Genomic DNA, 144,179 nt, shown 5'->3' with positions numbered 1-144,179 from the left:
GCCACTCTTTTTTTGCCCCAAATTAAGGTGAAATGTTCTAATATTGCAAAACTAAGTACAGTATTTCCTGTGTGGCTTCTTGTTAACAAGCTATATTGAGGTATAATTTACATAAAACAAAATACACCCATCTTAAGTACACAGTTAAATGAATTTTGTCAAATATATACACCTCAATAACTACAACTACAATTAATATATAGAATGTTTTCTAAAAACGCAAAAAGTTTCCTTAGACCATTTTTCACTCAAACTCCTTATCTTACCCCAGATCCGGGTAACAACTAACATCCTTTTTTCACTCTAAAATAGTTTTGCCTATTCTAAACTTACACATCAAGGATACAGGATCCTATCTTTCTGCATTATTATCATAGTTAGACTTCCTGTTACCTTGTTATCCAAGATGATTGCTGGATCTCCAGCCATCCTGTTTGCTAAAGACCAAATGGGCACAATGAAACACTCCCAGTGGTATCAGTTGACTTCATACAGCTTTCCCAGACTTTACATGAAAAAACTACTGCTTATTTCTCATTGGCCAGAAATAAATCACAGTGTATTGGGAAATATAGTCCTTGAATTCTAGGTGCTTATCTTTCCAGCTCAAAATCAGTGTTAGGGTTTTCTAAAACCAATGAGACGTCAGGGCAAGCAACTACAAATCACAAAGCTTACTTTTCATTGTGGTGACAAGTGCCAGATCAGTGGGGCTTGAGGAGTGGATTAGAGGTCATAGAACAATTATTATAGATATATTAGTCAAGAAATTTGCCCAGAAAGAGCCCAGTAAACCCAGGATATATAAGGAATTGGTAGTTGGTAAAATTGGCTTCAAAATGTTTGCTGAGTGAATGAATGAATGTTGGCACAGCTCCAATGTCTAAGCTAAAATATCTTTCTGGTTAGCTCTGTGATGGGGGTGGTGCCTATCAGTTTTCTTTCTCTTTTAAACATAATTCAAAGAACATTCTCTTTTCAACACGTTCAAAACATAGGGTACAGTGGTTTGTGGTTTGGTGCTTGGCCATTGAATTCTCTTACCAGGGATTTTGATAACAAGCATTTCATTCAGCAAGGTCTCATCGGAAGAATTTAAGAAGTCCTTACCCTGCTAACGCATAGCAGTGGCTACTGATTGTTAGCAGCAGGGAGGACAGAGCCTCTGAGCATGTGATCCATCTTTAAGACAAGTTTCTCCACCAGGACACAATCTCAAGATGGCAATAGCTTTGGATAAAAGGGTCAATGAGAAAGTTCACTAAAATTATCCAGACCAACAAGTCAATACAAAACCAATTTTTTAGACAGAAATCTGGCTCCTTATCAATATATCATTTATCTCTTTGTCAAAGTAGCTTTCTTACTGAGGCAACAGTATTTGGAAAATTTTTCTTCTTCGGTAAAATGAATGACTTATTCCTCATTTTCTTCTCTTAGAAAGACCAATGGTATTTGGCCCATTGCATGCTGCAATCAAGGGTTCTGGTTGCTAAGATAAATACTTCTGTAAAAGAAGAACCTACTACAATCACTTCCTGTCTTTGGAAAAAAGGGGGTTTTCAGATTCTTTGCCTTCTGGAACACATTTAGATACAGTTTATCAAAGATTTAGACCAACTCTGAACTGTTCCTTGTGAAGACTTTCATATTTAAATACATTCAGCTTGGAAATAAATGCAAACATTATTGGGCTGTATTTATGCCCAGGACCAAAAGAATGTTTTAATACACTTACTGTAAAATAACAGTATGTAGTGAACACTTTCAGAGTTCAGGATCTGGCCCTAAATACATCTAGGTTTATTTCCAACCTCAACACTCAGAATTTTGAATAATCTTCAGTCCTTTCATCTGTAAAATATACATCATATTATCATCAAGCCCAGAGGTTGTGGTGAGAATAAAATAACATTTTCTAGAGATGATAAAGTTAGTACAGGGCTTGCATGAAGTAAATGAAAATAAATATCAGCAGTAATACAGGATTATAATAAAAAACAATAAAATATCTAGAAACTCATTATCTTTCAGTTATATTCTGCTATAACAAACCTGGCTTCATGTTTTTCTCATGTTTCATGATTTCAAACATGATTAAATTATGGCAGAGTAATCATACAACTAGATAAACTATATATATTCACATACATACACATACATTATGTGATCTATATTAACATATAATATATAACATCATATATATATTGTATTATATTACATAATATCATTATTATATCATATATAATTTTCTGAGTTTCCTGGCCAAGAGATCCGAAGGAGCTCTGTCTTAATAAGGTTTGTACAACACCAAATCAAACAACTGAGAATATTAAATTATCTCCGAAATGATGATTACATTTATACTGATCTAAATTTCTCCCTCATGTTTGAGCTGACCTGGCCAGGATTTCCCAAGGAGTGAAATTGTAAAGAGCTAAGAATAAGAGCAGGGGATTACCACTTGAGACAATAAGATGCATGGGTCGAAGATAGAAGGTGATGTAAAGAGTGGATTTAGTTCTCTGGATTTACTTCACTGGGCATGTGTCTGAAGGAGAGGAAACTGATAAGTAACTCTCTGTGCAATTGCCTTGAAGCTGTAGACTGGAGGATTGAGATGAAGGTAGATCACATTGCCTTGGGATAGGGGAGATTAAGACGGCCTGGAGCTTGAATTCAGCTATTTGAACATGGTGTTGGTACGTGATAACAGGACTAAGGAAGGGGAGCAGGGGCCAGAAAGCCAGAGCTGAAAGAGGGGTTCTAACCATGACTTACCTCCCCTTCTCCTAAGCTTTGATTAGCTGCAGCTGCCAGGTTCATCTTCCTGTATCAATGGTGAACCTGGACCAGTTTATCAGGATCCCTTTACTAATATATTCTGAGTCTTGGAAATAGTAATTTTGTATTACTATTTAGTAATTTAGTTATAGTAATTTTGTTTTGGTGTTTAAGGATGAAAGCACTAGACATTCTTACAACACTGCAGTGTGTCAGCCATACTCCTTCTCAAATGTCTCCTCAGGGTGATCCCTTATTTCCTGATCCATTGGATACCTTAGGTTGCACCATCAGTGCAGGTTCTCTGGCATAGCATCAGGGATTGGAGATTTTGATACATAAGAGGATGGTCTCTTCTGTTTCAGTGATCTCACTGGGTCTTTGGTTTTGCCAGTTCCACGGCTTGTGAAGTGAAACTGGCCTCTGTCCCTTTCATTTTTTAGTAGAAGCCTTAGAATGACACAGAATTGTCATCACTTTCATCATCTCTGCTCTTCTTTCCTCTGCCCCTCCTTGTCTCCTACTTGATCTTCCTTTAAGTACCAACCCACATGCAATCCGCCAGGAAATCCTATTAACTCTACATTTAAAATATGTCCATACCACAACCACTTCTCTTCTCCTCATGGCCACCATCTTGTTCCACCATCCTCCCCCAATTGGATAACCACAGAAGCTTTCTAACTGGTCTAACTCCAATCTTGCTCCTACTTACCCAAGAGAAGCAGAGTGATCCTGATAAAATGTCACTTCATTGCTCAAAACATTTTCAATGGCTTTGTATCTCATCCAAAATACATGTTAAAGATCTTAATGGCCTACAGGTCCCATAATTTGACCACCCTCCATTACCATTCTGACTGTATCTTCTATTTTTTTCCCACAGAATTTCCTCTGTTCCCTACGTACTAGACTTCTTGGGAATTCTCCAGGCACACTCCAGCCTCAAGGCCTTTCCACTTGCTACAATCCACTATGAGTCTCTTTGCTCTGTAATGGTGATAAAATCATATAATCAAGATGCAAACAAAAGGCCTTGTTTCTGATTTCATTCTTTCTAAATGCTCTCCAAAATTAGAGATTAAGGGACTAAATTGAAACTACTGACCAAGAAGTTCCTAAATTTCTGGAGACCCAGGAAAGAAAGGTGGCCCTCACAATACCAGGTATAAGATTGAAGTCCTCATCTTACCTGCTTCTCCCCCTGAGTTCTCTTTCTGTGCTTCGTATATGGCCCAGTTATTTTCCATGATTCAGGTCAACAAGCACATCCCACACCTAGATAGCATGGTATCTCGACTAGATGCCATGTTAAATGCTAGAACATACACTCAAATCTGAGGGCAGCCATAATCTGGTGGGAGAAACTGCATGGAACAAACATGGGAAAATCCAACATAATACAAGAAGAACCACAATAGAAGTACGTTCTGGTTGTATACCAGCACAGTCTAGAGAGATTTATCCTTACTTAATAAGGGGATGCAGAGAAGACTGTCTGGAAGAGATGGAAAATGAAAGAAGTTAGGAATGAAAAGTGAGAGGTGGGTATAGAAAGGTAGGAAGGACATCTGTGGTAGATGAATAGCACAGTTCTTGCAGCATGCTTGTGATAGTGAGAGGTTAGGGGTTGCTGGAGACAAAGCAGGAGAGAGAGGTATAGGTCATGTCTTGCACAGCAATTTGGTTTTCACAAGTGAATAGGCAGAAACAGTGCAGAGTTCTAAGCAAGTGAGCTGCATGATCAAATTCACATGTAGAAAGCTCACTCTGATCATATCATGGAAGAACTATTTAAGGGGGTGACAGAAAGACCAATGCTGCAACAATGAAGTATGATGAACAGTGAAGTATTCGGTGAAGTATGCATATATTTTCCTGCCTCAACGACTGGAAAAATTATTCTTCCTTTCCTTACATTTCAACAAATTGTCACTTATGACTGAAGTTTCACCTGCAAGCACTGATTTTTCTTCAATTCAGGGAAATATTTCCTTCCTTCCTTCTCTCCCTTTCCTCCTCCCTCATTTCTCCTTTCCTCCCTCCCTTCCTTCCTTTACTTTTCTTTACCTCAACATATCTACCTTATAAATACTGCTCAGTCTTCCATTTTTCTGACACTATTTTGTCTTCTCATTTCTTCTGTTTTGTCTTTAGACCTTTAGTCTTTGTTGCTTTTTAAAATCATTTTCTTTGTGAATATATTAGTAAGAAACAAACATGTACTGAAGTCTTCTAGCCAGATACCATTTGAATTTAGATATCTGGGTGTAAGTATTTAAGAGAGGATGAATCAGGCATGAATTTTAAGAGAATGAGACATAGTTGGAAGTAATTGGCTTCAAGGGCTTACAGGAAGTTTAGTGAAAATTTATCTGGGGAGTGAAAATAATATGGGGCTTACCTATATACTAGAGCACCCTCCCAATACAACCATCTTTTACCTTGTACTCTGTACACATTTGCCTTTTCACAGTAGTTTCTTAAAAACAAAGTGTCCAGACCTCTTGGCTCCTACAGATGATAGCCACAGGAGGTGAAGGCTTTCAGAAGTACTCACTTGTCAGTGCCTGAAATGGCCACCATTGATTAGTTAACTTACCCCACTGGGATGCCTGGTGTCCCTAATCCCCACTCCCTATGTAGCATCTCAAGCCTATCATGTCTACTACTAAAGCTGGGAAAACTGAATTTTTAACAGTTCAGGCCATCAATTCCTTTAAACCAGATTTGCAGTGGTTGCCAATCTTTCTATTACTGTAATTGCTAGCTAAATGAACTATAATTGTATTAAGAAGTAACTCTGAAATATGTATGTGCTCTCTGCTAATTCTCAGAATATGCAAGGAGAAGGAATTGATTCATTGTGCTTGGAAGAACCATTCAGAAATGCTCCCTCTGGGATCTGTTATTTGGAGGCCTCTTTTGCATCCTGAGGCAAGTCAAGGCCAGATGCCCAAGACTCTGGGAGATGGACCCACAGGAATTTCAGGGGGTTCCTCAGCAGCAGTGATTCCTCCCACTGTCAAAAGAGCCAAAGAGCAAGTCAGAATTCTCTGTAGTCTTGGACATAAGTGATTCAGACTGAAGCTCATATTCTGATTGTCTCTTATGCTAAGAGCCATGCAGGAGCTTTTCAAATATCCCCTTCCTTTAAATAAACTCTGCAGTATGATTAGGCACTAAAGCTTGGGGGTGGTAAATGGCTTGTCAATGCTTGCTTGCCAGTAATTAAGAAAATGGACTCTCAAACCCCAGGCTACTGAGTCCAAGTCCATTGCTACTAGAGAGGTATTTCCAATATCATGGAAGGTATTTTTAAAAATACATTCAGACCTGACTAAGGCCAGAGGACAGTGGCATAGATTTGTGTGTGGAAGAGTATATGGTGGGAAATGAAGAAAAAAAATCTATTCTAAAAGGGTTCTGTGCAGTATATTTGTCAAATAACCCATAATTTCCATCTCTAGGGCCCACCTGCTTTTTTGAGGAAGCCCAAATTTGAGGTTTGGGAATTCCTGACTTTTAATTATGACTGGCTATTGGGCATCTTCACTCTTCTCTTTAATTGGAGTAATGATACTGATTTCCTTACTTGAAAAGCCAATAGGAATAAAGTAGGCTAGACTGTGCTGGGGGAAAAATAAACCTCAATGTGTGAGTCACAGTGAATAATAACACAGCAAACCTAACCCAGTTCCCATCTTCAAGGAACTAGAAATCTAGTGGGTGGGACACAGGACTGATAAATAAAAAGGAAATTAAAACGCTGACCTAAGTATATATACTTTCAGGGACTGCTGGTTGCATCCCAACATCTATTTACCCTTTCTACCTTCAAAAAAAAAAATTCATATTTTCATGTGGAGCAATAACGTGCCCAGCTAAAATAGTATATTTCCCAGCCTTCCTTGCACCAAGATTTGGTCATATGACTAAGTTCTGGCGATTGAGACTTCATGTGATACTTATAGGAAGGCTGATTAAATGCAATGGACTCTTTTAAATGGATTCCTTTTTGAGTCATTTTTTTTCCCCACACAATAGATATGATAGCTGAATTCCAGCAGCCATCATAGACTATCAGGTGACCTTGAAGTTGGAAGTCACTTACAAGTACCTAGCCCTTGTAGGTCCTTGGAGAAGTTGCTATTTATACTCCTACTACAAATCCCTTTGTCTACTTCTAAGTTTGTCTGAGGCTTCAGTGGGTGATTCCTCGTATAATTCAAGTGCTTACATTTCTCTGCTTCTCTACCTGAGAAAGGTCAGAGGAGTTTGCTCTACCCAGGCAGGGCAGTCCATAGTAGAGGGAATTTAAGGCCCCTAGAGACAATGCCCCACCAACTCAGGGCTGCCATCACTGAGGATGACCTCAGCTTTCTCCTCCATCCCTAGGGGCAACTGTAGATCCATTCTACAAATCCCTCCAGAGGGATCACTTGCTCACTGATATATCTTTCACTGACTCTTCTCCCATTCCTGCTTCACTGTCCCCACTCCCTCCCTGTGCCTCCTGGGATCACCTCCCAAAAAAACCATGACTTCTCATGCCCTGCTGTTGAGGTTGGCTTTCGGAGGAACCCAAACTATGACAATATAGAATAAGAACTGGCTTTTGGTTGACCAAATAACTTCCTTCTCGTCAAATCCAGTTACTTTGCTTTGACCTTCACCTTCCTCGTTCTTTTTGTAGTGGCCTGGTTCTTTTGTAGTGGCAGCATTGATGTTTTCTTCTCTGTTCAAACTGGTTTCCCTTGACTCCTACTATGCCCTGTGCGTTAACTCCTTATGTGTTCAATTTAGATCACTGCCATATCACTCTGCCTTGTGGTCCACATTTAAGGTCTCTTCATTCTACTGCAACATACACACACCCACAAATTTTGACAGTCCCTGAACCACTAAATCCCATACTTCTCTTCCCACAGCTCCAACATACCTTTCATCTCCCACACTCCTCTACAGTATCCTAGGTGCCAGAGAATTTTTTTTTCTCTTCCTTGAGCATTACCTACTCTTTCCTTCCTATGAACATATGGCCCTGCTATTTCTTGTCACTGACATCTTCCTTTTAACATCTATTTATACCTATCTAAATCCTACCTATTTTGAATGGTCTGCTTCGTCTATTGCTTCCTCCATGATACCTTCATATTCTCCCTCAGGAAGTGATATGTGCTGCTTGGCATCATGCTTGTTACTCTTTGTATCTGTTCACCATTTTAAAAAATTTTTAAACTATTTTTTGGCCCTGAATGAGCCCTTGGTAAATATTTATTGAAAATGATTAGAATTATATTTATTTGTAATATGATTCACTTTTTATTTTACCAGTTGCTAGAGGAGATAGCCTTGCCCTCAGAGCTTTTATTATCTGAATTTCAAAATTACATCTGGACAAATCATATTTCATTATATTAAAAAGTAGTTTTGAAACATCAGCACATTAAATCCTTTTTTTTTTTTTTTTTGCTTTTTCGAGGGTTAAACTTACTTTCATTTAGACATACATGGCAAATACCTTCCGTGCGTCTCTTTTTATTTCATCTTCTGTTTCCACTTACAATGGATTAACGCTAATGATCACTCTGCTTCTTTCATAAAATAAAATGCAGCTGACAGATGATAGGAAACACATTTCATGCCCAAACATCAGCAAAACATTTGCGTTTTAAACGTTCAGTTAAATGTTCCACATCCTTAGATATCCAGGATGGTTAGAGGCAGAAAACCTCTTGGTCAGTTTTTAAATGACTACACTTTTGTTACTTCCCATTTTGTCACAGGTCTGTCTTTGGGAAGTGATGCTAACTTACTTACCAGCTATATTCACATGAATTACAAGCTGAACTTTTAGGAATACATAGAGGGAAAAGGCTGCCTTTTTGAACTGAGAAAAACAGTCATGGTAGAAAGGGGTATCAAAACCAGTTATACTCTGTAACAGCCTATCACCAACCAGTTAATCAGTCATTAATAAAACCAGAAATTCAATATTATTCACAGTTCATAGAATGCCAGAGGTGACAAAAGCTTGGAGATTAATTACCCATTGTGATCTTCTCATTTTGCACATGAGAGTACTGGCATTGAGTCTGTTACTAGCTGTATGGCTTTTGTTCAGTTACTTAACTGTCTATGCCTCAGTTTCCTCTTGTTTAAATGGAGTACTTAATTCATTGATTTGAAATCTGAATTAAATGGATAATATTTGTAGAGTCCTTAGGACAGAGCCTGGCACATAGTTAAGGTCATATATGTTAATTAAATATAAATAAATAACTTGCCAAGGGTTAGTAAGTTAATTGGTTCATGTTATTAGGGATTTAATTGAATTAATATAAAATATGAATAAACATCAATATTGTATAATAATTTAAGTATAAATAATTAATAGAAATTAGCTAACACACAAAGATGTCAGGATAGTTTTACACCCAGATCCATCAAGCAATAGTTAAAAGCTCTGACTTTAGGTTCACACAGGGAAGAATTTTATTTCTCATTCCTATTACTCACTGGGTGATCTTGGGCAAGGGATTTAATTTCTCTAAGACTCAATTTCCTCAAATGTAAAACAGAGACATCATCGTCATCATCGTCGTCATCATCATCATAATAGCTACCTCATAGGGTTGCTTGAAAATTAAATATGAGTATACACTTAGTATATAGACAAGTTCAATAAATGGCAACTGGTGTTATTTACAGCATCTTTTCAAATAACTTCTTCATTACCCTATCATTGAGCAAGAACTTGACATTCTTAGATGTTCGCTGTTTGGGATAGTGAAATAAGATAAAGTCACAGTGCTCAGAACATTTGACCACATAAACCACTGCTTTTTTGGCTTATTGGTTCTGAACTTCCTATTCAAATAGTAAGCAAGGGGTTAAGTAACCAGACATCATTTTCCTTAAAGCTCAGAGAGACGCAGTAGTTTTAGCTCTAACCCTGAACAAAGGATAAGGACACTTGCATGCCTACATTCCCATGTGGAAAAGCAGTGTTAGGATACAAGGCTGGCTGTGGGCTGGACTTTCAATGTTGTATTTATAGCTGAACAAATTTGAATTCATCCCATAACCATTTAAATCTCCTTCAATGACAGAGAGAATCAAAGGGCTACCCATGCATAATACACATTCAGATTGGAGAAATGCCACTTTGGGCCCTCAAAACTTAGCTCTGGCTGATAGGAGTTAGTGAAAAATAAAAATGGCCTTTGTCCCCAGGAAAGACATTTTACACACACTGCATTCAGTAAGCAGAGTGTTTATCAAAGTGTAATGCCCATAATGGTGGCCCATGAAGAAATTTTAAGTAGGACAGTTATACACATCTCAGTTAAGATGGCATTGGCTTCTGGTAAGAGCAAACCTGATTTAACAGTTTCTTAAATAAGTTGGGAATTCATTCTTTCTTACACAATAACCAGAGATCCTTCTCTGTCTAGATTTCTGCTTCGCCGTCATTTAAGTGTGCAGCTTTCAACCTCATAGTTGGTGCCTCATTGACCCAAGATGGCCACTTCATCTCTAACATTGTGCCCATGTTCAAGGCAGGAAAAGGAGGACAAGCAAAGGCAAATGCTAGCTACCTCAACCCCTTTAAAGAATTTTCTCAGAATTCCCTTGGATCAACTTCTCCTTAATCTTGTTAGCCAAAACCAAATTCAGGACCAACTTAATTGCAAAGGAGGTTGGAAAATGTAGTTTTCTGTCTGAGTACATTGCTACTCTGAAAAAAAAACAGCATGCTTTATTAATATAGAGGCATTCTATTAAAATAGAAGGTTAGAAAGCATATTGGGTTGGCAAATAGCAATTAATAGTTACATGTTTATCTTAATGTGGGTTTTTTAAATCTTATCTTTCATTAATGGTAGTAAGATTACATTTCCTTCATGAACAAATAAAGAAATTAAATTTGAGTTGGTTTCAAGAAAAAAAGTAATTAATTAAAGGTGTTGATAGAATGTGGAAATAACAGATTTTTGGAGATGGTCTGTGGATGACTGGTGTTGAGTAAACAGATCCCATCAGTAAATAACAACCGCTGCGGGATTCTAAGAAATAAAAGAACCGAAAAGACTTTCACATTTGTGCTCTAGTCTTGTTTGTGTCTGAGACAAATAGCAGGAGAGATATCCACAGAAACAACCACTTTTGCCCTAGACTGGGGAGAACCGCAAAATGTTTGAGGGCACTGGCTTTTGCAAACAGGCAAAAACAAAAACCTCAATCAGCTGGATTTCTGAGTCTACAAATCTGTTCATGAGTGCATGCATTATGACTGAAGGCCAGCATCTGGCTACTGTCAATGCTTGCCCAGTAATTTCCACCTTCATTGGGTAGCCGTGATGCTGCTAAATCTCGATAAGAGGTAATGGAGAGGTTCTCCTCATTAGCTCGGCCTGGAGAGGCATCAACCAGTCACCTGAAGTGTCAATAAACAGTGGCCTTTAATGGTGTTGGCTTAGTGATAACGATACTGCACATTTCTGTTTGTCATTATGAGATTTAACACTGGCTGATTCCCCCTGGGTAGGCACTCATTATCAGGTAGGGGAATAGAGCAATTGGTGTCTCCTAGAATCAGTCCTTGGCCTCTTCTAGTCTATCTCTATAGTCATGAATTTGTAAAAGATAGCCAAGAATATGTTTCTCGTACTCACAGACCAAAAATAAAACATTTACTATGTGGTGGTCTTAATAAAATCTAAGAGTTAAGAATAAAATTCAAACTGAGCAAGGTCAGTTTCTGAACACATGGTCTCAAGAGAATGGCAAGCTCTTAATTAAATGTGTGCAAGAAAGATATTAAGTCAAAAGTTCAACTAGAGTGTGCAGAAGGAAAGAAAATAACAAGATGATCAGCTGACCGCATGTTGAATAGCGATCAAATGTATATTGCTTAATGGGAATGAAGAACATTATTCTGAATTGTTACTGGAAGAAAACATCTCCATCTCTGATGGGGTTCTAGATCCCACTTAGTCACTACTTTAAAAAAACAAAACAAAAAAAACTGTATTGAGGTATAATTTATATACCATAAAAGTCACCCATGTCAAGTACATAGTTCAATGATTATTAATAAATTTATACAGATCCACAACCATCACCCAATCCAACTTTTAGAAAGTTTCCGTCATTCAAACAATCTCCTTTTGTATCCGTTTGCTGTCAGTCCTCACTCTAAACCTCAGCCCCAGGCAACCACTGATCTATTTCCTCTTTTATAGACTTGTGTTTTCTAGAAAGTTCTTACAACAGAAATCATACAATTTGCAGTTTTTATGTCTGACTTCTTTCACTTAGCATAGTGATTTGAGGTTTATCCATGTTGCAATATGTATCAATGATTAGTTTGTTCTTTTTTTGGCTGAGTATATCATATTTTGTTTTCCATTCACCAGTTGGTGAACATTTGGATTGTTTTCAGTTTTGAATAACGTTGTTATGAATATTCACTTACAAGTCTTTGTGTGAACATGTTTTTATCTTTATCAGATATATGCCTAGAAGTGGAATTACTGGATTATAAGGTAAGTATGATTTTAGCTTTTTAAGAAACTTCCAAACTGTTTTCCAAAATGGCTACATTATTTTACATTTCCACCAAAAATATTTGAGAGTTCCAGTTTCTCCACACCTTCACCATTTGTTATTGTCAGTCTTTTGGATTATAGTCATTCCAGTGTGTGAAGTGGTATTTCCTTAAAGCCTAAGAATGTTCAACATCTTTGCACATGCTGGTTATTCATTTATATCTTCTTTGGTGAAATGCCTATTCAAATGTTTTGCTCATTTTAAAATTTGCGTTGTTCATCTTCTTACTGAGTTGTAAAATTCTTTATGTTTTCCAGATACAAGTCCTTGAGCAGATATATGATATGCAAATATTTTGACTTGTATTTTCATTATCTTAACGGTGTCTTTTGAGGAATAAAATTTTTCACTTTGATACCTTCTTAATGATGATTACAGATTCTCTGGGAAAGATTCTAACTGACTCATCTTGGGTCAGGTGTCTGTCTTTCCATGGACCAATGAACTGTGGCCATATATTCACAAGAAAATGCTTGTGGTAATTTTGTCAATGGAAGGTTGCTGACGGGCATAGATAGGAAAAGGGATAAAGGCAAGTTCAAAAAGAAGTACTGGAAAGGTTCTCAGAGTTGTTAGATAGATGTGGAAGGAAGCAGAAATCCACTGAAAAGTTAGGTCAATAGAATAAGAATGTGATATCCTGAAAGCTGAGATTGGGGGATATGAGACTAGAAGTTATGTTTAATATCAATAGAGGAGAAGGAGGCACTAAGTGGAGGATAGTAATCCCAGTATGAAATGATAGGACCTGGTATGGTTAATGTCAGTGGGAATGGAGAGGAAGAGAAACTGATCAGGAAGTCTAACAGGCCTTGGTGACTGACTCTGTAGGATGTGAATATGAGTGAGAATCTAAACTGAATGATGTAGAGAAAGATGTTATTTGTATTTAATAATTAGATAAAAGAAGTAGATAATTAATCTAGAATATAAAGGGCATTGTAAAATGACCCGCCTTTTTAATGTGTGAAAACTCCAAGCAAGAAAGATGGCCCCATTTTAAACATAAATAATAATTACAATTTCTTCTATTTATTTGAACTTCGTAGTTGCCTGGAAAGAATTGTACATATATTGTCTCACTTAATCTCAAAAATGAAGAGAATGAGACTCAGAGAGGTGAATTTACTTGCCCAAATTTAGAAAGCCAGTAAATGGAAGATAAAAGACTTAAAACAGACTAATCTAACTTTACGTAGCTCCATTCTTCCTTGTAAACACACCATCCTCACCGAAAACAAAATTGTGGCCTTCTCAGCATATTAATCCTAGAAGTAGGTCCCCTGTGGGGGTGGGGGGAACTGCATCTGGTTAATAGGGGATGCTCTCTCTGTCAATGCTACTAAGTTCAGACTAGTACTTAGTGGCTTGCCGCCCTGAGGAGTTCAGGAAGGACAACCACAAGGCCATGATAAATGTGCTTATTTTTTTAAATTATCAATTTACCAAAAGGCAACAGCCATCTAAGGACATGAGGATATGGCTAAGGGTATGGTCATGTGGAAAGGAAGGGGTAGAGAGATGGCCACAAAAACGTCAGCTCTTTCGCCAATGGCTAATAAATCTGTCTGCGTGGTGACTCTGCTGGCCTGGAGATCAGAGGTCTCTGGCCCAGGACACTGTCTCCAGGGTCCAGTCCAGACACCCTGAGTTCTCTTTAAGGCCAGCCTTGGAGGAGCCACCAGAGCTTGGCCTGGCCCCAGGGAATGTCAGAGGACATGAGTGGGGAAATGCAGCAGCAGAAACAGTGCAGCCCTTGCCCAGTGAGTGACAAGAATCTAATAGCAGGTTATGCTTCTTGTCATTTGACTTGAGTGGATGTTCAGTTCTGAAAGCCCTCCAGGCCTGTAAAAGAAGCAAAGCAGACGGGCCAGAACTGGGAGTTCAATGTGAGATACTCTTTGTGAGAGCATTAGGAAAGTTAGCTTCCGCTGAAGATTACCCCATTGGTGATAGTTCTGTGGCAGGAAAGGACAGAAAGAGCCCTGTCCATTCAGCTAGATAGAAGAACCAAATATAAGTGCCTCTAAACTCCTGGTGCTGGGGTATCTCTACTTCAGTGGGTACCATACTCACCCACATCCCTGAGACCCCTAATGCTGGTTTCACCAGTTCTCCCTAGACCAAACCCCAAAGACATTACTTTTTATCAATTTATTTTTAATGGATCCATAATACACATATAGTAGAGGACACAAATCTTAAGTGTATGAATTGATACATTTTTATGTGTCCATATAACCTAGTAACCCCGATCAGGTATAGAATATTCTCATCAACCTACAGGGATTCCTCACATACGTTCCTTGTCAATACCCTTCCCCTACCAGAGAAGACTGCTGCTTCTATCATCATAAATAACTTTTGTTTATTCTTGAACTTCATATAAATGAAATAATGTTATTTTTTTTTTAATTTGACTTACTTCACTCAGTGTAATATCTGAGATTCATCTGTGCTATGGAATATATAGGTAGTTTGTTCATTCTTACTGTTAAATACCAGTCCATTTTATAGGTATATCATAATTTATTTATTCATTCCCCTGTTGAAGGACATTTGAGTCATTTCCAGGTTTTAGCTATTTGACTATGACTGCTATGAACATTTTTGTACATATCTTTTGGAGGACATATACTCTCATTTCTCTTGGATGTATACCAAGGTTTGGAATTTCTGGGGCATAACGTAGAAGTAGGTTTAACTTTAATAGCTATTACCAAACAGCTTTTCAAAGTGGTCAAACCAATGCATACTCCATTAGAAAAGTATGAGTTAGAATAGCTTCTAACATCCTCATCATACCTGAAATATATGTATATATATTTTAAAATTTTAGACATTCTTCAAGACATTCTTCAAACCTAGAAGAGACTCCAAGCTACTGCCCTCTTCCTTCCTTCTTGGCAAATACCTTTTATTTCCCTGTGGTTTTCTTTTTCATTCTGGATAGCAACTGATTACTTTCATCCCAGTATAATTTATTCATCTTTGTAATCACAGTGTGACATAAAATAGAAAAAGTTATTATTTTGTTAATGCAATATTTGATAAATGAAGAAATGGATCACTAATTGAATGAACCTTGACATGACAGAAAACAAAATAAAACAAAACATAAGATTGCCAATATGCTACTGAGTTATACCAAAGGAGCACCAGAATTTTCTCCTGAAACATATCCTTGTCTTTTCTGTTTGACAAAAATCTATCAGATCAATCCTTGAAGAGTAATATCATTGTCTACTACATCAGAAATATGGGTAAGAGTTACAGTTTAAATGCTACTGTATGTTTCATCAACTATGGTGAAGCTTTACATAAGTTATCATATTTAATTCTCGCAGCGACACTGTGAGTTTGGAATTATTTTCCTCAATTTACACAGGAGGTTTAGAGAATTTAAGGGACCTACCAAAGGTCACTTAATGAAATAGAGCTGAAATAGAGCTGAAATCTGAACCTAGGTTTCACTAACTGCAGGACAAGCAACTTCAACTTTTTTACAATGTAAATGTAATCATTCAATTAAAAAAAAAAGCAGGAGTAAAAGAAAAAGAACTTTACTGTCATGTTGCTCATGGAGGTGCAATCATTATGCATCAAGTAGACGTGTGATCAGACACTTTGGATAACTATATATTCAATCAACTTCAGGAAGCTTTAGATCCTTTTAGGGCAGTGGTAGCTATTACCATTGGATTGCTTTGCATTGTAAATGGGGAATGTATCACTTCAACTCTGTTAAAAAGGCTATCATAACACTGGGTAATTATTATATATCATTAAAATGTACACAGTTATTTATTCAGTGTAACAAATCACCCCAAAACTTAGTGCTCAGTTGGGTGTCTTGTTTCTACTCTGAGTCCATTGGCTGGACTCACCCACGTGTTTGCAGTTAGTTGGAAGCTCTAGCAGACCTGGGTGATCTAAGATGGCCTCCCTCACAAGTCTGGCACATCTGCTAGAATGGCTGGACTTTTTGGAGCCTGTTTGGGTTTCTTTCTTCCCTGCTGATTTTTTATCCTTCAAGGCCTCCCTATCCATGTGGCCTATCATGCTTAAGGCATCCATCCCAGATTTCCTCACGAGGCATCTCAAAGCAAAAAGAGTATAAAAATAGAAACTGTAGGACTGACTAAGGCGTATGCCTGTAAATTGCCAGGATCACTTCCACACCTTCCCAATGTAATGTTCACATTTTCATGTGCAACACACTTAAAACTGTTGTGGGACCCCAAATTTTTGTTTAAGGCAAAGGACAATAAGCATATAGTTTGCAACCCAAGTGGTAATAGGTCTTCCAGCAAAGAAAGGGTCCCACTTCATATGCTGTGTCCAACCATGAAAATGGGTTTATGGAGCATAATGATTGCATCTCCACCTGTTCTATAATGATCCCATCTCCATATGCACCATATGCAAGGGAACTATTGCATCTCTTCCTGCAATGTAATTATAACAGGTTTATCAGCAATGCAATGATACCAATTTCTACCTGAAATGCAATTGATATCATCATTATGGGCAATATAACCAGCATATCTCTACCATAAATGTAATTAACACATTGTCTTTTGCGCACTAAAGATTGCATTTCTCAGAGAAATGTAATAACACTTCTATCTGTAGTACAATGATCCCATCTATTTGTGTTATTTAATTATCGCTTTTCCACTTGCCAAGCCATAATGATATGTATTCCTGTAGGGCAGTGATTGTATCTCTGACCTCTGGGTAATGATCACATATGCAATGAGAGATAACAAAACTGTCTGCAGGGCAATGATCAGATTCTTCTGCACAAGGTAATGGTAACATATCCACTTTAACCTAAAGATAACAGGTCTCTCAATGTTCTGATGCCAACTGCCCCTGCAGAGAATGGGCAACAGATATTGATGCAAGCTGGGTTCAAATTTACCTGATGTACAATGGTGGCTCTCTTAGGAAGCAGAAATCCTACTGAGAGGTAGTCTAAAGACAAGAGCAATAGTACCAGAGACAAAGAGATGTCAGTTTAAATAGATGCCACATCAGAGTTTTTGTGGTTTGGGGTAGCTGATTTGGCCTCTCTGAACTTAAATTGAAAAACTGAGGATGACAACGGCTTTTTTGGCAAAAAGATTGGCATGAACATTACATTTCTAAACATAGAGCCTGGCTCTTTAAAAACGTTCATTAATTTTCTTCTCTCTCCAGTTGATCTCTGATCCACATCCTTGACCAGGATTCCAGGATCTGAAACTCATTATGACATCTCCCTGCTCAAACCTCAACTAACATTTGCACATTCTTATTCTTAAGCTCTTCCTCTTACCCTCTCTTCTGATATTTTTTTTCCTTTCCTTTTCTGCCTGTAAATATGCCTGTGCCTCCTACACCTTAGAATGTTGCTTTCTAACTGAAATTCAATATTTCCCACTAGCAATACATTTTCTTAGTTTCCCAAACTGTTCAGTCTTTCTTCTTGTTTGGTGAAATACCATCATCTATTTACATATTCAATGTAGAAACCTGGACATCAGCTCACATCTCATCACGATTTACTCTGTATTTCTAATTCGGCACCATGTGCTGTTGATTCTACTCCCTTAACCAACATTCACTACCATGCTGGCCTTCAGTCTTTCCCCATTGCTATTGTCTTAGTCCAGGCCTTTATTATTGTTCCCATAAATGGAACTTGTCTTGGGCTGTGGAAAGGTTTTCTAAGGAAAAAGAGATGAATGAATTTGAGTACATGAAAGCACTAAAATGTCATTAGATTATAAATAACAAAAAGCAATGGAAAATTTTTTAAATGGACAAAGAGTATTTGCTAGGCACTTTTCAGATAAAGTATTAACATTCTTGGTGAGCAAAGAGTTTTGCCAGTTAACTACAAAATTATGAATGCTTCAATAGAAAAACAGAAAAATACACCAACAGGCAATTAATGAAAGAAGAAATTCCAATAACTAATAAACGGAAAACAGTTTTAATACCTCTAATAATTAAAATCAGTTCATATTTAAACTATATTAGCAGTTTTCACCCATAATAAAATTTTCAAAGATGCAAAAACACAAAATTTTTCAAAAATTTTACAAGTAACTTAAATAAGTTCCCTGAACCCCAGAAAGACAGATACATACATAGACAGCTAGATACAGTTATAGAACTAGACATAAAGACAACTAAATAAGACTCTACAGGTAGGAAGGAAAAGTTTCAGAAATCTTAAATAAAAGTAACCTACTAAAAATGATCTCTTGCAGTATACAGAAAAAATTTTCAAGAAACTATCTTACTCAAATATGCAGAAAGTTATGACCCTAAAATGTTGGGAAAAGAAGTAATTAAGGAGATATCAGGCTTACAGAAATTGATGTATGAGGACATTTTTAAAGATAAACTAATAAACTAAGAAAGGATAATAGAAAAAAATTAAATATTAGTAAAATCTACATTGACCACAGAAAAGAATGTAATTGTTGCTGTACAGATGTTGAACCAGTGGTGTGAAGGATATTTTGAGAAACCATTTAAAATGAAAAAAATAAAGGAACAATGAGACAAAAATGCCAAGACAGAAAATTAGAGAACGAACAAAGAATGGAGAACCAAAATAGAAATAATAGTTCCTTTTTAGGAAGGAGTCTGGAAAGATCAGGGAAATGAAAAAAGAGACAATAATCATATTTGCAATAAAAAAATTCTATAACATGGGGGAGAAACTGCATTTGAAATTTGAAAAGGTTTACTGAGAACCAGGTAAAAAACTAGAATGAAAGGCACAGGTACATTTCTAGCCCCCCTTTCTTTAACCGTAAGGATTTTTAAATGCTACAATCATTTGGGTAAAAATAATTAATACTTAGAAGCAAATTGTAAACAATATAAATACGTTAATACCTAGGAAGGAACAAAAATCTACCAAATCTGAGACTTTACATATAACACATGAAATGCTAGAAGAAAAAGTAGCCATCCCTACAGAGTTTTGATGGAATAGGCTGTGTACTTGTGTGTGTGCGTGCGTGTTATTTTGTTTTATAAGTATGCAGCCAAGTTGTTACACTCAAGGAAAAACATATACTTTTGTGAAATAAAAAATTATAGAAACTTATTTATGGTTGCCTCTTGGGCAGGGAGCAGAGGTGCTGGGGGAGGGGAAAATAAATAAATCCTGAAAATGTGCTTCTCTTCATTGACACAAGAAACAAAATTTCACATCACACAAAGGTGAACTAAAAACAGAACAAAACAAAAAAACCCTCCAATCAAGTACCAAAACCAGTTTTTAAAAATCCGGTCCTACCTGCTTTTTGTCTGGTTAAAATAACAAATACAAATTCCAACGTTTTGGAAGGAAAATACATAATGTAAAATTAATTTTGTAATAACACAAATCTGGTAGTAAACCTTAAATTTTCAAAACCTAGCAGTGTGTTTGAGTGCATGTACAAGGAAAAATGAAAGTGAGCTACATATCTTGTCTCAGCAGTGCACCAGTAGATACTATTTCTTCTAACATGACAATTAAGGTGAGAGAAGCTAAACAATTATATTGAAATATCTAAGATACTTTTAAAAGTAGTATTAAAAGCAGGACATGTGCTGGAAAAGTGTGTGGTTTTTAAAGAAAAAAAACAGAAAAAATAAGCAAGGGGCGATATGTATATGAGTGTGTGTGTCTGTGTTATAACAATTAAAGCATGCAACAGGCAAAACTTGGGCAAAATTTACTGCTATCACCATGATAATTCACCAGAAGATTAAAACAACAACAATCATAAAATATTAGAAAAGAGGAGAAAAAAATCATCATCATTGGAGAGAAACAATATTGCCTACACAGAAGGTCCCACTACATTGTGATGTTTGTCACCTCCAGGTCTTTATTTCTTTTACTGCTTCTGATGAGAAAGCCCATCCTTTGTGAACTGATGGTCTTTTAAACATGCATCTTGCCTTAAAAGGCTTTGTTTCACCATGCCTCCCACCCGCAAGCACATGCATTCCTTCCAGAGGTCTTTGCAAGCTGCTGGAGGACCGCTTGTGTCACTCAGTGACTTTCATGTTTGCTTCTCTTTAACTATAAACCCCTTGAAGGATGGAAGTTACTCAACACATCTTTGTAATCCCAAGCCCTCTGTGATGTCTGGTGCCTTTTAAGCCCTTTGTAATTTGGGGATAAATGAGTAAATGAATGAATAAATAAATGAGTAAATGAATGAATTCATGAATAAATGAGTAAATGAATGAATTCATGAATGACTCCAGTGTTTCTGATACCCATTAGGCTCCTTATCATTTTGAAAATTTTATTGAGCAAATTCTTTAAGCACACACTCCACTCAGACTAAGCCCCTGTTCCAAACACTTAGCCTTCTTATAGTAGTTTGGTGATTTTTCTACCCACTAAAATGCCCTCTCAAAGTCACAGAGAATATCAGATACATGATCCAAATCTTTGCGAAGTTATTTGGTGGCAAGAATTGAGGCAGGAGGAAAAACAGTATGTTCCAAAGTGTGCAAGCGTGTTGTCAGACGTGTGCATGTGCACATGCATGTATGTCTGTTCCTTTTGAAGGGAGAGGGAAGAAAGAAGAGGAAGAGGTAGAAAGGATATTACAGGCAGAAAAGAGAGCATTTGCAAATATGGGGAGGCAGAGAAGCTCAAGTATGTAATGTGAAAGATGCTATGCAGAGAGGACTAGCAGACACCTTGTACGGAGACTGGGGTCCTATTGTAAGAAAAACATTCTATGGGAGAAAGAAGAAGTACCCTCAGTTACCCCCTCTGAGACTGGAGTGAGAATTTATCAAGGCCATGGCTATGTAAGTAGGTAGCAGAATATCCAGCCCTCAGTATATATTCAATAACTACGCAATTTAAAATGTTCATCTAGCCACCAAATCTTGTTTTCTAAATATAACTCTCCAATAAAAGGAACCAGAGCTCCTTGGAGAAATGGTTGATTCTACGAGTGGGGAAGGAAACTACAAGATGAGTCTGGAACATCTTGCAGGGCCATAAGGTAAGAAAGTACTCAAAGAACCAAAGGATGGAATTGTATCAAAGAGACACAGGGGCCAACCTGAAAGAGCTCCTGATAGCCATGCTGGAACAATTTGAGAAATAAAATAAATAATGATAATATTGGATTATAACCCCCCAATAAAGCAAAATACCCATGAATTCATACTGATATAAATAAATGATTAAATAAATAATAAAATGGAGTAGAAGGAACAAATCTTCCTTACAAAAGAATTCTAATTAATAAATGCAGAAGAAAGAGAAAAATAAAAATCACCATTGGAACACCACAGTAATGACTGCTGCAGGCAGGGTCCACTGGCAAGTGCTAAAATCAGCATGACTAACTTTAATGAAGAACAGGATATGTGCATTGCCTCAGAGTATCTTCCCCCAAATTTGCTAATTACTGTGGTCGTTTTAACATATGATCACAAATTCTTGGATACCCTTCCTTGCAAGAGGTGGAGTTAATTCCTCTTCCCTCAAGTGTGGCTGGACCTAATGACTTGCTTCTGAGGAATAGAGTTCAGAAAAAGGAAAAATAACAACTCTACAGTGGAGAAACTAGGAGCTGTCACATTAACTAAGTCACCAATATTAACATCATCAGTAATAAGACACATTGGTATCATGTGTCCCTTATGGGATGTAATGAGACATATATCATCTCTGTGATTTTCTTCCCCCAAATTAATACCTCAGTCTATTCATGAGAAAACGCCAGACCAACCCAAACTGAGGGGCATTCTACAAAATACAAGACCAGTACTCTTTAAATGTCTAAGGTCATGAAAGACCAGGAAAGACAGAAACTCACAGATTGGAGATGTCTAAGGAAGCATGAGGACTAAATGCAACATGGTGTCTTGGATTAGATTCAGGAACAGAAAAAGGAAGGAGGGAAAATCCAAAGAAAGCTTGTAGCTTAGTTAACAGTATGTATGAATGTTAATTTCTTAGCTTGGATAACTGTACCATGGTCACATAAGATATTAATATTAGAGCAAGCTAGGTGAAGGTTGTAAGGGAACACTGTACTATCTTTACAACTCTTTTGTAAATCTAAAATTATGGTCAAAATGTTTGAAATGTGTGTGAGTGTGTGTTTGTGTGTACTCACACATGCTTGTGCATCCCAGATCTTCTCCTACCATCCCACCCAAAGCCAGGGAGGAGGCCACCTTTGAATAAACAGACTTCTTAATAACCAAAGCACTCTTCCTGGAGTGTCAAGAAGGACCAGGAAAAGAGTAAGTTTTGTGAGCTGTTTCTTTATAACTTTTCTCATTGCGCTCTTTATTATATGTATGTATATGCATATATTTCCCTTGTCTTTTATTTTATGTAGGCACTTTCTAGAGTTCAACCGTCACTCAGGGCGTCAAACTAATTTTCTCCTCAGCAATGATGGCAGAGCTGCATGCATAATGAACCCCGTTATTGTTCTTGCTATTAAGTAGGCTGTTGAGGCTGTGGACAGATGGGAGGGAGGCCACAATCCAAAGGCAAGGGTTCTGCTAAAGCTGTCTGCCCTCCCTTTACCAACTGAGGCCGCTGGAACAAGAAAAAAAGCACGTGTAGAAAAAGACGCAAATGATCTTGCTCTTTGATGTGGGAAAATGTCAGAAGTTTGGACTGGCTTTGAGGCACTGACTTTTGTGATTTATTTAATGCAAAATAAAGTCATTCTTTATTGACCACTTGAAAGATATGCATTTATTGAGAACTGATACCATGTCAGGTACTGTCCTGGGTATTTTATGAATGTTATCTCATTCAATCCTCATGACAATTCTATGAGAGGATGTAGTCCTCCTCTGTTTATAGATGGGAAACTGAGGCTGGGAGATGCTATGACCTGCCTATCATTTTCCACATGTTTAGCAAGTGGTAGAGCCTGGATCCAAATCCACGTATAGCCCGTGTCGAATCCTGTGCTCTCTTGGTGACACTACCTGGCTTCCTGGCACAGTCCAGACATCCCAGGACACACTTGCACACCTTCATACGTACCAGAAACAGGAAGCTGGTTTCCTATGTGGTCAAAAGCAGCAGGGTTCCCAAATTTCAATATGCATGTGAATAACCTGACACCTGATTAAAATGAAGATTTCAAAACAGTAGGTCTAGAATGGGTCCTGAGAGTCTTCATTTTTAACAGCTATGAGGTGATGTTGATGCTACTGATCCTTGGATGACACTTTGAGTAGCAGGAATAAGGATGAGACTGGAATCCCATTTTTATGGAGTCACATCTCAGACTTAAAATACAAATGTGGAAATCTTTTGCATTTCTAACTCGGCCTTTGTCAGATATATGTCTCCCAGACATTTCCTTTCAGTCTGCAGCTTTATGTTTTCACTGTCATATAATGGCACTTTTTGAAAAGAAGTCTTTTACTTTGATGAAGTACAGTTTCTCATTTTATTGTCTCTTATGGTTAGTGTATATCATTTCCTAAGAAATTTTTGCCGAATTTAAATGCTTAAAGATTTTCTTTATATTTTCTTCTAGATCTTTTGTTGTTTTAGGTTTTACATATATCTACAATCCATTTTAAATGAATTTCTATGTAGACAGTGAAGGAAGATTTGAATTTTTTTCCATATGGATTTTATTTCAGTGCTATTGCTTGAATGACTATCATTTTCCCATTGAATCACCTTGGTATCTTTGCCAAAAATCAATTGACCGCATATGGGTGGGTATGTTTCTGGGATCTCTATTCTATTGATCTATGCATCTATACTTACACCAATAACCACACTATATTGTAACTTTATAGTAAATCTTGAAATCAAGTAGTGTAGGAAGTAGCCCTCTAACTTTTTTGTTCTTTTACAAAATTGCTTTGGCTAGTCTTTGAATTTGTATATAAATTTTAAAATAAACTTTTAAATTTTTATTAAAAAAGCATGTCTATTGCTTCTAATAGTCTTATGTATCCAAAAAATATGGTACATGAAGAGGCTTTACTTGTTGAAGGCCAACCTGTAAGCCAAGACTGTTTGTTTTACTTATCACTCCATTTTTAGTACTTGAACAATAAACATTTGTTAACTGAATTAGTAAATGTATGACTGGTCAATGAAAGAATAAATGAATAAAGATTTCTTACTTTAGTAACAGCAAATAAAATGTTATCTGAAAAGTAAATAAGAATCAATAAATCAATAAAAAAGGACTTGTACTCAAAGTACTTAAAAATCAAGAAATGAAAAAGTATATAAGCTTGAAAAGAAAAAAAAAATGTGATTATGGCTGAAATCACAAGGAGTCTCAGCTATTCAACCTTTGAGATTCTGTTTGCTTTAAAATATAACCTATACAGAATACAATTGTTTCACTTATTTGTAATTGAAAATATCAGTGCTTGCAGATGTTGGCAAGAGGCTTCTGTTATATGTACTTTGCATCTAAGATTATAGTAGGTGATAAGTACATGTATTTTCCTTTCCTCCCTTCCAAATAATCTCGAATTTATTGCTACCAGGAAGTACACATCTGGTTTTCTATCATCGCTATGAACATGGTAGACCTTTAGTGAATACACATTTACAACATTCCTGACACTCCCTTACCTTCACAGAGACACTGCATATGACATTCATTTCTCAAGTTTGTACCCCATTTCTCCCTGCTCTTTTATACTCCTAGGTGAAAGGGACTATCATTGCCCAGACTTTCCCCTTTTTCATCACTAACGTCTAGTAGGTACTCAAATGATCTGAAAATTATGGATCCCACCCAGAGCCACTTTTGTCATCTCCACACATGAAAGAATCAAAGAAATTCCTCTCTTTGGGTTCTGACCTTGAAAACACAACCCACAGTTTTTGTCATCTCCCAAAGTCTTTCCTTCTGTGAACAGCACATCAGAGTCCCCCAGACAGCTGTTAGAGCTCAGAATCAATTTACTTTGGGGTGAGGACTTGAGGGACACAGATGGGTAAATTACAGGTGTTCAGCTTAGTGGCAGACCCTACTTGGCACAGTTTAATATGGGCTCCAACCTGCTTCAGCTGCAGGGCAGCAAAGCTGTCACTCTTTGCCCTGGAGAGGCTGGCGGGTTTTGGCCGGGTGCCATATGCAATCCTAGTTGCAAGGTCAAGTGCATGTTTTTGGTTTTTGGAAGCTGTTACAACTTGAGCTAGTCACTGACTATACCTTTAGCCTGGGTCAGGTTTCTCTCTTTAGATTTTAACTGAGACTCTAAAGTGACTGCTAGTCCCATTCAGTTTTTCTCTCCGAGAGCCTATTGATGCCGTTCCTACCTCATGTTTATGTTACCAATGCTCACTGGTCTTGTTGCTTTTTCTTCTTCTACTTATTTACCACTTCTTATCTTTACATTTGCGTAATGCCCTTCAGTTCCTCCCTACCATCATTTCTTAAGTTTTCAGACATTCCCTTGGTGCATAATCACAAACTGATAAAAGCTCAGAAGATAAGGAACTCAATTCTATGGAAACTTATGACAAGATAAGTTAATCTAGGGATGGAGGGAGACAGGCTTCAGGTTCCAATGGGTTGAGCAGTTCTCCAAATCAAAATCTACAAAGAAGTGGACAGTGGCAATGGTAAAATAAGATGCCCCAACGTCTTAGCCATTCTAGACCTGAGGGGGTCTCCTGAGCATGCAGAGTTTGGGTTCCAGGCAAAGTATTCTAAAAATCAGAACTGCCTTGGGAATGAAGAAATCATTCCTAAGGCCATCAGGATCTGGGCCCTGGGATATAATTCATTACACTAGATTCGAGTGCATTTATGGTTTGAAATCATGCCAGATGTGCCCTGTCCAGACCATAGCATGACCTCTGCAAATTCATATCTATCATTGAAAAGGCCATGCTTTCCGTAACTCCTTCTGATATGCTGCCAAAAACTCAAACAGCTATTCTGATTACACTTTAATTGGTACTTTATATTCAACAAATAAGAAAACTCACCATAAACAAAAGTTGTTCTTTCCTGAACCCTGTGAAAGTATCTGGACCGTGTGTTAACTATATAATATTTATGGAGTTCAGCACGTGGGTGAAGTCAGTCAAGGCCCATTTCTCCTCCTTAAGGCCTTATATACTAAGGAATGCTTTATATATGATGATTTTTTAAAATAGCTTTGAAATCCTGATCCCTACAAAGTTCTTGCAATGGTAAAGAGTAGAAGGAATAATAGTCAATTCAGCTGATGTTTTTTCATTCCTTGAGAAATCAATACTAATGTAGTTGGCATTTATGTAATCAACCTTCTTCCAAGAATCTCAAGACTTATATAAACTCTGCTGGTTGGTTACTTAAAAGTAATCGCTTGCCTTGAAACCATAAATCAGGTCACATATGGAATTGGTTGTAAGAGTTAAATACTAAGACTTAAAATTTTTACCAGTAGTTTATGACAATCTATTATCATAGGTGCTCACAGGTAGGTGAGGACCACTGGGGAACTGGGATGAAGAGAGGAATCTAAGATGTGTGTATTCAACCAGTTTACTGAACCTCTCCTCTGTGCTAGATTCTGTGCTGTGCATAAAGGACATGGCGATAAAGTTAAGTGAGCTCTGCTGTCTAGAAATTCACAGTCTCTAGTGAATAATTATAAACAATCGACACATAGTGATGATGTAGAAAACATACCCTGTTCTATAAGCCCTTTAAGTGCATTAACTCACTCAGTCTTCACAGTTACGCTATTAAATAGGGTCTAATATTACATTTAATAGACACCCTCCACCCAGATGTGAAAATGCTTTTATTCAGCCTTAGTTGCTTCAAATAAATTTTAAAGATATAAATATTTTTCAGACAGACTGCAGGCCCCCATTGTGCACTTTCTTGATCTCATTTTCTACTCTCCCTCCCAGAAGGCAATTGCTCTTCTACAGGTGATGTGTATCTTTCCTATACATTTTAAAAATAAATATGCTGTGTATATCTTCTACATATATATTAACAGTATACTGTATTATTTTGTATGTTTTAAAAATTTGTTCTAATGGTATACTTCTCTTGCACCTTGGTTTATTCATTTGATGTTGTGTTTTTGGAATTCACGAATGTTAAGTCATACAGGAAAAGCACATTACTTGTAACAGTTATATAGTATTTTGTTGTATGAATACACACAACTTATCAATCCATTCCATTATTACTGGGCATTTACATTGTTTTCATTATTCTTTATTACATTAATTCTTCAATGAATATATCCTTCTGTGGATTTTCTATGATACATACCTACAAGTAAACTTGCTGATTCATAGGAGAGGTGCATCTTCAACTTTACTAGATATTACCAGATAGCTCCCCAAAAGAGTTGTACCAATTACACTCCTACTGACAATGCAAAAATATATAGGTCCCCTGTAACTTCAGTGGCACTTGCTGGTGTTAGAAATTTAATTTGTGTGAGTTTGATGGATGTGAAAAATATCATTAATTTAGAATATTGACTGATGGATATATATATATATATATATAGTTAGACAACATTACTTTTTATTCTCTGAAATAATTTTAGAAAATAAGAATTTTTGTTCCTTGATTATTTTTTTGTTTCCCTCTTTTAAAATTTTTTGAATTTTACTTATCTTTTTATACAGCAGGGTTTTATTAGTTATCTATTTTATACATATTAGTGTATATATGTCAGTCCCAATCTCCTAATTCAGCCCACCCACCACCTTCCCCCCTTGGTGTGCATATGTTTGTTCTCTACATCTGTGTCTCTATTTCTGCCCTGCAAACCAGTTCAACTGTATCATTTTTCTAGATTCCACATATATGCGTTAATATACGATTATTTGTTTTTCTCTTTCTGACTTACTTCACTCTGTATGACAGTCTTTAGGTCCATCCACATCTCTAAAAATGACCCAATTTTGTTCCTTTTTATGGCTGAGTGATATTCCACTGTATATATGTACCACATTTTCTTTATCCATTACTCTGTCGATGGGCATTTTGGTTGCTTCCATGACCTGGCTATTGTAAATAGTGCTACAATGAACATTGGGGTGCACGTGTCTTTTTGAATTATGGTTTTCTCTGGGTATGTGCCCAGTAGTGGGATTGCTGGGTCATATGGTAATTCTATTTTTAGTTTTTTTAAGGAACCTCTATACTGTTCTCCATAGTGGCTATATATATTTACATTCCCACCAACAGTGCAAGAGGGTTCCCTTTTCTCCCTCTCCAGCATTTTTTGTTTGTAGATTTTCTGATGATGCCCATTCTAACCAGTGTGAGGTGATACCCAATTGTAGTTTTGATTTGCATTTCTCTACTAATTAGTGATGTTGAGCAGCTTTTCATGTGCTTCTTGGTCATCTGTAGGTCTTCTTTGGAGAAATGTCTATTTAGATCTTCCACCCATTTTTGGATTGGGTTATTTGTTTTTTTAACATTGAGCTGCATGAGATGTTTATACATTTTGGAAATTAATCCTTTGTTTGTTGATTCATCTGCAAATATTTTCTCCCATTCTGAGGGGGTTGTCTTTTTGTCTTGCTTATGGTTTCCTTTGTTGCGCAAAAACTTTTAAGTTTCATTAGGTCCCATTTGTTTATTTGTGTTTTTATTTGCATTACTCTAGGAGGTGGATCAAAAAAGATCTTGCTGTGATTTATGTCAAAGAGGGTTCTTCCTATGTTTTCCTCTAAGGTTTTATAGTGTCCAGTCTTACATATAGGCCTTTAATCCATTTTGAGGTTTTTATTGTGTATGGTGTTAGGAAGTGTTCTAATATCATTCTTTCACATGTAGCTGTCCAGTTTTCCCAGCACCACTTATTGAAGAGACTGTCTTTTCTCCATTGTATATCCTTGCCTCCTTTGTCATAGATTAGTTGACCATAGGTGCGTGGGTTTATCTCTGGGCTTTGTGTCCTGTTCCATTGAGCTATAGTTCTGTTTTTGTGCCAGTACCATATTGTCTTGATTACTGTACCTTTGTAGTATACTCTGAAGTCAGGGAGTCTGATTCTTCCAGTTCCTTTTTTTTGCCTCAAGATTGCTTTGGCTATTTGGGGTATTTTGTGTCTCCATACAAATTTTAAGATTTTTTGTTCTAGTTCTATAAAAATGCCATTGGTAATTTGATAGGGATTGCAATGAATCTGTAGATTGCTTTGGGTAGTATAGTCATTTTCACAATATTGATTCTTTCCATCCACAACATGGTATATCTCTCCATCTGTTTGTATCATCTTTGATTTCTTTCATCAGTGTCTTATAGTATTCTGAGTACACGTCTTTAACCTCCTTAGGTAGGTTTATTCCTAGGTATTTTATTCTTCCTGTTGCAATGGTGAATGGGATGGTTTCCTTAATTTCTATTTCTGATCTTTTGTTGTCAGTGTATAGGAATGCAAGAGATTTCCGTGCATTAATTTTGTATCCTGCAATTTTACCAAATTCATTGATTAGCTCTAGTAGTTTTCTGCTGGCATCTTTAGGATTCTCTCTATATAGTATCATGTCATCTGCAAACAGTGACAGTTTTATTTCTTCTTTTCCTATTTGTATTCCTTTTATTTCTTTTTCTTCTCTGATTGCCATGGCCAGGACATCCAAAACTATGTTGAATAATACTGGCGAGAGTGGACATCCTTGTTTTGTTCCTGATCTTAGAGGAAATGCTTTCAGTTTTCCCCCATTGAGATTGATATTTGCTGTGGGTTTGTCATATATGGCCTTTATTATGTTGAGGTAGGTTCCCTCTATGCCCACTTTCTGGTGAGTTTTTATCATAAATGGGTGTTGAATTTTGTCAAAGGCTTTTTCTGCATCTATTGAGGTGATTATATGGTTTTTATTCTTCAATTTGTTAATATGGTGTATCACATCGATTGATTTGCATATATTGAAGAATCCTTGCATCCCTGGGATAAATCCCACTTGATCATGGTGTATGATCCTTTTAATGTGTTGTTGGATCCCATTTGCTAGTATTTTGTTGAGGATTTTTGCATCTATATTCATCAGTGACATTGGTCTGTAATTTTCCTTTTTTTTTTTTTTTTTTGTAGTATCTTTGTCTGGTTTTGGTATCAGGGTGATGGTGGCCTCACAGAATGAGTTTGGGAGTGTTCCTTCCTCTGCAGTTTTTTGGAGGAGTTAGAGAAGGATGTGTGTTAGCTCTTCTCTAAATGTTCGATAGAATTCACCTGTGAAGCCATCTGGTCCTGGACTTTTGTTTGTTGGAAGATTTTTAATCACAGTTTCAATTTCATTACTTGTGATTGGTCTGTTCATATTTTCTATTTCTTCCTGGTTCAGTCTTGGAAGGTTGTACGTTTCTAAGAATTTGTCCATTTCTTCCAGGTTGTCCATTTTATTGGCATAGAGTTGTTTGTAGTAATCTCTTAGGATATTTTGTATTTCTGCGGTGTCTGTTGTAACTTCTCCTTTTTCATTTCAAATTTTATTGATTTGAATCCTTTCCCTCTTTTTCTTGATGAGTCTGGCTAAAGGTTTATCAATCTTGTTTAAGTTCTCAAAGAACCAGCTTTTAGTTTTATTGATCTTTGCTCTTGTTTCCTTTCGTTTCTATTTCATTTATTTCTGCTCTGACCTTTGTGATTTCTTTCTTTCTACTAACACTGGGTTTTGTTTGCTCTTCTTTCTCCAGTTCCTTTAGGTGTGAGATTAGATTGTTTGAGATTTTTCTTGTTTATTGAGGTAGGATTGTATTGCTATAAACTTCCCTCTTAGAATTGCTTTTGCTGCATCCCATAGGTTTTGGATAATCGTGTTTCCATTGTAAATTTTCTCTAGGTATTTTGAGATTTCCTCTTTGATTTCTTCAGTGATCTCCTGGTTATTTAGTAACGTATTGTTTAGCCTTCATGTGTTTGTGTTTTTCCCTGTAATTGATTTCTAATCTCTTAGAATTTTGGTCAGAAAATATGCTTGATATGATTTCAATTTTCTTAAATTTACTGAGGCTTGATTTGTGACCCAGGATGTGATCTATCCTGGAGAATGTTCCATGAGCACTTGAGAAGAATGTGCAACCTGCTGTTTTTGGGTGGAGTGTCTTTTAAATATCAATTAAATCTATCTGGTCTCTTGTGTCACTTAAGGCTTGTGTTTCCTTATTAATTTTCTGTTTGGATGATCTGTTCATTGGTGTAACTGAGGTGTTAAAGTCCCCCACTATTATTGTGTTACTGTTGATTTCCTCTTTTATAGCTGTTAGCAATTGCCTTGTGTATTGAGGTGCTCCTATGTTGGGTGTTTATATATTTATGATTGTTATATCTTCTTCTTGGATTGATCCCTTGATCATTATGTAGTGTACTTCCTTGTCTCTTGTAACATTCTTTAGGTTAAAGTCTATTTTATCTGATATGAGTATTGCTACTCCTGCTTTCTTTTCATTTCCATTTGCATGGAATAACTATTTCCATCCCCTCACTTTCAGTCTGTATGTGTCCCTATGTGTGAAGTGGGTCTCTTGTAGACAGCATATATATGGGTCTTGTTTTTGTATCCATTCAGCAAGGCTGTGTCTTTTGGTTGGAGCATTTAATCCATTCACATTTAAGTTAATAATCGATATATATGTTCCTATTACCATTTGCTCAAATGTAATGGCTTTGTTTTTGTAGGTCCTTTTCTTCTTTTGTGTTTCCCACTTAGAGAAGTTCCTTTAGCATTTGTTGTAGAGCTGGTTTGCTGATGCTGAATTCTCTTAGCTTTTGCTTGTCTGTAAAGCTTTTGATTTCTCCATTGAATCTGAATGAGATCCCTGCTGGATAGAGTAATCTTGGTTGTAGTATCTTCCCTTTTATCACTTTAAATATATCTTGCCACTCCCTTCTGGCTTGTAGAGTTTCTGCTGAGAAATCAGCTCTTAACCTTATGGGAGTTCCCTTGTATGTTAATTGTCATTTTTCCCTTGTTGCTTTTAATAATTTTTCTTTGCCTTTAAATTTTGTCAGTTTGATTACTATGTGTCTTGGTGTGTTTCTCCTTGTGTTTATCCTGCTTGGGACTCTCTGCGCTTCCTGGACTTGGATAGCTATTTCCTTTCCAATGTTAGGGAAGTTTTCAACTACAATCTCTTCAAATATTTTCTCAAGTACTTTCTCTCTCTTTTCTCCTTCTGGGGCCCCTGTAATGGGAATTTGGTGTGTTTAATGTTGTCCTGGATGACTCTTAGGCTGTCTTCATTTCTTTCCATTCTTTTTTCTTTATTCTGTTCTGTGGCAGTGAATTACACCATTCTGTTTTCCAGGTCACTTATCCATTCTTCTGCCTCAGTTATTCTGCTATTGATTCCTTCTAGTGTATTTTTCACTTCAGTTATTGTATTGTTCATCTCTCTTTGTTTGTTCTTTAATTCTTCTAGGTGTTTATTCTTTAATTCTTCTACGTCTTTGTTAAACATTTCTTGCATCTTCTCGATCTTTGCCTCCATTCTATTTCTGAGGTCCTAGATCATCTTCCCTAACGTTATTCTGAATTCTGTTTTCTGGAAGGTTGTCTATCTCCATTTCATTTAGTTGTTTTTCTGGGGTTTTATCTTGTTCCTTCATCTGGTACATATTCCTCTGCCTTTCCATTTTGTCTTTCTGTGAATGTGGTTTTCGTTCCACAGGCTGTGGGATTGTAGTTCTTCTTGTTTCTGCTGTCTGGCCTCTGGTGGATGAGCCCTTGATAGTTTAGTTAGCCACTCATAAAACAACTTGGGTAGGATGAAAAGGTACAAATTCATTAATTATCAGTACTTTAGAATTCATATTTTTCTTAAGTAAATGCTAGTGTTTATTTAAGTATTATAAAAAATTTCTCATATAATGTCAATTTATTGCATGTGTGTGGTTATGTCATATTTCAAATAATTCTCTTGTATTTCTTATTTGTGTAAATTCCTTATGTTTCTTTTTTGCATCTTTTCTCCTTTTTTGGACAGTCTTCCAGGAGGTTGTCTGTTTTATTAGTAATTCCAAAGAATAAACTTCCAAAGAATAAACTTTTGGTACTTTGGGTACTTTTCTCCATTGTTTTATTATTTTGCATTTCCTCATTTTCTGATCTTCTGTTATTAGTAGCTTCTGTATATTTTGGGGGAGAATTTTCTGCTTTTATTTTCAACTCCTTGAGTTCAATGCTTAGATTGTTAATTGGTCATTTCTTTTATATTCAAAAATATGCATTAAAGTTATGAATTTCCCTCTATGTACCAATTTATTTTCATTGCACAAATGTTGATGTGCTGTACTTTTGTTATTATACCTGTGCTTTTAAGAGAAAGACTCCAAAACCATACTTGACAAGACGTTTTCCTTGGGTATTTATTAAAATCTTTGCACAGTACACTACTCCATTTTCATTTCATAGGTATATGACAGCACTTCTAAATTATATTGGGTATAAAATTTTTGGAATTTAGGGAAATTTTGCATGTTACTGAGTAAGATAAAAATCCTTAGGAAACCAAATGCCCTGCAATCAAGGACACCATATCTTATAAAACCTTCCTAGGCAATCAATAGACAGTAACAAAATAGAGAAACTGCACTAAAATATGTTAGCCAGTAGGACGTGCCTCCTGAGAAAATAGAAGGACTTTCTCAATTTCCCAAAATAATTAGTTGGAGATTCAGAACTAAATACCCACTGTGTAGTTGTTGCTTGCTTATGATTATTAATTTTTTACGATATTTACTCCTGCCTTCTTTCCTAGGAAATGAGGATCTACAGGTTTGTGCACCTACAGAAAATTCGTTAATGTTACTATATGACTTGTTTATGGATGGGGATAGTAAGCCACAAAGCCCATTTATAGAGCTACAGAAAGCAGTCATGGCCATGTAATCTGCTTTCTGTAGAAGCATACATACAATAGCCTTATTGTCAGGCTCCTGCTGACTGCTACAATGTCCTCTTTTACCATTTCCAAACTTTGAGTCCCTTTACATGATTCCCATCCATTCTACTCATTGCTGTTCTTTCTCGTTCATCAGGTTTAACCTTAAACATCATTTCAGGGAGGACTTTCCTGACAATATCATCTAAAGTGGGTCCCACACCCACTCTCCTCTATCTTCTCTCTCAATTTTACAATCTTTTCACTTCTTCCTCATAATACCACCATGTGGTATTATTTTATTCATTAATCAGTTTATACTTTATGTCTGTCTTTCCCTTTAGAATATATATTTCATGCCTAGTTCATCACTGTACTTCCAGTGCACATCAGAGTTATGGTCAGAGTAGGTACTCAGTGAATGCCAGAGGCTTGAACAAATGCATAAATGCGAAAATATAAAAGTCTCCAATAGACCTTTAATAAATATAGATAATCTCAGTGAAATATTTGGAAAACACAACATCCTGTATTCATATAACATCCCTAAACTAAATTGGAGAAACATAGGTGAGATTCTGGTATTGATCACTATACCCCAGAGACAAAAAATTTTAAAATAATGATAGGTAATTTAATTTACAGTAGTGATGGACTAAGTCATTAGGACATATTTTTTATTCCTGAGGAAAAGTAAAATAGCTGAGTAAATTATAAATATCATGTTTTAAGAGCATCAAAGAGCTAACAAGATAATGAGTTATCTGGAAGAGTTCTGTTAGAGTTGGGGAATCCAGAGATGGAGTCTAGCAGTAGATGCTGCTTTTCCCCTCATCATATGAAGATCCAGGGCGTTAACTGACAGCTTGGGCTATTTGTTGAAGAGATAAAAAGTCTGAATGCAGATTCTATCAAGAGTCTGGATTTGGTAAACCTCTGCCACTTTGGGCTGAAACTCTAAGGGCTATAGCCAGGTAGTAAAGGTGAGAGCTTTGCATCATTCTACTCTCCAGAAAGCATCAAGCATTAAACTGGATTAAAATGGCCAAAAATTGTATGCCCTAGATTCTGGAAAAAGAAAATAAAAATCTTTGGTGCAGGAAGACAACATTAATCAAATCTCAAATTATTACTAAAAGTCAGTTTTCAAAACAATGCTCAGCAAACAATCAGAGATAACCAGATACAGGAAGTACCATAAGAGAAGAAAAATAGCAAAAACAAGGCAGTGTAGGGAAAGACTCAGTAACGTCCAAATAATAGAATTACCAGTCAGATTATATAACAACCCTGCTCACTATGATAGAAAAAGTCAAGCTTTAAAATGTTAGCAGAGAACTAGACACCATAAAAGTGACACCATAGATTCATAAAAGAAACAAATATGCATTCTAAAATTATAAAAGAACATAACTAAATGAATAAATTTAACAGCAGGTTAGGCAGAGTTGGATACAGAATCATTAAATAAGAAGATAAGTCAGAAGTATTTGCAAAATGAGATGTGGAAAGAAAACAAAAGGTAGAAAATATAGAAACACAGACAATAGATATAGAGCAGTGATGTCCAACAGAAACTTCTTCAGTGATACAACTGTTGCATGTCTGTGATGTCTAATACAGTAACCACTAGACACATGTGGCTCTTCAGTAGTTGAAATGTGTCTATTGAGACTGAAGAACTGACATTTTAATTATGGTTAATTTTAGTTAAATTTAAATTTATATAGCCATTTGTGCTAAAGGCGAATGTATTGAACAGTGCTGATATAGAGTGTACATATAGAAAGTAAAACATATACGTAATATGAGTACCAGAGCAAAAGAGATAGAAAAGGAAGCTGAGGTTATGTCTGAAGAGAGAATGGTTCAAAAGGTTTCAAAACTGTTGAAGAACACTAATCCAAAAATTCAAGAAATCCATACAATCTCAAGTAGGAATTAAAAAGAAATCTCCTAGGCATGCCATAGTGATTCCAAAGAAAACCAAAGACAAACATTTTCATGAGGAGGTGGAGAAAAAAAGAGAGATTACCTTCAAATAAATAGCATGTTGACTGAGAGTTGACTTCACAACAGCTAAAATGGAAGCAAAAAAAAGTAAAAAGATATATTCAATGTGCTGAAAGAAAATAACGCCCATCCTAGAACTCCATACTCAGAGAACATATCTTTCAAGAATAAAGGTAAAACAAAGGCATTTTAAGAGAAAAAAAATACAAAGACCATTTAGCACTAATAGATGCTGCTGATAGAAATTATTAAATGATCCCAGATAGAAGGTGAGAGATGCAAGAAGAAATAAGAACAAAGAGAAGAATATATGTGTAAATTATAAAGAAAAATACTATATAAAACAAACAATAATTTATTGTGGATTCTTTCTCTCAATCTTTCTATTTCTTTGTTTCTCTCAATAATTAAACACTGTCCTTCACATTTTATGTTGAAATTGTTTATCATTACCACTGGACTTTTTAAATCAGAGGCCTTTATTAAAGTGTCCAATAAGGCTGTGCAACATTAGTGTTTGTTGTAAAGACAAATGGATGACTCAACAGAGCAAAGGAAGTTATTTAGTTGTTCCCTGGTAATGGGGCAAGAACATTAAAAAGCAATGAACTTCAGAGAGAGGTGACAACTCTGAGCGGTTGAGTCTCGGAATTGTCACTTTAGCCTTTCCAAATAATAGAACAGCCTTGATATTCCTGATTTATGATTCTTAAAATAAAGCTGTATAGAATAAGTTCCTGAGAGCCCATTCTAGCTTTTGACTTTGATCAAGTCACCTTAACTCTCTAATCTTCATTTCCTTTATCTTTGACCCATTTTGCATCATAGTTAGTGTGCATAAAATCACATTTGGACCTCTTTCATTGACTTCCCTGAAATGTTATGAACTCCTTGGTGACATACTCTATTTTCTCTGATTTTATTTTTGTTTCCTTTCCAACTGTTTGGGTACTTCCTCAGGAATATATTTAAGTCTACAATTTGTATACTTTTTATATCTCTCTCCTTTTGGCTTTTCCATCTGTATTCTTAGAGGACTACTCAAACTGTACTTCATGTCCACATCTTAAGTTCAAATCGTGTTGATTCTGTTCTTCACTGACTCGGATGCAGACTTTGTTGTCATGTTCTTTGAAATTGTCCCTTCTCTCTTCCTTCTACTTTTCCACATCTCAGTTCATCTCTTTCTATATAGGTTATTTTGTAGACATATTCTTATATCCAATTCTACACTTTAAACATGTTTTTCAGTTTACTCATTTCTGAATGAGAGGAAATTTATCAAGATCTGGTGATTGTCAACAAATGGGATACCTAATCCCCATCTGTAGAAAAACTCCTCTGGCTCTTGTGGTAGATTAATTTATTGTTCACATCCCGGCTCTCTTCCATGGGAGTATACTTCCCTGCCCCAGAGGGCAAGTTGATTGCACAATATCTAGACTGATTTTCAATATCTAACCAGTACTCATATAATTGAGTGCTGCTGCACTGAGTTAGCTTCTTCAACAACAACTGATACTCTAAAGAGGTAAATACATGACAAACTACTATTCTAATATGTACTGCTACCATGAGTTTTCCTGTCTACTTTCCTGCCAAAGCAGTGCACTTATTCAGGGTGCCACAGTAATAAGCTCTCCTTTCCTAACTCTCCAATTGGTTTCTGGAAGCTGAAGTCTCCAAAACTTGTGATAAGGAAATAGAAATACTCTGTTGGCCTCAAAAAGGTACCATTCAAAGAGTAGAGAGGAATTCCCAAATTTTCTCTTTATTCAGTTTTTTCTGAGTAAGTTTTCTGTTTCATAGAGGTAACTAAAGGTCCACTACTTTTGGAGTTTCTCACCCCAGGCCCATTTGAATTATGTCTTTGAATTTCTCTTACATGCATTTTGGTCTTGGTGTGATCTTTGCTGTTCTTCATTTGTGTTTTACGTGATGGATTGAAGAGTTAGTTAAGAACTTCTCCCGCTCAGATGTCATTTTAAATTGAAAAAGATGCCTACATGTCTAACTAGTAAATGCGCTTCTTAGAATATTCTGTATTTTAGACTTTTCACGGGGTCAATGATCCTTTTCTCCTTGCTATTGTAAACTATTGAAGTCTAACTCTATTTATAAAAGTAATATGGATTTTTAAAAATGAAATTTGGATTAAAGACAGGATTTTGGAAGTTGCAGTTCTCTTGTGCCCCCAAGGATTCAGCCTAGGTCCCCAAGGGAGTTTTTGTTTGTTTAACATTTTATTATGAAAAATTTCAAGCATGTAGTAAAGTTGAAAGAATTTCACAATGAATAGCCTTATGTCTACCACCTGTATTTTATCATTAACATTTTATTATGCAGTAGTCCTCCCTTTATCCATGGGGGATGTGTTCCAAGACCCCCAGTAGATGCCTAAAACCATGGATAGTCCTGAAACCTATTTACACTATGTTTTTCCTATACATATATACCTATGATAAACTTTAATTTATAATTTAGACACAGTAAGAGATTAACAACTACCAATAAAATAGTACAAATTTAAAAATATAGTGTAATAAAAGTTATGTGAATGTGGTATGGCACTCTCTCTCAAAATATCTAATTGTACAAATTGAATGCCTTTTCTATCTTAACTAAACACTTATAATGCACTGTGGCTGTAACTTTTGCAGTTTGAGGTGCAACAGCAAAACTAGCACAAATTTCTTTTTCTTCACAATTTCACGGATATAAGATGCATTCTTACTATACATCTTAGCAACCTCAACATCCTAGTTTTTTCTTTCCTGAGAAAAAAGTTGAGAACGTTTACCTTTTTATGTAAAGAAAGCACTTTACGGCTTCTCTTTGGCATATCCAAATCGCCAGCATCACGACTTTTGCACTTTGGAATCATTTTGAAGTAAAATAAGGGTTACTTAAACACACGGATGATAGCCAAGCACCACGGATGATAACCAAGAAGACTGCTAAGTGACTAATGGGCAGAATATGCTGGACAAAGGGAAGATTCATGTCCTGGGCAGGATGAGCAGGACAGCGTGAGAGTTCATCACCTTACTCAGAAAAATCTGCAATTTAAAACTTATGAACATTTTATTTCTGGAATTTTCCATTTAATATTTCCAGACCACGGATGAGCACAGGTAATTGAGACAAGAGAGGACTACTGTATTTCCTTTATCATATATCTATCCCTGTATCCATAAATTAATTAATCACAGTTTAAGTAGAAGCATTTCAAAGTAAATTGTGAACACTAGTATACTTCCTCCTAAATACTTCTGCATGCATATTATTGGAAAGAGTTTATTATTTGTTTATAATTCTTTTCCTTTTTATGTAAAATTTACATGTAATGGAAGACAGAAATCTTAATTAAATGTACATTCGCTGAGTTGTGCAAATGCATACAAAGAAGTACCCTCTTGCCCCTTTATAATGGAACACTTTCAGGATATAATAATCAGATCAAAGTGGAGCAGGGGAAATTTGTATCAGAAAGACACTAGGGCTAACTCAGTTTCCCCACTACCTTTGTGTGCGGGTAGAAAGGGGAATCTTTCTCCCCTGCAATTACTTAGATTTTGCACTTTTGGCACAGAAGTTAGTATTCAGGAGCATGGAGGGTAGAGAGCCAAATGGAGACAGAAAAAGCCATGTCATCATTAAAGATAAACAGAGACACAAATATGTCAGAGGGCAGAGGCAGGCATTTCATTGTGCAAGTGATTTATGGGGGAAGCTAACTTTAAACAAGCTCGGGCTGCATGCCGTGGTGCCTTGCAGCCAAACAAACAAAGCGCCCTTTCAACAGCGGCCGAGAGCTGTTGGTCTCCTCAAGGAGTAAAATCTCATTTTCTGTGGTGGTGTAAAAGCTAAGAAGTGCCTGTTTACTGTCTAAGGAAACCCTGGTTGAAGTCACTGAAAGCAGATCCTGTTAAATTCCATAGAGTTATGAGGATCATGGCTAGGAGACCGTGGCCTCAGAGTCAAACCCACAAAACAAAACGCGGACACATTAAAAACAAATAAAGCAGGGGCCTTCCCTCTCTTTATTCCCGGCTGTAGACTTCTTTTGGACAGGAGGGAAAGACTGGTCACCCAGGAAATTAGCACATGGTGCTCTGGCCTTGTTATTTGCGTCTAGTTTGTTACAGGGATCAGGCAAGGACTGAGAGTTATGCCAGTGGGGAGCCAGCCAGGTCGCCGGGAAAGTGGACACTGGAGAGGCATGAGGGTAGCCCCATATGTGGAGGAAACACTGCAGGCTACACAAGCTGGCCAGTCCAGGATTAGTAGACTCTATTTTTAGATTGGAGGCCTTGGGCAATTAGTTTTCTCTGCTTTCAGGTTTGAGGCTTTTCTAAATGTCGATGGTGAAAACTTTGTAGTTCGAGAGCCTAATCCTATGGAAAGTCCTAAGTAGGCAGAGGTAGAGGGGTGTGTGTGTGTGTGCGTGTGTGTGTGTAAGGGGGGAAGATAGGTGGAGAGGGTGGAGGGAGATTGGCTGTCAGCAGTAATTTCAGTGAATGAAAATTTAATATGGACTCTCAATATATATGGTTCAAAAGTCAACTGAAAGGTAAAAGAAGGTTGAGGTGGTAGATTAAAGAGCGAATTTCTTTGGGAAAATGTATAGCAGTATTTTCCCTCCTGCTATTCCACGAATGGGGAGGGGACGTGGGCTTCCCTTCTTGCCTCAAGTCTACTGAGAGGTCTGAATGTCCCAACTAAGGAACTAGATTGTTTTCCCAGGATACAGTGAACAGGTTTGATATTCCAAAGGGTTTCAACAACCAGTGAGGCATGCACACTGACAAATGAGAACGGACATCAGGTGTGCAATTGGGGTGTGCTCCTGCAGGATCCCATTTTGCCAAGTATTGACTCTTAGATTCCTGAGTGGGTTCTGGGAAGGTGAGGGCATTGGTAGAGGGTTTTGGAGGTGCTCAGAGCAAAAGTTATTTATGTGTTGTTACCGGAGCACTTCAACACACGCACACCCAGTATGCTGTCCTAGTGCATACCAGCTGACTAGCAGACCCTGAACGACAGACGAACAGGGTGTGGTTAGGGATCACCTGCAGCGCTGCGGAGCATTGGTAAGTGTTTCCCCTGGAGGTGATGTCAGCCATGTGTGCAGGAGAAAGAGAACTGGCCTTTATCACCATAAAGGGACTTTACCCAAGAAGGCTGCTTGAAAGGGAGATAGGACAACAGCAGAGAGAATATATGATGGAGGGGGAACTCAAAACACAATGGTATATTTTTGTGCTATAGACCCTTCCAGCAGTCTATGCCTATGGATGACCTCTTCTTTGATTATTGTTTTCAAGTACATAAATTAAATTCATAGACTTGCAAAGGAAACCAATTATATCTAAGCAGAGTTATCAAAATATTCAAAAATTCTTAACACATTAAATAACTGGATCCTGTATAAGTTCTAACAGCTACCATAATTTTAGTAATTTTGAAACAGTGATAAGTGTAAACAACATTTTGAAACATCTTCATAATTGCGGTGTAATATGAAGCTCTCTATGACTTCACTGGTGACAAAGTCACAAGTACTGCTAATAAAACCACATTCTAAATAGAAGGAAATGCTAAATTTCCATTAGAATTTGCACATTTATAATTGATGAACATGACAAATTTCAGTTAGAGATCAGTGAAAATACATACATATGTACATAAATACTTTTTATTCCATCCAAGTTGAGGGACCCCTGTGGAAGTAACCCTAGGCTAAAAGGCCCCCTTACAGGACCAGCTGGAATATATAAGCTGTATCAAGGACCTGCAGGTGAAAACCACACAAAAACACCCCCCTAATAGACAGAGTTAATTTTAAACAACTACCATGGCCAGAGGAAACCAAATATATAAGAGTGCTCTTCAAGTAAGGCTCTTTCGAGCCTTTCATCTCTCTTCCATCTTCTGCCCCAACCAGGAGGTTCAGAAGTCAACACCAGGGCATGAGAGTGGATGGAGGGAGCTGGGAGAGCAAAGAAATAAGAAGTCTCTCTTCCCCTGCAGTGGATTTCCAAAACTGCTGTAGGACAAATGTGAGAGCTTAACTTTGAGTAAACTTCAGAGATTCAACGATTACACTGAACTGGGCTTATTCGTCTCTGAACAGAGGCTGTTTTATGTGGCTCAAGTGTCTGGAGTTCCTCTTCGTATCTCAGAGGGAATAGGGAAGCTGTGTGGTCTGCCTGGACTTCATATAGTGTTGAGGAATAACCTGGCCCCAGAGGATGGGTTGGAAAGGGCAGTTGTGGGGGAACTGAAGTTGCTTTGTGAATACACCCTTTGAGACTCGATAGTTCAATACACGCACACACACACACACACACACACACACACACACACACACATACACGCACCTTAGAAGGTGTTCGTTAGATGTTTCTCTGCCTGAAAAAAAAAATATGCCATGGTCTACAGAACTAAGTTGCCTGTGTAAGAATTCTGGCAGACCACTTACTATATTCAAGAAACTTGAATAAGTTCCTTAACAATCTGTGACCCAGTTTCCTCATCTGTAGAATGGGGCTAGTGTTATATGTGTATGTCACACGTAGTATATAAAGATGAAAAAAGGATTAAATGTGTTAATATACACAAAATGTTTAGAATAGGGCATGGTGCTACACAAATATTAGTTGTTGATGTTTTTATTATTAAATTACTTACTCATCCCCTTGCCATTCTCAGTTGCCTCTAAGGAACCTCCAGTGAACCCTAACAAATAAAAGTTGGAAACCATAGTTTCAGAATATTTGTATCTGTCTCCTAGATTGGGTATTAGCGCTAATTCCACACTTCATGCTCCAGTAAAAGAAATGGCTCAACCATCTGGGTAATTAGTGTCCTTAGTACTTCCCAAGGGTCAATACCTGACCAACCTCTCCCAGGCAGTCACCCAGGATCACAGCCTGGGCAATCCTCCTGTTGCCTCATCTCAGATAAAAGCTTTCATGAACCCACTATGGTGTAAGATGAAACCTTTGAAAGCTGTTTCTGTGGAAGGTAGTTGTTAAATATCACAGGTAGCTAAGGGTATTTTCAGTTGCTGAGGGAGGTGTTATATCTAAATTTCAGCAACAACAAACAAAACAGCTGGTGGATATACCACTCCTGATTTATGTAAATGTTTCTGGCAGTTGTAGAATTGAAAGATTATTGGGCTGAAGTCAAGCAATCCTGGACTTAAAATATGACATCACTCACCAGCTGCCTGAGATTCAACACATTTCTTTTTTTTTTTTTTTTCCAACACATTTCTTAACCATCTCTGAAAGTCAGATTGTTTTTAAATACAGGAAGGATAACTGATAATGTCTTGGTACGGTTGTTCAGAGAATCACATGAGACAGGCTTAGGTGTTCAATTCGTCTTGATACATTCTCTTCACAGGAGAGAAATGCTATTCAGATGTCTGCTGCAGATCTCTGTTCCACTGGAGATGAAGTTAAACGTGTCTCAACCTCCTTCCTTCCAACCTTACAGATTCAATAGTCCCTGGAAGTCCCAACACTCTTTAGTGTTTTTTGTGAATTCCACCAGAGGGGACAGAAATGGAGCGTTACATTCCCATGGCTGACTCAGTATCCTAGCCTCTGACCTCCAAGCGCTCTGTCTTTATATCACTTTACCCAATAAAAATGCTCAATCCGCACTCTAATTTTCACAAACAACCACAACAGAATCTCTATCTACTCATGTGCTGCTCTGTGTTACATAAATCACTTCTTAGATGTCCGAGTCGAGATGAATTAGAAGTTCGCTTCCTGGCAGCAAACTAACTCACCATTCTTAACTACCTTTAGCTATCTTGTCACCACGGAACGTCCGGCAATCCCACATAGCACTCCATCTTGTTGCCCCTCCTCCCTTCTCATCCCTTCTCTACTTCCTTCACACCATTTGTCCTTGAAGCTCACTCTCAGCACTAAAAATAACACTATAGTCACTCCTCGGTATCCACAGGGGGTTGGGGTCAGACGCCCCTTGGATACCAAAATTCGCGGACACTCAAGTCGCGGGTTCAGCCTCCCGCCGGGGGGTTAACACTACACAATCAGTGGTTGGTTGATGGATGGTAAACAGTACAAAATCAGTGGTTAAGTTGAATCCGCAGATGCGGAACCTGTAAGAATGGAGGGCCATAAGTATGTTCCTCTTGCTCTTGCAGAACAGCTTCCCACAGCCTTTTATGCCCTGATTCTTGGCTGATATTCCTGCTTGTGGGTGTATGTGTTAGCTACGGCCAAGTAATAAACCACAGCTAAATTCAGTGAATTAAAAATAAACACTGTTGCTTACTCGTCTATTTATCAGCACGGTCGTTCTACTGACCTGGGCAATGCTCCACTGATCTTTTTTTTAAAATTAATTAATTAATTTATTTATTTATTTTTGGCTGCATTGGGTCTTCATTCCTGTGCGCGGGCTTTCTCTAGTTGCGGTGAGCGGGAGTTACTCTTCGTTGCGGTGCGCGGACTTCTCAATGCAGTGGCTTCTCTTGTTGTGGAGCACGGGCTCTAGGCACACGGGCCTCAGTAGTTGTGGCTCGTGGGCTCAGTAGTTGTGGCACATGGGCTTAGCTGCTCCGCAGCATGTGGGATCTTCCCTGACCAGGGATCGAACTCGTGTCCCCTGCACTGGCAGGCAGATTCCTAACCACTGCACCAGGGAAGTCCCTGTGCTCCACTGATCTTGTCTGGTTTTGCTCATGCATTTGCAGTCAGCTAGGGGTTGCTTGATCTAGAATGGCCTCAGTTGCATGGATTACTGGTGACTATGGAAATGAAGGTGCTTGGGCCATATGTCTGACATCACCCAGAATGCTTGCCTGGGTTGATTCAGAGCAGGTTTTCAAGAGTGAGAACAAATTAGCCAGGCTTCTTGAGGCCTAGCTTCAGGACTGCTAGAGTATCACTTCCACCATATCCTATTGGCCAAAGCAAAGCACAAGATCAATTCAGATTTAATGGTGGACACTAGGCCCCACCTCTTAATGGGAGGAGCTGCAAAGTCACATTACAAGGGGAGTGGATGCAGGGAGGGGAATCATTTGTACTATATTTGCAATCTATCAACCACACTCTGTCTCATCCACTCCAAACTGGCTCTTGAAGATATTTTCACAAGGATAACTACCCCCCTGAGAGAACTTATGGTGATATCTGTTAATATAATAAAAACTTTTTTTCACCATATATGAGAAAAATGACTCAACTTCCTTAGAGAAAAACAATCACACCGGTCACTTTGCTTCTTATCTTGAGTTCTGTTTCCAGACAAGAGAAAGCTGAGATTTAAGACCTCCTTGTTGCCAAACCTTGAGAAGTTGTCTTCCCCTGAAGTAGGGATGGACTAAGAAAAGTGCATCAAGACCTTAAGAAAAAGTGATTCTGTGGAACTGGGAACACTACATATAGCTCCTAAGGATGATCTATGAGGCACAAGACAATGGTTCATGGGTTTGAAGGATGACATAATAGCACTTTGTAAAATTGTAAAGAACCACTGAAATATTCTGTCTTCTTCCTCCTCTTCTTCTTGCTTGAAGCTTAACATAAAAGTAGATATTAGAGACTCATAGCCAATAAAGTACCAGTTGGGACATCAGGGCTTATTGCTTTAAACTTTTGCTGCTAATATTACATAATACCTGTTTAATAATTGAATTCAATTATTTTATAAAAGAAAGGTATTTGACATACTGTTATAAATTAGTAACACCAGTTTCATAAGCCATACTAAATAGTCTCAATGAATTTTATGTAAATTATTAAAAGACTTCTGTTAAGACAAAGATACACCCTTTGGCCTAAGAAATAATTTAAAGTGGGTGTAAGCAAATTGGCGCTCTCATAGATAAAAAATAGCTAACATATGGAGAAACAATTTGGCTATAAATTATTCAGCTAAAAACTGGTACAGTAATTCAAGGTCTGATTATATATAGAAAATATATTTAAATATGTAAATAAACTATATGCACGCACATACTATACCCTGAAAAATAAATTCATTAGTATGAAAAAATATAGCATGACACACAGTTTAAATCATATTTTGTGATAATTGTAATGTATAATTTTTATTAGACAGAATAAATTACCCAGAATTAAGGATATACCATGAATTTTGAGACATCTATTCATGCCTGCAATGTACCTAACATTTTCCATGGTGAAAAATGGTTTCCCAAAATAAATAAAGAAAGAAACCTCTTCATACATCATTTCTCTGTCTTATTTATTTTCATCATTCGTTTATTCATCTGTCCACTTACACATTCAATTCTCATTGAGCTCCTACTATGTGCCAAGCATTGTATTTTATATATATAATGTGTATATATATTTCATATATATAATGTGTATATATATGAAACTGTCTTAATTATTTTAATAACTGAAATTTAGGTATTATTTGTCCATTTTAGAGGCATAGAAAGTTTAAAAATACTTTCCTTACCTAGTAACTAACATATCCAGGATGCTAATTTAGATATTACTGACTTCACAACTTGAGTTTTAACAATAAGCTCATGGAAAACGAGCTCGAGTTTACATTATGTTCCTATGTAATATGTCACATGAAATACATTATATGTAAAATTAAAAGAATGCCTCAATAGCCATGAACTTTTTCTTGTACTTCAGGTGTGATCGTATAGTATGGATGAAAATGCAGAATCGGTGACTGTGTCAAACGTGTGGCAAAGGTTCTTTGTAAATATATGGTTCAGTGTAAATATCTTGGTCTGAGTTTTCAATGTCCATTAAAAAATAAGCTTCATGGGTCTCCTTTCCAGCTCAGTTTATGTACCAGTTTAAGAATCACTGACCAGTTCATGACCCTTAGTAGATATTCAATACATATTTGCTGTCCTTGAAGTTTAAAGTCAGTTCAGTAAATTTCCCAGAAGATTTCACATATTTCCATAGTAATTTATTATTTGATTATTTTTTCTAACTCAATTTCCATTTTTATTCCTTTTAGTTCTCTCTGTTTAATAATCCTGCATTTGTTGTTAAAATAACCTGCCTGGTATTCATCCCTTGGACAGACATTATTTGGTCAGTTCATGAGAAGATTTTGCACTTAGGCTCCCAAATATCTGCATATTAGCAAATCAAGGTCTGGATCATAAATTATATGGCCTAATTAGAAATGGATATTTCTGGAGTCATAGACCCAAGGAGAGACCCAAACTCCCTGATACATCAGAAAATCCAGGAAAGAAGTGGCTGAAGCCAAGGGGGAGCCAGAAAACCCTGAGGCTCATGCCATCATTTTGAAGATCATTTTGATGTTTCTCTTATTTTTTCTTCAAACACAGACACTAAGGATAGGTCTCCCCTGTCTCCTTTCAATGCAATTCATCAATATCTCTGATGCAGTGCTAGTTATTCTAATTATGTATTTGCATGTTGAGAGTAGAGAGCATGTTTTCTCTCCATAACTACCTCTTAATCCTAGCACACAACCAGCCACCAAGTTTATAAAGAAATTAAAAAGTTAAAAAAAACACAGAAGTCACACAAAGTATCCCCTTGGATTCTACTGGCCATGATTTGGTTGTATGTTCATCTCTGAACCAATTACAGAGATAACGGAAAAAAAAAAAAGTAATGTGATTGATTTAAATCAGTCTGGACCCATATCTACAGTTGTGGATTGGGTCCATTCTTATCTTATTATAAAGGTGAGAATGGAAAAGAGGTTAATTTCCTCAAGACCCTATGAGTAGTTGGAAAGTAATGCTGTGGAGGCAAATAGCAGATATTTAATAGAATATGTTGCAAAAGAAGCATGATGCTAATAGACCTACTCAGATATGCATATACCTAAGAGTATCTGATTTTGAAATCTGCATGCCCCAAACTACTATATTCTGACTTCCAAGTTCTCATGTTTTGTAAAACTTAGTTTTATATAGGTAAGTATTCCCCACAAATTATAGTTCCTAAACAAGTTTTACATCAGTTATTATAATTTGCAAGAAGGCTTGATTACCTACCTTGTCTCTGATCTGCTTTTAGCCTGGTGCTTCAACATCTGACTGCAGCTCTTTGCTGGTGAGTGTGCGTCCCTGTTCTGCATGATAGTAGGCTTGTTTGTTGCTCTCTTCCACCATATGGGTCTTGGTCCTTGCCTGCTTGCTTGACCATCCCCTAAGCAGTAATGACCCACTGTTAAGGATTCATCAGGCCCTGGAATGTCATCCCAAATCCATCTCTGTCTGTGACTCTGTTTCCTCATTTATAATGGGAAATAATAACATTTTCTCTACCAATCTCATTAGGACGCCATCAGATTCAGAAATGATATTTAAGAGTCTTTCTAATTGGTCAGTAGTATCAAGTAAAATAAGTTAAATGCAAATATTGAGGTTTATAATATAATAATATACTATATCCCTGGAGTCTGTGGTAGATATTATAATAAAAGAGTATTGAAAATAGGAGTGTTACTATTAGCAATAGCACAATAGGAAAGCAGTAAAAGAAGTGAAGAACCTGACAATGTGAAGGGAAATTTCCTTGGAAGAAGAAAAAAGGGGGGAGATTTAAAAATGCAATCTTTCAGCTCAAGGTGATGGATGAATTTTTTGAAACTCCATTATAAACACAAAGTGGGAATGGTATGGGGTAAGTCTGCTGATGAGACTAGAGATTTTGTTGGTGAGGATTCCTAACACACTTTGAAGAAGGATGTGTGGTAGCCATGCTTTCAGTCTTTGGATTTGATTCTTTGGGCAGGAAGCCTTTGTAAACACACACTTCATGGGAACCTAGGAGGATCATTTGCCCCTTGGAATGAAGCTTCGATGGACAAAACCTTGTTTCTCAGAGTAAGATGTGGTTTGGAACATCCTGGAAAAATACACCTACACCTGATTCATCGAGGCAGCTCTGGCCAGGATAGGGTTTCAGCTTGGCTTGATCTGGCAGTCCAGATGTTCCCTCAGAACACGGCATATCCCCCTGGCTCTAGAGGAATCACTCACTATGCTGCACAATCCAAACAAAACCCTCTTTGTGAAAAGGGAAGGGAGAGTCAAGTTGCGCTCCCAGCCCAACTGCCAATCCCTCCCGGTTTGGGACCCTTTCCTCCTCTCCCCAGGGCTCCATCAAAAGTTTAGCAGAAACATTTGCCTCCAGGCATTGACTGTGTCAGAAGTCTGACAGCTTGTTTTTATATATATTTTGTTACACTTAACTATGGGTACTGTTTTAGGGGAGAAATAAAGAAATAAGATGAAAAGTCCATTCCTTGGCTTTGCTTTGTAATTATTTCTGTACATTAGTTTTTCAGTCCTAGCCAAGGCACAACCATCAGGTAACCTTATTCCAAAGAATGGCTTATTCGAGGAGTGGTCCATATAGAGGGTTAGAATGTGGGTATGGTGAGTGACTTTTGTACCCAGAAAAAAAAATTCTTCCTCCAAGTAAGGCTTTTCCTTAAACCCAGACTCAAGAAGAGTCAGAAGGAATATTTGGTTCCAATCTCCAATGTCTTCACCTTCTTCTTATTGTTGATTAAACTAGAGAGAAACTGGTGGGAATTGGGCCATAGTAATAAGCTACAAAGTCACAGCAATGAAAGTGGCAATATTTGTCTTTATTTGGTCTATATCTCTTGGATATCTTAGATCTCTGGGAGTGTATCAGTTAGCTATTGCAGTGTAACAAACCACTCAGAAACTCAGTGGCTTAAAACAATAGCATTTATTATCATTCACCTGTCCATTGGTCAACCAGGTGGCCCTTCTGATTTCATTTCCACTCACTAATACATCAGTAGTCCACTGTGGGTCAGGAAGGCAAATCTCTGCTCATCTTGGCTGGACCATTATCCTTGTTTGGGAATTCAGCTGGCTGAGGTTGGTCTAGAAGGACTTTTGATGGGACAACTGGACTCTTCTCCTTAAGCTTTATCATCCTCCAGCCATGTAGCTCAGACTTCTTCACAAAGTAGCAGCACTTTTGAGAGCATGTAGAAAGAGAGTGTAAGGCTTCTTGAAGCTCAGATCCAGCATTCTGTCACTTCCAACATATTCTATTGCTCAAAGGTTAACACAAGACCAAGCCCAGAGTCTTGTGAGAGAACACATCCAAAGGGCATGGATATAGGGGCCATGAAAAACCGTGGTCACAGTTCTGCCTGACCTTGTGAAGCTGGATGTGACTCTACTTGAAAAGAATCCTGTTATTTCCCACTGCCCACCTGTCATAGACTGAATGTTTGTATCACCCCCAAATTTATATATAGAAACCCGACCTCCCAAATAGGATGGATTAAGAGGTGGGGCCTTTGGGAGGTAATTAGAATTAGATGGGGTCATGAAGGTAGAGCCCTCATGGATAGGATTAATGTTCTTATAAGGGTTACAAAAGAGTGGCTTCCCCTCTCTGTTCACCACCATGTGAGGATATGAGATGTTGTCAGTGTAAAACCCAGAAAACTATGTTCACTAGAAGTCAACTGTACTGGCATCCTGATCTCAGATTTCCAGTCTCCATAACTGTGAGAAGTAAATGTCTGTTGTTAATGAACCGCTCAGTCTACTGCAGTAGTTACTGCAGCCCAAATGGGCTAAGGCACTGTCCTAGGACTGAGTAGTTGAGTTCAAACTGGAGAGAGAGAGAAAGGATGCCCAGATTTACTAGCTCATAATATATTTTGGTTCACATTGGCCTTATGTCCACTGATTAATTGGTTAGATTCCATTAACAGAAATGAGTGAAGAGGCTCACCCTAACTTCCAAAACTTAGAAAATTGAGCAAAAATCCTCAGAGGGGAGCCATGGATCTCCATGCTCACTGGTACCACTCTTTCACCCAGATGGTTGCCAGAGACCCCTGACCAGTCCCCTGTCACCTGTTCTTGTCTTCTTTGTTCTCATAACTTCCCCCCACCCCCCAACCGCTGAGACTGTATTATCCTATTATAGCCCTTATTCCCTATCAAAATTATCTGTTTGGCCTAAATTCACAGCATCCCTTCATTTTCTTCCTGAATGAAGGAGACCATCATGGATGTTTCTAGATCGTTGTAAAATTATTATTCAGCGATGGGTTCAGACAATTGAAGCCTTTTGTGTCATACCTAATTACCTAATTACCTAATTGCTCTCCTGACTTAAGTGAATTCTATAGAAAATGTGAATTCTATAGAAAATGTGGAAGATAGGAGAAAATCTATCTAGAGTTTAGGAGGGGAATCTATGCCAGGTCAGCTTTGGTTGTTTCCAGAACTTGTGTCTGCATCCGGTTCATCTGAGCCTGGCAATATGGAGTAGATGCGCTAGAGCAGCCGTTCTCAAACTTTAGAGTAAATCAGAATAACCAAGGGAAATTTTAAGTCTGCAATTCCCAAGCCCCAATACCATAAATCTGTTGTGGTAAGCCTGGAATCAAGCAAGTAATTAGCATTTAACCAGCTACCCAGGCATTTCTGATGCTCTGACCCTATGTTGAAAAATACTTGATAAATTAATTAACACTTAATTAACCAGAGTATTACCTAGTCAGTTATTTTTTAAATCTTTTAAACTATAATGTTATTTCCATGTAATCTGGATTGAAATAAGCAGTTGAGGGAAAAGTTAGTGTCTTCCAGAGGCTTTTGAATTTTAGCCCTCATGTTATAGATCTCTACATTTTCATTCCTTTGGAAAATGGACAAACTAAAAATGTGGGGCATTTGACATGCTCTATATAATATTTCCTTACCTTTTCATTCAAAATAAGTTGTGGTGGCTTTATTCAAAACCTTTCTGAGTGTGATAAGTGTTTTTTTTTTTTTTTAACTTTTCCTAAAAATACAGCGTAATGCTCTATGGCCAGAGGATGGAAGGAAAGTTGAATAAATGTTTTCTCTAATGCTAGTGCTACAACAGGAGCTATTCTTATGTGGACTGCATTGGTGAAGTGTGGGGTCTGAGCTGGACCTGTGCCCTTGGCTACTTTCAGTGATAGCATCTGTGGTGAGAGTCTTGGGAGACAGTCCCACGAGCAAGTCATTGGGAAGAAAGCAGGTATGGTAGAGTGAGCCACTGGGACTGTTGCTTTTGCAAATGGATCTGGTGATTTTTCTGGATGAGACAGTGAGAGTTTTCAACTTACAACTTGGCTCCCAAGTCAAATAAATTACAATAAAAAAAAAAAGGAGGCAAAACCTGTCCCAGAGAATGAAGGAGGGTCCAGGTGGTAGACAGATCTGAGATGCCCAAGGTCAGGGTTAAACTCATGGTTAAAAATAAAGGTAGAGCACACATATAAGACACCCACATCTGAACCCCAATATGCATATTGACCAAAGAAGATTTGTAGAAATTTCTGGGGAAGGGATGTGAGAAAGGAAGAGATGTGAAATGAAAGTTTAGTGAAAGAGATGATCTACAGTGTGATTGAGGAGAACAAGCAAAGGCTCTGGATTCAGATGGCCTGAGTTTGTGTCCACAAATGAGCTGTGTGGCCCTGAGAAGTATTTTAAGCCTGGTATGCTTCTCTTTCATTACACTGTGAGTGTAATAGCACTATGAGGACTAAATGAGATAATCTACACTAGAGTGCTTAGCATGGAAAAAAACCCTCAAAATTATTATTATTATTAACAGCAGCAGAAGCAGCAGCCACAGTAATGACATATAGGGTATCCTGGAGAGGAATCCTTGAAACCCTAAGCATCACTGTCTTGCCAGACTCGTAGTCCACTGAGAAAGCAACCCCAAGCAGCCAGAGGGATGCTTCTCTACTAATTTCCTGGAAGGATTTCCACATTTATAGCATTACCCTTGCCTCTTCAGATTAAGTGGTTTTAGTAGAACTCTTCAGAACTGCCTACCTCACATTCAACAACACTAAACTGTTGTCTTTTAACCAGCAGCATCACATCTCACTCCAGCAGGGAAGATACTTTTCAGCTTCAAGCATCCCCTTCCAGATTGATCCAAATTGCATTGTCTGGGTGGGATTCTTTGGAATTTATAGAATCAAGTGGAGTTATTTTCCATATAATGAATGCTGTTTTTTAATTGTTCTTATTATTACATTTGATATTACAAAGCTTAAGGGTTGGAAAAGATTTTAAATGTGCCTAATTTTTTAAAAAAAATCAGTGACTTCCAGAGCTGGCAATATTTTTGTGCGATTGGTCCATTCTTATGGTGATGTTGTTTTGAAAACCAATGCAAATGTTTCTGGAGAACAACATGACAATATGTAACAGAAGCCACAAAATATTAGTTTTCCTTCATTCAGTCATTCTTCTCAGTGACATTTATCCCAAGGAAATAATTCACCAGAACCCAAAACTTGACTTCACAATGAACATATGTGTCATGGACACAACCTAAAAAAATTGACAATCAGAGAGTGATTTAGTCAATGGCCGAATTTCCACTCTCTGGAAAATTTTGTGTCAGTTAAAAACTGGTCACTCAGAAGTCTCTTTTAAGCACCAAAAAATATGTGAACTCTGAAGTTAAATGAAAGAAAAAGACAACAAAAAATAGAACACAAATCTTATTTATAATTATTTAAAATATGTGTTCATATATATATATATATGAACTCAACAGAAGACACAGATATCAGATTGCTATTGTATTAGGATAGTGTGATTATACATTTTTCTCTTTATAAAAATCTCCCTTTAATACTGAATAAACCTTATTTTTTTTACATTAAAAATGGCAATTAATTTTAGAAAACTAAGAGCTGACCATTATTTGAGTTCACCACTGCTTATGTTCATGAATGTGTATTCATCAAGGTTATGTAAACACAGCCTTCACAAAAGCAGAAACACAATTCCGTGACGATAGCTCTGTCTGTTCCTGGTTTTCTGTCTCTATCCTTCCTTGCCTCCCCCGCACACCCACCAGGTAACTTAGTCTCACATCTCTTCTCTCTATAGACCAGCTCCAGGCCAGCCCTCTGCCATCTCCATTGAGGCTGTGCAAATTGCCAACTCAGCTGAGTCCCACTGGGGGCAAAGCTCAATGAAATGATGTGGGAAGCACAATTGTGTTGGTGTGTGTGTTGGGACGGGGCTTGGGGGTCTTCTCTCTTTCAAATCAAAAATGTTTCCATCTCTCCACTCCATTTTTCCTAGAGTAACACTGAGCACTAGGTTTACACGACTCAGAATGTGCAAGTGGAATCTGCTCCGACATTTGTAAGGCCTCAGGGAGCCTGTCTCTTGGGAACCGGACGGAGGATCTTCCCATATGTGGATTTGTCTGCTTTATCTGCGTCTGTGTGTTTTTTTCCGTTTGGTTTAAGAGCTCCTAGTGTGTATCCTTATGGATCCAGGCCCCACCCCAAATGGCTTATGCGGGGTTAGGTCCTCGGAGTAGGAATCCAGAAATCTCTATCCCATCTTTCTGGTATAGGATCAATATCTGGGATGAGCATTCCCTTCTCTGCGTACAGAGGAACAGGAATCTCGCCGTGTTTTTTCTCATGCTTTGTGGTATCCAAGAATGCTAATGCCTCTGTGCAAGGAGAGAGAAATGACATAATAAGGGGCTTTCTAATCATTATAGACTCCTCTAAATGTTAGAATACACTTAACTTGCTATAATGTATGTTTTCTCTCTATTACAATTCACTGGTTAGACTGCAATGAAATGGCTCTGACTTGCAGGCTAAAAGGTATTGAGACTTGCAAGATGAGAAAAGAGTGCTCAGCAGAGTGGCTTCACAACAGTGGAAGACAGAACAATAAAACAAACCATCATGGAGTGAAAACGTGCGGGTAAGTTGGAGTCACTGGCTCTGGGTTCCTGGGCGGCGTAGCCTCAGGGAAACCCAGCCTCTGCTCTGAGCCTGGGCTGCTGGTACTGATAGGGTTAACGCTGTTCCTGCTCTGATGGAAAGAGGGGGAGGGAGGCAGCTGGTGGGTGCTGGGCTTGGCACAGGGCACCAGGCCTTACTACATCCTCCTCCTCTGGGGATGCCTGATCCTTGCATTGCTGAGCAGCTGTTGTGTTCCGTCTGCCAGAACAACCTTTGGAAACCTAGTCCCAGAAGTAGCAGGGGTTTCTGTTCCGGCCTATGAAAGGCGAGTAAAGAAGACTTTGCAATTGCACCTTCCAGGGAGGTGCAAGGGCGATATTCATCAAAGAGCCTCAGTTCGAGGCCCCCAGACCCCTTCATCAGGGTGCAGCACTTGGGCTGCTGGCACCAAAAGGAGAACTGAGGGAGGAACTTTCTAGGCTCCTGATAATGCTGACTGGCTTGGGATCAACCCAGAATAGAAGGGGTTTTCAGAAGCAGGAAACATTTAGCAAGAAAGCTGCTAGGCTGCTCCTAACCCAGAGGAGTGGTTTGATAGTGACCAGTAGGATTCTCTGGACTTCTCTTCTGGGCAGTGATCTGGATTGGGTCCACCACAGTTCTGTGTCTGAGCCAGCAGAGGAGATAGGAGAATGCACTCATAGCCAGGCCACTTCATTTGAATGTTGGCTCTGCCGTTTACTGACTGTGTGACCCTTGGAAAGTTAGTTGTGAAATAGCACGCTGGCTCTCAGTTTCTCTCTACACAAAATAGGGGTAAAAATCACATCTATCTCAAAGGAGGTTTATTGGGTAAATGAGTTATGGTGTGTAATGGGCTTAGACTGGGGCACTTTATAAGTGCTCACTAAAAGAAAATAAGAATCACCTTGTTTATACAGGCAGTAAAGATAAATACCTCTGTGGAGAAAAGGTGGATTCGGTTCTTCTTGGGGTGATAGGACCTTCTGAACTAGCCAGGAGAAGGCTTAGCTTGGTGGGAAATTAGCCACAGTGGTACACAGCTGGAACCCATTGGTAAGAGCCAATTGTGTACCTTACCTTCCAAATTCCATGTTGAGTGACATCACCTCGATAACTTGAAATCAGACAGGGTGGGAGTATTTACACCATAGAAACTGACAAATGCTACACTTATGTTTTTGTTTTTGTCTTGTTTTAAAGGCCAGTTGTTAAACATTCACCAATATACCACTGTTTTTGTAGCACATATTTCTGAAGGCCTAAGCAGTAGTAGATTGCCTGTCTCCCAGCAGATTTTAGTTCTGTCTGACTCAGATCCACCCAAGCAACCCTAGGTTGAGAAAAGAAATTCTAAGCATGTACTGGAATAAAAGATAACATTTCTTGAGCAGCTATTATAGACCAGGTGATGTGCAAATGCTTTGTATGCATTAGATCACATAATGATTACAGCAACCTTAGTAGCAGTGCCATTTTACAAGTGATGAAAATGAGACCCAGATTGGGTTCATAACGGAAGGGAGTGGCAGAGTATGCTACAGGGTAGAGTGGCCCCCTAATATGAATAAATGGGTCAGCAAATGTAAATTCATTACCCGCTCAATATTTCATTAACCCATACTTTCCAAGGACTCCATATTGAACGCATTCCTCTGTGGCTTCTAATGGAATTAAAATTACCTTCTAAGGAAATACTTGGTGTTTCTAAGATCTATTTAAACTAAGCTAAAAGTTGTTGTTAACATAAGTCACTCATCCCAAATATATATATTAGACTTCTTCCATGTGAAGGATACTGTCCTGGGAACAGAGATTAATAAAGAGAAGCATATGACTTGATTCCTGGTCTTAAGAAGCTGGCAGACTTCTCAGTGAGAAGTTGCTTGAAAGGCCATTCCTATCCCAAGGCAGGTCTTCTGGGAAATCTTGAAGCAGGGGAGTTCCCTGGGAGCCAGGGTGAGCAAAGAAACTCTCCAAGATTGAGGTCCTCATCTGGACAGCAGCACCACAATTGTACCATTGCCTCACAGTTTTGTTGTAGGGATCGAATGAGACAATATATTTATAAACTTAGTTCAGTACCAGGCAAATAGTAAGAACCTCATGCATCATCAATACTAACTGATATTCTGATGACGGTTCAGTAGGGGAAGAAGTCTACAGGTGCTTCTTGTGTTGGAGCAAAGCAGAAAGATACTAGAACATAGCGAGGGAAAATTAATTTGAAACAGCCCTTCATAGTTTTAGAACATTTATAACCAAAGAGGAAATAGAGTGTAATGCTTAGGAGTAAAATAAGCTTGAATTCTGGATCTGCCACTTACTTATATGTCCTTAAAGATTAGGGTCTTGACTTTTCTTGTAACAGCGGCCAGAGTAGTCCTTTCAAGAAGTAAGTCGGGGCTTCCCTGGTGGCACAGTGGTTGAGAATCTGCCTGCTAATGCAGGGAACATGGGTTCGAGCCCTGGTCTGGGAAGATCCCACATGCCGCGGAGCAACTAGGCCCGTGAGCCACAACTACTGAGCCTGCGCGTCTGGAGCCTGTGCTCCACAACGAGAGCGGCCACGATAGTGAGAGGCCTGCACACTGCGATGAAGAGTGGCCCCCGCTTGCCACAACTAGAGAAAGCCCTCGCACAGAAACGAAGATCCAACACAGCAAAAATAAATAAATAAATAAACTCCTACCCCCAACATCTTCTTTAAAAAAAAATAAATAAATAAGTAAGTCAGATGAAGTCACTCGTATGACCAAAACTCTCTGATAGGTCACCATTTCACGCAGAATAAAAAGTCTTTATGACAGCCTTCAAGGTCCTGAGATCTGGTCCCATTGTTTCTCTGGCCTCCCTCCCTTCCCTATCACTCTTTCCATCATCCCTTCTATTCCATCCACATTGGCCTGTGTGCTGTTGATCCTGGGCCTCAGAGCCTTTGCATTTGGTGTTCCCTCTGCCTAGAATACTCTTCTCCAAGATAACCATATGGTACCTACCTTTCCTTCACCTCCTTTAAGCCTCTGGTCAAATATCACTCTCTTAATGAAGTGTAGCTTAATCTGGCTGTTTGAAATTGCAAGCCACCACCCACATCCATCCTGACACTCCAGATCTCATTTAATTTCCATAGAACTTTTCACTGTCTAATATCCTATACAAGTTAACTTATTTTTTATGGTTATTGTTTGTTTTCTGATTACCCCAGTAGGACATAATCTCCATGAGGGCAGAGGGATCTTGACCTATTTTGTTTGTTGATAGATTCCAAGTCCTGGAAGAGTGACTGACAAATAGCAGACAATAAATATTTGTGAAATGAAGAAATGAATTCCTTAACCTCTGTTAATCCCAATGTCCTCTTTTCAAAAATAGGATTACTAATACTAATTACTTTATAGGACTATCGTGAGAATTAACTGAAATAATACATATAAAGTATTAGCACAGTGCTTGTTACCCAGTAAACATTTAAGAAACCATTATTATCATTATTATTTGTCAATAATTTTAACCTCAGTTAGTAATGTTAGTTTAGGAACAATCTCCATTTGTAAAGTAGTTCATCTTTTAGCCAAAGATTGCTTTAATTAGTCAATATTATTAATTGTTTACATGATCAATTAAGTGACCATCCAAGTACAGGAAGCAACTTTTGGCCAGACCACAGAGCTCTCAGATTTCGAATCAGGGAGTGAAGATACTGCCTTTATCTCCTGGGTGCCACAAGATGTCTTTGGCCTCTGTTCTGCCCTGGGAGTGCACCCATGCTTTTGTTCTTTTGGGCAGGTTCACAGCTTCCTCTTCTCCAGGAAGATGGGGCACACATGGCTGTGTATGACCTGGATGTCAACACTCACACTAACTCTACATCACACCCCTTATCATTTGCTCACATCATGGATCAATTCTGAATTCCAGGAGAGAGCACATGGTTGATCTTGGTGGGCTAGTTGTTCATCACTGTCTCATTGGGTAGGCCTCCTCATATATAGGCTTCCACTGGACTATTGGAGAATAAGCCACAGGATTTGGAAGTGTGAAAGGCAGTGACTGTCCTGGCTATCATGATGACAGTATAGCACAGCACCAAGAGCCCAGACAAGGTTTACATATTGGCTCTGGGACATTTAACTATTTATGCTTCAATTCCCTCCTGTGTAAAACTGGATAATGATAATGATAGTAACCATAGCTTCATAGGGTAGTAGTGAAATTAAACAACCTGATGTTTTATTGAGTGATTCAGAATATAGACAGATATATATATATATATATATATATATATATATATATATATATATATATATATATATATATATGTGATTTTCAGAAGCCACATCTAGGAAGCCAATGAATACATCCAAAGCAGCTGAACACATAGAGCAGACAGTCAGCATATACAAGCACATAAAAGATGTATACCTTCTCTCCCTCTGTGCTCTCTTCATGTTACTTCAAAGGAGTTTACACCAAAACATGTGCCTAGAGAATCCAGGGAGTGAGGCCCCTGCTCCCTGCTGCTCTGAGAGATTAATATGTTCCCCAATACCCTCTACTCTTATGGGAAAGATCAGGCTTCTGAGCTGAACTGGGTGCATTTATTGGGAACCACATACTAGAATATCTCCACCATCTATATCCCTCCCTCCCAGATTAAATACTTTGTTTCCTTCTCCCTAGTCAGCTCAGACCCATTATCTTTGAATCACTGCTCTGTATCCTAGACCTGTGCTTCTCTTCCTGACCTAAACTTAATCTCTGCCCCTGAAAGCCATCAATTGCTCCAACAATGTCAGCTCGGCCAGCTGTTCCTGGAATGGTGGCTTCCCCAGGGTCCTGAACATCACTATCCAAGAATTCTAACCCTGGAAGGAATCAGGGGAGGTCAGAGACCATGCATCCATCTATCTATACATCCATGCTGACCTTTTAGCAGATGGCAGCCAGCCCCTGAGGGCCTTCCTGCTGGCAGAGCCATGTCTGTGACATACACCATCTCATGAAGTTTGTTTTACAGCAGACTCTGTATTCAACAGGTGGGTGTGGCACCCCCATTGCTTAGCTGACAGAGGTCAAGTCTGGCTACTCTAGCGGCTGGGAAGGGATTCAGACCCCTGCTGCCCGAGTCCTAGGCTGCAATTAATCAGAGCCTGGGGCCAATTCAGGGTCTGAACATTAAACCAGGCAGTAAGCAAAGGGAGCAATTAGGAGCCAGGATCAGGGTACTTGGCCAGGGATGGAGATATGGAGGTCAGGACCTGGGGGAAGCCCAGGCTAGAAATGGAATTCAAGGTCAAGAGTGTAAGAGAATGGAATTGGGATGTCAATCAAAGCGAAAAGCAGAAGGAAGCAGAATGAACGAGGATGATGGTGACAGTTGTTCTGGAAAAGATCAGAACCAGAAAGGCAGAGCCCAGTGCAAAAGAGGGGCTGCTGCCCTGTTGCCTGGTGGTATGGCCTCCTTTCCTAAGAGTTCTCATCTCGGTTTTCGTGTCTCTTCTTTAACTCCTCCATTAGGTCCTGTGCCTCTGGCTCTGTCTTAACCCCTCCACTACGGAGGCTGTGTGGCGGAAGGATGGACAATGGTGATGAGCACAGACTTGGTATCTAGACAACCTGATTGTGAATTCTGCCTCTGCCCTGTACTAGCTGATTAACTTTGGACAAGTTACTAAACCTCTTTGTGCCTCAGCTTTTCCCTCTGTTGAGTGGAGATAATAATAGTGCTGAACTGTAGGGCTGTTAAAGGGAATCGAATTTTAGTCAATGTATGGAAAGCACTTAGAACAGAGCACGTGATAGGCATCATATACATGTTTGCTTATTATTATTATGAAATGAATGTCTTAGTCCTTGGAGAAAAGGGTCATGCACAGACCATCAGAGCTTGGAAGTTTACCAAATCTTTTGGAAGCCAAACTGTGCCAAGATTGGGGGGAAAAGTTTCAAATTTTGGATATTGTTATTGTACATACAGGAGGAAAAAAAGTTCATTTTTCCAAGTTTTTGCCTGATTGTCCCAGAAAGAAAACATTTTCATTGTGTGGTCATGATTGGGAACACATGTGAACCACACCCCACTTAGCTCAGCCCCTTTCCGTCCTTAGTCTGTCTCTCTCTCCCTCACTCCTGCTCTCTGTTACTAATTAGAAAGAAACCAAGTAGAATTTGGTGTTTCCTTCCCAGTCTTGATAGGGGAGCCTGTAGTGGATTAATTACCTCAAGCCGTTCTGGCTTCCCTAAGGAACAATCAGTGATGGGACTTGGGGTCCGGTGGCTTAGGGAGGCATGGCAAATTTAAATCTCCACCCAAAGGGAACAGAAATTAATTTAAATAGGAGGCAGTGTGGTCTGAAGTTTCGTGGAAGAGGATAAGTAATCAAAATTATGTTTTTTGTCTTAGCTCAACCACTAACTTCTTGCGAGACTTGGTTCTGTAGCAGAATTTAGCTTGTGGGGGAAATAAATCTGCCTTTCAGCCAGGGAGATGGTGAACAATGATAATCGCTATCATTTAATGAGTTCTTACTGGTAAGAACCAGGCATGGTACTTATGGTTTTATATATTATATATATGTGAGTGTATGTATATATAAAAAATTATATATATTATACATATATGTATATATTATATGTGTATATATTACTTATACATTATCTACATATATGTAGATAATGTATTCATATATACTGTGCATAGTATATACAAATATTATATATAAATTTTTATATGTGATATATACATATGCACAGCCACACATGCATATACATACACACACACACACATATATATATGTATTGGGTTGGCTAAAAAGTTTGGGCTTTTCCATAAGAGCTTATGGAAAAACCCGAATGAACTTTTTGGCCAATCCAATTTTAAATACACACACACGCGCGCGCGCGCGCACACACACACACACACACACATATATATGTATATATATATATATATATATTAGGTAAAACAGTAAATACCATTCCTGGTACTTACCAGTAAGAACTCATTAAGCAACTGCAGTTGTCATATATATACATACACATGTATATACATTACATATATATATGTGCAGATGTAAATAGATATACATATCTTTTATGTACATATACATGTATATATATAACATATATGTGCAATATATATATATTTAATCCTCCCTGATAAGGCTGTGATTATCCCCATCATATAAATGAGGAAACAGGATCAGTAAATGATGTATGTGATTTTCCCAAGGACCCAAATCTGGAAAGTGACAGGATACATATGTCATGCTCAGTTCTGACTTACCCTGAGTCCCAGATCTTAACTGTTCCATCATACCGTGCATTAATACAAGGAAGTGCAATTATGCATTTTAGAATTATTTTGAAAAAAAAGATCAAGAAACACTTTTGAAGGGTTGCTAAGATGGCTCAGTTGGCTGAGCAATCCATTCCTCAAGCACCCTGATTACTCTGTGTTACTCTACTCATTTTACTTTGGCTACAATTGTGTTTTTGGCTTTGAGCTTTTAATTAACAAAACTAATCCAGAAATCAGTTAGTTGTTCCCATATATATGGATATAGTATTTCTTCTGGAGGGTTATGGGGCCGAAAGCTGGGGCAGATTCAAGCAAGATGCTCTGTCTGAAGTCAGCAGGGAGTTGTGTGGGAGGGCAGTCGTGGACACAACAGTGCTTCCAGGGCCTTTCCCAGTTGAGGAAGGACCTGATGTCCCATGGCAAATCGGAGGGGGAAGTCAGAGAAAGGATTCAGGCTGGTCACCCAAAGAAGGGAACGATGTAAGGGTTGATTTGGGCATTTTCGACATATGATTAATCCCTTTGCTCCCAGAATCACTTCAGATTGGCTCAGCTTCACATGCAAATCCATTGCCCAGCCCCTGCCATGAGCTTCTTCAGGTGGAACACGGCAGCTGTGTGTCTTCGTGATATTACCATGACTCTAGATCTGGAGTTGATGGCCAGTGGCCAGATTCACTGTCACCCTAACCCTTCTGTAAGGACAACTCCAATTTCCCCCTTATTCCAGAACCTTGCAATAAGAATATTGTACGGGTCCTCCGTTTTCCTCACACTGCCCACTCAGGCACTCAGGAGAACTCAAACGGAACATTATGAAGGCATAAGGAATTCCCTGGGGACACTGAGGGAAACGAGGTAATTTCTTTACTGGTGGATATTGCATGCCCCCATTAAACAGCAGCAAGAACCCCAGAGAAGAAAGCGTACGTAACAACCAAAAACAAAGCTCCGAACGAAGGAGAAGGCAGGCTTGTTTCAATCATCTGCCCCTTGTCCTGCAATAAAAATGTATTTTTTTTTCCTGAGAACAATTTAGTGTGGCCAATAAAAGCCCAGCTAATTTCTAAATCAGCATGCAGCCAAGTCAGCCACCCAAGAGCTCTCTCCTAGGGCAATATTTCTGAGGCACACACAATCTATACTAAAGTGATCAACTTGCCTCCGTCCTGCCAAGGGGATGCGTTAGCAGAGCCCAAAATATGACAAGAGGAAATTTATGTGCAACTTTTACACATAATATCTCATTATGACTCTTCCCAATCTTTCAATTTTAAAAATAAATGGCCTTTGTAATGATTTTACCAGGAGAACATCTAAACTAAGATTAAAAAGTAAGGAGGGAAGTGGTTCAGCTCTTGTGATTTCTTCCTTTTCTCCTGGTCTTACTTTATGGAAATTCACTCTTTCACTCTTCCTTTCTTCTTTCCTTCCCTCCCTCCTTCTTTCCCTTCCATTCCTCTCTTTCTTTTCCCTCCTTCCCTCTTCCATCCTTTCCTTCCTTCCTCCCTTCCTCCCTTCCCTCTTTCCTCTTTTTCTCTTTCTTTCCCCTCATCTAAGAAGAAGTAAAAATGTTAGGATCTGACATTTTATCTAAAGGAACAAGATCTCTGTTAGAAGCAAAAACGACTCTGACTCATTGGTACATGACACAAGTTTCCACTTAGAATGGAGTGTTTCTTGCCTAAGAATCTGGTGTTAATTGATATCATATCCCCAAACTCTCCCATCAGTTTCCTCCTGTCTCCCACCCTTGTGTCTTACAACATGATTGCCGACAGAGACACACCCACAAACACAGGAGTAGATCCCTTGGGCTTCCTCATGTCACATATCCCCATGTTACCTCCTCTGCTCATTCTGGGTCCAGGACTGCTGACCTGGCATCCCCGTGCTTTGTGGGGCAGCCAGCAGAGTGGGAGACAGGGGATGGTGGTCACTGTCCATCACCAGTTGACAGTTGGGCCCAACTCTTTAGAGAGATCCAACATTTCTTCCCCTGGTGTTGGCCTGAAGCTTTAAAACTTTGTCCATTCTTTATCCAGTGGAGATATCCAGCTCCTGGGCTCCCATCTCCTTGTATATGTATCTTTCTCTCTTCTGCTAGAGAGCCCACCTCCTGTGGCCTGTATCCTGGGACACAGCTGCCCCTGGTGATGTCTCCCAAAAGTAGGGCTCCGGGGCTTGTTGTTTATATTCATCAATTTATATGTTCCAGCATTATCCATAAAGAATGGACTCTACTCAGGCTTGGAATTCATAGGTGAATTAAACAGTGTAGCTCTCCTTGAAGAACTCAGTCTAGCTGGGGACACAGACCCATAAACAATTAAAGCCATTCCATCGTGAAAGTGTCAGAACGGAGGGTGACTGTGGAGGCAGGTGTGATTGGCTGTGCTTGGGAGTGTCAGGCCAGCCTTGATTCAGAAATGATGTGCCTTGAATTCAAGCCAGGGTAGAGGATTTACTGAGAGCCACTGAAGGAAGAAGTGCTAATGGAAATTTTCTGAACATCGTGCCTTCTTAATCTCAGTCTGAGCTGAATCTATGTGAGATGGGATTCTATTTCAAGGTGGCAAAGCATGTTTTCCTGTGTGTATGAGAAGAAAGGGCTATCTTAATTTCACTCCAGGCATCAAACAGATCCAGTCAAATCAGAGGCAGAGAATTGAGGCAGAAACACTGGTGGTTTGATCCTTGACTTGGAATCCAAAGCACTTGGTTGAAGCCATGAGAAAAATCAAAATTACCATGGTGAGCTGGACAATGGATGTTAACCTGGGCCTCTGATGGATACTCTAAAGCCCTACAAAATATGTTTCATCTTCACCATCTCCAACCTATTCTTTATGCTCTTTGCTGTCAATAAACATTTTGGCCACAGCTTAATGAGCATTTGTCACCTGAGTAGTATCAACAAGATGGTACTTACATGCACGACCTTATTTAACCTCCACAGCTCTTTGGAAGGAGACCTTTTCATTTCTGTGATACTGATGAAGACATTGAGTTCACAGATGTTCAACAACTTGTCTATGGCCTACAGTCATAAATGTCAGGGTGAGGATTCAGCTTCAGGGCTCCTAAAAGGCAGACAATACTTCTCAGGGCTGCTTGCTACTGCATCCAGGCTGTATACTTTCAGCCCTGTCCTTTGACTATCCATGTCTTCTCCCTGCCTCCTGTCCTCAATCTGAGTTCTGTCTCCTCCCACACCTCTGAAAATGTCCCTGTGTGCAGTGACCTTCCCCTTTGTGAAGTCCTTTCATGAGCATTTATTATCAATCACATGTTAGTCTCTGGTTTAGGTCTTTTCACAAGTGGCTAGGCTTTAGTCTTCAAACCGAACTTGAGAGGTAGATCAGAAAGCACCTCCACCACCCACTAAACAAAAGTAGAGACTGCAATTCATAGAGTTCAACTAACGTGCAGAATTCAACTAACAGGCAAAACAGCACATACTTGTCAATGATGAGACCAAGGCTTGATTCTGCTCCCCCAGACAAAATTCACTGCCTTCTCCTCTGTGATTCTCTAACAACTTTGCTTTGTTTCAATGATCACCATGATGCTTGGCATTCATAGATAATCAACAAATATTTTGAACAATAAATGAATGGATTAGTTATATTAGGGAGGAGTTGTAGGCTAGCAGAAAAGCACATGGATTCTGAGATTGGACTCCCGGGGCTTAAACATAGGCTCTGCCACTGACTAGTCACAGCGTCATGGACAGGGGGGCTTCCCCTTCTGTCTCATTGGCTGGGACAGAGTCTCATGCATATCTATGACCAATCACTAGCAAATTCATGAAACTGGTCCCAAACTGCCTCTGTTTTGAACACCTGCCATATTTTCTATCCCAGAGACACACAGTACAGCTGTTGATTGACTGATTGATTTTCATTTAAAGAGAATATGAAAGCCTATGTTTTTCCCAGAGTGGGAAAATGGGAACAGCATGGAGGTGAAAGGAAGGAAAGCAAGAAGATAGAGTAAAATTAATATTTGCTCTGCATTTACTAAATTATGGACCCCAGATTTGCACATTGATGCTGGTCTTCTACTTTAAACCTCCCAACCACATTTCAAATGGAGAAGTAATGTAAATGCAGAAACAGAATCACAGAGAATGTACTTTATCTTCCAAGATCATGAAGCTGTTGAGTATCTGGCCAAGATGAATATGTCTTCTGATTCTAAATCCAGTGCTTTCTTAGTAATAGAACTGGAAATCCTCGCTCTCTTAAACAAGCCCTCAGTGCCAGGGCTTGGGTTCAGGATCCAAGGTCTGGATGAGAATTGGGGGACAGTGAACTTTGACTCCAGTAGACGCCTCTTTGTCAGAAGGCAGAGAAACTTCAGGACACACCATGGAGAAGTGATCTGCTGAACTTTTACTTCTTTATATAACTCTACCCCACCAAACTGAAATGGAAAAGTCAAGACAGTCTTGCTCTTTAAAAAATACTTGATGTGAAAACCCCCGAGAAAAGGAGTTAACTGTCTCTTTTTTTTTTTCTCAAAGTATAAACAGTGTTTTTCCTCTCTTTAAGTGATAAATTTGAGGCTAAAACATGAAGTGGAACACATTATGTAGAAAGTGCTTATTTTCTTCTGATGTTTGATAGGGATTACGACTGGTAAAAGCCCAAACTCTGTTTCCCCTTTTACGCAATCTGTCATTTTTGTCAAACAAGAAGCTGATTAAGTTTCTATCAAAAGAATAAAAGGCTCCAGAAAGATTCTTCTTAAAGAAGAAGAGGCCTCAACAATTACCCCATGGAAAATACATTTAGTGTTGAGCCTGTGACTTAACTCTAAAGCTGGTGTACCCTTTCTGTTTAAACGGCGAGTGTTAGGAACATGCTGATCAATCCCATTGAATTCACCCTCTGACATGTAAGAGAACCTTATGAACCACTGACACCAAAATCTCCGAATATTCATCATGCATATTGGGGGGATTTCTTTTTAGTGGATGTATGTCAAGTCAGCCATTGTAAATGGAAAAAGGAGGTGATTCTGTCAGGAACAAATAGGATGGATGGAAGGGAGAAAATGCTTGTGGCTGGTTGTAAAATTGGCTACACGTGACTCCCCTCCCTCTCTCCATGGCCTTTGGTAGTGCCTTCCTACACTGTCTCTGCTCTGTTGCCATGACTTGATTCGGCCAATGTGACCCAAGCTGATACTTGGACAGGGAATGCACATTGGGCCCTCTCTGGCCACCCTTGAGAATCTTGTGGCCAATGATAGGGAAATTAGCCTAAACCAGCCTATTGGATTCTGAGAGACATGGGATCGAGTCATCCCTGTAGTCCCAGCTGACTTTGTGCCAACCACTAGATATGTGAGTGAGGCCATTCTAGACCACCCAGCCTCTGCCAAGCGAACCCCAACCGGAAGAACTCCCCAGCCAGAGAGTCATGAATCTCACAAAACTCAGTGAAGCATGAGAAATAATAAATGCTTATAGTTATAGAGATTTTGGGGGTGGTCTGTTCTGCAGCAAAAACTAAGCAACCCGATGATCTTCTCTTTCCAGATTCCAGTCTCAGTCTGTTGACTATGACAGGGTAAGGTTCTAATCATAATTCAGAATGCCCTGTTTTTGAGATCTACCATCAGAGGCTTTCAGGCATAGAGCCTGTATTTAGCAAATTCAAAAAGTTGACCCCCTTGTTTACATGGCTTGTCGTCTTGCCACCCACATGCAGCTTTGACCTAAGATTTAAATTCTTATTCACTAGCTACTGAACTCTCCCTTTTTCAGATATGATACCTTTTGTTTGTCTTATTGTTGGACTATAACCCATCCAGTTTTTCATGTATGTAGCTCAGTCTTGGCACTGCCAGGTGTACGAGATTCTGACTGCTAAGCGGAGAAGACCGGTGAGACATCAAGATATCCAAATTGCCTCTGTCTTGAATTTTCTCATAATCACTGTCCTCATCACACTCCTTCCCAATGCTTTTCTTTTTCTCACCTCTAGGAGAAGCTCCCTTAGGTGATATGGAACTGTATTAAAGAGGGAAAAGATCTAAGCCAAACTTTTTGAACTTCTCTTTTGTGAGTAATATAGACATGCTTCCTGGATACAGTAGTCCCCCTTCTGGTGCCCAGGGAATCTGAATTCTGGCTTACTTTGACAAGCTAACTCTTCCATACAGACTTGCATTAATAACCAGTCAAACCTGGGGTATCTTCCCTTTCTGTCTTCATTTCATGCAGTCATTATAATCAAGTGTGTTGTCTTGAGCTTAAACCAACTTTCATTTCAGAGTCATCCCCTGGCCTTGGAAAACCCCCAGAGATTGTGAACTCAAGCAAGTTAGGAAAATCATCAAACCCACACAGATTTGCTATGTACCAGAAGCCTCCTGCATTTTCTGTGAAACAAAGAGAAGAGACTCCAAGCCCCAGTGCCAGACCAGATGAGCCCATTTTCATATAGATACTGGGAGAGAAGTTGCCACTTGTGTTTTCCTGCTGGCAGCCAGCCCTACCCATCTCTGGCCTCGCCACAGACTGCCTCCCTAAACTCAGCCAGCAAAACACGTCTGCTCACAACCTCACTTCATTTCTGGCCTTTTTCTTTTCTTTTCTTTTTTTTTAAGGAAGTCAAATAAACTTAACCTGGGGTGACTCAAGGGATGTTTCATGTTCTTGTTGTTGTAAAGCACAGAGTGTGCCAGTAACAGCATGAGAAGGTCACAAGAATTATAACAGAATGAATGATACCTTTTTATTAGTCTAATGGAGAGGAAAAATAATGGTGATCTGGAGGCATCAAAGATCTCTAGTTTTCATTTCTAGGGCATAAAATAATTCTTGGGCTATATTCCAAGAATTCCAGTTTTGTTATGGCAATGACATCATGTTGTTGGTTGTCCATACTGCTGCTGTTTAGGAGCTGCCTAGAGAATAGGCATTTGAACCCACACAACATCTAAGACCACAGCTTCTATGTGACCAATTTGGGAGGGCTCACTTTTGCTATAGTTCTCTTAGTTCTTTAATTAGATTATTTCTCAAAATCACGGTATAACTTGAGTCCTGATACAAGGACAGGTTTAGGTTGACAAAGTCATTGGGGTCAGGGCTGTGAGTCAAAGGCTTATGGAGGAAATTCTTAGCATCTTCTTCACTTTAGTTTTTGCTTTAGATGCAACTTTGTGATACCAGTAACTGAAATGGGAGGGGACTGATGTGCCAAGGAACAGAGTCTGTATGTTACTGAAACTAAGTTGATATAAATTCAAATTAGAGTATTATAACTTTAAGATGTTAAATGCATTCTTCATGGTAACCACAAGGAAAATCGTTATAGAATACACACACTAAAAAAATGAGAATGGAATTAAAACATTTCACTGGAAAAATAAAATCAACTAAACACCAGAGAAAAGAGAAAATGAGGAACAGAATGCATCTAGAAATGAGGAACAGGGTGTATAGAAAACAAAGAGCAAAATTACATAAGTAAGTCTCTCCTTATCAGTAATTAATTTAAACATAAATGGATTAAACTCTCCAGTCAAAAGACAAAGATTGTTGGAATGAAAAGAACAAACAAACAAAAATAACCCAAATATGACCCAACTACTGCTGTCTACAAGAGGCTCACTTAGCTCTAAAGACACAAATGGTTTGAAAATAGGTTGAAAATGAAAGGGTGGAAAAGACATTCCATGAAAATAGCAACCAAAACAGAGCAGGGATGGCTATACTAATATCAGACAAAATAGACTTCAAATCAAAAAAGGTTAAGGAGAAAAAGGAGGACATTTTATATTAATAAAATGTGCAACACAGCTAGAAGATATAACCATTATAAGCATTTGTACACCTAATAACAGATAGTCAAAATATATGAGGCAAAAATTGAAAAAAAATTGAAGGGAGAAATAGACAGTTCTACAATAGTAGTTGAGGACTTCAATACCCCACTCTCAATAATGCATAAAGCAACCAAACAGAAGAAAAATAAGTAAGTAGAAGACCTGAACAACACAATAAACCAACTAGATACCCAACGGTATGTACCCTTTTCTTAATTGTACTTGGGACATTATCTGGGATAAGCCATATGTTAGATCACAAGTTAAGCTTTAGTAGATTTAAAAAGATAGAGATCATATAAAGTATCTTCTCTGACCACGATGGGATAAAGTTAGAAATCAATAACAGAAGAAAAACTGGGAAATTCACAAACTTATGGAAATTAAACAACACTCTCAAACAACAAATAGATCAAAGAAGAAAGCACAAGGGAAATTAGATAATACTTAGAGATGAACAAAATAAAAACATACCAAAACTTATAAGACCCTTGTCATATACCACATACAAAAATTAATTCAAAGCAGTTCAAAGACCTAAATGAAAGAGTTAAAACTATGAAACTCTTAGATGATAATATAGGATTAAATCTTCACAACTTTGGATTTAACAATTACTTCCTGGAATTGACACCAAGGGCACAGATAAAAAAGAAAAAATAGGCACACTGGATTTCATAAAAATAAAAAGATTTTGTGCATCAAAGGACACCAACAACAGAGTGAAAAGGCAACCCATAGAAGGGGGAAAATATGCAAATTTTATATATCTAGTAAGGAATTCATATCCAGAATATGTGGAAAACTCCTAAAATTCAACAACAAAAATATGAGTAATCCAATTAAAAAATGACCAAAGGATTTGAATAGATATGTCTCCAGAGAAGTATATAAATGTCTAATAAGCACATTAAAAAATGTTCAACATCACTAATCACTAGAGAAATGTAAATCAGAACCACAATGACATATCACCTTACATTCATTGGAATGACCACTATAAAACAAAACAAAACAGAAAATAAGCAGTGTTGGTAAGGATGTGAAGAAATTGGAAAACTTGTACATATTTGGTGGGAGTGTAAAATGATACAACTATTGTGGAAAACATTATGGCATTTCCTCAAAATAATTAAAAGTAGAATCACCATATGATGGAGCAGTTCCATTTCTGGGTATATATCCCAAAGAGTTGAAAGCAGGGTCTCAAAATGATATTTGTACCCCCATGTTTATAGCAGTGTTATTTACAATAGCTAAAATGTGGAGGCAACCCAAGTGTCCATTGACAGGTGGATAGATAAACAAAATGTGGTACATACAAAAAATGGAATATTAGCCTAAAGGAGGAAAAATATGTTGACATTTGCTACAACATTGATGAACTTTGGGTGCATTATGCTAAGTGAAATAAGCCAGTAACAAAAGACAAATACTGTATGATTCCACTTATATGAGGTAATTAGAGTAGTCAAATGCATAGGGAAAGAAAGTAGAATGGTGGTTACCAGGGGCTGTGGGAAAGAGAGAATGGGAATTTACTTTTTAATGGGTGCAGAGTTTACATTTTGCAGGATTTAAAGAGTTCTGGAGATGGTTGATGGTGATGGTTGCACAATATGAATTTACTTAATACCACTGAACTGTATACTTAAACATGACTAAGATACAAAGTATTATGTGATGTGTATTCTACCCCAATTTTAATAAATGGAAAAAAATGGCAGAGCACAGCATCCTGATCCCGGAAAAGAGATAGATCCCTTAGTTCAGGGACCGAACTGACGGGTCTGCAGTTGAGGACCTTTGAGTGTATAGCACCTGACTTAGGGGAAAACCTGATGCATTTGCTTCACTTCCATTGGGAACATTAGGGAAGATGGCAGTTCAGTGGATGCACATGGACAAATGATTCACCTTGGACTGACTCCAGGGTCAGAGGCACTCAGACTTTGAGTTGAGGAGCTTCAGTTAAAGAAGTTTGGGAAGCAGTAGTTAACAGAAACCTCATCCAACTAGGGCCAGGTCTATGAACCTCAGTGCTCAGTGCCTACTCATGTTTTCCAGTACTGTTACACAGCTCTGTTTTGTTTTAGGCAGGAAGGAAAAATCCAGAGATGCGTTAGCCTTGAAGGAGTTGTATATTCCAAGACCCTGTGAGTGCCTTAAATAAGCAAAAATAACTCTGTCCTGTAAATGTCCTCATTGCCGAGGTGTGTGGAAGGGCTAAGGTGGAGCTAGCTGAACCAACTCAGCAGGGAATTGTTTTATGAAAATTCAGATTCCTACTGAGATTGCTTGCATTTCAGAATTAATTCAAACAGCTGCAGGGACATCATTCATGGCCGTGAATTGAAATGATACAATTTGCCATCCTTTCCCTTGAGGAAGACATTGGTTCTCCCAAGGGCTCTTTAGAATTAGATTTCTTGAACCACCATGAAAAGTTGCTGCCTTGGACTCAATCATTTTTTTGTTTGTAGCAAATATATCATCCTTTGTGGCAGTGGTTTTCTCTCCCTGTCAGTTTACCCACTGTGTAGGGTGAGGGTGTTCCGGGGTCTGGGGTTGGCTTTGAGTCTCCAGATGTAGAACAGAGGGGAGTAAGAGTGGGAGGAACTTGTTTACTTCCTGCAGGGCTCTGTTGTTAGATGCTTACCAGCTATGGATTTGGAGTGACTGCTAGAATTTCACTCCAGCTGCCAGTGGATGAGGCAAAGAGTGTTCCCATCCTACCTGCACCCTGCCATCTCCAGGTTCTGGGGAACAAACAACAAACAATCAAACAAAAGCACCAGGATTAATGTGGAACCATTAATGAAGGAAATTGCATATTATAATTTTCAGCAATGGATTCTTCAAAGCAGGGAGTGGGGTTGCTGTTATTTCAGGGAAGAAAAAGTTAAAAAAATATCTGAACTAATTGACTCAATCAGTAATAATTCCTTTTAGTAGATATACCAGGTACTAAACACATAGTAGGTGTGTGTCACTGTGCAAAGTGCTTTGTATGCATTTGCTCATGGAATCCTCACACCACCAGCTTGGGAGAGGGACTGTGACACTGTATAGATACGGAAACTGAGAAAGGGAGATACTAAGTGGTTTGCCCAGTTTTAGCAGGTAAGGTTAATCTGACAGCAGAAACTGCATTCTGAAAAACTCTGGCATCTTGTCACCTGCTCAGTCTGACTTTGGAGAAATTCTAATTTTAAAGTTGCCAAGGCACACTTGTAGTTCATGGAGTTCATGTTAGATATGAGGGGTTTTGGTTTGGGGGTTTTTTGTTTGTATTTTTATTTTATTTTATTTTAGCTGAGTTGTCGAGAGAGCAGAATTCTTTAAAATAAAAATACTTATTGTTAACTTTGATTTTTATGCTACTAAGCATCCAAAATGACTACCTTTGAACAGGGCGGGGGCAAAGAGGCAAAGAGACTTTATTAAGTTCTGGAGGCCTCAGAAAGACAAATCACAGTTTGGAGACAAGACAGCACTGACTTGTCTCTGTTGCTCCACGCCAAGCCTACCTATAACCTTCGGCTGGATGGGCAGGGGTTATGAGGAGAAAGTCTGTATGACCTTCCCCAAGGCAATGGAGAGCCTGTGCCTGGGCAGCCTGGGGGAAATAGTGAGAATTAGTTCTACAAGGGTAAGAGAAAAACAGATGCTTCCAACCACTATCTAAGAGGGAACTAGGGAGCTTCCCTGGTGGCGCAGTGTTTGGGAGTCCGCCTGCCGTTGCAGGGGACATGGGTTCGTGCCCCGGTCCGGGAAGATCCCACATGCCGCGGAGCGGCTGGGCCCATAAGCCATGGCCGCTGAGCCTACGTGTCCGGAGCCTGTGCTCCTCAACGGGAGAGGCCACAACAGTGAGAGGCCCGCGTACCACAAAAAAAAAAAAAAAAAAAGAAACGTCAGACATTTGTGTAAAAATTAAACCTGTGTTTGAATATTTTTTTAAATCAATAGTAAAACAAAGCAAATAATAAATTCTACACATGTGCAAGATTGAAGATTAGAATATGTAAAAACTAAATTGATAACATTGACAACAAAAATGCGTACAAACCAGCAGGAAAAAAAATGGCAAAATATGTGAATGACATTTGCAAGTATAAAAGGGCAATGGAAACAAAGGAATGAGTACCCAATCTCTTTATTAGTAAGAAAAATTTTAAAAATTAACAAGGTAGTCTTTTATACCTAAGAGATAAGATGAAAAAGTGTTATTTATAGCAAATAGGAATGTAGACAATATGGAATTCATATTGTTGCTGTCAATGTGAATCAGTGGAACAGCTTTTTTTTTTTAACAACAATTTCCAAGTATCTTAAAAATTATATATATATTTGTTGACCCAATAATCGCACTCCTGAGAAGCTAATTTATAGAAATAAAAATACCAATATGTAGGGATCCATACATGGAAATAAATATTCATTTCAGGATTTTTAACAGTAACAAAAACTGAGGTGAGGGAGTGAATAGTATTCTGAGATATACAGGTTGAGTAGATTATGGTACATTCACAATAAGGAATTTTATGTTACCACTAAAAGAAGATGTTAGGTTCAGACCAAATGATTTGAAAGGATAACTGTAATCTACAGTGAAGGGAGAAAATCAAGATGTAGAGAAACATTATGTACTGTGGTCATTTTTAAAAATAAAATAATGGCAAAATCTTTGCTATCTATAACCATATTAATTAACTTAAATCAATATCAACAGTTAAAGCTATAACTATAGGTACTGGGTCATGTGAAGATTGAATAGGCTATGGAATGTTAGCAGTAAGTGGTTAATATTAGTTATTTGGGACAGGATGGGGGACCAGGGAAGGGAAAGCAGGAGACACATTAATGTTTTAAAAAACTGTATTAAAATATCTAAAATAAGAAACAACCTAATATTTGTATATACGTACATACACGTATATAAAATGTGTGTGAAAAGATGATCAGTAACATGTTGATTTTTGTTATGTTGGTACAGCAGGATTTCAAGAGACATTAAATTTAATTTAATATTTCATCTTTATTTTTACGATAAAAATATTAACTGCATAATCCTAAGAAACTGTGAGGTTAGTTTCACTGTTGAAAAATAAGGAAGGAAGAAAATTTTGTTTTTTCCAGTTGTCTACATAAGCCTTCTTGGCCAACTCAATATGAACCAAAAGTAAGTAGTCATGGGTACTCAGAAAAGGAGTCTCTGTAAATAACTAGTCGTTCATGTCAGTGGGTCATAGCAGATCTTCACATGGTTTACTTTCTACACTCTTTAATTTTCTGCTCACTGTTAGCTCTTCAGAGAGGGTTTTTCTGACTACTTTATCCATTTTACCCATCACAAATCATTGCCTAACCCTTTGAGTTGACTTGATGTTAACATTTATTGCACATGGTTGAAATCAAAGTTTATTTTCAGCCTTCCTCTTTTAATAATAATTTAAAAAATGCAATTCATGCTTTTTTCCTTTGAAAAAATATGGCTTTAGCTGTGACCAACGATTTTTATTATGAGGTTTGCTTTTCTGTTCCCCCGTTCATTCTTCTAAAACTAATTAGTAATTTTCATTTTCCCCTCTTCATCAGGTGTTGCTTCAAAATGTTTTAAAATAGAAATGCGCTAGTTACATTTTTTAGGGGCAGACATTTATTGACTTCCATTTTTTGGAGGGGAGGGGGATATAATTCAAAAATAGGGCCCATAAAATGTGTCCTTTGGCAATTTACTGAGCATTTTTGTGGCTATGTATGTAGTTAATTTATTTTTTGCTATGTTCCAAGGACATATATTTCCATTTTGTTAACATAACATATTTTATTTAAATCTATTAAATTGTGTTTATTCATTATATTCTTCAAATGTTCTATTATTACCCACATGGGTTTTTATATTCTAAAATAGTTACACTGAAATTTTCCAAACAAATATATTTTAACAAATTACAATGTTTCAAGAATTCTAACCCAATACTTACATTTTGCTGCAGGGTTCTTTGCTATATAAGGATGTACATCCTTTGTAAGTCTCTTTTATGGACTCTTGCATTCTATTATTATATAATATCCTTCTTTATCCTGTTTAGTGTCTATGGCCTTGATTTTTCTTTGCCCTGATATCAGTATTTTCTCCAGCACTTTGGTTATTTGTATTTGTCACATAGCACACAATAATGATTTTTTTTCTTCATTCTCTTCTCTCCTGGTGATTTAGAAGCTCTATTGTATTTTTAAGGCTATTAGTGATTCCCACTTCTAATTGTCAAAATTAAACCTGTATTTCTCCCACTGACACTTCACATATCTACTCTTCCACTTCCACTGAGATGAATGTTTTAGAATAGAGTCACTTTTACCTCAGTATAAAACCTTCAGAACTGCTGTAAACTGCTAAACATGACTCTGAAGATCATGCTATTAGTGAGTGGTTCCTGACCTCTGGCCAGCTCCAGTTCTCAAGTAAGTATTGGTTGGTTAAAGTTCTTATCTTTTATAAGAACAACATGTGGTTGGAAAGTAACTGCCTGTGACCATTTGGGACATTCTCAATGGAGGCAACATTTCATTAGATACAGTGTACTATTCACCATCTTTACTTTCCTGATATTTGACAATACAGATCTACAAATAATACTGTATTATATGTTTCATTAAATTCATAACACCATGGACCTGCATTTTGCAACAATTGAATTATTTGGACCCCATATATCCCATCATGGTTGAATTTTTAAAAAAATAGATTATTTATTTGTTTGGTTGGTTGGTTATTTATTTATTTATTTATTTTTATGGCTGCGTTGGGTCTTAGTTCCTGTGCACAGCTTTCTCTAGTTGCAGCGGGAGCGGGCTACTCTTCGTTGTGGTGCATAGACTTCTCATTGAGGTGGCTTCTCTTGTTGCAGAGCACAGGCTCTAGGCACATAGGCTCAGTAGTTGTGGCACATGGGCTCAGTAGTTGTGGCTCACAGGCTCTAGAGCACAGGCTCAGTAGTTGTGGCGCACAGGCTTAGTTGCTCTGCTGCATGTGGTATCTTCCCAGACCAGGGCTTGAACCCATGCCCCCTACATTGGCAGGCAGATTCTTAACCACTGAGCCACCAGGGAAGCTCTCATGGTGGAATTTTATCATATTTTAATTTTCTGCTCTTTGCTACTCCCTCCCTCCCCTCCCATTCCCTTACTACTGGATTTTGCTGAGAGAGTTGTGTTTGTTTTCAGTTTAGTTTGTTTTTTATGGAGGGCAGTCTATTGAAAGGTCTTCCCTTGCTACATGTGTCATTCTTCCCTAGACTACTTACTTAGTACCTATGCTACAAATGCACAGTAGCCTTACCATCATCCAATTATACATAACTATACATATGAGGCATATGTCTATATAAACATATATATATATAGTGTTCATCTATCTTTTTATCTACCTCTACCTGCTATATATTTATTTGTTGCCTATCACTATATCTTTCCCTTTTATAACTTACAATATGTTGAAATCTCTGATCTTATTGAAATTTAGCATGCGCAGATACTTCCTCAGACAATGGACATGGATTGTACTCTCTTAGACCTTTCCTGACTCTTTTTTTGGCCAATAGATATATTATATTTTCCTATGTGTAAGATATTGACATTGCAGCCATCTCCTTTCAAGAGTCTGTAGGTGTTGCAGAATAGTTTCCCATACTGAAGAGAAATCTGACAGGTTTACTCAGTTATGTAAAAAAAATCAGCTACTTATAAATAGAAACTTTAAAGATTTGTATGTGGCTTAGAATTTCGAAGGTTTAAATTTTTTTTTGGTAATTTTTGAGATCAAGTGAGAAATTTTAAACTGCAAATGTATCCCCCTTTAGCTCAAATAAATTCTTATGTTTTCTAAAAAATTATTGCTTTCCCTCTTCTCTTTCCTTTTCTTCTCCTGTTAATCCAATGATTCCAATCAGATTTCCTGACTCTGTCCTCAAAACTCTTATTTTTCCTCTTGAACCTATGCCTATGTGTTTCTGCTTTATTTTATGACACTTTTTATCAACATCATTTTTCAAATCTTTAATTACATTCTTGACGAGATTATACTTTTTTATAATTTATGTATTGATTTTTGAAACTGGAAAATCATTAACTGACTAAATTATTTCCCTAATTTTATCTCTTTGAGAATTCTTCCCTTTCTCCAAAACTGGCATGGAAATTGACCTCTCATACAAGGACAGACAGATCCAGAAGTATCTAAACCACAGAAGCCAACAAAGTTTAAGCAGAAACCTGACCCCTGCTATTATTCCTAGATCTTTTTCTTAATGATAAAATGAATAGATTATTATTTAAAACAGATGGAAGGATTTGTTTTTAACTCCTAAAACTTCTGGAACTCCTAAACCAACATGGAAATAGTTTTAACAACACTAGGGTAATATAAATAAGCATTTTACATAATAATTCAGATCCTCTTGGAGCATCATGAGGTATAGGAGTTATGCTGGCAGAAGTGTTCATTTCCACACTTTGAAAGGTCTAATTGTGTAGTCCATACATGATCCAGAGACCAGACCATAAAGAAGGCTACTTTCCTCTCCCTTCCACAATCTCAGCATCTGTCCCCTCCCCACTTCTGTCTTGTATTTAGCTTAGGAACTAGACATAGTAGTGACTGATTGGGCATGCCAGAGGCCAGTACCCAATTGGGTGGGGGCTTTTGTGTAGGAGGGGAGAGGGCGAGAGTTAGAGAGGACTCTTAGAAAGGTTATGAGAACAGAATGGAGGGAGTCCAGGTGAGGCTGGATTTCTCTGCTGACCCCAGTACACACAGGAGACAGTGCTCAGACCCTGTACCTGTGAAAAGAGCTCAGTCAGGTATCAGACTCACAGCTCCAAGTCTAATCTCCTTCCAGCTCTTCAAAGGTTTCATTATTTTGTTCCAACAAGTCAATTACTGATTAAACTTCCCCCAGGATTCCAGCAAGATATTCCTGTTACTGACTGAACTACTTTTCCTTCATTTTACAATCAAGAGTCATCTCCTGACTTCTACACAAAGCTTTGCAAAATGAAATTATAATAAATCACAACTAAAAATCCTCCCATAAAAGGGAAAAAATAATAACTTAATGGTGGAGAAAGTTGGCACTACCCTAACCAAGTGATGAAGGTTAATCAAGTGATGAAGTTTAACATCATCAATAATGCCATGTGGATATCACATATCCCTTATGGGAGTCTTTCCAAAAATCCATAACCATAAGGAAACAGGCAAACTCAAGCTGAGGGACAACCTATAAAATACCTTACAAGTATTCCTCAAAATAGTAAGATCATGAAAAACAAGGGAAAATTAAGAAACTGTCACAAACCGCAGTACACTTAAGAGACATAATGATAAAATGAAATGTGATGTGCTGGATTTGATCCCAAAACAACAGAAAAGGATATTAATAGAAAAACTTGTGAACTTCAAATAAAGTCTGGAATTACAGTAAAGCACCAATGTTGGTTTCTCAGTTTTGACAAATATACAATGGTAATATATGACGGTAACTTTAGGGAAAACTCAAACTGATAGGTGTGGGGAAACTCTCTGTACTATCTTTCCTATTGTTTTTATCAATCTAAAATAACTCCAAAATTAAAAGTATTTTTAAAAATTCTCCCGTAATCTAAAAACTACAGTTTACCCCCTCAGCTCTAGGCTAGACGCACTTAATTACTTCTCCTTTAGATCCAGTTACCTAGAAAGGCAAGTATACCAGAATATGATTCTGACACTCACAAATATTTATTGAGCACCTACTGTATGCCAATGACCTGATGGTTTAACTGTGGTGTGTAGATACTACATACATGCTGTGGCAAAGTCATTGTCACTGGAGAAACGGTTTCTTGGAGCATGTTTCTCTTTCTGCTGATTTCCTCCATGTCTATAGCTATCTGAAAGTTTAATCAAGATACTGAGGACTTTGTTTTCTTATATCTTCTTTTTATAGCTCTTTGAACATATTCAGTGACTCTCATTTGGGTAATGTGCTGAGTTTGCTACCAATATTTCAAGTAAATGGGAACAGTCTCTGAATTGGTGTGTCTGTGCAAAGACTGAGTTGTTCAAAGGACATGGGCCACAGCTGGATGCACACCTTCATTCCCGCCTTCAGTCAGGTCCAAACCGGATGGTGAGCAGAACAATGGGAGAAAGATAGCATCAATTTCTTGGCCAGCAAAAAGTGCAAGAAATAGTATTTCCCCTTCCCCTGAAACCTGATGGGAATTCAAGAATCAAGCATGATCCTGGGGTGAGAGGAGAGGGTGTTTGGGAAAGGAAAGAGGAGAAAAGGCATAAGCTGAGCCAAGGGTCTCGCTCTCCCTTGCCTTCTTCCTCTGCAGGGATGCCTGTGGGGAAGGAAATAGGCCATTAGCAAGTGTGTGTTCATTCCTGACACATTTGAGATAATTCCCGTCAGCCATGGTCTCATCATTGTTGGATGGGCCATTGGAAGGTGACTGTGAACTCTCTGCTTTCAAATCAGAAGAGAGGTTTTGGGCTGCAGCCAGATCCTCTCTGGCCATCAATATATCCTACCTTGGATTGCAGCAAGAGAGAAGGAAGGATTTTCTCTAGGACATCAAGCTTCCCAAGACAGGCATTCATATGTTCTCTTTGCCACTGAGTCTTTAAAAACTACATAAAGTTTAGATCAATTTAAAAATCTCTGACCAAACAACACCTCATTTTCCAGAAAGAGGAAACATGGTGATGCCTAACTTCTCTCTAAACTGAAAACTTTCTTGGTTGGAAGTCAAAGACCTAAATTCTCAAGTTTTGCACAAAGTAGGCCCTCAGGAAAAAAAAAAAAAAAGGTGCTGATGGCTGTAAAAATGCATTTTAAAATATAATAGGTTTTTTATTATGAGATTAATGTTTACCATGCATGGGGTGGAGTGTGATGAGAGACATGAAACAGCTGATCAAACTTGGAGGTGAAGGATGGTGTGACTACATTTCCAAATATTCAGACAAAAGGAAAAAGAGCATCCTGGAGTCATTACCTGAATAAAATGAAGAAGGCAAATACCACTGTAAGTCATATAGTTATTAAAACTACATTCTAATTTGCTGTTTCTATCTAGTACACATGCAATGATGCAGATCATCATGGGACAAGACAGACGCATGGACAAATGCTTAATAATCTCTTTCTTGCATTGTACATCAGTCGACACAGTGGTGTAGACTAAGAGGTGCAACTCAAGAGAAGGAACTTTTATTTTTTAATGAGGCAGAGTTTATGCCCATAGTGATAGGTGGACACACTCAGTGGCTGAATGTCTTGCTATTTAGAAAAACTTTCTTCTCTGGAAAATTATTTCTGGGGTTCAGACCCTGGAATACAGGGCTTCTTCTAGTTAGTAAATTCCTTTGAAGTTAGTCCAAGATTATATTTCCAACTAGAAAATAAACCAAAAAAAAAAAAAAACCCTCAGAGGAAAGATTTGGGTCTTTGCCTTCTTTATGCTAACAACATTTTATTGGTTATATAAAAACTCAGGAATTGTGCAAGTATTAAGAAAGAGCCGAGGGGGAAATATACCAGAGATAAAGACATGGGAAAGAGGTAAACTTTCCCTTCCAGTCTCTTGTGAAAGCAAATCCAAGCTTGGAAAAAAGGCTCTCCAGATGGGATCAAGAACAAACCTCCACATTTTACTGGTCCCAGGAATTAGAGAAAAACTCTCCAAAATAGAAATTTTAGAACATTTCTGGATAAGGTTCTATAAGACATGTGAAATTTATGAAATCAAAATAAGAACATTAAGCGAAGCAAAGAAAGGCAGGAAAGATAGATAAGGGGGGAATTAAAAGATGCATTATTTCCTTAACTTTTACATTAAGGACCCATGAGGAAAGTGGCATGTAACAGATTTTACGCTAAAGATAATGTATATCACAAGAGAGAAAAGGGGAAAACAACTTTGAAACTTAGAAGAAAAAAAAGAAGCCTAAAGGAATATATACCCACACACATACAACAGAAGTATCTCAGAGAAGGATAGAAAAGATTGACTGGAAATAATAATTAAAGAAATAAAGAATATTCTTGAGTAAAAGAAAATAATCTGCTGACTAAAATAATGCATCATCCTTGGCAAAATTAATAAAAATAGAATAAAATCCAAGACTTACGCAGGTAGCATACAATTTAAATATGAAGTATACATCCTAAAAGGAAGTGTGAAGAAAAGGTAGGTTGATTTAAATAGACACCAAATCACGGTAGCTTCATATTTTGATATCTGCCACTTGAGTGTATGAATCAATAGAAACTACTGAGTTCTGAGGGGGAAATATACTGGCCAAAATATCCCGTAACCAATCAGTGAGAGCAGACGGAAAACGTTCTCGGACAGGCATGGGCTCAGAACTGAGGCAATCTGTGTTGTCTTGCTGAGAAAATTACTCTCAGTCACTCTACCTGGGCCAAAGATAAATCAATATCAACAACTCAAGAATGAGGAAGTTGTGGTAATAAAGGATTGATGGTGTCCCTTTGGGCATTGTACTTCTTAGCTTGTATTGAGTTCTTTCTACTGCTTGACTAATGGTGGGGTACATGGCATGTGGCAAGCTCTTCCTTTTAAGAGGGAAAGGCATTGCACTTGTAAAACAGGACAAATGGACGTGTCCCCTCCCACCAGCCCCAGAGGGAGAACTAACACAGAACTCCATCAGAATATGCTCTGCAGTCAGCAAAGGTAAAATCAAAGGCAGCTCCAGGAGTGAGCCCTGGATATCTCCTGCTGGCTTTTTACAACTCTCCTCGCAGATCTGGCTGAATCTCTCTGAAAAGGGAAACGAAAGAGCAAGAGAAAGATTCTATGTCGGCAATTCTCTCTCTGTAGCTTTTATTTTTTTACATAAAAAAAAAAATTCTCTGGGCTAAACTGAGGCAATCAGAACCCAGTTTTCTCCTCCATTGTTGCTTTCTCTTTTACATGTCATGAACAACTAAATAAGTTGGCAGGTTAAATTTCATATAACAATGATGTTTATAAGTATAATGTAAGCCTCATTTTTCACACTCTGTCCAAAGTTTTCTTGTGAGAACTCTTTCTAATCACTGGGAAGAGGTTTTGGTAGTTTTTTCAGAATCCTTATATATTTTACCAAAGTTATCTTCAGTGTGAAACTTTCCTAAAATTTTCAGTGTGACTGGAATAAACTGCCTTATGAAAGGTATTAATGCATGCACAAGCATTCCTTCCTAAAGACACATGTCACAACCAATCAGAGGCTGTAGGATAACCAGGAGATAAATGGTTCATAGAGCAGGAATATGAAGAAAACCCATACGGAGCAAGTCCCCTGTAACTAATGCAAAGCCTCAAGCTTGCCTTTAACCAGTTGGGAAGGCATTCATACAGACTTCTTTCTACTCTGTGATTCTTCCCTCAGCATTTATTCTGTAATCATCTTACAATCATGAAAATTTGGCATTTTAATTTCATCCCTCGGGGAAATATGTGGATACTGGCACCATGACAAGTATAACAGTATAAAAGGACAATTACCTTAGGCTTACACTCCATTTTATTTTTCAGATTTCCAAGAAAGAACTAAAATTTCAAGTTTCATAGCAAAAAATTTTACTGTGACTTCACATGCATGGTCTTTCACTACATGAGAATCTCCAAAAAGCTGTGTGTTCCAACTCAGTTTCTTTTCTTGGTAGCCTAACCATAATTCATCCATTTTCAATCATTCCAAAAATGTATTTTTAGCACCCACTATATGACAGACACCATGGTGGCCATTGGGAAGCAGTATGGTATGGCAGTGAAGAATGGGAGCTTTGGGCACCCATAGTTGGGGTTAGGACCCCAGCTGCTATTTGCCATCTATTATGGCCTTGTATGTGTTCCTTAACTTGTCTGAGTCCTATTTTCTCATTTATGAGAAGAGGAAAATACTTAAATCAATTTTTCAGATTATTGTGAGGATTATAAGAGAGTATACATGTAAAACACTTAGATGATGATGATGATGATGGTGGTGGCAATGATGATTATTTGTATTAGTCTGCTCAGGCTGTCATAACAAAATACCTTAGCCTATGTTGTTCAAACAACAGAAATTTATTCTCTCCAAGTTCTGGAGGCTGGAAAGTCCAAGATCAAAGTCCAGCAGGTTTAAATGTCTGGTAAGAATTCTCTTCCTGGCTTGCAGATGACTACGTTCTGCTGAGTCCTCATATGGCAGAGAGAGGGTGAACAAGCTCTCTGATGCCTTTTCCTGTAAGAGCATTAATCCCATTGGGTCAGGGCTCCATCCTCATCTAACCCTTATTGCCTCCCAAAGTTCTCATCCCCAAATACATTAGGGCTTAGGACTTCAAAAGCTAATTTTGGGGAGACCCAACTTAGTCCATAGCATTATTATCACTGTTACTTCCACTTTCCAGCAGTTACATTTCATCATTTATTTCAAAGGGATAAGAATACTTATCTTTTTTTTTTTTTTTTTTTGCGGTACGCGGACCTCTAACTGTTGTGGCGTCTCCTGCTGCGGAGCACAGGCTCCGGACACGCAGGCTCAGCATCCATGGCTCACGGGCCCAGCCACTCCGCGACATGTGGGATCTTCCCGGACCGGGGCACGAACCCGTGTCCCCTGCATCGGCAGGAGGATTCTCAACCACTGCACCACCAGGGAAGCCCAAGAATACTTATCTTTTTAAGATGCCAGAACTCCTATGGAAATTGCATAATTAAAATAAGCCACCTTGAGACTTACCTGGTGACGCAGTTGTTGAGAGTCCGCCTGCCGATGCAGGGGACACGAGTTTGATCCCTGGTTCAGGAAGATGCCACATGCTGCAGAGCAACTAAGCCCGTGCACCACAACTACTGAGCTTGCACTCTAGAGCCTGTGAGCCACAACTACTGAGCCCAAGAGCTGCAACTGCTGAAACCTGGACACTCTAGGGCCCGCATGCTGCGACTACTGAGCCCACGTGCTGCAACTACTGAAGCCCGCACACCTAGAGCCCATGCTCTGCAACCAAAGAAGCCACAACCATGAGAAGTCTGTGCACCACAACGAAGAGTAACCCCCACTCGCCACAACTAGAGAAAGCCTGCGCATAGCAATGAAGACCTAATGCAGCCAAAAAAAATTTTTTTTAATAAATAATTTTAAAAAGCCCCAAAAAACCACGTTTGGACCTTCTAGAAATGACTCAGCTTCTGCTTTATGGACTTTCTAAATTTAAGCATCCTCTATATTCTCAAGATCCACTTTCTGTCCAACCACACTCTTCAGTCACCCATAGCAGATGTCAGCTCCAGTAAACACTGTAACCCAAGGATTGTAAACATTTCTGAGGCAATACTTAGAATGGTAACAGGCCATCCCTCTAATTTGGCTGAGACATTGTTCATAACATCAGGATTAAATAGTCGGTTCATACCCTGTGCACACAAGCGACTCCAACAATAGGGTCCACAGCTGACCCAATAATGAACTTTCTTAATCTATCCCTGAAAAGAAAAACAGTCTTGTCGTTCATCTTCATCTGGACTTCTCAAGGTTTCTGGAACACGCATCTAACTTGCTCCTTAAGTAAGGACACTGGAGTTCCTGTTACATGGGAGGAAGGACACATTGCACTGGGATGGTCCATTTTCATTAGCAGAGCAATGACCTCATCATGTACTTGTTCAGGTGGAATTGAGGACATGAACAAAGGTTTGCTGGAAATGGTTCCAGTCAACTGTTAAATACTCTGGACTTGTAACCTGGTTGTTGAATCAGAGATTGAAACTGGTCAAGGTGGGACTATTTACACCATGAAAATCAGCAAATACTCCGAGTTGGGGCTTTTTCTCCTCTAGAAGTTTATTGACATACCAGTAGACTTTAACTTGCCCCATTTTGAAAAGTTCTAAACTGGGATAGGTCTTAGCCATACCTGGGGATATGTTTTGTTTTGTTTGTTTGTTTTTTCATCTAAAATACAGATTCTTGGCCTCCACACAATTATCTAATGCATGATACTCTCTACTATCCTGGCGTGTGTACTTTAGAAGACAAAAAGTTGTTACAGAACTGGAACACACATTTTTAAAGAATTTATAAAAACAAAAATATGTACTGGAAGGACATAGGGGGAGGGGAATGAGAGTGAGGAGTGGGAATAAAACCAAGGAAAAAATAAGTAAATCAAGTGAGGGGTCTTGCACAGATAATAAAATCATGCCAGGACCTATGGCATTTAAATAATTCTACCTCCTGTACCTGAGGTGTAAGTGTGGGGTGGGAAGTACATCGTGGAAATGTCTGTGTTGAGTGTAATATATGCACATAGACTTGTAACACAGCAAACTACTGAAGGAAGGTATCACTTCTCACTAGTTTCTGTGCCCCCAATATTTACTGCAATGCTTGGCATAGAGAAAGCATTCAGAACATGTTTCTAAAACATCCAAATCAGTGATTGAATGAGTGAATAATAATAACAATAACAATAATAACAATACAACCTCAATCTTTCAGCTCAGTTACCTTTCACCATGGATACCAATAAAATTGTTTCCAATACACATAAGATGTCATCACTGGCTTGTTTGGAACCTTCCAATGATTTCCCATGCTACCTAAACTCACTAGCCCTGGCCCCAAGCCCTTTGCCTGCCTAATTCTCATCTTGTACTCTCCTCTGCCTCTCATTCACTTGGTTCTGGCCACACTAAACCTTCTCTCCTCCCCTTGAATGTCTCATTCCTGGCTCAGATATTTTATACCTTGCTCTCTTTTCCTTTAGACCTTGACTTGGCTCACTCCTTGACTCATGCAGGTCTTTGCCCAAATGTCATCTCCTCATGGAAAATTTCCCTGGACAATCTATCTAAAATAGAACTGCCATCATCTCAACAATGTTTGATCTCCTTAATGTGTTTTACTGTTCTTCATAGCACTTACACTTTCTGACATTTGTTTATTCAACACTTTGTTCATTGTCTCCATCTTTTTGAAGATGGACTCTCTATGAGACTGGGGACTTTGTCCATCTTGCCTGTACAGTACCCTTGATTCTTGGAACAGTGCCCGTCACAGTAGAATATCATTAAACTTTTGATGATCTTTTGATGATTGATGAATGAATGAGTGAATGACTTTATTAACAAAAATTCAAGAGTGATTGGCCAATACACCATGAATGAAAGAGGTATCCTGATTTCCAAGGTGATAACCCTGCTAGCTGCTCCCATAGGCAGGCTCATGATCCCACAGTGTCAAGTGTGGCAGCTCTCCAGTCTGAACCTCTAATTATAGGCCAGGTTCTGAGTAACAGAAACAGAACATAGTCACACGTGTAATGCAGGCAATTAGAATTCAACATCTAAAAGCTACCTAAATGTATCGCCCAACTCTGACTTCAACACTTTCTTCAGTTCATGACATTGGCAAAGCCAAACTATGGGGTATCATCCTAGATTTTCTGATTTATTCTACACACTGCCACCCTCAGAGATACCATTCTCAAATGAGAGTGATCATGCCATGTCCTCAGTAAAAGCTCAAACGTACTTATGGGTTAGAGCCCAGACCTCTTAGAAAGGCCTCAAGGCTACTACTCCTCTGACTCAGACCTATTTTTCCATTTTCAACTTTAGAGTCGTATCCTCACTTCCTGCCACTGGCTAGATTTTTTACTCCACACGTGCTAAGTCTAACTTTCAGTTTCTTGAATCCACCATGCTCATTCATGCCATCATCTTTATACTTTTTAAGATCCTCTGACTAGACTATCCTACCTCTCCCAGCCTGGCATATGAATCATTCAGTACTCCAACAGGAAGCCTTTCCTGACAACCACCAACCTGATTTAATTGCCTTCTCCTGATACGTTTTTTGGAAATACTAAGTGGGCTCCTGGTTCTAACAGTTTCCCTCTTGAAAAAGCTCCAACAAGAGTGCTAATCTCCAGGGTACACATGTTTAACCCCATCACTGAACCGGCTAAGTCTACAAGGAAATACTTTACAAATGCTGAGAAGAGAGGGCCAAAGACCTAATTAATTTTTCAACACTGAAGTCTGAGTTTTACAATTTGTCTCTATTTTATGATAATAAATTTCTCTAAAATAAGCAGGTCCTGGTGATTGGGCAAGGGGCCAGCAATTCTCCTTTGGCAAGGAGTTGCCTTGACTCAGGCTGTGTATATTTGGAGAACAATGCCACAGGTCAAATGTCAACATTAGCCCAGTTCCCTTCCAATAGAGAATGTGGGCCTCCCTTGTGTGCCAACTGCTAAGAGATAGCCATGGATGCCCCTCTGGCTCTCACTCTAAGAGCACTTTGGGCCTTTGTGTATGCCAGTATTTTCAAATTCATTTCACAGGCTTGTAGAATTCATGATCTGGAAGTGACCTTAGAAATGAGGAAGTTAATCATTTACTTATTCCATAGGGAAGAAGTACCCATGCCTCTAACACTAGCTTTCAGCCCATTCCTACTTTTTAACCAATCCTAGCTGTTCAGAAAGATAATCTGCCATTCCTATTCTGGAGTCAAGGAGAACTCATGTATCAATATTTTAAGAAATTAGACAATTAACTGCAAGTTGTCACTGAGGGTAGAAACAATCACTACCCTATTTCAAAAGGCATAGGTGATATGCATCCCCTTAATGCTTTAGGCAGTGGTCTGGATTAAAAACTTCATGGTAGGGCCTTGGTAAATGATAGAGACGATGCTTCCTTAAGTCTTATATACCTAAGCCTTTTTTTTTTGGTGCATGCCACGTGGCATGTGGGATCTTAGTTCCCCGACCAGGGATCGAACCCTTGCCCCCTGCATTGGAAGCGTGGAGTCTTAACCATTGGACCACCAAGGAAGTCTCCATACCTAGGTCTTTTGAAAGCTGAATTTTCTTTTTGCCTCAAGTATTTGTTTTCTATTTCTGTGTAGCAGCTGAAAACGACACACATTTATGAGCTCACACTTTCTATAGGTCAGAAGTCTGGGTGCACAAGACTGGATTCTCTGCTCAGGATCTCATAAAACTGAAGTCGAGGGAACAGCAGGGCTGCTCTCCTCATTTGATGTTCAGAGTCCTCTTCCAAGCTCATCAGCTGCTGGTAGAATTTGTTTCCTTGTGGTTGTTGGACTGAAATCCCTGCTTCCTTGCTGGCTGTCAGCCAGAGGCCATTCTCAGCTCCTAGAAGCTGCCCATGTCACCCACCATCTTTAAGCCAGCAATGATACATTGAATCCTTGTATTTCAAACCTCTGACTTCCTCATCTTTGATGCTGGAGGAAACACTCTGCTTTTAAAAGGTTCATGTGACTAGGTCAGTCTCACTGGATAACTTCCTGATCGGTTGATTTGGGACCTTGATTACATCTGCAAAATCCCTTCACAGCACACCAAAATTAGTGCTTGATTTAATAACTTGCAGTATGTGCATTGAAAACCAGGGGCCAGAGATCTTGGGGGTACACCACAGAATTCTGCCTACCCCATGTCCTCAGAGTCACCAAGAACTTGGATTTCAGAAAGAACACGTAACTTCTTTTCTATCCTCACCCTGACTTTTCTCTTTTATATACCTAACGTTTTTCTACACATTTTTGCCTGGGTGTCCTACAGGCATCTTGAACTCAGTGTGTCCTTGTTTCAGATGGCATGGCAGAATAGAATGGGATGGATTTGGAGAGAGAGTCAGGTGTAGCAGAGCCATGCTGGTCATATCAAAGAATGTTGGTTGTACTGACATTGTAGTGACATGACATGAAAGACATTTAGGTAGGTGTGCAATATGATCAGGTGTGTTGGAAAGGTGAATGAGTGCATGTGAAGAGACCAGCACAGAATAATTGCAGTGCCCAGGTAAGAAGTGATGGTGGCCTGAACTGGGGTCAAAGGTGTAGGAAAGAGACCTTTCACACTAACACAGTATAACTAAACCTGCACTCAGCATTCTCTACACTTCTCTTTCATGTTATCATTACATTATTTTGGAACTGTTGCTTGTCTTGTCTCTCTCCCCATCTTGACTGTTTTATCACATCATATCCCCAGCACAGTGTTGGTACATAGTAGGCAATCAGAAAATGCTCATGAATCATCTATTGTGTTCTCTATGTCATAGCCCCCGATTCAGCTGCCTCCTTTTGGAAACTTCTGCTGGAATTGTTTCTGCTTTCCCTGACTCAGATCATATGGTGTGCCCCACTTGACCCAGTAGCAGCTGGGGTTCCTGTTGTCTTCCCTCTATACTCCCAAGGTCTAGCCCTTTCAACCCAAATTGAAGTTCCCTCCTCCCAGCTCACCTTGGCTCCTGGTTACTGGCCAGGATTGAACAAGCTCCCTCATGTCTCTGGTTGAACTGAATATTTTATTGTCTCCCTGTACCCCAAAGGCTACAACAGAGACCACTTTGGTTCCACCTTCCTGATACTCCATCTCCATTTCTCTCCCAGTCTGCCATGCAACCCCTGCCATGCTGCCTCTCTTGGCCTCCTGGACCAGTTCACCAATGAATAAGTGCAGGAGTTTCTACAGCCCCCAGACACACTAGGACAGAACATTTATATATAATAGCCTTTTGCTATTCTTTCCAGTCTTAGGATTCCAAAATGCCTTTGCGTGGTCTGATGAGTCCAGTTGGAAATATTTCCAAGTTTCTTGTGAGGCATCTTCAATATGACTTCTCCTCTCTGCTGGGCAAGTCCTGTGAAAATTACTTTATTCGTAGATTTAATTGACTTCATTTGAATTTTACTTTCAGTCCTATTAGAAGAAAAGCCATTTGCTCCCACACCCTCCCCTCCCCCTTCAAATGAGCCTCAAGGGAACTGTTTGTGTTTTGTTACTAAGACTGTTGTTGAACTTGAGGCTCCAGTAAGAGCAAGACCCTCTTGAGTCTTGGCAAACAAAACTCATACGGCCTCACTCTGTTGGTTTTGTCCTCTCAGTCCTGGTCCTTCATGGGCAATTTGTAAAATTAGGAAATTAAGAAAACAGAGACTGAAAAAGACTTGGGAAACGCTTATTAAGGAAAATCCCTTCATAGAGATGAAATGTCAACAACAGATTTGCCAAGGGAATCTGAACTGTAGACTCTCATATGGGATGCTGTAAATAATGAGTATTCTCTCTCTCTGTGTCTCTGTCCTGCAAAACCCAGTAGGTGCTAAGTGAACGTTAATTTATTTTCTCTAGATGGTCAGGAGGGGAAAACTACCTTTGGATTCAAAAAGGGCAATTTATGAATAAACATCTTCCATGAAAGACTGAGGCTCACCCAGCTCTTCCTTGCTGTAATTTTTCCTGGAGCCCCTCATTGTACTCAATCCCCCCGCCGTCTGGACGCATGCATTTCATACTTCTGATCCCAGAAGTATGAGGGATGCTGCTTGAATGAGTTGGCAGATTCTCCTTTTCTCGCAGTTAATATGATATTTTCCTCCATGTGTGAAATATCACACTTGTAAACATTTTACCAGGAGGTTTATTTGCAAATGAGAAACCATTTTCAGGAGGAGAGATGAGGTCCTGGTTCTGATTTTCCCCATGAATGTTCTGAGTCAGCCAAAAGGATACTTATGCCCAATGGGCATCAAGAATAAGAAAGAAAGGAATTCCATATAAAGTTTTGTAAGGCAAAAAACAAAGACGGATTGTATCTTCAGTGTGACCACAACTTTCACTTTAAATAAGTTTTACTTAAATCATATCGTTTGAAATTTACATCCAGGGTCTGCCAGGCATTAAGGCTCTCACTTTTATAGGAAGATAGTTCGTTCTTCACTGGCTCACAGGGTACAAAGGGAGGCATCTGGGCACCATGTGAGGCACAGATACCCTTTAATGTCACCTCTCCCAGGCTGAGAAGCCAGCTCTGCACCCTGGCGTGGGTCTCAACTCCACCTCCTTGGCTGCAAGGTAAAGAAATAGTGATCATAAACTGCTCTCAGTCTGTGATCTTTTTGAGGCAGAAAGTTGTATCTTATTCAGTCTTATTCATTGGTCTTGTCCCCATTGTCTAGAACTAGGGCACAAACGTGTATGTGTGAGAGAGAGAGAGAGAAAATGAAGAAGGAGGAGGGGAGGAGGGAGGAGGAAGAGAAGAAGGGAGGGAGAGACAGAGAAACCCAGCAGAACAGGCTGCTTAGAGGATATGAAAGTAAGAAGGGCACACAAACAACTTCAACTATAAAATTCCCTAAACCTCCAGCAATGTGCTGCTTCCCTTCGTTAATCAAAGCAGCTAAAGAGAGACTGTCACCATTAAAGCCATGAGATCTGCTTGGCTATCCTTGTTGCTAGGTATATCCTGAGGTCAGAGAAGACCCACCAGATCATCATTACCTCTTCCATCTCAGGAGTAGGGTCTGTGAGAGATGTGAACCTGTTACTAACAAGGCAGAAAGCAGCAGGGAGAAGTGATAATAACGTAGGTGTGCAATTGTGTATTTAGTGGACAAATTAGACACTTTACATATTTTGCTAGATTTTGTAACTTATTCTGAGAGTTAAGTCTGAGACATTTTGTCAAATTTTGTTGACATTTGGGCTTCCCTGGTGGTGCAGTGGTTGAGAGTCCGCCTGCCGATGCAGGGGACACGGGTTCGTGCCCCGGTCCGGGAAGATCCCACATGCCGCGGAGCGGCTGGGCCCGTGAGCCATGGCCGCTGAGCCTGCGCGTCCGGGGCCTGTGCTCCGCAACGGGAGACGCCACAACAGTGAGAGGCCCGTGTACTGCAAAAAAAAAAAAAAAAAAATTGTTGACATTTTACATATTACAATCAAATACAACCTCCGTCATGCAGAGGAACATCTTTATTCTGAATTACTGAAGATCCTCAGGTTCCCAGAAAGACTTTAGCGACCTACCCTCAACTATTAGTTTCATGAGGGGTGAGTGAATTTGAGCTATTTGAACTACATGGAATTTTCAGAGTGCATTTTATGGCTAGGGGCTTCTAGAAACTACTCTTACCAAGCTCATGGTGACCTCAGTGTTGACAAAGCCAGTGAATACTCTGGAAACCAGTATTCTTATGTGTAAATAATGGAAACTCAACATGGAAACCCAGGAGTAGAACTGATCTAGACACACAATTCTAAGTGGATCCTGAGGTGAAAGTTAACAGTCTCCTCCCCCTCCCCTTTTCTCCTTTTCCTTCCTTCCCTTTCCCTTTTTCTCCCCTGTCCTCCTCCCTTTTCCCTTCCTCCCCCTTCCTCTCTGCACATCCCTTGCTTCTTCCTGTATTGGTGGCATTCCCTCCTATTGTTCACTTCCTCCATTTATTTAAATAAGAGAGAAGCAAAAATGTTACAGATGTTCCAGATTTACATCATGCCAGCCTTGCAATGTCAGAAGACAGAGATACATTCTTCTAGTGTCAATATATGAAATCTTCTGGAATGATCTTGATTGACACTTTTGGATCATAGTCTTACCCTGTACTTTCCCTTGTACTGATCTCTATGGACAAGGCCTAATGATTGGCAGCCCACTCTTGTGGTCTAGTGCAACAGGAAAATATGACTTGTCCTTCCCATCAGATATATGAACTAGGGGAAGGGCTATTTCTAAGGAGGAAGTGTAAGCTATTCCCATAGAAAGGGAGGGAGGGGTTCCAAGCAGAAAGTAATTGACAGATATCCATGAAGATACATTTTGAACCTAATCTCACTTCAATTCCCAGAAGTATGTGTCCTCTTCTTCCTGGATTTCCAAAATTTTCAGTTCTCTTCCAAGTTTGGAATTCCCCCTTAATAATCTACTTTAATATCATCTTCTTATAATGGGTACAAACTGTCTAGCAAGGCATGGAGTATCCTCATGGTTTGGTTAGTGGCAGTGATGAAAATGATGGGAGTGATGATAACAGATACCCTTTATAGCACCTAAGATGTGGCTATGAATTTGGACTCTGATGTCATGTATAGATAAAGCTGGTTTCAAACCAGGACTCACCACTTGCAAGTTGTAGGATCTTGTCACTGCACTTCAGTTTCCACATTTGCAATATGGTGGAAGGGGTAATAATAGCATTTGCCTCAGAGCACTTTAGAGAAGGTTAGTTAGAAATATGCCCATAAAAGTGCTGGGCACAAAGCTTGACACATGTGAAATACGTCAAAAAAATGAAACCACTGTTTAAATGTCCCAGTCACAGCTCTAGACATTTTATTTGATCCTCAACAATTGAGTAAAAAAGAAAATATGGACCTAATTTCTTTCACAGGTGAAGAAATAGAGGCTTAGGAAGAGTAGTATAATTTGCTCAAACACTCCTAGCTCATCAGGGACAGCCTGAGACAGGAAGAAATCTCATAGCCTTCAAATCCCTAACCATTTGATTGCAAAAAGTTCTTTGTCACTTTTGAACCAAATTTTAGGTCATAATCTGGTAACACTTGAAACTGGTTCTGTACCTGAATATTCAAGGTGAACAGTATCCAACATGGACAACAGGCATCCCTGTGGTGTTGCTCATGGCTCTGCTAGTTCTGTCTCAACATCCTTTCTTTAGTGTTCCATTTATCACCTCACAGAGAATCTCTAGGGTGGTTTTAGAACCACTTCCACAGCACTGCTGCCCAAAGACTGCTGGGAAGCAATGAAGTTGACGTCCTGGCAGGTGTTACTATTTCTTTAATGTGCTGTAAGCTTTTTGCGGGATGAGTGGATTGAGACTAGGGCTCATGCCAGAGGCCTGTGTCTTCCTGTCAGAGAATAGCTTCTCAGGGCCACCCAGCTGAGGGTAAAGATGCTTTTGAAAATGATTTCTGTTTAGTGAAGTCCTGAGAAGGGACCAGGCTTCCTCTATATTCCTTCGACCGCTGCTCGAGTTTATGTCTGATTCTAGGATAAGTATTCCCATCTGTGTTATTCTATTAACTGAAAAGGAAGGAATTAGCGCATGAACTTGTCACATCTTGTGACCTGTTGCACACTGAGATGGGAGGTGGTGGTAAAACAGACAACATTCTTTCTCTCTGCCCCTTTCAGACTCACTGAGGAAACTAAGAAGAGCAGTTCTGACTACATGAAATGCACCAACCCCATCCTGAAAATCAGATGGGGCCTCTCCAAGCTACACCTTATGGAGAGCTGAGGGGAAAGGGTGGCAGAACCTCAAAGGAAACTCCCCTTGTCTGCCGAGCTCCAGATGGAAGACCTTCCCACGGAAATCCTTGCTGGAGACGCTTTGCTGATACAGAGTGCTGCCAGGGAAAAGGGCCTCTGGTGGGGCTGCTCTTGCCCTTTCTCAAGGGAGAACACCAGAACATTCTGAAGGTGGAAAAGGCCCTCAGAGGCTGGGTCTCAATGGAAGGACCCAATGGGAGGTCCTTCATGAAAAATCTCAGGGGTGTTCTGTACATGACCTGGTGGCTGTGACTAGCTTGTTGCACATAGATTTTCAGTGCAACATGACAGCACACTGAAGGTGTGTTTGATCCGTGTTTCTGTTTTCCAAGGCTTTTACAGGAGTCCACACTTGACTAAGTGTTGGATATGGATTTGGAGCAAGAATCCACTTGGATACAAAGTGTTCGAGAGAACTGGGCTCCATCTCGGGCCTCCCATTGGCATTGGTTGGAACCAGTTTTCCTTGGCAGAGACTCAGGAAATGACACAAAGAGAAAAAAATAGAAAAGAAGAAAGAAAGTCTTTCTTTTGAATCCAACTAAATTACGTCCCTCTGTAATTGGCAGAGACCAAAGGTCAGAACAATCATTGGCTCTCTCTTCAAGGAGAGTGGAGACAGGACCGATCTCATAGGTGAGTTGGTCAAAGCTGAGAGAGGACTCTCTGCTCTCCAAAGAGGTTTCACCCAGAAGAAGGGGCTCCCTGCCAACCTAGATGATCACTGAGAGGCATTGTCTGCTTCCTACTTCCCATGTTCTCTCAAAAAAGAAACACTCTGTTACACGAAGACAAACAATGATTCCAGGATCTCACTGACCCAGCCTATGTTATGACCTCTAGAAGTAATTCCTCTATCAGCAAAAATATGCTTTTTTTTCTCCTTGATTTCCTCTGTTTCTAGAATTTTATGTCACATACAGAGAGCCATAGTTGAGGTAGCTCCATGAAGGTTGTTTCCCACCTCACCCACCACCGGTAAGTTGGGAATCAGTGAGGGTTGAGGGTGGAGTCCCATTTCCAATAAGCATCTGATCCACAGGACTCTGATCTGGATGGTATATGGGCCCTGCTTTAAAACATTTTGCATTTGGAGCTTCCCTTGAGCCCTGAATTCACAGATAACACATGATTCAGCTAAATTGTCTAAATCTCAGTGTGAACCATTCTGTGGAAATGATGTACTAGATCCCAACATTATCCACAATATGAAGCAAGACAGAAGAGCATGCCATCTACACTTCTGTGCCCTTTTTGTGTGTAACGTCCTTAACAATGAAAAGCTGTCCTGGACTTTAGATAAGCAGAGACCCCAGTAAGATAAATACAAAGAATATTTTATCAAGCACACCTTTCACACAATACTGCAGTGGCCATTGGTAATATACAGATGATCACAATGAATGATGGTCTAGAGGAATTGCAGCCTTGTAATAAATATTTTCAATTGATTATAATAAATATATTAGATAACATCTATTATGTCCTGAATATAGCTCAGGGACTGGAAGTATATTAAAGAATTTAATCAACTGTACGAAATAGGGGTTACTGTTATCCACATTTTACTGATGAGGAAACTGGAGCCCAAAAAGTTTGGAAAATTGGCTCACAAGTGTCCTACTGGTGATGCTGTTTTGATGCTCAACCAAGCAGTCCAACTACAAATTGCATATTCTTTAAAAGCTATCATGGTTCTCTGAGGAACTGGTAAAGGAGCAATAAATCTGACTGAGACAGAGAGGGCAAATGATGACAATTATTTCACACACTGTATTTTTCTCTATGCATTGTTTTGTCTCTACACAGCCATGATCTCATCTCCAAGTCTCTTGCCACATCACCATGTCTAACTTCCACTGCTCATTTGCACCCACAAAGCCAAACATATTCTAAGAATCCAACAGATTCCAATATAAACTGATCATTTACCCTAAATCTCCCTTTCTTCTTAGACTTTCTGGTCAAGTAGAAGACCTGGATTTCTCCTTTAAAAAAAATAATAGAGGCTACCAGATATAGTCTGTCTCCAACCCAAAAATGAATAGATCCTAGGCAGGAGTGTCAAGAAAAGACATGCCCTTTCTTCCAACAAAGGTAAGTCTCCAACATACAATTGAAGTAAAATAATCACACATGTATTTATCACTATGACCACAGCACCTATTATAGTACCTTTAAATGCTAAATAAATATTAATAAAAGAATCCCTGCTTCCACTCTCGTTTTCCCTGTGTTGGATTCCATACTTAACGTTTGTTGATTCTTCATGACGTTGATGTAACATCTCCTATGTACCAGGTATTTTCTAAGTCTTGTGACTGTACAGCCAGAGAAGACAGAAACTTATCCTTAAGAGCTTATGGTTTAAGAAGCCAAAGCAGCCTTTTAAAACTTAGATCCAGGGCTTCCCTGGTGGCGCAGTGGTTGAGAGTCCACCTGCCGATGCGGGGGACACGGGTTCGTGCCCCGGTCCAGGAAGATCCCACATGCCGCGGAGCGGCTGGGCCCGTGAGCCATGGCCGCTGAGCCTGCGCGTCCGGAGCCTGTGCTCCGCAACAGGAGAGGCCACAACAGTGAGAGGCCCACATACCACAAACAACAACAACAACAACAACAAAAAAAACCCCTTAGATCCAGTTTCTGCTCTGGTTGAAGTTCTCCAAACTCCTCTCATTGTAAGTAAGAGTAACAACTGATCTCCTATGTGGCTTATAAGGTGCTTCCTGACCTATCTGTGCTTCTCACTTCATGCCACCTTTCTTCTTGTTAAATATCTGCAAGCTACATTGGCCTCTTGATCTTCCTCTGCCTTGAACTTGCTGAGCTCACTTCCCACTTTGGGCCTTTGTACTAGCTGCTTCTTCCCTGAATTTCCCTTTCATGTTGGTCACCTGCCTGTGTCCTTTGGTCATTTATTTCTCAGCCTTAATGACTGCTCCTTGGAGAAGGTGTCCTAGATAATCCATAAAATAGTCTCCTACTCTGTATACCACCCTATGTTAATTCCTTGTATAGAGCTCCTGGCTATCTAATATGCTCTTGTTTATTAGTTTATCATCTGTCTCCTCTACTATAATGTAAGTTGTAATAAAGGTGACATTCAATTACTCGCTTGTCATTTTATCCCATTATTAGAACAGGACCAGACACATTGTTGATGATCAATAAAAAAGAGATGAAGAACTGAATTACTGAAAAAATAAACTTCTACCCAAGTTACTGGACAAGACCTTCCCTTCTCTTCTTGCTCTGCAGCAGGTTAAAGGCGTGAGTTTTGTTTGTTTTAATTTTCAAGCATCTGTTTGTTATGTTTTCTAATCTGTTGATGACTTTGGAGTTTTGTTGCAGTGTTCTAACTAACTGTTGAAGTGTCAGGAATTAGAGAAACTTTTTTTTTTTATCAATAAAGTCTGGGTAGATAAACTGCATTACCTCCACAAAACGGAGAACTCTGCCATCATTAAAATGTTAATGCATGCTTTTATTTATTGATACGGAAAGGTTGTCATAACATATTATTGATTAAAACATTTCTGAAATAATATTAATCAGTTCATTGAAGTTGTATGTATGCATTCTGAGAGATATTCAGTGAAACGTCAGTGTTTTTTTTTTCCGCAAGGTTGTGGGATCTTAGGTAATTTAAAACTGTTATTTATAATTTTCTATAGAGTAATATCTTTACAATGATTACACAATATTTCACTTGCTGGAAGGATATCTTGAAAAGTTCCTTTCATTAAAAAAGTAAAGTAAAAAAAAAAAAATCAAATGAACAACAACAACAACAAAAGAGACAAATGGTAACATGACTTACTGTGCTTGAAACATTTTCATGGATCCTGATTGCCCACAGAATGAAGTCTGAATTCTTAAAGGCCCTCTTTTACAATACCCACTTTCTCCCCAGTCTTGCCCTCTAACAATCCTAATTTAGAATTAGGTTTCTAAATCCAGTCATACCCCACCTTTTACAGTCCTCTACGACTGCCATGCTTGGCCATGCTCTCATCATTTTCATGGAGGTTCCCTTTGCTAATAATGGCCTTCTCCACTCACCCCCATCAAAAACACATTTGCGCATGTTTGAGGATTCAGCTTTATACTTCCTCTGAGACCTTTCTTTAAACCTCACCAAGGTCTGTGTCAACACACTATTTCTCTCTTGCACCTATGTCTGAGTATCTCCCTGTTCACATTCATGTTCTGTTTAATAGCTGGCACTATGTCCTGATAAAAAAAAAAATAAAATTGCAATTTAAAAGCTTGCAATTTTGAGGACTTATCCAGGTGTACTTAGCAAGTGTCCATCTGGACTATCAGCCCAATTTCTGATGTTAGATCCAATTCATCATAAAGTAATACAGACGTGGATGGATCTAGAGACTGTCATACAGAGTGAAGTAAGTCAGAAAGAGAAAAACAAATATCGTATATTAACGCATATATGTGGAATCTAGAAAAATGGTACAGATGAACCGGTTTGCAAGGCAGGAACAGAGACACAGATGTAGAGAATAAACGTATGGACACCAAGAGGGGAAAGTGGGGGGGGTGAAGAGGGATGAAGTGGGAGATTGGGATTGACATATATACACTAATATGTATAAAATAGATAACTAATAAGAACCTGCTGTATGAAAAAATGAAATTGAATTTAAAAAAATATAAAGCAATTCAAATGTACCCATAAGACACTGCAGTAAGAGATGACTATACCCTCACATGCTACTTTTTTTTTTTCATGCTACTTCTAATGTGGGTGATGTGAATGGGTTCCTCTAAAGTCTGTGCAGAAGTTAAGTCTTGGAAAGACATTCATCAGAACAAGTAATTTAAAGGAAGAGAGCTTTTTGTGAAGGTAAATTAAACTAATATTCTCAGAAGTTTACCTGTAAAATAAGAGCTTAGAGAGTCAGTCCGTCTCTCAAGAGCTTGTCCTTCTTCCTAGAGAATGAGTTTAAGATCTTTCTAGAAAAGGTTGGGTACTAGCATGTGGGAGCACATCTAAGCTATGGGGTCCAGAACGTCATCAGAGAAGTGTGACCATATGGTAGAACACAATGGAGAAATAACTTCATATTCTTATGGAAATCACATCCTAAAGGCAAATGAAGCTGGTTCTAGGAAGACTTCACTGAAATTCAGAGGGAAAACGTCTGAAACATAGATGATGAGTATTCATTCTGTAGGGGTAATGTACATGTTTTGTATATTCTTATTATATTAATAAAACCTTATCTATCCTTAGTTATTTTTGCGTATTTGATGTGTCTAGTTGAGAATTTTACACACACACACACACACACACACACACACACACAGTTGGCCCTCCCTACGTGTGGGTTTTACATCCATGGATTCAACCAACTTTGTATCAAAAATATTTTAGAAAAAAAATTTCCAGAAAGTTTCAAAAAGCAAAACTTGAATTTTCCCTATACTGGCAACTATATGTATAGCATGTACATTGTACTTACAACTATTTACATAACATTTATATTGTATTAGGTATTATAAGTTATTTGGATATATTTAAAGTATATAGGAGGATATGCCTGCCTAGGTTATGTGCAAATATTATGTCATTTTGTATAAAGGAGTTGAGCATCTGTAAAATCTCGGAGGGGCCCTGGAATTAATCCTTCATGGATACTGAGGGACAACTGATATTCCAAACAAAAATTTTCCTTTCAATTTCTAAAAGATTAATTTACATATTTATTTAATACTTTATTATTGAGAAAAGTATATAACAATCATTTATTCATAACGGAATATAACTCCAAGTAAATTAACTCTTTTCCTGTTTGTATTTTTTTTAACCCAGGATTCTACTCCATCTGATATAAAGTAGGATTCTACTCCATCTGATAATAAATATAAATAAATATAAACTGAACATCTATGTCATTCTTATTTGCACTTTCCTGATGCACATTTTCCAGATACTTTATGGTTAAAGTTTCCAAGACACTTTAAAAAAGTATATCTTCCAAGAGGTATATTTTTGTTTCTCACTTGAACTGATGGTTTCTAAATATTGTGGTATTAAAATCATTTATATTTACTGTCATAAGAAATAAATTTGCACTACCTTCTGTGATCTTATTTTATGTTTTCTGTATTTCATGCTTTCCTATCATTTCCCATATTTCCTGTCTTTTGCTAGTTGAACTCTGCTTTGATTTCTTTAATCTCCTCCAGTAATTTGGGAGGAATCATCCTGTTTTTGTTTCTACTAAATTTTGCAAAAGAACATACTTGATCTGCTATTTCTCTAATTATCAAGGTCAAGAAAAAACAATAGCTTTTGACTCTATCTTATTTCAATGAAGAAAGTTAGCACATTTTATTTTTTCATTCCTTCTCCCACTTCCCAGTATTTCAGAGTGTAATATGTATATTTATTTTAAAATTTAGAAAATCTTCCCTCTTGTTTCTTTTAAAAAATATTCTTGGCCTTGTTCTCATTAATTTCCACTTTAAATGTTCTTGTTCAATTTTCTTTTCCATTGTCTTTGCAGGGTCTTCCTATGTGGCCATTCCTCAAACGGCAACGTCCCCATCTCTGTTCTATGTCCTTTATCCCTTCCAATCTCGATAGTCTCTTCGGTTTTCTCATGTACTCTTAAGCATCTGGTCATCACTTTTGTGCTTATGAAGACTAAATCTCTATCCTCAAAGTAAATGTCTCTCCTGACATTTAGATTTTTATAACCAACAGCTTACTGGATATCTTTTCCCAGTCTTGAAGGAGTGGCCTTAGATAGGAGATGAACATTATTTTTCAATCTTATCCTAACTCTTGGTGTCTCTTTGAACATTTTGGATTCTCCAAGCAGCCTATTTCATATTTTAAAAATTTTATTTATTTATTATTTATTTTTATTGAAGTATACTTGATTTACAATGTTGTGTTAATTTCTGCTGTACAGAAAAGTGACTCAGTGACATGGAAAAAACCTAAATATCCATCAATAGATGAATGGATAAAGAAGATGTGGGATATATATACAGTGGAATACTACTCAACCATAGAAAAGAATGCAATAATGCCATTGGCAGCAACATGGATGGACCTAGAGATCATCATACTAAGTGAAATAAGTCAGAAGGAGAAAGACAAATACCATCCTATTTCATTTTTAGTAGCTCCCCGTTGCTAAGAGTGTGCCAAGACCTGTCAGTGTCCCAAAGGGCAAGATTTTAGTTAGCACCCAGATTCAGGCTGATTCGAAGCCAGACCCTCATCCAGAAACTTTTAAAGTATGCAAATATATACAGTCCTGTGAGATGGCAAGCATAACCCTTGCTGGCCCCAGATCTGGAGGTGTCCCCTGGGGGATAGTAGCAAAAATCAGGGCCCCAGCTATAAGAGGCAGAGGGAGCCCAAAAAGATGACACCTGTCGGTTGAAGGATAAAGATGGCACCCATGGAGAAAAAATGGAAAGGAGAGAGAGAAAAGGGAGGGGAAAAAAGAGAGGGAAAAAAAGAGAAAGAGGAAAAAAAAGCAAAAAGTCATTGCCAGCTTTAGCAAGGTAGAGAGAGAGCACGAAAATGAAAATGGTACCCACCAGTGCCTCTGTCCCTGGAGATTATCCCAAAAGGCCCCTGTCCCTCAGGCCAATGCTCCGAAGTCAGTAAATATATCACTTTCACATAAAGTCTTGTGCTTTTCAAATGGCTGTTTCTGCACTGGACACTGAGTTGAGTGAGTCCACAGTCGAGCACCTTAAGAGACATTTCTCAATTTGCCATTCATGGTTTGGGTCTTGTGAGCCCCACTGGTTTTCAAAGTCAGATGTTTTTGGTGTTCATCTCTTAGGTGAAAGTCTTGAAAGTTGGGGTGCCTGACGTGGGGTATGAACCCTTTGCTCCTCAGGGAGGAGTTCCGGGTTTGCAAGTTCCCTTCCAATTGTGAGTCGCCCAGACAGGAGTGAGGTTTGGCAAGATCTATTTCGGCCTCTACTACCTTCCTCTGTTTTCCCAATTTGACAGAGCAGCTTAACCAGTTCTCAGGTCTTTATCAAAGGAAATTGTCCCATATATATCTGTGGATTTGCTGTGTCCATGGGAAGTGAGTTCATGATCTTCCTATGTCTCCTTCTTCGACCGCATCCCCTGGATATCTTCTTTAATATCTCAGAGACACACAGATCCTCAACAGAAACAACTACAGAAATAAAGGCTTCTAACATTCTTTCACTATTCTTTTTAAGTCAAGGGAATGTGGTGCCGAGAGCTAGTCAATAATGAGGACACTGCACAAGGCATTTTCATACTCAATCTTCATTTTAATACTCTGGTCTAAGGACTTAGGTGCCCAATTCTAAAAGTGGGAAAACTGAGTCTCAGGAAGGTTAAGAAACTATCCAAGACTCAGTTTAGGTTTTAAAACGTTCCATGTTTAATGTCTCCAACATCAAAACTTTGCTCTATTGTTTCTTTCCTTTATCTTTGTGGTTTGATTTCCTTTCTTCAAAGAGACAGAACTTAGTCTTCCATTTGGACTCATTTTTTTATTGGGTTGTTCATTCTTTCCTGCATCTATCCCTAGGTTTTATTCAACCTAAAGAAACTATGAAGGAGGAATGGTTTATCTCCTATACTTGGCCAGGAGAACAGCTCCACTCTGGTGGGGGAAGGGGTTTTCTTAGACCCCAACTCCTATGACTCTGGTGGAACAATCTGTTGTCAGGAACTGGACCTTGAGAGGAATGGAACCAGCCATGGGGATGTTATCCTATGGGATTCTGCATAAGAGAATCATTGGCATTCAGAACTGTTATTCCTCTAGTTCTTCTTATTTTACTTAAGAAAGTGAGTAGAACTAGAATAGCACAGAGTTTTATGAAAATGGACTACTTTGTTTGAAGGGCCATGTAGAAGTTTCTGGCTTAGTGTTAACCCTGGTGGATTCTTCCACTGGCCTTGCTTGTCTTTAGTGAGGTTTCTTGGCTCTGACACTTCAAGCCAACCTAAAAGATGGCAGAGCATTACAATGATCAAGTTAAAGGAGCTCTTAAGATTCCATGTAAATGGAATCTAAGAGTAGAACATTACTCCACCTATACTTTGGGTGGTACAGAATGCCTACATTCCTGTAGTCCTGCTTCTGCAGACCAAGGCAAACATATTGTCCTTTGAATGTCTCAAAAGCTCTTTTTTTTTTGTAATGCCAAATGCAATATTTGTTTGAAAAGACTACACCAGAAGTTTCCCAGCTGAGAAAACAGGCTTGTGAAAAATGGTTTCAGAAAATGAAATAAACCATGCAAAAGTTGTTCAGCGTGTGTTTGAAATGAACATCTGGATATGAGCTGCTAAATTACCTCCTTCCTCCTCTCCCTTTTTCTCACAGCTGTGTGAAAGAGTCCTGAGGGCAGGGAAACAGGTCAATGGACCAAATTTCACCTTTTTCCCCTTCTTCTAATCCCTTTTGCACCTATGCAAGGAATCTAGCTCACATGTGTGTTTAATAAGTGGGTACAAATACAAGAAAAAAAATTATCTCAATTCCTGTTGATGCTCTGTGGCAATACCAAGGGAAAATAAACTCCGGATTTAAAAAATTTTCAAGCAAAACTTATGGTTCTAATAAAATATTGCTTTAAAGTTGACTTTTTTATATCAATAACTGAACAAAGCACTCATTTCTCTTCATTTCTCAAGCAAGAAGGAATGAGGATTATTATGTCACACTTACCCCAAAGTTAAGAAAATCCAGTGCCCAAGGTTCTGCCTTCTAACTTACAATTGAGAAACATGAATGGTCCTGTATGTTCTTACTGAATTTCCCATTGCATGTGTTTATTACACACCCCCTGCATAACGACTACTTCAACACATACATGATATTGTGATTTATAATAAAAAATATACATTTGGTCTTCAATCCAGTTCCTGGCACAGAGCTCTCCGAACCCTTGGAATTTCCTGAATGATGAGAGGGATCAACATGTCTCCTGTTATGTGAAGTGACTTTTAGACCCCACCTAAGGATGGAGTCTGGTTGCCAGGAGAACCAATCCTGTGATTAGAGGGTTGAAACTTTCAGTCCCACCCCACTGACCTTGCAGAGAAAAGAGGGACTGGAGGTTGAATCAATCACACATGGCCAATGATTTAGTCAATCATGTTCGTGTAATGAAGCCTCCATAAAAACCCAAAAGAACCCAAAAGGATAAGGCTCAGATTGCTTCTGGGCTGGTAAATACATGGAAGTATTGGGAAAGTGCTACACCTGGAGAGGGCGTGGAAGCTCCTTGCCCCTTCCCCACACCTTGTCCTATGCACCTCTTCCATCTGGCTGTTCCTGAGTTATATCCTTTTATACTAAATCAATTGATGTAGTAAGTAAAACGTTGCCTGAGTTCTGTGATCTGCTCTAGCAAATAAACCCAAGGAAGGAGGGGGTGGTGCGAACTTTGGATTTATAGCCAACTGATCAGAAGCATACGTATAACTACCTGGACTTGTGATTAGCATCTGAATGGGTGTGATGGAGGCAGGGTGAAGTTTTATGGACTGAGCCCTTACCCTGGGGTATCTGATGTCATTTCTGGGTAGAGAGTGTCAGAATTGAATTGTAGGACAACCACATGGTGTCTGGAGAATTGCTTTGCTGGAGGTGTGGAGGGACCCCCACATGTAATGAAGAACACCAGATTAGGTCCAAGAACACCAAAAAGAGCATGTATCTAAAGAAGCCATCTACTAAGTAAACTTGGAAGAACAAGTTGACATTTTATAATTGCCTCATATCAGAATGACATGCTGGCAAATCCTTGGGGAGACTTAGTAGATGTTTTAACATAAAAGGAGGCTGACTTGAGTCTTCAACTCTACTGGCAGAAGCCAATGAGAAGAGGAGACTCAGTACTTAAAGAGGTTTTATCCTCTGTTCCAAACATCTGTCTCCTCCAATAATCTCTCATCTTTTCTAGGATAGGAAAGAAGCCTTGCTCACCCCTGGCTCCTGGTGCTATACCAACAAGTTTACACAGAATTTTACACATGCTCATTTGATGAATGAATGACTGACTGACTGACGGCAATTTCTAGCACAGATTTTCCAATAACAGGAGATGAAGAAATGGCTAAATATTTGCAAGGAAAGTTTGAGAAGCACAGGGAAGAGATTTATTGGATTAGATGGACTTCAATTTCCTCCCATCTCTTAGAGTCTGAAATTCTATGTCCTCCCAAATTGTTTGGAAGATTCTTGTACACATGCCAAGATGATGTCTCAGCAATTCTTCTTCCTCATACCCCTCTGCTATTCTCTCAGACACTTCCCTAGTTCTTACTAGACCCACTGTAGAAGCAGTCTTTGAACTTGACCACTGCCTGAAAGTTGCATGTCTCCAATTGCATCTCTTTCCAGTCGACTTTATTTTGTTTATTTTTATTGTTAAGCTCCTACTCTGTATTAAGCACTGTGCATAGCAGTTGATACATACTAGGGAGCTATTGAAGTATAGGGTAGACAAAAATTACCCGACCAAGTTATCAGGGAAGGCTCTTTTGTAGAAGCAAAGTTGAGGTCAACAACAGTGAACTAGATGAAGAAAGCATCCATGAGAAGGGTATTCTAGTGTGAAAGAAAATCATGAGTGGTATCATTGAGTTGAAACAGCTATATGGGAGATAGAAGTATAATGTATAAAAAGCTGCATCTGGAGAGTAAAACACAGGGAAAGAATTATGTGATGGGAAGTAGGGAGCAGAGGTCATGGTGGGGAGTCCCTATAATTCATAATAAGGCATTTGAACTTTATAACAGTCCAGCCCAAATGGATTAACTGAGAACCCAGACTCACCATTTATTCCTCACCAACACCATTTGCCAGGCTGTTCCCTCTGCCCGGCATAATCCTCTTCTCATTTCTATCTCTTTAACATTTTCTTACCCCTCAAAACCAATCCCAAATTTCGCTTCTCCAGAAACGTTTGACGATTTCCTTGAGTGGACACACATCTCTTCACAGGTACGTGTACCTCTCAGAACACTTCCATATTCTACCTCACACTTGTGCTGGTTGGACTTGCGACATCTCACCCCACCCCAGACACTATGAGCTTCAGAAGTGTCTCCTATCCTTTTCCTTGCTCCATTCAACTCAGTAACTATTTGTTTATGAACTGTGCATAATGGCATGCTCAAAAGAGAGTATTAATCAGGAGGAGCATGGCTCAGACTCTCTGTGTTAGAATCTTGACAGTATCACCTGCTTGATGTGGTATCTTGGATAAGTTGCTTCATCTCTTCCAGTGTCATTTTCTTCAACCATCAAATGGGAAGAGTGATAACACCTGTCCTATAGGACTTACAGGACTCTTAAAAATAATACTTGTGATTAACTCAGCCACATGCTCAAAACATTAGTTCTTATGATAAAATCCTGAGGAAAGACTAGAGAGACTAAATTGTCAAGGCTGATTCACACTAATTTTCTCCCAGTTAAGACAAAATCTTCAGAGGACTTTGTATATCTTATGTCTCATCCTAGTGTCTTTGTCCTTAGCCAGCCTACAATAATACAACTTGGGAAAAAAAAAAACTTAAAGGAAAAAAAAGGATATCCATATACACATGCTAAAGCTGAGCTGAAGGAAGAAGTTGTGTGAAACTACTGAGTTACCCAAGGGTAAAGAATATTTGAGGAATGGGGAGAAGTTGCTCTTTCCTGAGCCTCCATTCTGCCTTCTGGTCTGTAATCCCTCTCACCATCTGAAACTGGGTCTTCCTTAGTGCCTGTTTTGCCCCCACTAAACTGTGCCCCATCCAGTCTCTCTCCCTGAGGAATAACTTGGATGATTATACTGACTATGTAATTTATTGTCCAAACCCAGACACTTTTGGGAGGGAAAGGGTGTTCTGTTAAATATTACACCAGGACCACAGGTATAGTTGGACAGTCGCTGGTAACTCAAGCTGTGTGGTCATACAGGTTAGAACCAGCAATCTTGCTGACTTGAATCTCACAGGTTTCAGCTTCTTTCAAGTTCCTTCAGCCCCCAGACAAAGAAGACTACAGGCTCTTTCTGATCCTATTTATTTTTAATTAATTAGTTTATTTATTTTTGGCTGCTTTGGGTCTTTGCTGCTGTGCACGGGCTTTCCCGAGTTGCGGTGAGCAGGGGCTACTCTTTGATGCAGTGCGTGGGCTTCTCATTGCAGTGGCTTCTCTTGTTGTGGAGCATGGGCTTTAGGCATGCAGACCTCAGTAGTTGCAGCATGCAGGTTCAGTAGTTGTGGCACACGGGCTTAGTTGCTCCACGGCATGTAGGATCTTCCCGGACCAGGGATCGAACCTGTGTCCCCTGCATTGGCAGGCAGATTCTTAACCACTGCACCACCAGGGAAGTCCCCCCATTTATTTTTAATTGTCTCAGAATATTTTCAGCTCAGTGTTACACCTAGGTTTCCTGGAAGGCCGTGTCAATATATTGTGAAACATCTGGATCTTTAGGTATTAGAATGTCAGGATATAATGAGCCGTTTTCATCCCAAATCTTTAGAGTCATGTAAATAAACCAATTGGTTTTGATTCAAGGAATTTAACTGCTAGCTTCAATTAGCTGGGCTTCTTTAATATATTCTTTGTCTAGTGTAGTAGTCAACTCAGATAAATTATTATTTATAGAGTACTTATTAAAATGCTACAGGGAAATCATTCCTGGAAACATTTTATTGTGTAACTGTAAATGATCAATCCCTCGCTTGCTGATTGAGTGTTTGGGGACTAAAGTCAGATCACAGGATCACAGTGACTAAAGGGAGACCTCCGATGGCATCCATGCCATCTCCACATTCGATCTCTGAACCCTTATAAAAACATCACCACCAAGTAGGTACTTAGGAAATATTTGATATCCTGGTGATGGAGGGATTCATTCTTGCCCAAAGTAACTCTTTCCTTTGCTGGATGTCTTTGTCAGATAAAACTCATTCCTGGTTTTAAGTGGAAATCTCTTTCCCCAAATTCCCTGCATCAAGCCCTGTTCTCTCATGTGGGCTCCGTTCCCTGACAAAATTAATCTTTTGCAGCTCCAGTGTGCTCTTACTACATGTCAGGTAGTGAAAACAAGCATGATCTGAGCCTGTGAGAAATAAGTACAGCCCATGAAATGACAGTACAGCAAAGTGGGTTGCCCCATGGACTTGGGCTGAAGTGCTTGAGTTTGAATCCTGGGTCCACTTGTAACAAAGCAAGGCACTTAACCTCTCAGAGTCTTAGTTTTCTCATCTGTACAATAAGAAGATTACTAGGTATCTACCTTAAGGCATTCTTGAAAGATTATAAGAAGCATTGTATATAAAATCTCAGGATAGTGTCTCCTGGCACATGGTAAACACTCTGCAGCTATTACCTCATAGAATCTCAGCAAATTGAGTCTGGGAGTTGTCCTGCAGTTGTAACATAAGTGCACTGTGGGCTGGGGGTTAGGACTGGCCACGATTTGACCCAAAAGCAGCCTCCTCAAAATACCCCATCAAGCCTTCCTCGTTCTTTGTATTGAATGCTGAATTACTTTCCGAAGGGAGTAAATCCTAGTGACTAAGAGTCAGAGCTAGACAATCATACTTAGCCCTGCATGTACATTAAATTCACTGAACAGTTGTTGTTGTTGTTGTTTTTAATAATAGAAGTGAAATAAGAATTCTTGAGGGATAAGAAATTGATATTTTCTGAAAGCTCCTCAGGAAATTCTAATGTGCAGTCAGATTAAGAACAGATTAAAAATGAGTCTTTATAGGTCAGAATCTGGGCTACCTCAGTTACCAGCTGCACAACTTTGGGAAAGTTCCTTAATCTCCTTGGGCCTCAGTTCCCACATCTATATAATGGAGATAAAATAAAAGTTCCTTTCTTATAAAGCTATAATAATATTTAGATAAAATAGATTGATTTAGATAAATGTGGAGAGAGCAGAATACTTGTTCAGTATTTGTTCTAGATAGCTCACTTTAATAGGTATCTTCTATTCTTACCCGATCTCCATCTATCCACTTTGTCTCAACCTTTCAGCAAGTATCAAAGAGTGCTGAGCACTGTCCTGGCTATCGGTGCAATCCAAGGTCCCAGACACCAGGATCTATCAAGAAACCCTTTTCTAACCTGGGTACATTTCAGGCTGATGGTGGCCCAGTTTGCTTTTTTTAATAATTAAGAATAACTCGTATTTACAGAGCATTGGGGCCGACATGGGTCTCCAGTGGCAAAGCCATTAGAAGAGATGACAGCAAGCTTACCAGCCTGGATTATGACTTATATCAGCACTGGAATCTTCTGGCCAGTATGGATCATTTAAGGAGCTGCTCCAAGATTGGTAAAAGTGTTCTACATACTTGCTGGCCAAACTACAGTCCCCAGACCAGCAGCACTGAGATCACCTGGGAACCTGTTAGAACTACAAAGTCACTGGTCTTACCTCAGACCCACTGAATCCGAAAGTGAACAAAATCCCTGGGTGACTGGTGTGTACATTAGGTTTGAGAAGCATTGTTCTTCATGAAGAAAAATCCATACCCAATGTTTGTGAGGTTTTCAAAAAGCAACTTTCAACCTGCCACCTACACAATTGGGTTGATGCCTAGATAAGTTCTTAACATCCCCGCCTTGAATCAAAGCCCTCTAAATCAGCTTCTCTCCATCTCTCCACTTCCTGTAGCACTGGTTTAGCATTTGAGTCATTTTCTGGTTGGATCCTGGTCCTTGTTGGGACATAGCATACAATGTTTTTCTTAATGGGGGGGTCTCAAGACCAGTTGCTTATTCTAGTCACAGAAAGAGAGTCAGCCGTTGGCTATTCCAGCTTTTCTCAATGGTTGATGTCACCGCCCTCTGATTGTTCACTCCAGAATCCTGTCATCTTCAGGAAGTTAGTGACTGTTGGAGCCTGGATTCAAATTGAAAACAAAGAGAAGTCTGGCCTCTGGTAATATGTGGTAAAGGCTTTCACTGAACAACAACAAAAAATCTCCAAAGCAAAGTCAGAGACTAGTTTGCCCCAATTATCATTTGGCTTTACACTGTCATCAAAGCATAATGAAATCCCTGATTTCACTGTATTTCAAACAGCTGGAGAAAAGACAGAGAGAAGTCAGTGAATAAAAACCTGGGGTAAATCTTGGAGTGTAATAGGTGTCTGTTATACTTACGTGCACACACACGCACACACACACACAAACACATACTGAGCATCTATCAGTGCTGGAGAATCAAAAAAGATCAACAAAACTGAGTCCCGTCACCACCTCTCATCCCTCACCCTTGTGGGGCTTACACCTTGAAGAGAAACAGATATGAACCAAATAACCACAAAAATATATGTTCTATCCTAACAGTGGCCATAAAAGAGAGGTACAAGTGCTATGAGAACATGAAAAAGGAGACAGATCTGTTCAGGAAGCTTTCACTGAAGAAGCAACAAAACTGAAGGGTGAGTAGTGTTAACCAGGCCAAGGCGGGTGTGACGGGGAGTCTGCCCAGCTGGTGCTAAGTCCCATGACCGGGGGGAATTGATGCCCTTTGAGGAACTGAAACAAACTGGAGTGAGAGGAGCCCAGAGAAGGGAGGAGGGGGAAGGAGGACAGAAAAGCTGAGTCTGGAGTGGTGGTGGTAGTGTTTGGTCTTCCTTCTAAGAGCACTGGGAAGCAATGGAGGCTTTCAAGTAGGGGACAACAAGGCCATAGGCGTGTTCCTAAGAGAATGATCCTCTACCAATGTAGAGAACAGATCGGAGGGAAGCAAAGGAGGATGCGGGGAGCAGACCAGTTAGGGTTGCAGTGCCGTCCCTAAGGCAGGGAGCATGGTGCTCGGATGGTGAAGGTGCTGGGGGCAATGACTAGAGGTGGGTTGTCCCAAGAGATAGGTAGATAGTAAAATTGGAAGAATTCGGATTAGCTTGGTGGGCAGCAGCAGGGGAGAGGGAGGTGTTAAGGATAATAGTTTACAAAACTTCTTGGATGCTATTTTCTTGCCTGAAGCAGAGAGGGCTGGGCAAATACCAGGTTGGGAGGGTGGGGTGGTCATGAGCTGTATTTTGGGCATTTTGAGTTGGAAGTTTTCCCTGACCTCCCAAACAAAGATATGCAGCTCTGGACTTTGGATGAGAGTTCTAGGCTGGAAGGGGGGGTATATTTTAAAATATATAAATAATGAACTACCATTCATTGACTATTTCCTCTGTGCCAAGGCTAATCATCTATTATTTAATTTAATCTGTGCAGGACTCCATGAAAAGACTGATGGTCCCCATGTTACAGATAAGGAAGAGGAGGCCCAGGGAGAACATACTGTCCATGCCCTGAACCACTGTGTCACACTGCCCCCTGCTGAGCACCTACTAAGTGCCAGGCTCTTAGAAAACACCAGGGTTTAAGGTATTCCAAGGAGCTTGTATTCTGGTAACATAAGTTCACGGATTTATGGGTCTCCCAGAGCAAACTGAAGGAGAAGCCCCGAGGTAGGAATTTCTGCCATTTTCCAATTACATTGCTACTCATCTCTAAGTCACATCCCACCTGTGTTCACATACACGTGTACCTAGCACGCCTGTACTACCTGTACGCAGCTTCCTCTCCAGTCTTCTTTCTTAACTTTTTTAACCAGGAAAAAAATTTTCTTCTGATTCCTGACTTTAGGTTGCTCAAAGACAGGTAGGTTAAATAAGAAGGGTTTCACCAGGCTTCCTCTGAGCAACATGCTCCATTAGCCTTCAATTTCAGGGTTTCAGATGCACAGGAGGGGAGAGGAGCCCGACGCAGCCGTCCTTTTGTAAGACAACGGCTCTTCTCTGCAGCTTCCCCTATTTACCTGTCTGTGCATTGTTCCAAGGACTACAGGAATGACACTCCTAAAATGAGCTATGAATGGAGATGGACTGACCAGAGCAGCTCAATAAAGAAGAGCGTTTATACAAAATGATCCCTTTGAGCACTTTATGCTTTTGCCCAGACATTGAAGCTAAACAGGGAAGAATTTCACTGCTCCCATTACCCAGGGGAGTGTGCGATCCGAAACTGGGAAATTTTCCATAGGTTACATGGAACGGAATGTATGGATCAGTACTGAAAACATTAATCAGTCGTTAATCTTTGTTTTGTATTATTTTAGTAACAATAGTACTAGTGAAGCTTAACCAGTGGGGTCTCTGTGTGTATATGTATGTATGTGTATGTACAGAAAAAAGTATACATTTTCAACGATCCAGTTTGGATTTAACTACAATTCAATTTTATATGATGAAGTGTCTTTTTGCTGTTTGAAATAATATCAATTTCCTAATTAAAAAACTATTTAGGTGAGGGATGATGGCAGCCCATTTTATCATGAAGTGAGATATCTTAAGCAGTTGAGCCTGTTGCTACGTTTTATTCCTATTAATACTATAAAAGTTTTCTTCTTTGTTCTCACTCATGCTTTTTGTATATTGTGGTTCTCCTTCAACTTATATCCCCAAACATAAAAGACACGATATTTGGATTACCTTCTAAAGAATTCAGAGCAATGACATTTTTTATTTTATTTTTTTTTGCAGTGTGCGGGCCTCTCACTGTTGCGGCCTCTCCCGTTGCGGAGTACAGGCTCCGGATGTGCAGGCTCAGTGGCCATGGCTCACGGGCCCAGCCGCTTTGCGGCATGTGGCATCCTCCCAGACCGGGGCACGAACCTGTGTCCCCTGCATCGGCAGGCGGACTCTCAACCACTGCGCCACCAGGGAAGCCCTCAGAGCAATGACATCTTTGAGCAGATAACCAGTACCATTCTCAAGGACTCTCTGAGGTTATTGGCTTTCTGCAAATGTATGAGAACACATAAACCCAAGCCCAAAGAGGATCACCTCGTTTGGAACATGCTTTTTTCCAGAAATGTTATTATAATTTATTTTTACTCAAAGAGGAGAATGTCTTCGTTATAAATCACTTGACTGTTTGTGGGTAGTAGAAAATGGTCTTATTAGAAACAGGGTGGGGAGAAAATTATGAGCTCTTCTTCCCTGCTTTTGCCCCCTGGTACCTCAAAGCAGAGCCTAGTATCACTCATGCAAAAAAAATAAAAATCATATCATTGTCCACACATTGGTGTGCATATAATGTTGGTAATTCTATCAAACCCAGATTGAAAGCAATTCTAAGAGGTTCTATATTTCTACCCGAGGCAGTTGCTTCACCTGCGCCCTAGATATCATTTATTTCTGCTTTTTCAATAACTTTGCACTCTCTGGACTGTAGATCCTTCCAGAATATCATTTGCTCAACTCTCTCCATTCTGAAGAAAAAAATCTTTGATTTTACTTCCCCTTAACTCTTTTGCTGTGTGCCCTCTTTTAACATTTATCAAAAAGTTGTCCACACTCCTATATCCATTTTCTAGAAGTGTACTCATTTCTCCAAACATGCTTCGTTTGGATCTCCAGGAAATAGTTTGTTTTCAACACCATGAAAGGCTGCCACATCACTAAATATTTGGGTTAGTCAAAAAGTCGGTTCAGGTTTTTCCATAACATCTTACAGAAAAACCCAAACGAACTTTTTGGCCAGCCCAATAAAATGGACACTTCAATTTCTTTTTCTTTCTTTCACTCATTAGTTCATTTGTTCATTCATGCAATCATTCATTCATTCAAGTATTTATTGAATGCCTGCTATGTACCCAAGTTCATTTCTAGGAATCGGGGATACAGCAATGAACAAACTGACATGAACCTCTGTTCTTTTGGAGTTTACCATTCTAGTGTAGGGTTACAGATTATATATTTTAAAAGTAAAGTTGCATATTCTGTATCAGTGAGGGATAACTCAACAGAGTTCATTTAACTTGATAATTCCTTGTTTGGAACAATCTTGGCTCCTGTGACCTGAGACTCTCCTGCTTTTCTTCTATCTCTGGATGATTTTTTTCTTTCTATCATCTCTTTTTTTTTTTGCCTTTTTTCTTTACTCAGTACCAGAGTCCCTCAAGATTTTTCATTAATTTTCTTTGTATTATTTTGTATTATTTTTCTTTATTTCTTTGGCACTCATTTGTGTGTATAATATTTTATTCCTAGCTGATTTTTAAAATTATTAACTCCCATTGTTTTGGCCACCACCAGATTCTAATGATGCTAAAACTAATTAATTAAAACCCAGAGATAGGTTTATTGTAAAGCTAAGAGAGCCTGTTATATTTATGTCAGACCCCTCAGTTCACGGACCTCTGTGAGTGTTGGGAGATTCTAGGAATGGTAGAATATTCCAGATATAGAGCGAAGTACCAGTTATGATCAGGGAGCATCTCAACATAAACATCCCTGGTAAGCTGCTAAAAAAATATCAGAAAAAAAAGAAGCTGAATCTTCAAGATGCCAATAATTTGTTCCAACCTCTTTTCCAACCCTAAATAAATAATTACCTTTTATACCTAAGCTTGTAATTCTCTTTATTTTTTCTGAAAGAGGGCCCCCAAGTTGTATAATCTGCAGGCCACATAAAAATTAGATCCTTCTCTGTCTAAAACTGGCCTCTCTTCTGAGGTCTAGTCAGTGCCAAAGTCTTCTTAAGTTTCTACTGATTCCATCACTAGTCTCTAATCCATATTCCAGAACTTCCTCCTTTCTTCCTGGATTAGTGTAATATCTGTCTACCTGGTCTTGCCAATTACAGTGAAGCTCCCAACTGGCTCCACTACACTCTGACAGCCAAATGCATTCTTCACAGTATAAAAAATGTGAATTGTATAAACACAAATCATTAATACCACTGGCATCTCAGGACCCTTCAGCAGCTTTCCATTGTTCTTAGAATCTAAGGCTGATATTAAATCCAATATTTGTAACATGGCACCCATGTGCTCTAGCTCTTTCTGACATCTCCATTCTCATTCCCATTTCCCATTCTATGAAACCATAGGCTTTTTCTCATTTCCTCCCAAAGACAGAACTCTATCAAGATTGTGCCACATGAGCTTTTCACTTGTTGGGATTCTCTTATCCAAGATCGTTAACCTGACTAATTCTTAAGGTTTGGCTTAAATATCTTTTCTCTATAGAATCCCTCTGCCCCTAGATCCAGGGATAGAATTTGCTTCACTAAAAATATATGGTATCTAGAGAACAAACTAGTGGTTACCAGTGGGGAGAGGAAAGAGGAGAGAGACAGAATAGCTGTAGGGGATTAAGAAGTACAAACTACTATGTATAAAATAAATAAACTTCAAGGATATATTGTACAGCCCATGGAATATAGCCAATATTTTATAATAACTTTAAATGGAGTGTAACCTATAAAAATTTTGAATAACTGTTGTACACCTGAAATGAATATAATACTGTAAATCAACTATACTTCAATAATTTTTTTCATATGAAAAAAATGTATATACATAATTGTAAGGGGGAAGTGAGTTACGTCTAAAGCAAGATCAGGTTGCCATTGCCACAAGAAGGTGGGTGAATACAATGTTGAAAGACTAAACTAAACTGATGCAGACTGTTAGATGTTTACTGCATCCTGTTTCTTCTTCTTCCAGGACATATAGCCCTGTGACTGAGTTCTTACCAGTGAAATACAGGTGAATCGGTCTGGCCCCATGCAGTCCTCCAATCTCAAGCTCATTCCCTCTTCGCTTGTCTTTTTTTTTTTCTCTCTCTCTTTTTGACCACATCACAGGGCTTGTAGGATCTTAGTCCCTCAACCGGAGATCGAACCCGGGCCCCTTTCAGTGGAAGCATGGAGTCCTAAACACTGGACTGCCAGGAAATTCCCCCTCTTTGCTTGTCTTCTGGCATGATACAGAGGATCTAGTGGAGGACTCTGAGACCCTAGAACTGAATGTAAAACTACCTTCCAAATACGCACTTGGCTTTTGGGTAAGAAATAAATTCCATTAGTTTAAGCCTCTAAGATAGGGTGGTTGTTTGTATTACAGATACTATTACTTACTCTTATACCTCAAACAATAAATTAAGAAATAAGCATGCACTATATGTCTTCATGCCCAAGCCATTTCACTTTCTACTCAGGAAAACAAAAAATTTTTTGGACTCCCACATCCCTACCTGGGTATAGAGTGGCAAAATAGCTCAGTTAGAATGCCATTGGACTATGGTTCTTGCAGCAATCTTGAGATTCAGAGGACTGTTCATTTTGATGGGCAATAGGCATAGTTGTGAAAAGCTGGAACTTTGGAATCTTCCTAAAGTGTACTGATTGCATTATGGCCTGACTGTATCCACATCCTTTGTCCTTTATTTGATAGTCCCTTCCCATGCTAACTCTGGGTTCAACCACATGATTTCCTTGGCCACCGAGTTGTTTGCAAACATGACGTAAGCAGTGTCTTGAAAAGCACATGCATGTTTTTCCTAGCTCTCTTGCCAACCTGGGCTTTTTCATTCTTACACTTCTTCCTTGCCATGAGAATGTGTTATTCTAACCTCCTGGAAAGATGTGAGAGATACATTGAGGAAAGTCAAGGTCAACCTAGGACACTTGACAGACAGCTAGCTGACCTCTTCCCCCCAGATGTCAGAGATATCAGCCAAAATGAGCAGAACCCCCTCTCTAGCTCATGGTTGACAGCAGTAACATGAGTGAGGCAGGCAAGACCAGAAGAAGAACACAGCCTACCCTGAGACTCATTGACAATGAATGGTTATCATTTTGATCCATTGAGTTCGGAGGTGTCTTGTTGCAGAATATTATGAAGGTGGTAGATAACTGATCATTGTGAAAACCTCAGTGCTGACATTTATTAACACTGTGACCTTTGGCAAGTTACTTAATCTCTTGTTGCCTCAATTTTTACATCTAATAAACGGGACTTAGCATCGCTTCTTTCATAAGATTTATTGTGAAGAGTGATCAAGATAATGCATGAAAACCACGAAGCATAGTGATTGATGTATATAAGAAATCAGTAAATCTTAGATATGATGAAGAGGAAAGGAGAAGGAAGGGGAGAAATAAAACTAGAAGGAAGATGAGACCTTTTGTAAACCAAGAGTTTGGGTTCGTATTGTACGCTCAGCATTTCTTTTAAAAGGGTCTCTAAGAGAGAAAAAAATTGAAGAAATATGAACCAATAGGTAGCCTATTCATTCATCACTCTGAAGAGTCTAAACTCTATTCTTTATTTTATAAGATACTGTCACTGGGAAATCACATACTTAGCCCATGTGAGCTCAGCCCCTTAGAAGACATTCTTCACTCAAATCTTGCTTCAAGTTTTTACCCTTGGTATTTATCAGAGCTGTTTTAAGCAAATGACCATTTAAAAAACCCTTGTCTTGGTTTTAATGTTGCTGTAAGGGCACTTTCTATTGTACCTATTAATGCCCCCTTAAGAAGTGTTCATGTAACATATTTCTTTTAAAATGTAGCAAAATACATAGAATGAAATGGAACCTATTACTTCTCCCTAGGAATCAATCTATTTCCTCCTTTTGGATAGGCTTTTCTTTTAACCCTGACCACCAGGAGGCTCAAATATATTATTAATCATAACAACTACATTACTGTTAAGTTTAGCATATTTATTTAATTCTTCAAAGACTCTGAATCCTTATGAACAAATCTCTAATGCTCTTTCTTACATGCCATTTGTTTTAGCCAGCTCAAGTTCATTTTAGAATGCATTATGCATAAGCAACAGTCTAGAACCAAATTTTCACAAACATTTGTCAAATCTAGACCACAAACTGTTTCCTAAGGGCTTCAACTCAATCTCTGAAACTTGTTTTATGGTCTTTCAGCCATGACTTTGGAAAACTCATCAGGTTGGTAACTGCTTTAGGGATCATAAAACAAAGTTTGCTCCTAAAGAGAAGAAAAGGCTTTAAGAAGGAGAAACATATGCATAGAACACAGGGTGAGAAAAGGCCCCTCAGAAGCTTTGCTGGCATGAGTCCCAAGCTCATGTTACCAGGGATATTTACATTAAAAATATATCATCTCCAGCTTGACCATTAGCTCTGAGGTCAAGCTCAAAATTCTGCTTGGGAGTTCTTCAGTTTTATTACCATTTGTCAGCTCAAGCTTCGGCTATGAATTCTCTGCCTTCTGAGGCATGAAGGCAAATAACGCAGCCTGAGGGCTGGAAATACTAGCCTTGATAGTGTGAGGTAGGAATGAGGGGCTTCTGAGATTTTCAGCAGGAAGTGTCTGGTTGAAGTACTGGTGACCAAGAACTTACCTCTCACATATCAACTTTTCTATATTCAAGGAAATACCCACCAGGAGGTGAGTAGGACTGTATCTTGCCTTCTCTTCTAGGACCTGCTCCTGGAGATAAAAGTGTTTTACCCCTTTCCCACCAACCTGGAGCCCCCTGAGGGGGCTCTCCAGCTGCAGGAATGAGAGATGGAGAGGTTTATAAAGTTTCCATTGTTAATTATAGCCATAATTATATTATAGTTTTTACTAGGTTGCTACTCAATTTTAAACATTTTATCCTAAGCCTGACATTACTGAACACCTGTTAGGAAAGCATGTAAAATATACTTTTATTATTAATATAGTTTTGTTTTAAAACAATTTGCAGATCTACGTTTCAAGAAAACTTAAGTGAATACAAAATTCCAATTTCCATCTCCCTCAACAACACCACCAGTCAAAGTAATTCTGCGACAGACTACATAGTAGAGGAAAAAGAGCATGATCACCCAGAACTGAGGATGGGGAATGCCATTGCTAAGCAACAGCATATAAACAAAGCTCCAGCTCTCACTCGCATTCACAGCCCTAGTGTTGAACATCTTGTCCCAAACCAAACCTCATATCTCACTCAATGCATCTCTCAAGCTTCTTAGCAGATTGCTGTTTCACCAGTGTCAGTCACCTTTTGCCGTTTGAACTTGACATTAGGCACCAATCATCTTCTCATCTCTCACTGCTGAATTCAGATCTATTTTCCTGTTCATGGATTCTCTCTTCAGCTGTGTCTATGCTAGTGTTTCAGTTGTTTGTTAAGGCATATTTTTTATTTCTATATATTTTCTTTACTATTTTCTAGAAGTATTATTTGGTCCTTTTACAAATATGCTTATTTTGTATACCATATTTTCACATTGTTTTCTATGATGTCATTTAATCCTTAATCACATTTAACAAAAATTTTAGTTTGCAGACATTTTCTAATTGTCAAATTATCTTTAATCCTTAGAGTTATTAGCGTGTGTGTGTGTGTGTGTGTGTGTGTGTGTGTGTGTTTGTGTGTGTGTGTTGACTCACTCTCTCTTATAAATGTTTAGGCTGACTCCTGGTTCTGTTCCCCATCTGGGCAGCCCCATAGTAGAAACACACCCCTTCTGGATGGTATAAAGGACAGGGAAAGCAATATATGTACAGGCAGCAGACCACCTAGGTACTTCCAGTCCTTCTCATGGAGAGCAAGGTTTTTGGTGTTTTTCTTTTTTTTTTTTTTTTTTCATTTTATTACACCACAATTCCTTCTGTTCAGTCACATGCATGAGTTGAACAGGGATAGAACATAGATATGCAACTTTATGATTAATTGCTTACATCCTCTTGAGATAGTAGGATGAACAACAAATAAATGGTACCCAGAAGCTCTTTCATGCATATAGCTTCAAGTTAATTCTTAGGAACAGAAATTATGATCTCTTCCCTTTGTCTGCACCACAGACTCTTCCCCAGTGCATCCCCTAGGTGGCGCTCACCAGACTACAAATGCTTCTTCCTATCACCCTTCATAGGGAAAGGGAGGCCCCCTCATCAGTAAATGAGGAATGTGCATTGCAGTTTTCCTTTGTCACTCTGCTATGTTTGCTCAGACTTCAAGTGTGACCTTGGTTCATCCCACTCTTGCAGGTGCAGGAATAAACACATTAGGCAGTTTTCTTCTTTTTATTTTGTCTTTGTATCCTGAAGACTGTGTAACCTACAGAAACTAGCCCATTTCCAAATATAAAGAAACTAGGCTCAGAAGAATAAAATAATTTTTCTAGGTCACACAGGTAGGTAGAGGAGCTAGAACTTAAACCTTGTTCTTTCTGATTCCAGAGTTTATGTTTATTTTCCCAATAGTGCATGTCAGAGGGGAGTGGACACATTAGCCTGATCAGAGGTCTTCGCCAAAAAGGCATACTAAAGGCAAGCCTTTTATCCTATCTTAAAAACTGATATAAATTTTATGGTTTAATTCATAATATTTTGTGTCAGTTTTAAAGTGAAAATAAGATGGTTTTATGTTTTGAGTTATATTGCCTAATTTTTATTTTCATCTCTCTACCTTTACAGTTATTTTTTCTATTTTCATTAAGGCCTTAGTTTGCTATCCACTAAGAATTCATGCTCTCTCTCCATAATAGAGTTGTTGTTGAAATGTCGCTACCCAATCAGGAACCAGAATTCCTGGCCTTCTTTGGGTAACATGGCTAATTTACACCCTATGGGACAGGGGCAGAAGTAATAAATGCCACGTAAAATCTTGATCTGTAAAAGACCCCATTTGAAACCTTGCCCTCTGTCCACCTGACACGTGGAGTGGATACCCAAGGGGACCTCAGAAATTATGCATTAAAGACGGCTGAGTCTCTATCAGTTGAGTTCTTCTCATAGGACAGAGACCTCACCCTCACCATTGCTGCCAACAGGATTTTATAAGAGCAAGATATGAATGTCTACAGGGTTAGGACATTAAGTTTTCATAGTTTATGTCTTACATACAGCTGGCTTTAACTTACTACACCTTGTCCCCTGTCCTAGCCTCTCTCCTGGTCTGATGAGCCTTACCCAGGCCAAGTCCTAACATCTGCTCCAAGAGATAAGTGCATGTTAGCATTGCCCCCTATATTTATCTCCTAGGGGTGCCATAACAAATGACCACAAACTGGTTGGCTTAAAATAGCAGAAATGTATTCCCTCACAGTTCTGGAGGTCATAGGTTCAACATCAGTTTCATTGGGCCCAAATCAAAATGATAATAGGGACACATTTTCCCTGGAGCCTCTAGGGGAGACTCAGTTCCTTGCCTCTTCTGGCTTTCAGTGGTTTCTAGCCTTCCTTGGCCTAGGCTGCATCACTCAAATCTTCACCTCCATCTTCAAATTGCCTTCTCCTCTGTGTTTATCAAATCTCCTCTACTTCTCTCTTATAAAGACATCTGATAAATTGAGGCCCCACCTGGGTAATACAAGATATCCCCCCCAAGTCAAGATCTATAACTTATTCACATCCGCAAAGACCCTTTTCCTTACAAGGTAACCGTTAAGGAAAGTCTTGGTATCCAATATCTTTGGAAGCAGATTTTTTAGCCTACTACACTATCCAAAATGGCTTGAGTGGAGCTCCAGAGCCACAGACTATGCAGAAGGAAAGAGGTCTTGAAATCGGGAGGATGGTGAGTTAGGGGAATACTAAGATCTCTCATTCACTTCTTTAGTGAGGATAAGAAAATATATTTTACACACACACAAACATACAGACACAGTGAGGAGAGAGGTCCAGAATCTGAGTGGATGCTTGAGTCACACAGGGACACTCACAATCACCTGGACCACAAACTGTAATCCTGAAGAGCCCAGTCAAGGGGAGAGCTGTGGGCTCATCCTTCTTTCTCCTTTTTTAAATAAGTCAGCAAATGTCATTCAGAACCTACTATGAGTCAGACACAGTTCTATGTGCTGGGATACATCCACAGAGAAGATGAAAAAAAAGTTCTAGCCCTGGTGGGGCTTTCATTCCAGCTGGGAGACAATTAACGATACACCTGATGAATACCTAAATTATGTGTAAATAAAAACAGTCCACTGGCCCCATTTCCAATCTTCTGGCATCACTCCCATTTCCTTGACTCCCTGAAAATTGAAACTAGCAACCATTAAGTCATTGCTGGGAGTTCTCTCATCACCTGGGTTGCATTTGGCTCTTCTCTTACAGTATTTCTGATTCGTTTTCATTTGGGGGATGTGTTTTAAGCATATAGTAAGCTGTTGCATGGCTATTGTTTTGAAGATTAGAAATCCTTTTCCTAGGGTTTGCACCAGACAGCTTCCACTGCACAGCCTTCTATTTTGGTGTTTATAGTTTTGTTTGTCTTTCATAAGTATGTTCACTCTGCCCTCAGTCACCCTATTTCTCCCAGTGAAGCTCACAGGCAGCCAGGACATAGACAACCTATCGCAGGCCCACCAACGCGCCAGGCACTCCTGTCTGGCCCTGCTCTCGGCACAACCTGATGAAAAGATGTCACTGCAGACAAGCGTTTAACCTCCTCACCTCTCCCCTTTGCCCTCTGCCTTGTCCGGGCAGCCATGGGGGGAAGGTGGGAGTGAGAAAAGAAATTAAATCAGGTGGATGAAAGCTCATACCCCGTCTCTAAGCAACCCTCAAAGTGAGTCCAGGAATTTAAACTGTAATATTATCCCCCAGGAACAGAAGCAAGAAAATGAGAAAGTCAGGGCCTTGCTGGGCTCAGTATTGGGGTGCCCGGGCAAGGCTGGCAACAGGGAAAGGACAGAAGTCTGGCCTCAGCTGAGGCACATCTGGGAGCAGAAAGAAAAGTGGGGCTCACACAGACATCCATGTGGGAGCAATCAGGAACGTGCCTGCCAAGCCTCCAGGGCTCTGGGGGACAATCAGAAACTCCAAACAAGCGCATGGAAAAGATAGAGCTTTTCTTTCTACCCCTGCTGAGAAATGCTGCCCATTGTGTTTCCATGGGAAGCTTTTGTGGTTAATTTTGAAAAATGAAGTGAGCAGGTAAACTGGAGCTAATGGCCTCAACCCCAGGGCAGACATCTGGGGCAATGTTGACTTTGTTGCCTGAGAGCCAGCTGGCCTTTGCACGGCTCCCGCCTCCAGCCCCACTCCCTACCGGCCTCCAGGGGGGCTTCAGCTTCTAATGAACCAACAGAAAAGACCCTGATGCTGGGCTGCTGCTGCCGCCTGGCTTCTCGCTGAAGATCCATAAACGTTTGTTTTATGAATGAGTTTGCGTTGGGCACACTTGAAGATGTTTTCTCCCTTATCCAGAGAGGCAACTTCTTCCCAACAGCCCTCCCCTTGCCAGGGAGAAAGAGGCTCAGATCCAGGGAAAGGTAGGCTCGGCAGAACTTGTGACAGAAGCAATCCTCATGAGCTTGTCTTAATGACAGAGATGGTGGAGAGAAAAGCAACGTCCTATATACCAGACACTGTGCTGCTCGCCAGGCATACAGCCTTCCCCACCCTTACGACTGTGCAACACAAGATTTTTGTTTCTCCTTTTATAGACGAGAAAACTAATGAGTCTAAGGCATGGGACAGACCTAAAGCCACAAAGTAACTAGTGCCAAAGTTAGACGTAAACACAGGTCTAATTATTGAATGCAAGGCTTAAGAGTGTGTTCAGGAGGGTTCCCGGCCTGGATGTCGTCCCAGCTCTGCCACTGACTTGCTTGGAATCTCAGGCAAGTTAATTTACCTCTCTGGGGCTTATTGCCCATGTGTTAAATAAGAAAGATGCCAGCCTCTGTCTCTTGGATGGTGGTGATTGACCAAGTGAGGTAATGAATGTAAAATATATTTTTAAAAAGCGCCCCATGAAAATAAATGTTCAAAAACTATTTTCTATTGCTATCACAGCATCAATGACCTTTCCACTGAAGTGTGGTTGGTTTCTAGAGAGTAAAGAAATGCCTGGTCCCTAATACGTACAGGAGGACCCTAAGGCGTGTGTGGATGTGCCAGCCAGGCTGTGGTTGCTCTGATTTAGATGGTCCCCCGTGGGTAGGACAAAGCATCTTTCCCCATTCCAAAGCCAGGTCTGCCCCCCGCCGCTGGGTGTGTGTGTGTAAGTTGGGGAGGGGGCCCCAGAAGGACTGCCACACCTGGGCTGAGGAGTGAGGTCTGGCTTCTGTACATCGCCTTGTGCAGGGGGCTTATCCATCTGTGGCCACAGAAAGTCACCTTTCTAGGACGGGTGGGAGTCAGAGCCATTGACAAGTGGGGGTCTCCTAGAATGGAGTTCCCGGGCCTCTTCACCATTCTACATCTCTGGATGGGGGATGGGGTCATGGACAGAAAAGAGAAAGTGAGAGTTGGTCATTCCCTTCTCCCTGCTAAGGAGCCCCACTCTTTGATCATTCACTCATTCATTCATTCAACAATTTTCTCAGCACTCACCACATACCAGGCATGGCGCTAAGTGTTACACAAGAACAGAGGAGAAAAATACATGTGCAATTACACATGGATATAAGTTTACTGCAAGAAAAGTGTCCGGCCCCTTCCCATCCTTCACTGTAGGTCAGAAGTTTGGATGTATGCACAGAAGCAGGGAGGCACATACAACAACAATACAACTCACTAAAACACAGACTAGGGAGTGTTCTGTTGATGTGGGTCTGATTTGTCATTTCATGTTAGCCACACACAGAGCTCCTGCATCTGTTTTTATTCTTTCACTCTTGCCCTTGAGCCCCCAAATCCCCCTACCCTGACACTTCACGGCTGTGCTTCCCCCATATTACTGTATTCCCCTGACTTCATGTCTGAGTTTACAGAGAGCAACTGTCAAGCAGGGGTTCAGAGAGAGCCCCCATGCTTTCACAAAGAGCAATTCTGTGTTTCCTTCTTCCAGAACATCAAACAAAACGCCTCCCCCTGGGCCCCTGATATCCATGTTGCCACCTCGTTAATGACTATCTGGGGTGAGGTTTTATGAGGTATTAGGGCAGATGTGAACAGATATGGGAGAACGGATGTCTTCTAGCCTGACTCATCATGGAGTAAAAGCCATGCTGACCTTTTTGTGTATTTTCCCAAGTCATCAGCATGAATTTACTGGGTTTTTATCCTGTGCCCACCATTTGCTCTGTGAGTCTGGGGAAGTGCAAGAAAGCACGGTTACTTTACTGGAGGAGTTTGATGGCTCAACCTCAAAACACACTAGAAATTCATGTGAGGGCAGGGTTCTAATGCTTGCTGCTGTCTCAGTGGCTTCAGTGGGAAGTCAGCAGCACAGTATCCAGAAAGACAAAGACATGAGGTAGTGTTATCTGGTGGCTGTGGAGAGAGTATCTAGCACAAAGTGGATGCTCAATAAATATTAATTGAATAGATGATTCAATAAATAAATGAACGAGTGAGTGATGGGAAAGAGGTAGCAGCTGATATCCCCAGACTGCTGTGATGATGTGAGTGATGATGTGAGTAGTGCTCTCTGGAGAGAAGAGGGAGGGTGAACAGGAGCTCGACTCAGGAGGTGCTTAGCACAAGTTCAACTAAGTACTTTAGATTCTGCTTCCTGGCAGGTTTTGAATCATTGTCGGGAAACAGAGGCACAAGCTCAGTCATCAGCAAGTGGGTACAAATGACTGGTATGATAAAAGAAATAATAATAAATGGCCAAAATGCTATATATTGAGCTCTTACTGTATGTTGAGAAGTTTCTAAATGTTTTGCATTTACTCTTAACAAAACTGTATCACATATACGCTCTATTTATTCCAAATTTGCAGAAAAATGGAAGAGAAGACAGAGGATGAAAAACTCTTCTCTTCTTTTAGTGCTGAGATTCAAATCCAAACAGTCTGATTCCAGAGGCTGTATTCTTAAGAAAACCACTGAGACAGGAAAAGAATTTAATTGAGTGGGCAGGTGAGTGTCTGGGGCTCCTCCCACAAAGAGCATGGTCATGTCCAGACACCACCTGTGGGAGGAGCTAAGTCAGTTCTACAGGGTTGACCCAGGGACTGGACCAAGATGGGACTGCTGGTAGCATCTTCATTCATGAGAGGGCAGGGAACAAGCTTGCACGTCTCCATTGCACATTCCTGAATGCTTTCTGGTTGTGCACCTTCTGGTGCCCTGCTAGCAGCTCAAATTGCCTCCAGGCCAACATTTAGCTTTCTCCCCAATTTAGTCTAGTCCACCTTCTCCACTTCCTCTCGTCTGCCCACGGCACCATCATTCTTTTAGTTTTCCAGGGGGCGAAACAGAACCTCCAGATCTATTTCTTTCCCTTTGCACAACATGAAATCACTTGTAATCCTTACTAATTTTCCTCTCCTTAACTTAAAAAAAGTAATTATCATGATAGAAAGTTGCATGAATTTTCTACCTCTGCAGCTGCTTTTACAGCCGCATCGCCATCCCTACAGCCCTTCCCTGAGTTCAGATTTTTCTTGTTCGAAATGGTAAATGAATTCTTGGTTGATTCTTGCCTCCAGTTTCTCTCTCCTTGGTTGCATCCCCGACATGCTGCCAAACCAATCTCTCTAAAGTGCCCTTCGGAACATGTCACTCCTCCGAGCAACAAGCTTCGACGGCTCCCCGTTGTCTGCCAAATAACGTCCAGATTCCTTAACCACGGCTTTTCACATCCACTTAGATCTGGTCTCAACCCAGTGCACATTTATTGAGTCCCTACTTCATCCCAGGCTCTGTGCTAGCTGTTGTAAACGTAAAAATGAGCCCAGGATGCTTCCTGCCCTTGGGGGAAAAAAAGAAGATAAGCTGGTCCCCAAATCTCCAGCCAGAGCTTCTTCCTACTCCAGCCCGCTGCTGAAGGTGTAAAGTGAGATTTTTGCTATTCTCCAGAACTTCCTCAGCACTTTCTTGACTCTGCGTTCAGACACTTCCTCACTGTAATCTCCAACTGACCCTCTCCTGCTTTGATAGCCCCTTCACAGTGTCTTTCTGCAAGATGATCTTCAGCTCGCAATTTTGCACCTTTGTCACGAGGGATTGTGAGCTGCTGTGCATTACAGTTTTGCATCTACCTGTTTTCTCTCCCGTACCTTCGTTCCCCAAACTGATGTGCGACAGAAAGCTATTCCACAGAGTGCTAATTAATGTGTGTTCTTAGAATAAAGTTCAGCGATCTTTGGTAATGTTTGCCTTCAACAAAATTTGACAGTTTTCTCTCCTGCACACCTTCTCAGAGACTTTATCGAGTGAATATTATGCATTAAGAATCTCCAAGAAAATGGTGGAGTATATAATACTTTCAAAATATGAAAATATGGGATATTTCCTCACATTATTTTTCATAAGACAGTTCACATCTGCTGGAAATAGTGTTCCACAAAACACAGTTGAGCAGAACACTGCTCTAGAAAGGAAGACCACTGAGTAATCATGATAATAGTAATACTAAGAAAAAAACTATTCTTTTTAGAAAATTTGCTCTGTGGTAGCTACCACATCAAGTGCTTTTACACCCAGTCTTTTATCTAATTTTCACAAACGTCCAGTGCATGAATGCTAATTTTAACCTATTTTGAAGATTAGGAAATAGAGGCTCAGAGTTGTTAAGTAACATTCCCAAGGTCATTATCATCAAGGAAGTAAACTGCAACAAGAAACCAACCTATCTAACCCCAGAGCCTGCGCTCTGAGGGAGGAAGCCTGTTTTTAAAATCTTTGTGATCCCTTTTCCCCCCAAATTCATAACGGTCTGTGACTTTTGAATGCTCTTATGATTTGGGTTTTACAGCCTGATTTTGCATTTGTGCTTTGATGCTTTACAACAGAAAGAGTAGAAAGAACCACTACTTCTAGGCTCAAGAGACCTGAGTTTATGACCCCAGATCTGCCTTTAATTAACCATGTGTCATCAGGCAAAGAATTTCTTCCCTCTAGGGCTCAGTTTCCTCAGCTCTAAAATAACAGTGAGGTTGGACTCCTTGATATCTGAGGTCTTTTAACCTCTTTTGACGTTGCTCTTCTCTTTGCCAAGTTTCTGTGATGAATAGAATTAGATGAGCCCTTTGTTGCCTATTGTGTTTGCCACTGAGAGAGTTGAAACCTTCCCTCAAAGGAATCCAGGGCATGGCCAATTCACTGTGTTGACTCTGAGGCCATTTCAGTGACCCACAGTCACTATCAGCATGAGGGACAGAAGCACTGTCTTTTCCCAAATACTGTATGTTCTTCCATTGTAGTATTTTTTTTTTTAATGTGGAACATCAAATAAATTTCAAAATTTTATTTGGATGATATAAGTATAAATGAGTAAAAAAAAAAAACAGTTGGGATACATTTCCCTTGCAATATATATGTGATTAAAAATTGAGGAGAAAATTTTTGTAGTAAATATGTTTTGGATTTCCTGAACCAAAAGCTTGAGACTTCCAAAGCACCAATATGTAGCTGCTTTGGCCATCCTTCAATGAACCATCAAATGCCAGTTGTCCTGGAAACCTGCCTACATCCTGGGATGCGATCTCCACTGAGCAGCTAAAATGGCTTAAACTCTTCCAGAGTAACATGGTTTGACTGTAGTTCACCCCTTGGGAACCTTCATACAAACAAGATGTCTGTCACCTGACCCCAGAGCCATAAGTGGCAGAGCTTAGAGAAATAAAAACAACAATAGAGGCTAATGCTAGTTTGGGGGTTTTTGTGAAGCAAAGCACAACATTTCAGAGATGGAAAATGTAGTCTATAAAAATGCTTCCCATTTAATTATTCCTACCCAGAGAATGAGGAATTAAAAATTAGTCCAAGCAGCCATAAGGGTTGGAAGGGGTAAGGAGAACAACCAAAAAGAAACCTGAAGATCCTCTTGTTAATTAAAATACTCTGAAACTTGGACTCCCAAGAGACTTGGATTTCAATGTGAGTTCTGCACTAGTTATGATAATGCTAATGTTATCATTTTAATTATGGCAGCTAGCGTTTCTTGAGCATTTACCATGTGATTTCATTTATCTTTTTAACATCTGTAACAGACTCTGTTGGTGCCTGCTAGTTATCTTTTTTATTTATTATTTTATGTATCTTTTCAGCATCTGTAGTGGATCATGTTGGTGCCCGATACTGACACCTCAGCTTACCTCAGAGGTCACCAGCCAACAATCTCCCATGATACCAAAAGGGAACAATGTTTCTCTGCCATATGATGTCCTCTGGCCACAGGAGAACTTTGTCCCACTGCGGAACACCACCAAGAGTAATCAGGGATAGACATTGGTGAATAAATATCCCAACTTCCTTGCCCCTCAGCAGGACAATTCTGAGATGGTTCTATACAGATTCTCAGAGAGTCCCCAGTGAGATCACTGGGGGATATTAAGAGTCATGTTCCAAGAACACTCAGCTGTCCACTGGGAAAAAAACCACCCATGAGACATTCTGTGGGGAGAAGCCCGGAGGGTTAGAGGCATATTCGCTTGGGTACCACCCAAACTGGAGGATCGAAGAGCTAAGAACAGCCCCTGCTCTAGCTTTGTTGATTCTCCATACAGGTCTATATGCCATAAGGGTATCTGGGAGAACAGCCTTAGGACCCTGACAAAAGGTTCAGTAGGGCTGGGGTTTGGTAAACATCACATTCAAGAACCATACTTCTTGTTTTCCCAAAAGGAATAAAACCGAATATTTTCATTGCTTTAAAAATCACATTCATTTTATTTTCTTATTATAAAAGTAAAATATGCACCTCTTATAATATATGAAAATAGAAAAAAAATACATACCCATCTACCCAAGAACAAGTATTAGCAGCTAATGCTTTTTGAATGGATTTATCTATAAAATTGATGGTAATAAAAGAACATACCTCAATGATTTGTTATGAGAAATAAATGATTTAATGCTTATATTTTGCTTAGAGCAGTGCCTGACACAGAGCAAGTGTTCAATAAAGATTAGCTATCGCATGATTTTCAAAATTTACCAAACATTTTCCTTTGCAATTTACATGACATTTCATTATGTCTTCACACACTAAAAAATAATAATAATCCATGTGAGGTGTTCGCCAATTTACCCGTGTTACAGCTGAACTGAATAAATGATCTTAGAATAAGTCATTTTCATACTTTATACCTAGGATATGGCAAAGCCAAGATTTAAATTCATGTTTGCATTACCATGATTTTTTTTTTACTGTAACACACCCTGTGTGTAACAACATGAAAAGATTCTTGAACCTTTGTTACTTCCATATGTTTGTGATCCTTGTTCCTTTCTCATAATTTCTTTCTAGTTAATAATTAGTAGTAAAACCACTGATATAAAAATGACCAATATTCTTTTCATTCTTGACAGCAAAACATAGGAAACAGAGGACCCCGTTCTGGGTCACTTCCTTCTGTGCTGCAGGGAATTGCTTTAATGATTATCCACTCTCTCATTTGCTTTCTCAATTTATCTTCCATGGCATCATCCCCTCAGCCTCTAAATATAGTCAAGGCTTTCCCATTCTAAGAAGAAAGTTTCCCTTAAATTATATACCATATATATTAGTTAGCGTAGACAACCTGCCTTACCAAAGAGTTCCAAAATCTCTGTGGTTTTTAAACAGTAATAATGTATTGATACTTCTGGCTTGCATCAGAGTCCAGAGTAAGTCAATGTGGAGAGTGTCTGTGCCATGTAGTCATGCAAGAATTAAGGCTCATGGTTAATTCTTAAATCTCATGGTTCTGCTATGTTCTTAGTTCCTGGGTTCCTCTCCATTCTTCTGCAGTATGGGTGAAGATATAATAGAGACCCTTCAGTGGACAGCTTTATGGCCCAAGGCTGTAAAAGGTGCACATCTCTTCTGCTCACATTAGGTTGGCCAGAAATAATTATTTCATCCCACTTATGAAAGAAGGTTGCGGTATGTAGTGAAGTAGAGTGCCAAGGGGTAGAAGAGACCCCAGATGTTACTAGCACCATCAGTCTCAACCATGCAATTTCAAGAAACACCTCATCTCTTTCTGTTTTTTTCCCTTTTATCACTCTTGAAAGAAAAGCAAAACTGACTAACCTCTGTAGAGTGTGTTACATTTAACATAGCATTGACCCACCTCAACTTTCATTCTCCTTAACATTTTACAATTTTATATTATCTCTGCCCCCCTCCCTGATTCACTGCTCTCAAACACACCCAAGGTCAATGAAATCTATGTCAAAATCTAGTGACTAGAGCAGAGTCTGACACACACTAGATAGATACTTAAGTTTTATTGAATGGATGAATACAATATGCAACTTTGGTGATATTCAACTTCTCTGCACAAAAAGGCATTGATCTCACTTGACGTTAGACTATGTTCTAGATACTGGAGAGTCACTGGCTGAGCCCTTCACAAGCAGATGCTGACATAGAATTTGATATACAGTGTTACATGAGGCATGAATATTTTTGGAAGGGTGAGGCAAAAAGTAGGATCAGGACGACAGATAAATCAGCTTGTGGTGAAAGCCTGACAAAGACTGGGGAAACCGTATGGGAAGCTCTGGAGTGTGTATGGACCCTTGTGTTGTCTCACATTGGGCTTGATCCATCATTGGTTAAGGTCTGCCATAGGAAAGGATCTCCTTGGGTAAGATGGAGCTCTGCAGCTGAGGCAAAACTTGAAGGAGCTGACAGCTAAGCTCTTCTATAAAGGACAATCTGGATGGCACAACTCTATGCCCACCAAATGGGACTATAAGAATGTAACATGATCTTTGATTCAAGACCTAGTAAGAGAAGTGATTATTCAAACTGTAAATTTCAAAATAATATAGTAAATGTGTCAAAGATATTTAGAGGGTGTGCTGGGTGTTCTGAAGCGGCATTTTGACATACTTGGGTGATAAAGGTGTGGCAGTGAATGCTTCCTGAAGCATTCGGTTCCTGCCCTGACCTTTGAAACATGCATAGGAGTCAACAGGAAAAGAAGTGGATAGAGAGTTTTCCAGACAGTGGGTACGTTGTGAACAACAGCAACGGAGGATATGTCTTCTCTTACTTTTCTCGAAATTCCTATCCTTACTGACATACCAGTTCCTTTATTTTCCCTCTTACTTCCTAAACATTAGATCTAACTAATCTTTTTACCTAGGTTCCCTTTTGCATGAGTTATATTCTTTTTTTTTTTTTTTTCAGTACGCGGGCCTCTCCTGTTGCAGAGCACAGGCTCAGGACGCGCAGGCTCCGGACGCGCAGGCTCAGCGGCCATGGCTCACGGGCCCAGTCGCTCGGCGGTATGTGGGATCTTCCCGGACCGGGGCACGAACCCCCATCCCCTGCATCGACAGGCGGACTCTCAACCACTGCGCCACCAGGGAAGCCCATGCATGAGTTATATTCTTTTTCCTAATGTTCTCACTAATCCCCAGTTCTAGCAGCCGTTACTTCTAAACTAGCCTTTCTCAAGTGGGATAATTTGATGCTTTGAAGAACATTTCTCACTTCTCTCAAGGATGGCACATAATTAATATTCTCCATGCACAGGAGGAAAGTCAATCCATTATGTACAATGGATTCCTTAGGACATTAGGGTTTAATTCTTTTGGAACCCTGGTTTAGAAAGGTGGCTCTAGACTGAAGATCTCAAGTTAATATCTGCATCCTCAACCTCCTTACTGACCTTCAAGGCTGTTGAACCAATTTCCAGCTTCTCCTAGTAAGTCTATGGTACCAGACAGTCCACGTGTCCTAAACTTTCCCCTCCCTTTCCCTGCTCACACTTACTCCTAATTTTGATCTTTCTCGTTAGTCCAGGGAAACCACCATCCACCCAGACAACAGAATCCTCAATATCCCTCAATGGCCAGCATACCTAGGGAACTATGGAGTCCTCTAAAATGTCCTTCCATTTTCTCCTTCTGTTTTGAAATTCAGGCTTTGTATTTATTAAATTGTTATTTTCTCCTACCCAAACTCTTGTAACAAGCCCACCAACACACACACACACACACACACACACACACACACACACACACACACACACACACACACACTGTTCTTTCTGCTCCAGAATCTCCCAATTCCAATCTCCCCTTGCAACACCCACCTGTACCATCTTATTAAAGGGAACCCCGACCGTGTCATTCCTCTGTTTAAAAAGCTTCAGAGCTTCCTTGATTCCTTCACACAACGGTCTTTTCATTAAAAGCCAGAGGTAAGTTAGGGGCCTTTACCTTGTCGCCACGGCAATATTCTATAAAGCCCCCAAATAAGGACTGTTTAACACCATCTGAACAATAAGAGATGCCCTCAGCTACTCACAGCTCCCTTTCACATGAGCAGTTTCTCTACACTGGCAAGTATTTGTGTTTCAGAATTATCTTTGCACCTAGAGACTTAGTAGGTGTCTAACAAATGCCCTATAAATATTTATTAATGAATAAATAAATGAACAAATGAACATCATTAAATACATACAATTCCTCATTCATATATTCAAAGTTCTCCACCACAATATTTTCACTTCCTTTTTCTGCCTAAACCCCATGATACCATGGTTTATAATCTACAATCCAGCCAAACACCATGGCTGGTCATGCTCTGAAATCTTGTTTCAGGCATTTGTCAATACCATTCCCTCCCCCTCAAAGTCCTGGTTTTATGCTTTCACTTGTTAAAATGCCACCCATCCTATCATGTCATATTTCATGATGTTTCTTCTTTCTGATTGATCACCAGATTTTAATTCTCTATTCCTAGAAATGCTACAGCACAGAAATATGTGCCCTTATCATATTCTTTCTGGTAATATGATTGTCACTACACAGGTAATGAGGCCCCATCTGCATATCTACCATGAGAATTCCAGTGTGGGATCTCAGCTGAGGTTGCCTGAGTTTCTATTTGAGCAGAAACCCCACAAGCCTTGTAGAAAAGATTATGCTGTTAATAGAGAGTTCAATTCTCTATTTTCAGTTAATCCTGAAGCCACAATATCTGTGCTTTACCTGTAGTTGGCTCTTAGTTATTCTTTTATTACATACTATGATCTTACATTTTAAAAATACATTCTACATTTTGCCTAAGTAGTGTGAACTGGGTTTCTGTCATGTGAACAAAAAAATGTCCTGCCTAATGCACAGGCAGGGACAATGTAGCACCTCTCATTGGCTTCTAAACAAGTCTCTCCCTTCTTTCCTTCCTTCCTTCCTCCCTTCCTTTCTTCCCTCCCTCCTTCCTTCCTCCCTCCCTCTCTCCCTCCCTCCCTTCCTCCCTTCCTCCCTTCCTTCCTTCCTTCCTTCCATTACTGAGTCCAAGCTCATACAGGTCAATAAATCAAGAGATGGGTTGCTGGGATAAGGAATAGTGACTTTGTTAGTGTCCCAAAGAACCATCTTGCCTGGGATTCCAAAATACCAACTCTATTTAAGTTCAAGTTGATTACTTTGTAAAGGTTCATGTGACTGTGAATGTTTCAGTCCCACAGCCCTCCTAGGGCAGGGTTAAGACTAGGGTGAGGCAAGTGGGGCACCCAGGATGCCTCATTTAAAAAGGCATCCCTCTTCACAACCCTGACAGTGAGCATCTCCTTACACTTTGTCCCCAAGGACTTTACTCACCTCATCTTAGTCCAGGCCATGAGAATCATGGTGAGGATTGAATGAGTTCTTACATATAAAACACTCATAGTAGGAATTGATACATAGTAAGTGTTCATTAAAAATGGGGTATGGTTGTGTTGTTGTAATTGTTATAACTGCCATACTTTTTTATTATTATGACAACCAACATTTCCACTAATATCAGTAATTTATTGATGCTCATTTGACATTATGATAGAATTATTTTAGCTCTTTTGCAAGGAAGGTTTTTCCCATGCTTCCTACTTTTTGAGCAAAATGACAGCCAAACACACAACCTTAGAATGATGTAGCTTTAGAGAAGCAAGCATGACTACAGCAAAACTGGGAAGAGTTTAATTGGTGCGACAGCAACACAGAGCAGAGACTTAGCTCAGCTGACTTTGGGAAAGAAGTTTCCTGGAAAGGGAGGAAATTGGAAGACTAAGAACCCCAAAAGGACAGGTGACATGATGGTTAAGTGCTCAGGCTTTGGGACTCCTGGATTCAAGAATTGGCTTTGCCACTTCCTGATTGAGTGACCTTGAGCAAGTAATTTCCTTTCCTCTAAGATCCATTTTCTCATCTGTAATAGTAGGCCCTAGTTCAGTTGGCTGTGAGATAATGAAACATGACAATGCGTATGAAGAAGTTAGCACAACTTGCATGTACTAAGCATCCCATTAAAGGGACAATTCTCCCTATGAACGCAAACCTAGCTTTAAGTTAGAAGTCATAGCCTCAGTGATTAACCCTCTTCATTCTTCCACCCTTTCCCAACTCCACTCCCTTAAGGGAAGCAGAATACTTCATTTACAATTACTGTCATTAGAGATTCATGGGAAATCAAAAAAATAAATAAAGGGGCTATTCTATCTTCCCATTCTTTCTGTGTTTCTTGTTATTGTCATGTTACTACGACATTACTGTCCCTGTCCCTTTACTCCTAACCCCCATCTAAAGATCATCCTCTCGAGGCCAGTGTGGTCTGGAAACCCAAACCTCTTGTCTTTGATGAAGTCTGTTCTTTGCAAGGCAAGACGGTGGGGGAGGCAGGGGCTTCATCATCATCTTCCACCATGCCCAGAACCTGGTCAGCACCCTCAATGTGAGTTGGATTTTAGAATCTAAGCTCTTCAATCAAGGGAGAGAAGCACAGTCACTCCAATATTTCCTTTTCTAATCCTGTCCCAAGTCCTTCACTCTCTGTTTTCTGGGTATCTATCAATCCTGCCTGGTTAAGTAGCTGACCTCTTGATGATAACTTTCTACCACTGCCCTTCATCCTTTGATTTGGGGATGATGATGCCTCCCTATGAAGATCATATGTCTACCCTGGACCTCCAGGCAAGATGCCTTGACTCTGAGCCATAGCTAGAATGTTTATATACTTCCAGATTCAAACTGGGTAGAGGAAAGAGATGCTGACTAGGACAATGGACAGGACTGGATGGGGCTGGCTTTAGCAAGAAAAGAGCTATAGTCCCTCTGGCCATCACACATTACTGCTTGCATGGTCACTTTGGGGAATACCTATTACCTATAGATCTATCTATAACTGGACTCCTTTCTTCAAAGATGGCTCAGGCACTAATGCCTATTTCATCAAATAAGCAGTCATTTGTATGGACCTAATGAAAGGGGAGAATATATCAAAAGTGGTCTCAGGACCACTGCCTCTGAGCCTTCAGTCTGAAATACAATCTTTCTCCCTGAGAGCAACAAAGGAGGTGGATGGACTTGAGCAAGGTGGTGCAACCCCTCTTGGCTGAAATTCCATTGACACCAGGGTGTTCCTTCCCTCCCACATTGCTCAGGGAACCCACACAGAGGAACATCTGGGCAGAGGCAATCTAAAAAACACACTGTGAAACATATTACCTCCCTCACACCAAGAGGAGCCCACCTAGTAAACAAGCAGGAAAGGGGCCCCACGGTGAATTCTGGAAGCTGAAATCCATCTCACCCTGGACCCGTCTTTCTGGAAAGAGTAAAGTCCAAGCCAACAATTCACGCTGAAGGCTTACAGCATCTGGAAGGTGTCTTAGGAGTCAGGGCCATTCATACACAAGGGATCAGTCAGGACATGGAGCCACTGTCTGCCAGTTTGTCACACAGAGAGGAACAAGGAGATGGGAGAGGGAAAGTGTTGGGTTGGCAACAGCAAAGCATCCCCATGGAGTTCGCCTTGACTCAGTAATTGCTACATCTCCAAGTTCTGTGTTAAGTGATTTAGATGCAAAATTTCACTTGTTTTTCACAACCACCACCAGATCTGTGCATCACTCCCATTTTGTGGATCAGGCATATGAGGATAGAGAAGATATGAAATTTCTCCATGGCACACAGCTTGCGAGTGCAGAGACAGGAAGAAAACCCAAGCTGGTCTGCTTTTCTAGCCTTTGCTTGTAGCCACACTGGGAGTGAGTAAAGCATCAATTTTCTGCCTCCAGATAACTTACCCAGCTTCCTGCCACAGTGTGGAATCCTCTAGATTCAGGAAGGAATTAAGGTTATGTCACAAGCTCTCTCATCTCCAAAGCACCATCTGTAAGAGCTCTGAGAATGTGTATTTGTATTTTCTAGGGTGCCCACATGATGAAAAGACACTACTGACCTCTTGGGACAAAGGTGAACACCTGTGTGAGGAAAGTGCCCTTTGCTCCCTGGACATTTCTCAGGTGTGAAGGCAAAAAAGGGGAAGACAGGGAGGAGTCACAGGTAATTAATTGAGTAACTTCCCAGTTTCCAAAGTTTTGATTCCAATTAACCTCTGAACTTAGTTCTGGCCCAATCTGTTGACTCTCAGCATGATGAACCCAGGCCCCAAAACTAGTGTGACGTGTGTTTCCAGCAGCTTCCCTGGAGTCCTGATGAGGAAAGTACCAATTGGATTCATAACCAGGATTGTTGTGCAGGAAAATATGCCAGTGATTACAGGGAGAGTGCTCAAACTCAGGGAGGCTGATCCAGGACCAACACCCCGATTGCTTTCGAGCACAGAACATCGGAGGACAAACAGATGACTCAGATCTGCAAGCTGAGATCTAAATCAGCAACACCCACAAATAACCCCCTGTCCATTTGGGCTTCTCTCTGCCACTTAATTGCTGCATTGTCAACATCCTACTTTCCGTATCTCTTATTACTTCTCATTTACCGAGGCTGATGGGAAGTGATCGCTCCTCGGAGGGACTCTCCTGAGTTTCCATAGAATTACAAAGTGAATCAGGCCACAGGATTTGGCATTAGGGGGGTTCAAATCCTTGATGCACCTCTTTCCATCTGTGTAATCTTGGAAATGCTTCTAAAAATCTCTAAAAGCCTCTGTTTGTTTATCCATGTAAGGGGGCTAATAATTACTCCTACCTCATAGGGGTATTTGGGAGGACAAAATGAAATATTTCACATAAAATAAGACCTAGCACAAGGCTGGAGGATAACTATTGTTCAATGCAGAGTTTTGTTATTATTATTACTACTACTATTAGTATTATTGAGTATAAATTACAAGTGAATTCATTTGCTAGAGCTACGATAAAAACGTCCGAATTGGTGGTTTAAACAAAGAAGTATTGTCTCAGTTCTGGAGGCTGGAAGTTCAAAATCACACTGCAGAGTTACTTCCATCTGAAGGCTGTGAGACAGAGTCTGGTCCATGCCTCTCTCTTAGCTTCTGGTGATGTGCTGGCTATCTTTGGTGTTTCATGACTTGTAGATGCTTTTGTGATCTTTGCTTTCATTGCCACATGCTTTCATATCCCTGTGTCTGTGCCTGTTTCCAAATTTCCCTTTTTTATAAGGACATGAGTCATATTGGGTTAGGGGCCCATCCTACTCCAGTATGATCTCATCTTAACTTTAATTATATCTGCAATGACCCTGTTTCCAAATAAAGCCACATTCTGAAGCACTAGGGATTAGGACTTCAACATATAAATTTTGAATGAACACAATTTAATCCATAACAAAAAGTATAATATTTACTATACTTAATATTAGACCTCTATATTTATAACCATGTATTTTTTGAAGGAGCAGCACATTCAACTTCCTTCAATGAACTTATCTATGAAACAGAAACAGACTTACAGACATAGAGAACAGACTTGTGGTTGCCGGTGGGGTAGGGAGAGGGAAGGATTGGGAATTTGGGGTTAGTAGATGCAAATTATTATATATAGGATGGATAAACAAAAAGTTCCTATTGTATAGCACAGGGAACTAAATTCAATATCCTATAATAAATCATAATGGAAGAGAATATGAAAAAGAATATACTATATATGTATAACTGAATCACCTTGCTGTATAGCAGAAATTAACACAACATTGTAAATCAACTATACTTCAATAAAATTTTTTAAAAAAACAAAACTTCTTGAGACTGCCTGGTCATACTTCCTTCCAGAGGCCCCATGTTGTCATGTTGACACTTAAGGAGTAAGGGCTGGTGAAGATGGGAAAAAGCCAGAATCAGAGGTTGGGACAACACATATAACTAGAATTGGTGGGTAAGTGCAGAGGCCACTCACTGTTCAACAGAAAGTGCTCAAAATGATATTGCAAAATCAAGTTTGATTCCAATTACTCTACCTATTCAAAGCATTCCAAATTAGTAAGCTGAGCCTGGCAAAAGATCGTGACATGACTAGTGCATACTTGTACCATCCTTGATAAATTGTCTGGACAGACTTGAGCCCCAGCTAGTGAATAGAAATGGGTCAGTAGAAGATGCTCTGGCTCCAGGTAAAACGAATGGAGCTCTGAAGAGCTCCTCGTCCACCAGGCAGAACCAGAACACAAGGAGGGGAAAGGCACTCTAGCACTACTGACAGTTTGTACAATATATAAAATATTGAAATTTGACAAGAAAACACATTAAAAGATATGCTTGTCTGAAAGCTAAATATTTCATTTCAGAATTATAACTATTTCTTGCTTATGACTCTTCCCTATCTTGAGATATTGCATATACACGCATAGATACAGATGTGTATATCTCTCAAAGAATTTTCTAGAATTCTTAATTTACTCTTCACAATGACCTTTTCATATAGTCCTATTGTCATTACCATTTTATAGATTTGGAAACTGAGATACAGAGACTTGAAGAAACTGGCTTTATATTACTAAGTTATTGAGAAGAAGAAGAAGGAGGAGGAGAGGAAGAGGGTGGGGAGGGGGAAGGGAGAGGTGAGAAAGGAAGGAAGGAAGAGAAAGAAGAAGTAAAAGCAGAGGAGAAAAATGAGGAGAAGTAGAGATGGGAAAAGGGGAGAACCAGGAAAAATCATTTTTAATCACAAGTATGAGCACAAACTCTTCATCTACTAAGAATGTCTAAATCAAGGGTCAGGACACTATAGGCCAATGGGTCAAATCTGGCACACAGTCTGTTGATGTAAATAAAGTTTTGTTGTAACAAAGCCATGCACACTCAATTATATGTTGTCTATGAGATATGATCTCAGAATTGAGTAGTTATGACAGAGACCATATGGCCCACAGAGGCAAAAATATTTACTATCTTGCCCTTTACCAAAAATGTTTACTGAACCTGAACGAAATCAGTTCATAATGTCAAATTTTTCAGATCCCTTCTATGCAGGTGCACTATGAGCTTTGCTTGTGCGATAGAGCTGGATTTGCCCTGAACCATCCATAATTTTATCATCATGGACCTTGAAATTAACACATCTTATTGGTAGAACAGTGTACCAGGGTGCAGCATGCAGCTAGTGAGGTAGGAAAACACCAACCAGTCCATGGGCATCATTCCCCCAGCCTGCAGGCAGGATGCTAATAATGCAGTTTTCCTTCAAAAAGACTCCCAAAGAAGTCAGAATAACGTCTTTGCTGAAATCTTCATTTTGGAAAGAAATGATCTGAAAAAGGCAGTTCATAGCAGGGGAAAGTCAGTAAAACTATGAAAAGTGCTTAATACTACTCATAAATTAAGAAATGCAGTATAAAGGGAGTAGTGATTTTAACCCATGAAAGTGAAATTTAAACGTTTATAGCAATGCCCAAGATAGAAGTAGATTTCAAGAGTTAGACCTACTAATAAACATCAATGTAATATTTTTTAAGAGAACCTATCAAATTTGTCCAAAGTCAAAATGCATTTATTTTTGACCCAACTATACTACTTCTAAGAATTTCTCCTAGAGAATGTTTATAAAGTTTATTATCTATCTACCTACCTATCTATCTACCATATATAAACATAACACAAGCCTTTTTATTTTAACCTTGCTTATGATACTAAAGAAACTTGGAAAGAAACATTGATGTGGAATTGTTTAATGAAGTGTGATGTATACTTATGATAAAGTCCTGGGTGGCAATTTAAAGAATACATCAGATATATATATATATTTAATGACACATAAAGGTGTCCAAAGTCTACCAAGTGGAAGAAGTAAGCTACAGAATGGTACATAGAATCAAATTTTATGATATATCAGAATCATCTGAAGGTTTTGTTAAAGCACCCACCTTAGAATTTCTGATTCAGTAGGTCTGGGGCAAAATCTGAAATTTTGCATTTTTAAAAAGTTCCCAGGTGAAGCTGATGCTGTTGGTCTTGGGACCAAACTTCAAAATCCATTGATGCAGGGTATGATACTATTGTATGTCTACTTGTATATGACTATACATATTCTAAGATAAAATAATATTGTTGGTTTTGGGGCATAGGACTGGGGAATGAAGAGGAGTTCAAATTTTATTTTCTATTTACACTATTTGAATTTGTACTACTAACATTTGTCTTAACCATATTAATAATACTTTTTGTTTTCAAAAATAACCCCTGTCAGTCACTTTATTATCACATCCCCTTTTATGCAAAATAATTCTTTCTTGAATAACTTCTAAATTCCAAGTATTTTCTCCTTGTCTGCAAGTAGAGAAGGCATTGCTGACAAGGAATATATTACTTATCTACTGCTGTGTAACAAATGACCCAAAACTTAGCAATTTATATTCAACAACAAAGATTTATTATCTCACATAGTTTCTGAGGTTTACAGGTCCAGAAGTTCAGCTGGGCGAGTCTGGCTCTTATAAGGCCTCAGTCAAGCTGTCAGCTGGGACTAACATCTCCTCAGGCTTTGAACTGGGGCTGGAGAATTAACTCTCAATTTACTTACGTGCCTGTTGGCGGGGGGCATTAGTTCCTCACCAAGTAAGACAAGTAATTTTTAATTATGATCTGGGCTCTCGAACAGCTTGAAATTTGTAATATGATGGCTTATCACTAGGATAAAAGTGTTCCTTGTTCTTACAACAGATCTATTTTTCATTGTAAATTAATAAATTATCATATTAGCAACTAAGAAGAAAAAGAAGGACTACAGGATGGCAGAGAGGAAGAAAAAGAGGGAGGAAGGGAGGGAAGGGAATGAGGGAGGGAGGGAAAAAGGAATGAAGGTTGGGAGCAAGGAGTAGAGAGAGAGCTAAGCCCTTCATATCTGAGCTTAGGGCTCATCACATTTCAGATAGTAGAATAATCAGATGATATGTTAATAATAAATTCAGGATTGGGATTAATTCATTCTTTTTTCAACATTCATTGAGCAGCTATTAAGTGCTAGACCTTGCCTTGGGAGCTCATAATACAAAGCTGTAAAAGACCAGGGCTCTGCCCTCGACTCACGTGGAAGACCAGCCTTCCGTCAAGGAAAACCAAACAAAAAGTAGCCAGCATTTATTTAGTGTTAGTATGCTATACTACATACTCTTCTTGCACGATTTCATTTAAGTTTTACAGTAACTCAGGAAAAAAGTATTTTTATTATGCTCATTTTGTAGAGGAGAAATTGAGGCACAGCTAAGTTAGGACTTGAGTTAAACCCAGAAGTATGTGCCCTCAGAGCCTGAGCTCTTAATCATATTAGCTTGAACCTCAGGTGCTGGCAATATAGCTTTGATATATGTCCTTAAATAAGTCCTTTGAGATGAGTCGCCACTTTGAGATGAGTAAGGAAACAAGGTGTGGTGACAAAGAGACTGATTCCACCAAGGGCATCAAAGAGGGACCTCTGACACTGAGACTGGGTTTTTAAGCATGACTTGAGGCTTACCATGGAGAAAAGAAGGTGATGGATGTCTTGGCCAGAAGGAAAGATATTGTAGAGAGAAACACAGAAGGACATCTATATAGTTGTAGAATTCTAACTGATACAGAGGAAAGCAACGTGGGTGGTCTGGAGGGGAGATTTGGGACAAGGTGTGAAGGGCTTGGTATACCGAGCAAAGGACTTGAACTCAGTGTGATGGGAAAAGGAAACCAGTAAATTCTTCAAGTAGAATGAGCTATTAAGATTCAACTCTTAGGGGCTTCCCTGGTGGCACAGTGGTTGAGAGTCCACCTGCCAATGCAGGGGACACGGGTTCGTGCCCCGGTCCGGGAAGATCCCACATGTCGCGAGCGGCTGGGCCCATGAATCATGGCCGCTGAGCCTGCGCGTCTGGAGCCTGTGCTCCGCAATGGGAGAGGCCACAACAGTGAGAGGCCCGCGTACTGCAAAAAAAAAAAAAAACTATTTAAAAGAAAAAGATTCAACT

Source organism: Globicephala melas, chromosome 15 (genome assembly GCF_963455315.2).
Source record: "Globicephala melas chromosome 15, mGloMel1.2, whole genome shotgun sequence".
Classification (NCBI taxonomy): Eukaryota; Metazoa; Chordata; class Mammalia; order Artiodactyla; family Delphinidae; genus Globicephala; species Globicephala melas.
This window is presented reverse-complemented; position numbering follows the sequence as displayed.